The sequence below is a fragment of the Oryctolagus cuniculus genome, chromosome 8 (genome assembly GCF_964237555.1).
Source record: "Oryctolagus cuniculus chromosome 8, mOryCun1.1, whole genome shotgun sequence".
Lineage (NCBI taxonomy): Eukaryota > Metazoa > Chordata > Mammalia > Lagomorpha > Leporidae > Oryctolagus > Oryctolagus cuniculus.
This window is the reverse complement of record NC_091439.1, coordinates 5,947,568-6,081,874: the sequence shown is the minus strand read 5'-3', so window position 1 is coordinate 6,081,874 and position 134,307 is coordinate 5,947,568. Positions and strand designations below refer to the sequence as shown.

The 134,307-nt window shown below is 38.5% G+C and overlaps 1 pseudogene; it reads right to left on the bottom strand.

Moving 5' to 3' along the window:
• Nucleotides 1-13,879: 13,879 nt before the first annotated feature.
• Nucleotides 13,880-72,259, bottom strand: LOC100346900 (N-alpha-acetyltransferase 15, NatA auxiliary subunit pseudogene; annotated as a pseudogene).
• Nucleotides 72,260-134,307: the final 62,048 nt, after the last annotated feature.

Here is a 134,307-nt window from a genome sequence, read left to right as displayed (position 1 = left end):
GCCACAGCAGAGATCTGGCCTGGAAGAGGGGCAACTGGGACAAGAACCCGGTGTGCTGGCGCCACTAGGCGGAGGATTAGCCTAGTGAGCCGCAGTGCCGGCCTATTTTTAATTATGTTTATATACAGAAAATTATCTCTATACTGAGTAAATATTTCAACAGTTTGCACCCACACAGACACACAAAGTATAAAGTACTGTTTGAAGACTAGTTTTACTGTTAATTCTCATAGTACAACACATTAAGGACAGAGGTCCTACATTGGAATAAGTGCACAGTGACTCCCTTTGTTGATTTAACAATTGACACTCTTGGGGCCGGCATTGTGGTGCAGTGGGTTAACTGCCTGGCCTGAAGTGCCATCCTCCCATATGGGCGCTGGTTCTAGTCCCAGCTGCTCCTCTTCCTATCCAGCTCTCTGCTATAGCCTGGGAAAGCAGTAGAAGATGGCCCAATTCCTTGGGCCCCTGAACCCACGTGGGAGACCTTGAAGAGACTCCTGGCTCCTGGCTTCAGATCAGCACGGCTCCAGCCATTGCGGCCAACTGGGGAGTAAACCAGCAGATGGAAGACCTCTTTGTCTGTCTCTACCTCTCTCTGAAACTCTGTCTTTCAAATAAAATAAAATAAATCTTTAAAAAAATTGACACTCTTATTTATTATGTCAGTAATCACCCGAGGCTCTTATCATGAGCTGCCAAGGCTATGAAAGCCTCTTGAGTTCACAAACTCCGACCTTATTTAGACAAGGCCATAATCAAAGTGTAAGTTCTCTCCTCCCTTCAGAGAAAGGTACCTCCTTCTTTGATAGCCCATTCTTTCCACTGAGATCTCACTCACAGAGATCTTTCATTTAGGTCATTTTTTGCCACAGTGTCTTGGTTTTCCATGCCTGAGATACTCTCATGGACTTTTCAGCCAGATCCGTGTGCCTTAAGGGCTGATTCTGAGGCCAGAGTGCTTTTTAGGGCATTTGTCATTCTATGAATCTGCTGTGTATCCTGCTTCCCATGTTGGATCATTCTCTCCTTTTTAATTCTATTATTATTAGCAGACTCTGGTCTTATTTATGTGATCCCTTTGACACTTAATCTTATCTTTATTATCAGTCATGAACTTAAACTGAAAACTTTACCTAGTAAGGTGGCATTAAAAGAGTTTTGCTGGATATAATATTCTTTGTTTAAGATACGATTATTTTTCAGTTGAGAGGAAGAGTACAGACAGAGAAAGGGAGAACCAGAAAGGTCTTACATCCACTGGTTCACTCCCTATGTGGCCTTAATGAATGGAGCTGGGCTGATCAGAACCCAGGAGCCAGGAGGTTCTTCCAGGTCTCCAATGTAAGTGCAGGTACCCAAGCCCTTGGACCATCCTCTACTGCTTTCCCAGGCCATAGCAGGAAGCTGGATCAGAAGAGGATCAGACAGAACTTGAACCAGCTTCCACATGGGATGCACAGTGGTTTTAACATGCTATGCCACAGAGCTGGCCCTGGATATAATATTGTTGGTGGGGAGTTTTCTCTTTTAAGACCTTGAATATATCATCCACCTCTCTTCTGATCTATAGGGTTTCTGCTGAGAAGTCTGGTGTTAATCTAATTAGTTTCCCTTTAAATGTAATTTGACACATTTCTCTCATTCACTTTAGGATTTTCTCCTTGTCTTTAACTTTTGACAATTGAGGGCAATATTCCTGAAGGCAGAATTTTTTTGGTTGAGTCTGTTTGGGGTTCTTTGAGCTTCTTGTATCTGGACTTCCATGCTAAACCATAAACACTTTTTTTTTTTTTTTTGACAGGCAGAGTGGACAGTGAGAGAGAGAGACAGAGAGAGAAAGGTCTTCCTTTGCCGTTGGTTCACCCTCCAATGGCCGCCGCTGCAGCCGGCGCACCGCGCTGATCCGATGGCAGGAGCCAGGAGCCAGGTGCTTTTCCTGGTCTCCCATGGGGTGCAGGGCCCAAGCACCTGGGCCATCCTCCACTGCACTCCCTGGCCATAGCAGAGAGCTGGCCTGGAAGAGGGGCAACCGGGACAGAATCCGGCGCCCCAACCGGGACTAGAACCCGGTGTGCTGGCGCCGCAAGGTGGAGGATTAGCCTATTGAGCCACGGCGCCGGCTCTAAACCATAAACACTTTTACAATAAAATCTACTCCATAAAGAAGGATGAACGATCCATCTGATAGGCAGGTGTCCACACAGGGACACAGGAGACATGAAGAAGCAAGATAGCATGACACCTCCAAAAGGACACGATACTTCTCTGGAATTAACCCCTGAACTGAAGGAAATATGTGAAATGGCAGACATATAATTCAAGATAATGATTGTAATGAAACTGAGTGAGATACAACAGAATTCACATGCATTAAAGAAGTGAGGAATACAATGAGTGGTATGAGTGAAAATATTCCTAACATGACAGAACTCATTAAGAAGAATCGAATAGAAATTTTGGAAGTGAAATCTTCCATCAGTAAATTTAAAAATACAATTGATAGCATTAACAGAAAAATAGACCAACTGGAGGAAAGAATTTCAGATCTTGAGACAAGAATTTTTGAAATAACTAAGTCTGACAAAAATACATACAAGAACATTAGAAAGAATGAAGAAAGTCTATGCAAAATATCGGATTCCATTAAATAAACAAATATTTATAGTGTAGGTATTCCTGAAGGAGAATAAAAAGAAAAAGGCATTGAGAACCTGCTAAATGAAATAACAGTTCAGAGTTTCCCAGGTCTTAAATGAGTTTTCATTTAGATTCACAAGTTAAAGTGCTTTTGACTTAAAGTAGCTAGAATTCTATGAAATGAGAAGTAAACCAACACCTGTGCATGCAAATCACGTATGTTTGAGAGAAAAGCTCAGGTTTTTATATTCATAGGTCACATCTACATGAAGACATCAAGATTGTTGATTTTTTTAAGATGTGCTAAATTATGTACTTATCTCTGGAAATGTGCAAAACAGACTGAGAAAACACTATGCAACCAAATAATTACAGCACATACAGATGTAACACACTGAGTTAAAGATATAGTTTTATTCACTGGAGTCAATAGAAATAAATAAACAATGGGAAAGAGAGGCAAAGGGTCAAGACGACTGTCCAGACTGAGGGAGAACATAGTAGACAGTGAGCACAAGTCTAGGAGCAGTCAAGTGAGAGGGTGCCTGTACAGTCTCTCTGGAGAAGCCTCAGGAAGGGAGGAAAATTGTGCTAGTTGCTGATATCAGTCTGGGACTGGCCAAGATCTTTAGGTATGAGGGTGTCACCATGCCTAGTAATGTTATTGATTTACATTCTATTTCCTCCCCTCCTTCCTATATCCCATCCCCCTACCCCTGCTAACGGGCAATCCCCACACCCTCCCATCCAAGTTTTGTGATACAAAGCTGCTCATTATGAAAATTCAATAAGTCTAATTCATTGTGTGGATATATGTTTTCATTCATCTTTGGAAATTACCTAGTAAGTATACATTTAACATCTTAAGAAACTGCCAAATTATTTTCCAAAATGATGATACAATCTTTTATTCCCATGAGCAATATGTTAGTTACAGTTGCTCAGCATCCTCATTAATGCATGGTACTGCCAGACATTTTAACTTAGCTAACTGTTGAGTATTAATTCTTCATCATTGTTTTAATTCATATTTCCCAAACAATGAATAGAGTTTTCAGTGATCAGTAGGCACCCAACAAATCATACACACACACACACACACACACCCCTTTCAAATAAAAATAAATAATTAAAGTTGCCTTCTCCAAATTTCTATTTAAAGTACCTTAAAAATACTCTGGTTCTATCTTTTTTAGTATATGTGCTGCCGAAGCAAGCACACTGGCTCTACCTTAATGGTGAAAGTATGTGAACAAATTTATTCAAGGTAAAGTAATGTAATTTATAACAGAATAGACTAATTTCAAGCACTCAGATTTCATTTGCTTTGGTTAATAAGCACAAACAAACTGGTTAGAGGAATATCTAAAACTGTATGTTCCGATGAAGGATATTTGTGGAGCCTATTAAGGAGAAACTAGCAGCCAAACATACATAAGAAACATTAAAAACATATCTATGATAATTTCCTATATGGAGAAAATTGGGTCATATATTATTATTGTAGATAAGAACGTGGAGTTTTTTAATATATCATTTGTCCTCTATACTCCATGCATGTTTTTATACTAAGAAAATAAGAGAATGAATCATTTCAAGAAGATCAAAAAATAGCTAGCGAATTTCATTTGATTCATGTACCCTGGATCAAATTGATTTATGTGCTAGATTCAGGAATATCAAATCACTGACAGTTGTAGAGAGTAAAGAATTTTGAAATCATTTTAAGAGTTTTTCCCTAGTTCATATATGACAATTCAGGAAAAGATATTATTTCATATGACATTAGAATCATTCATGTGATGGCACAGATCTGATTATAACACAATATTTCACACTAAATCCTACTGCCAAAAATGTTGATTTAAGCTTCTGAACCTGATTAATAGATTTTTGTCACCTAGAAGTTTCTGTGTATTTGGAGATCAGATAATAAATTAGAAGTGCCTGAATTTCTGCTCTTGATGACATACATTGGAGGGAATATCTAGATTTTCAATATGTTGTGAAAAAGTAAATCATGATGCAATTTTCCCTTACATTTCATCTCATGCATCTCTCCAAGCTCCTTAAAGAGAAAGCGTTTGGGACTAGATGCAATTACTGTCACTGCTTCCCTGTCACACACTTCTCTCTAGCACTAAAAATACTCCCTCCTCTATAACACTCAGGCCCATTTCTCTCATTTCTTAAGTAGTCTCTCCTCTAATTTACTAACACTGGGTGCTAAAATTCTTAGCTATTCTAGTAAAATTGATTCAATATTCAATTATTTTAAATTGTGAAATAAAGTAATTAATTTGACTAAATATAAAAAAACATGGCTATTCAAATAAGCTCCAGAGTATGTGATGGCCATCACATAGGATATTTTGAAAAAAATTAATTTTGAACTAATATAATAAAATTATGTAACCAAAGAAATTAAGTGAGAAGAGTCTAATGTAAATGTGTTCAAAATATGAGAAAGATACAGGGCGCCGGATTCTGTCCCGGTTGCCCCTCTTCCAGGCCAGCCCTCTGCTGTGGCCAGGGAGTGCAGTGGAGGATGTCCCAGGTGCTTGGGCCCTGCACCCCATGGGAGACCAGGAAAAGCACCTGGCTCCTGGCTCCTGCCATCGGATCAGCGCAGTGCGCCGGCCGCAGCGCGCCGGCCGCGGCGGCCATTGGAGGGTGAACCAACAGCAAAGGAAGACCTTTCTCTCTGTCTCTCTCTCTCACTGTCCACTCTGCCTGTCAAAAAAACAAACAAACAAACAAAAAAAAAATGAGAAAGATACAATTTAATTTACTATGATCCCTTCAGTTATTTATTTAGTGAGAAGGATAAAAAGCATTCTAGATATTTATTAAAACATTTAATGTCAAACTCTTTTAGGCATTCATTTAATTCTAGAAGACACCATAATCTCTAATCACACAAATTTACAAATAAGTTCTTTATGACTCTCCTCTATCATTACTGTACTAAATTAACATTGTTTTAAGTTTTTCAAAATGCTTTTGGAAATATTTATTATGTGGATGGAGAGACTTCAGTACATATCAGTGCAGGTGAAAACACTATAATGCTGGGTGCATTTAACATTTAACATCCTAAAATTTTCTATGCTTCAGTTTATATCTCAAAATGAAAGTTGATTCAGATATTTCATTTTTTTTTCTTTATTTGACAGGTAGAGTTATAGACAGTGAGAAAGAGAGACAGAGAGAAAGGTCTTCCTTCCGTTGGTTCACTCCCCAAATGGCCACTACGGCCTGTGCTGCACCGATCTGAAGCAAGGAGCCAGCTGCTTCTTCCTAGTCTCCCATGTGGATGCAGGGGCCCAAGCATTTGGGCCATCCTCTACTGGACTCCTAGGCCACAGCAGAGAGCTGGACTGGAAGAGGAGCAACCGGGAGTAGAACCTGGTGCCCTTATGGGATGCTGGCGCCACAGGCAGAGGATTAACCAAGTGAGCCACGGCACTGGCCCCGATTCACATATTTCAAAAGAGTCCAAAATATTACAAAGCAGTATATCCTCATCTGAAGTAAAATCTTATTTTTAAATATGCTTATAGGGGCTGGTGCTGTTGCATAACAGGTAAAGCTACCACCTACAGTGCCGTCATCCCATATGGGCACAGCTTTGAGTTCTGGCTGTTCCACTTCAATCCAGCTCTCTGCTATGGCTTGGGATAGCAGCAGAAGATGGCCCAAGTCTTTGGGCCCCTGCACCTGCATGGGAGACCCAGAAGAAGCTCCTGGCTCCCGGCTTTGGATGGTGCAGCTCTGACCCTTGCAGCCATCTGGGAGTGAACCAGCAGTTTGTTTTGGTAATAAGGTCATTTGGGTAGTGGGAGAGGGCAACAATTCAGTCTATAGCAGATGGACAAGCTGAGCTAGTATAGGTATTATTTACTTGCCCTGTTAAATATATGCTATTTTGTGTGTGTATGTGTGTGTGTGTGTGTGTGTGAGCATCCTAAGAGCTTTAATGACATAATAACAGGGTAATCTGGAACAGTAATTGATTCATCACCAAGTTAAAAAAAAAATGCTGCTTCATACTTCCTCATATACATACAAATATCTGAGTCATTGTACCATGAATGATTAGATTCTAATTTCTAGAGTCTACTAAAATAATTTAAAGAGTATTGAGTAAATTGTTTACAGTTTAAAATTCTGTGCAGGAACAGATGCCTACATAGATTTTTTTCACCAGGTAAAAATCTATGAAACCACTGGAGGTCCAAGACTTATAAACTTTTCAATACCAGCTATTTTCTGAATTATATTCACTTGCCTGGGGGCTTCTGCTACAGTGATTTGTGTTGGTGAAAAGAGAAGAATAAGGTAAGTAAGTACTAGTATTCTACTATTTAAACATGTCTTTAGGATGTTAAGCTTCTCAATATTAAACTACTTTAAGCACTAAACACTTAAAAGTCTTTACTTTCATTTTCAACACATGGACTTGTTGGCCGGCTAGCTGCGCCGGTACACCGGGTTCTAGTCCCAGTTGGGGTGCCAGATTCTGTCCCGGTTGCCCCTCTTCCAGGCCAACTCTCTGCTGTGGCCCGGGAGTGCAGTGGAGGATGGCCCAAGTCCTTGGGCCCTGCACCCCATGGGAGACCAGGAGAAGCACCTGTCTCCTGCCTTCGGATCAGCACGGTGCGCCGGCTGCGGCAGCCATTGGAGGGTGAACCAATGGCAAAGGAAGACCTTTCTCTCTGTCTCTCTCTCTCTCTCACTGTCCACTCTGCCTGTAAAAAAAAAAAGAAAGTCAACTTTGTTGTCTTTAAATTTAAATTTTCGGTCTTTCATTTTTTATAGTTTTATTTATTATTTATTCCAAAAGTAGAGTGACAGAGAGAGAGGGAAAAACAGAGAAAACAAGACACTCCTCCTGCTGCTTCTTTCCCCAAATTCCCACAGAGTCAGGGCTGGGCAAGGCCAAAGCCAGGAGCAAGGAACTCCATTTGGGTGCCTCCTACCTGTGTGAAAGGAACTCAAGTATTCAGGGCATCATCTGTTGCCTCCAGGTGCAATAGCAATAGCAAGAGATTGAATTGAAAGCTGGGAGGACTCTGTCCCAACCCCTCTGATAGATGCAAGTATACCAGAGGTCCTTTAACCCACTGCACTACAACATCCCCTGTCTGTGCCTTAAAGTCGCAGTAAACACTGTAAAGTAACTTTCACATTCAATAGATGACTCTATCTCTTCTGGTATTTAACATATGTTGAGGTATTCTACAATGATATATCACCCCCTTTTCGTAAGAACGGCTTTTATCAAAAAGAAAAAGTAACAAATTCTAGCAAGGATGTGGAGAAAAGTAACTAGGAAAGACAGAATGGAGATTTCTTACTTTTTGTTTCATTAGAAACTATGGCATCACCTCTTAGAATGTGTTACAAAATGTCGAAAACAATCTTTAAATACTTTATTTATAATATATGTTAGTTTCTCCACCAAGGCAAATCAACTTCATTTTCTTTAAATTTTGGTATAATGGTGATTTTTTTAATGCCCAGATCACTAATTTGTGCTTTATTAGCATTTATTAAAACTAAAACTCTTTATGGCTTAGGACTTTGGCTCGGGTCAGGACAGTGCTTTCAGATACATAACACCAGCAGTACTTGCAGGTTCATTTCAAGAACCAGATAATGCCCAAGGCATGGGGGAAATACACATGGATTGTATAATCAAGATTTTTAGCTAAGCTTTAGAATTCTTTGTGTTAAGCAATGGAAATGACTAAGAAGTAATAATAAAAAGCAAAACAATTGGGAAAAAAAGAAAAAAAAATCAATATATTATAAGTGTTTCATATCAAGCAGTGCCTCACCTAATTCTAAAAATGATGCTGTGAAAAAGGACAGAGAAGGGAAATATGAATGATCCTGATATTTTCTAAAACTTTAACATTACATGGCTTTACAGTTTATGATCTACATCTGCTTTTGAATATGAAAAGAAATGAATCAGGTGACTTTGGAAAAAAATCAAACAAAATAAATTTCTGGAGAGTACAGAGAAAGTAATAAATGTTGGCTATCCACCCACAGTCTGGTTTCCTATGGCTTATAAGCTAAGTAAGAGTTTTACATTTTTTTAATTTGGGAGAAAATATCACAATATTTGTGGTATGTAAAAATTATCTTGAAGTTCAAATTGCAGTATCCCAAAATAATGTTTTACTGGAATACATCCATATCAGTTCATTTCCATAAAATCTAGGCTGCTATTGAGTTTCAAAGACAAAGTTGAGTGTTGAGACAAGAACTGTATGGTCCATGAAGTCTAAAATATTTACTTTATGGACCTTAAAAGAAAGACACTGTTGATCCTAAGGGTAAGTAATTTTATAGTTACAAATATATTTGTTCTTACATTTAGAAAAGTTATTTATTTCAATATGAGCAAATAATCATATTTGTTATATTTTCTGTACTTATTTTTTCTTTCTAGCTAACCATGATTATTTACATGGACACCTGCCAAAATTTAAATTATCTTTATTGTCAATGTGCCCAACTAAATTAGCTATGACAAAATGTATTTAGCACCTTCTGCTGTAGATGATGTCCAACATATAGCCTACAAATTACTCAAATTGGCTATTTAAATAAACAGCTATCAATTATAAAAAAGTCAATGTTCCTTTAGATATTTATATAGAGCTTTATATAAATGAAATGTAAAATAATTATTTACACTAATACTAATACTATTAATAATTATTAGTTAATAAATAATTATTATATTATATATAATAATATATAATATAATATGACATATAATATAACATAACATATAATATAATATATAATTATATACAATATACTATAATATGTAATATATTATAATATATTATATAGTATTATAATTAATAACATAATATAATAATATATAATATATTATATTATACTATATTATATTATATATGATATTATACTATATCATATATAATATATTATAATTGAAATTAATATAATTATTAATTAATTATTAATACTAATACTAATTTGATTTTTCCAGAACATAAAAATTATCCCTAGAAGACACGTCCTTTTGTCTTTCTAAGATTCATATTTAATTTATGGTATATTATAGGTTAAGGCACCAAAGCAATCAAATTCATAATATATTTTTGGAAAATTGGAAGATTCCACAGTATACAATGATTAGTAGAATCAGACTACTCATATTGATTGTTCAGGGTACTTTTAAGAACTAGAAACACGGGACAGGTTTTTAGCATTGTGGTTAAAGTACCAGCTTAGAAGCCTACCATCCCACTGTGCAGTACTTGGATTCAACAAAACGCTGGTTTCTGAGTCCCATTTTCTGCTAATGCAGATTCTAGCAGGCAGTGGTGATGGCTCTAGTGTTTGGGTTCTGGCCACACACGTGTGAGACCTGGATTGTATTACTTTCTCACAGCTTTGGCCCAACCACAGCTGCTATGGGCATTTGGTAAGTGAATCAGCATATGCGAATACTTTCTCTCTCTCTCTCTCTCTCTCTCTCGCTCACTCAGAAAAATTCGAACGCATATATAAAACAAAGAGCTAGAAATATATTTCACCATTTAGAACTCTAAAGGTAGATCAACTGTTTTTAATTAATGGTCATGGGGCAAGCACTGTGGAGCAGTGGGTGAGCCACTGCTTGCAGTGTAGGCATCCCATGCGGACGCCAGTTAGATACAGCTGTCTGCTATGGCCTGGAAAAGCAGTGGAAGATGACCGAAGTCCTTGGGACCCTGCACCTATATGGGAGACCTGGAACAAACTCCTGGCTACTGGCTTTGGATTGGCCCAGCTCCAACCATTGCAGCCATTTGAGGAGTGAACCAGTGGATGGAAGACTCTCTCTCTCTGCCTCTCTGTAACTCTGCCTTTCAAATAAATAAATAAATATTTTAAAAATGGTCATATTTGCAAAGATTCAAACTGTATGAGGATGCCACCATTAACAGGAAAATGGTGGAGATGGAAAAGTAATCCAAAGCTGTCTCAAAATACTCCTCTTTCATGTTGATTCTTATTTTTGCAAATGCACTTTACTTGTAAGGAATGATGACATTGGGCCAGCGCTGTGGCATAGCGCGTAAAGCTGCTGCCTGCCATGCCGGCATACCATATGGGCACCGGTTTGAGAACCTGCTGCTCCACTTCTGACCCAGCTCTCTGCTATGGCCTGGGAAGGCAGTAGAAGATGGTCCAAGTCCTTGTGCCCCTGCACCCGCATAGGAGATCTGAAGAAGCTCCTGGCTCCTGGCTTCGAATCAGCTCAGCTCCAGCTGTGGCGGCCATCTGGGAAGTGAACCAGGGGATGGAAGACCTCTCTCTCTCTCTGCCTCTCCTTCTCTCTGTATGTAACTGTGAATTTCAAGTAAAATAAATAAGTGTTAAAAAAATTACATAGAAAAATTTACAAGAATGTTCCCTACTTTACTAATATAGATATAATGCAAAAGGGCTATGAAGTAATAATTACATGGATAGATTTTTATATCAATTATGATGTCATTGAATTCTTAAAGATCTATTTATTTGAAGGGTAGAGTCACAGAGAGGCAAAAGGAGAGAGAGAGAGAGAGAGAGAGAGAGAGAGAGAGAAAAGAGGTCTTCTATCCTTAGGTGCACTCTCCAAATGGCTGCAGTGGCTGGAGCTGTGCCGATCCAAAGCCAGGAGAAAGGAGCCAGGAGCTTCCTCCAGGTTTCCCACGTGGGTTCAGGGGCCCAAGGACTTGGGCCATCTTCTACTGCTTTTCCAGGCCATAGCAGAGAGCTGGATTGGAAATGGATCAGCCGGAACTCAAACTGGCACCCATCTGGGATGCTGGCACTGCAGGTGGAAGCTTAACCCACTTTGCCACAGTGCCAGCTGCTTGAATTCTTATTTAACATTAGTCATTTGCATGGCTGGATAGAATAGAGCAGTATTTCACACATCAGTCTGAAAAATGAAGTGGCCCATCCACTGGATATATGGATAAAGCTAAAAAATCATTTAAAAATACTGAATCAGTCACAGTACAAAATCTTCAGATGCCTGGTTTTCCCTCTTCTTGACATAGGTACTAACAACTAACATACTGTTTTTGCTGTTTTTTTTTCCAGCTTTTTTGGAACAGTCACAGTCCCAAGACTTCATATGTCTTTTTCTGAGGCAAACTAAAGGGAACTGTTGTATCTCCAGGCACCATCCTAACATGTATGCTTGCCAGAACAGATCTCTGTCTAGACAAATCCAGTTTCTCCTAGTTCCTCTTTCCGTGATACATTTCTTTCTAGGCTGGAAGCTTTTTTACCTCTGCACACAGCCTCCCAAGAGCCAGGCAGAGGAGATACATGTAGAAAGAATGTTTATCTTGTATGTGTGGGAAGGGAAAATCATAATTATATTTGGTTGTACATTTTGTTGCAGAGAAAGACAAGTTCATGATCTGTCGTTCTGACCAGTGAAAAGTTATCATTTGACTCATGATATGTTCATGACCAAATAAAAACTGACTATCTGAATTCTAAATATAAGTTTAAATTGGCTTTTGATTTCAAGGGCAGAAATAAACATCTTCAGCTAAAAAAAATCTCCAAATTTACTCGTTTCCTTCTATTTATTTTTCATTACTTCAAAATACCAGCAAATCTCAAAACAATTCAAATACAATTTTTTAATTATCAGAAGATAAGTCCATGTGAAATCAAATAACCAGAATTTTTTGGACATAGGGATGGGCCATGATCTTTTGGATAAGACCACAAAAGCACAGGCAACAAAAGCAAACCAGATGAATGACTATACAAATGCTGAAGAAGTTTCTGCACAGCAAAGAAAACAATGGAGTTAAGAATTACAATAGAATAACCCATCTGACAAAGCATTAGTAGACAGAATATATCAAGAATGGAAAAAAATCAACAACAAGACAACCAATATAGAAAACAAAAGGGCAAGGACAATGTTGTGGGAAAGCAGGTAAGTCAGCTGTGATGTTGGAACATCATATCAAAGTACCAGTTTGAGGCCCGGCTGCTCCGTTTCCAATCCTGCTCCCTGTTAACGTGCCTGGAAAAGCAGTAGAGGATGGTCCAAGTGCTTGGACCTCTGTTGTGCTTGTGGCAGTTCCTGCTCCAGCCTGACCCAGCCCTGGCCCAGTGACCATTTTAGGAGTGAATCAATGAATAGAAAATCTCTTTGTCTTTGTCTTACCCTCACTATGTGTCACTCTGCCTTTCAAATATATAAAATAAAATATTTAAAAAAAAGAGACGGACAAAGGATCTTAACTGACAGTTCTCTAAGGCAACACAAATAGCCAAAAAATATATGAAATATGCTCAGTATCACTAGCCATTAGGGGAGTGCAAATCAAAATCACAATGAGATATCACCACATTACCATTAGAGTTACTCTGACCAAAAAAGACAGAAAATAGCAAAAAGTTAGGATGTCTATACTCTTGGAGAAACAGTGGTTTTTCTACTTACTATTTGTTGAACTCTTTATTTACTGGAGAGTTAAGCCTATAATTATAAAGAAAATTGAAAGTATGTTATTTTAAATATTATGAGAAAAGAAGAGGGAGGGGGCAGTAGTTGAATGTATGATAGGAAGTATCATTCTGCTCTTAAAACTCTCTATATACATACAAAGGAAATAAAAAGGTGAGTTTGAGGAGGAAGGAAGGTAAGCATGATTATCTTCTTAGAACTGTATCTATGAGGGACCGCCTACAGTGCTGGTATCCCCCACGGGTGCCGGTTCATGTCCCGGCTGCTCCTCTTCCAACCCAGCTCTCTGCTATGGCCTGGGAAAGCAGTAGATGATGGTCCAATTCCTTGGGCCCCTGCACTCTCGTGGGAGACCCAGAAGAAGCTCCTGGCTCCTGACTTCTGATCAGCTCAGCTCTGGTCGTTGCAGTCATTTGGGGAGTGAACCAGCAGAATGGAAGACCTCTCTCTCTCTGGCTCTACCTCTCTCTGTAACTCTGTCTTCCAAATAAATAAAATAATTCTTAAAAAAAAAAAGAACTGTATCTATGAAATCTATGAAATCTGTTCTCTTTGTATTAATAAAAATTTAAAAAGAAAAATACTTTTTCAGCAGTATAAAAATGTAAAGCACTAATTGAAGGCCAGAACATTGATCCTCACATTCTGTGTAAGTTAGAACAAAGCAATAGGTAGGTACATGACAGAAATATATAGAAGGTATGGTCCAAAGTTATCTCATATATTTATTAATGATATTAAAATTTCACTGGCCAGTTTTTCAATTTCTGCCATATTGTCTCTATTAACTGTAACCTTCATATCCTCTCAATATCCAGGAGGCATGAAAGCCAAGGCATAAAGGAAATATTTGTGAGAATTTGCTTTAAAATCTTCAGCAGCTCCTCTCGTCTCCTAGGCTACCATCACACAAGGCTTCTGATACCGCCATACATATATGGACTTTTCTATTAGTGACAGATTCATTAAGTATTCTTGTCAACTCTATAGCTTGCTTATGACTAGAAGAACCTAAATAATATACCATTGGCAGCTGATAATATGAATAGCAATGAATCAAAATTCCTTTTCAGAAAGGTTCATTAAGTTTATTTGGATTTCTTGCTCCAAAGATATACTTCATTTCTTGTTTTAATACTGTTCTAACTCTATTAGACAAGTCTTTACACATTGCAGTGCTGAAGAGTTGAATAGTGCACCCATGAAGCCAGGAAGACTAGAATCACTAACAAATGACCTCTGTAGTGATTGTAACATCCAAACAAACTTTCTTCCCTAAAGTAAATCTCATAGGCAAAAGGATGAGTTTCTATATGGTTCTTCACAGAGTTCTTCAAGAGTCTTAAAAAGCTAATAGCTTCTTCCAATGGAGTTTCCAACTTGGCCACATTCTCATGGATGAGTTATTCTTTTGTAACTCCAATTTCCTCCTCCTCTTCATCATCATTATTTTACAGATTTCTCCACTGATTTTATTTTTCTGAATTTTTTTCCCTTTCCATCTATTTGAGTTTTCTTTTGAGCTCTTCTTTGCTCCTTCTGTAGCTTCTTTAGCTTTTTTAAGACATGCTTGCCATCTCAGCTTCATGTTTCTTACTCTCATCTGTAAAGTGCCTATCATGAAGCTTTGGATGATACCTGCTTGCTGCCTTGAAGTAAAATGGAGGTGTTTAATTACATCCTCTAGTACTACTAAACCCACATATGATCTAAGTAAAGGTAAAGTTCCTCATACAGTATGTGTGAAAGTCAAACTGGTTGTCCATGATATTTGTAAAATGTCTCCCCATTTTATGACATTTCTTAAATACTTCACCAAACATATCCAGGGCTTTGCAAGCCTGAACGTGGCTTACCTGGAACCACTTGCACTGCATTTTATTCAAATTCTCTACAACTGATGTTCCTTACCTTCTAAAGTTTGTGCACATTTCCTCAGCTTCTGGAATCATACCAGCTTTTAGCATGTATTTTGTACACTTGAAGTTGATGAATCTGTCTGGTATGCCCAAGGCATGGGCCACATCCATCCATCTTACAACTTTTTTTTACTATTTTCACTTTCACAGGAAAGAGTTCATCAATGTAGGTCAAATTTCAATAGCAGTATTTAGGGACTCCATAGCAATAGACAGTTGACCAATTTTGTTATAGTGCTGTACCAAGTAGTACTGCATGCAAAGTATTGTGATTAGTGCTGCACCCTTTCTACCATTAGGATTAAAAAACTAGAAGCTTTGCAGGGGGGTTTCATCACCTCCTACTAGTTCCTGTAAGATTTCCACTTTTTCATTTTCCTTGCATTATAACCTCAGAATATTGAGGACTAGTAAACAATCCTTGCTGAAATTCATCTTTTAGAACTTATCCAAGAATTCTTTAAATTTCTCACCAAATACTGGTCTTCTCCCTATCAGTTTCCTGGGATATTTAAACATTTGTTTAGTCTTCCTAACATATAAGATGGCTTTGCTACTTTTTCCATTCATTTGTAGTGGGCCCAGTTTTCAGGAATTCTGTCCAGTAATCCTCTGTACACATTAATAGCATCTTCTAATGATACAATTGTAAGCAGTGTCTTGTTTTACCTTGTTTTACTTCTACATCAAGTTAATCATAAAATCTACTTTTCAAAGAGATAAAGATGTTACATGGCTTCTGTATGGAGACCTGCTTCCTGAAGAACTTGATTATGATACAAAAAAAATCACTAGTCATAATCCAATTTTGTTGAAGCTATATATCACGTTTTCCCAAATTCTTCTAAAATCTTTGCTGTCATTTCATAATAACTTCATAATCTTCTAATAAATGATGAACAATAGTATATCAATCCACAATCCTTCTGTGCAGACTGAAGCTTAAATAATTGAAATCTTATTCTCCTATAACCCTAAAGATCTCGCATTTGAGTCTGTAGTAAGGAATTGCCCCTTAAGATATGAAAATTGCCTTTATCCCATTTTAGTGCATTTCTGTAAGACTTAATGATATCATCAAAATTCTAGTATGGACTCTGAAGAAGGACACAAACATGTCAAGACACGTGACTCTTTAAGTCATTTCTCAAACCTCAATGAATCAATTCATAAACTTCTATTTTTTTCCCCAAACAGTTCAGTATATCACAGGCAGTGTTTCCCCCAGGCTTTGCAAATTTGTGATTAAGGGAATCTATTTATAGAACTTGATTCCATTTCTACACAGTTCTTATCATCTCCACAGCTTCTTGAAAAGTATGTTCTTGGGTGGGAGGCTCACTTGTGGGCAGTGTTGTGCCAACGCCTCTCACTGCCCCCAACACCACTTGGCCAGGCCAGTTTACTTCTCTAACAATCAACATAGCCACTGCCGTTCCTTGGATGTTTCAGACTTGAATACCCTAATCCATCACCACCACAAGACCTTGGATACTGTATTGTCACTTTACCTTGGCATACCTTTCTTCCCGTTGAATTTTTGCCTTTCTCACGTAGGGTTGCTACTGCCTACCCCATACTCTTCAATGGGTCTCCATCAGTAGTTTATGCGGTAACTGAAAAGATTGACAGAAACAACCAAATATCTATTTTTATTTCATTTTTTAATTGAGAGGCAGATAGAACGAGAGAGAGATAAATAGACATACTGCTCCTGTCTGCTACTTCCTTCCCAAAATGCCTGCAACTGACAGGGTAGGACCAGGCTAAAGCAAGGAGGAAAGAATTCAATCCAGGTATCCTACATGAGTGACTGGGAACAAACTACTTGCCCCATCACCTGCTACCTGCCAGGGTTTGAATTAACAGGAAGGTGGAATTAGAAGCAGAGCTGGGACTGTACTCCAGGCACTCTGATATAGGATGTGGCCATCCTAAAAGGTGTCTGAGTTATTAGGCCAAATGCTCACCCCTAGTTTTTATTTTTGAAGGTGACATACACTACCGTATTTATATTTATATCTAGGAGTCAGGAGATATTGAAAAACAAATAGATTAGAATGACTTCTTGTATTCCCCAGTGAATGTTGTCTTTTTCATAAGACCATCGTTTCATCACTCTGAATTGCAGACACACGTAGGATTAGGGACATCATATTGCTGAGCTGGACAAAGAAGTAGTACAAGAAAAAAAAAGGAAAAGGTAAAATTAGTCTAACATCTTCCTTTAAACCGAAACAGCTCAACTGGCATTTTTTTTGTCTGAGAAGAAGTTGGATGAGAGCCAATACTGAATTACCTTTTGTCTGTGGAAAACAGCTTTCTCCCATGGCAGAGATCCTGGTAGATTTTAACAACTTTTGAAACCACTTCCATCATTCCAAATGCCAGACCTCCGCCCCTGTGGCAAATCTGGCAAACACCATCCTGCCAGAGAACAAGATTAAGCTGAGCCTCAGTAGAGGATTTTCAAGTGTGGAGGTTCATAAGGTGAGAGGCCTAGACTTCACTCATAGATGTCTTGTTAAGGTTCAGGGCTACTGCATAAGCCACTTCAGTTGAGAACTGCATCAGCTGTTGTTAAACTAAACTGCATTACCAAGAGCCAAAGTTCACCACTTTTCAGTTGGTTATCAAAAATTATCCCCTATTCATCTGTGTTTATGACATGTACCAGGTCTTTATCAATCATGTTCAAAGCAATTTTCAAACATTGAAAAAAACTTTCCTTATTTGATGTAGTAAAAAATTTTCAACCATTAAGCTCTAAGTCTATATTAACACTGTTTCTTAGTTTATAGTGTCATTTAGTTACAACTCAGTAATGACTTCATTATGGCATCTTATTCGGCAACAAGTAACACTAATATTTAGTAACACCAGATAGACGATTAGGTGGAAGAATATATTTATAGGACGTTTCCTCTGAAATTCACCTTCTGCTATGGGAATAGGGCTAGGGTATATATTTTTCTCATTAGTTTTCTATTGTGTCTATAAGTCAAACAATAGAATATGCTATTTGAATTTAAAAATATTAAACTCTGTGATGTGCCTAGCAGGTAAGGTGTCAATTGGGATGACACCTACATCCTGTATCAGTTTCATGTCTGATTCAACCTTCCTGGTAATTTGGACTTGAGAGGCAGCAAGTGATGTATGAAATAGTTGGGTTCCTGACACCCACATGAGAAAGCTATATTTAATTCCTTTTCCTACCTTTGGCCTTGCCCAGCCCATGCTGTGTAGGCATTTGGAGAGTAAGTCAGCAGATGGAAGCTCATTATCTCTCTCTCTCTCTCTCTCTCTCTCTCTCTCTCTATATATATATATATATATATATATCTGTCACTTTCTGTATGTGTGTATGTGTATGTGTCCATCTCAAATAAATATAATATTAAAGTATTGAACTTCATTTACATAGTTTATCCAAGGAAAGCCTCATAGAAAACCTGCTCTACAAGTCAGGGAAGGGTTATCCAGAAAACAGAATTTGGATGAAATTCAAAAAGGCACTGCTAGCAGAATTGCTTGGTTATGATTGTAGGGAGTTGGAGCAAAGAAACTATGGAACTTTGTGATGAGATTGGTTGGCTAATCTACAGTGCTGTTATCAGATTCTAGAGGTGGTGAAAACCACAAGAGGAGGGTCAGTCTGCATTAGGCCTCTGCTCATGGCCATCCAGAAATGGTAACTCTCCTGGTAGAGAAAAAAGATGCCTGCTGAATGCCTATGACAACAGAATAAAAGTTTAGTTCTGATTAAAGCCATACAATGCCAGGAAAAGGAATGTGAAACTAATCTCCTAAAACATATTGCCAATCTAAATATTACAGATGACAATGGAAACACTGCCCTCCTCTTTGATGTCTCTAGTCAGAATATAGCAACAGCAGCAAAATTGTTCTTACTCATTGCAAATATTGAAGGAAGAAACAAAGCTGACTTCATACTGCCTTTACTTGCTATAAGGAAAAACAGTAAAATCAGAAAATAGAATTATTAGCAAAGAAAGAGGCAAACATACATAACTTTTATGTGAATAAAAAAGACTAGGACTGATTTGCTGCAAATTATCAAAAAAGATAGATGCCTTCTTCTTCAGCAAGGTGTTGATACATTTTTCTCAAGATAGTAGTGGATAGGCTGCTTTTTCATGGTTTTCATATCAATATCCAAGTACATTTTCAATATAAAGAAGGAAAGAGACATGAAATATTTGAAAATACACATTGGCATAGGCTCTGACAACATATGCTTTTACATGCTGAATAAGCATGATACCTAGAGATATTTGCCACAAATTATGGGGAGGGTTCAATTATATCATGTAGTACTACATAGAGCTAGCTAGATAATCCTTCTATAAGATTGCATAAAAGTACTGAATATTAAGAAAACTATCCCAAAACCAAACCCAACAGGACTACTGATTGCTTTATAGCAATTCATGAAAAATTTAAAAACAAAATATGACTGAGATTGGAACCTTGTTTGGCAACTTAATTCAGATAGTAAAAAAAATGGACATGTGGTCAAATTTTCCTCATACAAAAACCAAAATCTATACTTGTTTTCACCATACTGTACTATTATGTGAACTATTTCTAAAATAGACCAAAATTATGGGGCTGGTATTATGGTACAACAGGTAAAGCGAGCACCTACGATACCAACATCCCATATGAGTGCTAGTTCAAGTCCTGGCTGTTCTACTTTCAATCCAGCTCCCTGTTAATGAGCCCTGGAGAACAGCAGAGGCTGTCCCAAGTTTTTGGACCCCAACCTCCTACCTCAGATATCTGGATGGAGTTCAAGGCTCCAGGCTTTAGCTTAGTGCACATCCATTAGCCACATCCATTGTGGTTATTTGGGGAGTGAGTCAGCAGATGGAAAATCTCTCTCTCTCTCTCCCTCTTTCTCTCTCTCCCCCTCTCTCGTTATCTCTCTCTGACTCTCCCTCCCTCTCTATAACTCTACCTTTAAAATAGATAAATTTTCAAAATAAAATGAAAGTAAAATAAAATACTCATTTAAGTATATAGCAATCCAAAAAATAAAAAAAACTAGAAAAAAATAATATAATACACTGGTATTGAAAGTGTTCCACAAGAGCAAAAAAAATGAGAAATATGCTTTTGTTGATGGAATCCACAAATATAAAAGAATGAATATTATGTCTGCCTTTGGAGTAGAAGAGAAAGATATCAAATCATACTGGGATTTTAATTTGTACATCAGTGAGTACATATCTGCTCATTCACATTGGAGAAAAAAAAGAAGACAGAAACAACTCAAAAGAAAATGAGTTAAAGAGGGTTGAAGGTAAAAGTTATGAGTTATGAGCTGCAATCAAAAATCAGTAAACAAGGCCGGCGCCGCAGCTCAATAGGCTAATCCTCCGCCTGCAGCGCCGGCACACTGGGTTCTAGTCCCGGTCGCTCCTCTTTCTGTCCAGCTCTCTGCTATGGCCTGGGAGTGCAGTGGAGGATGGCCCAAGTCCTTGGGCCCTGCACCTGCATGGGAGACCAGGAGAAGCACCTGGCTCCTGGCTTCAGATCAGCACGGTGTGCTGGCCGCAGCACGCCGGCTGCAGTGGCCATTGTGGGAGTGAACCAATGGAAAAAGGAAGACTTTCCTCTCTGTGTCTCTCTCTTTCTGTCCACTCTGCCTGTCAAAAAAAAAAAAAAATCAGCAAACAAAATGTAATGGCTTCAGAAAAACCTTTTATAGCTAAATCCGATAAAGGAAAATCTTAGGAATGAAAAGAATTAAAATGATTGTAAAAATAAAGAGTTTAGCTCCCTTGAATTTTTATAAAACAATTTGAAAAAGATTTTCAAAATAAAATCTTGAACATACGATTGATTTTCTTATACCATAAGTGGAAATTACATCTTCCAAAGATCTACATCTCAAGACAAAGAATCAGATTCTTCAACCTGTTCAAGAGTCTAATATAATGTAATTTGAAAAAAGAGGAGCATTTCAATTGAGAATAATGAAACTTTAGAAAGCATTGTCAACGGAACTAAAGGAGACAAAAGAAGTGCCACACAGAAGCCAATACTGAACTCTAGGATAAGAAGCGCAATAGAAACTTTCTCAGCACATAGCTATGAGATCCCTCTTAAAGTCATTTTTGTGGAAAAGCTAAATATAATTTTGTAGTTAGCAGAAATATTATTCCAAAGGAAAACTTGGTGATTCGTACCTAAAAGACCATGGTCTTCAAATAATAGCAGGAATGATTACTTGTCTAAAGAATGAGTAATAGCATCAGCAACTGGAAGAAAAGAAAATGATACTGATGTTATACAAGTAATGACAAACTGATTCCTATTGATAGAGACCACAAGAATAGCTGAAATATACGATTTTGTCTCATGAATAAAAGAAGCAAAATATTAAACGTCACCTTGGGATTCTGAGTTTGTTGAAGCACAAGTGGACATGCATAGGCGACATTGTGGAGAATAGACTAACACAATATTACTAGATAGGGTTCTAATCAATAATCTTTGCTAACAAAATGAGGTAGAAATAGCTCAACAGAAAACAAATTAAAAGCAAAATTTCTGGAGCCAGTGCTATGGCAATAAGGGTTAAGCCACCACCTGCAGCACTGGCATCCCATATGGGCATTGGTTCAAGTCCTTGCTGTTCCACCTCTGATCCAGCTCCTGGCTAATGTGCCTGGCAATGAGATGGAGGATGACCCACATGGGAGAACTGGGTGAAGCTCCAGGCTCCTGGCTTCAGCCTGGTCCAGCCCTGGCTGCTGCAGCAATTTGAGTAGTGAATCTCCCTTTCTCTTCGCCTCTCCTTCTGTCTCTCTCCCTTTATAACACCGCTTTTAAAATTAATTAATGTTTCTTTAAGAATTAAAATTCTGATTTAAAAGTTACAGTTGAGGCTTGGCATTGTGGCATAGTGGGTTAAGCTGCCACTTCTGACACCCTCATCTCATATCAGAGCTCTAGTTTAAGTCCAGGCTGTTCTACTTCTATTCCAGATCACAGCTAATGTACCTGGAAAAGCAGTGGAAAACAGCCCAAGTGCTTGTTCCCCTGTCTCCCATATGGGAGATCTAGATGCAGCTCCAGGCTTCTGGCTTTGGCTTGGCCCAGCTCTGGCCATTGTGGTCACTTGGGATTGAATCAATGGATGGAAGATCTCTTTCTCTCTCTGTCTGTCCCTGTGTCTGTCACTCTCCCACTTATCACTCCAGTGATAAAGGGATACAAGCAAAATGGGATAATTTCATAAAAAAAGTTATGTCTCAATTCAATTTAGGAAACTCAACAAAGAAGTGAAAGAGAGGTCAGTTGCTGTGGAGATTTGAAGATATATCAGTTTGAAATGATATTCAAAATAACATGCTAAATATAAAATTGATATTACAGTAAATGTGGAAACTGCATCTTCAAAATGTCTACATATGAGGCTAAGAATCAAATACTTCAACATGTTATTATCTATGAAAACATTAGCAAAAATATGAAAACTGGGAAAGAACAAATTATGTAAAACAACAGTATCTTTTCAAAAGTCATATGGAAATGCATATGAGAATATGCTAAAGTATGATAGTCTGTTCAGGAAGTTGAACAAAGGGAAAGGCAGGATATACTGGTAAAGGTAAATAAGATACACTCATAGTTGTATCTCAAAGAAACTGAGGGCTGTTAATAAAGAATAATATTCCTTGCATATATAATTAGATGGAACTAAAAAGGAAAGATCTAGAACATGGGCTCTTCAACATGACAGCTCCTAAGGATGCTACTAAGACAGAGTTTGAAAAATATACATAGTTCTATCTACAAGAATGAAAATTCAGAAAATCATTTCAACTAAATAATACTAAAGAAAGGTCAGCAGAAGGCAATAGCAAATTTCGTTTGGAGAAGACACAGAGAACTTGACTCATTGTTCTGAAAGTGAGTCCTATCCTAGCCTCATCAACTTGTGGAAATCCTAATGATAGTTTAGTGTCTGATACAAAATTTGTTTCAAAAGAAAACTTAATTGTTCCTCAAACTATGACCTTAATATAACAGTATTGGTGACTATTTGATCAAAGAGTGAATAAGAATTTCTGCAATTAGAAAAAAAAAGAAATATATTTATGTTACTGAAAGTGCTTCACTAAAGCAAACAAATACTTCCCATTGATGCATTTTATCAAAATAGCTGAAGTTCAAATGATGTCTACATGATGATTCAGAGATATGAAAGATGTAGAATAACCTTTGGAAACTCAGACTAGAACCAGAAGCTATATTCTCAAGAGGAGAATAACAGAATAATTATAAGATGGAATTCTGATTTGTTGTCACTGCAAAGAGAGAGAAAGAAATCTCTCAAAACAAAAAGAACTCAAACAGTGCTCTATACTTCGTGTGTCTGTGTGGGTGCAAACTGTTGAAATTTTTACTTAGTATATACTAAATTGATCTTCTGTATATAAAGATAATTGAAGATGAATCTTGATGAAGATGGGATGGGAAAGGGAGTGGAAGATGGTATGCTTGTGAGTGGGAGGGAGGTTATGGGGGAAAGGCTGCTATAATTCAAAAATTGTACTTTGGAAATTTATATATATTAAATAAAAGTTGAAAAAAAAAGAATTCATAGGCCCCATAATGAAAATTCCAAGTTAAAGGCTACAAGTTAAAAAGCAATCAAGTAAAAGTAATGCTATTGCTTTTATTAAGAAAATTTAGAGTAATAAAGAAATAGAAGCTAAAAGAATACCAAATGAAGAGTTAGTTTGCATGATGATTTAAAAAGAAAGTAATTTAAATGGATATGCTAGGGGCCGGCATATCCAGTAAAGCTGCCCCCTGCACTGCCGACATCCCATATGGACATTGGTTCGAGTCCCAGCTGCTCTCTGTTATGGCTTGGGAAAGCAGCTGAAGATGGCCCAAGTCCTTGGGCCCCTGCAACCATATGGGAAACCTGGAAGAAGCTCCTGGCTCCTGGCTTTGAATCAGCTCAGCTCTGGTTGTTGTGGTCAGTTGGGGATTGAACCAGCGGAGGGAAGACCTCTCTCTCTCTCTCTCTGCCTCTCCTTCTCTCTTTATGTAACTCTTATATTCAAGTAAAAGAGTAAATCTAATAAAATAAAATAAAATATATATGCTAAAACGTAAAATTGAAGTCTTTTCAACAAAACTAGAGCTGCATTTTCAAACTTTGTACATCTAGACATAAGGTATCCATTTGTTTAAGAGAGTTATTACCTATCTAAACACTAGAGAAGACATGTGAAAACCAGAAGAGAAGAAAATAAAAGTTTTAAATGTCAAAAGTCATAAAGAATTGAATATGATAGCATGTGGTAAATACAATCTAAACAGGAGCTAGAAAAAAAAAACAAAAAGAATATATCAAAAAATGTAAAAGAATTCAAATTACTTCTTTTTTTTTGACAGGCAGAGTTAGACAGTGAGAGACAGAGAGAGAGAGACTAAGAGAAAGGTCTTCCTTTTCCGTTGGGTTACCCCCCAAATGGCCACTATGGCCAGAGTGCTGTGGCCAGCGCGCTGCGCCAATCCAAAGTCAGGAGCCAGGTGCTTCCTCCTGGTCTCCCATGCAGGTGCAGGGCCCAAGCACTTGGGCCATCCTCCACTGCTCTCCCTGGCCACAGCAGAGAGCTGGACCGGAAGAGAAGCAACCGGGACAGAATAGCTACCCCAACCGGGACTGGAACCCTGGGTGCTGGCGCCTCAGGCAGAGGGTTAGCCAAGTGAGCCGCGGCGCTGGCCTCAAATTACTTTTAAACATATAAGCAGCAGTCTTGGAAGCTCAAAGCAGGTATGCAGAAAAATAAGAAATGCTTCCATGAGGCATCAGAAGGAACTCAGAATGACAAATCTTGATCTGAAGTCTCTAAAACGATAGCTGCTCAGGATTCTCATAAAACAGAGTTTCAAAAACACAAGAGCTTCTATGTACAAGAATGAAAAGTTAGAATCTCATGGACAACTGGACTAAATGAGACTTCAGAGGCAAGCGAACATCGCCACCAACCTGCTGGCAGAAGCAACACGGCAGAACTTTCCTCAGCGGTCTGAGAAGCCTGTTCTAGTGTCACCTGTTTGTGGAAACCATAAACAAAGCCTAGTGTTCAAATCTTGTTCCAAAGAAAACTTAGTGAATACTACCTTTAGACTTCAGGTTTCAAAGGATATAATTTATAACTATTTGACCACAAGAGGGAGAATATCAATGAAATGATGTGGAATACCAAGGAAATGACACGGATGTGTTTGAAAGAGCTCCATAGGAGAAAATAACTAATGACAGATTGACTAACAAAGGAGCCCACAGAGAACTGATGGAGTGATATGGCGCCTACATCACTATTAAGACTAATGAAAGATACACTTTGGGATACTGAGGTTGCCCAAGAACAATCAGACACCCAAGGCAACTTATGAAAAACAGTGTAACAGAATAGTACATGAAGGAATTCTGATCATTTTTTCCCAAGAAAACAGAAATGTCTCAATAAAAAGTTAATTTGGTGGCTGAAAATGAAAATTTTGAGTCAAAAGTTCCAACTTAAGTCAAGAAAACATAAATACTACAACTATTTCTGTTCGATGGAGTAAGTTCTTCTAAAAAAAGATTTATTTTATTTATTTGAAATACAGAATTACAGAGAGAGGTAGAGCCAGAGAGAAAGGGCATCCATTCCACTGATTCACTCCCCAAATGACCACAACAGCCAGAGCTGAGCTGATCTGGAGCCAGGAGCTTCTTCCAGGTCTCCCACATGGATGCAGAGCTCAAGGACTTGGGCTGTCTTTTACTGCTTTCCCAGGCCATAGTAGAGAGCTGGATCAAAAGAGGAGCAGATGGGACTCGAACCAGTGCCCATGTGGTATGCTGGTACAGCAGGCTGGGGCTTTAACCTGCTGTGCCACAGCACTGGCCTCCTGGAGTAAGTTCTTAACAATGACAAGACAGGGAATCTGTCCTGCCCTCAGAGTGGGCTCAAATTCTCCTTCAGTCTCCCACTGGGTTGCCAAAGTTATGGAATTGTAGCGTCTCTGGAGAGTACTCACGTGAATTCCGTGAGTTCTCTCCCCCACCGTCTCTTTTTTCACAGTCTCAGTTCAGTAGCACCACAGATTCACTAGGTCCTAATCTCCTGTTAATTCACCCCACCCAGAGTCAGGTTTTTCTGCTAGGCTCAGGGCCATGCAGACCTGAGGTCACTCTGCTTACGACGTATGACCAAGATGGCGCCTGCTCTTTGTCTTGCTCGCCTTTGAGAGGTGAGCAAAGAGAGAGAAACCTGTATCCGTATCGGTCACTTTTTTTTTCTCTCTCTCTCTCTTCTAGTTAGCCTGGTGAACTTTTCCCCCCGGGGTCATTCCCTCTAGTCTCCTCTTTCCGCTTGTCTGCCGGTGTCTCGGGCTATTGAGGTTCGTCTCACCTTGCGTTCCAGCGCTGGTGTGTTGAATCTGCCGCTGGTGTTCCAAACTGTGGGCTCACATGCTCTCCACACAGGGTCCACTGTGAATCACTCATTCCGGAAGAGTTTCTTCTGCTGTTTCTTCCCCTACTCTTCCTTGAATCTGCAGTATCTCCACTTTTATTAAACTGTCTCTCCCCGGACTATCAGTGTGCTGCCTTCCTATTCCGCGATCTTGCCACTATAAACAATGACAAGACAGAAGTTAATAGGAGATTAAAATTGAGTATTTGCCTCACATGAAGATTTAAAAACAAGTCATTTAGAATTGGATATTCAAATCATGATATAAGCATAAGCTTCACCAACTTTCTGTAAAAAGGGAAACTGGATCTTCTATTTGACTTTGTTTCCAGAGAAAAATTCAGATTTTCAACAGGAGATATCATCTTTGAAGAGAAATGTAGAAAAAAATTGAAGATTTATTTTAGAGTCATCAAAGCAATTAGTAAAGCTCAGAAGTTTCAGATTTAAATATAGTTAAGAAACACAGTTTAAACTAGAGTTTCATGAAAGAACAAGTTGGGATATCATGCAAAAATGAAAATAACTCCATCTATCTTTATACACACAAAGCAAAGTTTCAATGTGATGGGGGGCAGCTAAGAGCTAAAATCAACACTCCCCCTAAGTAGTGAAATAGAGCTCAAAATGGAATATCTAAAATTTGAACTCTCCAAAATGATAGCTTCTAAGGATTCTAAATACAGCAGGGTTTTAACAATGAAAACAATTCTATCTATAAGAATGAAAATAGAGACTGAAAAAGTCTTGTTGCCATCAACACAAAAATGTTGACAGAAGCAGCATAATATAACCTTACTCAAAGCTCTTAAGATGACCATCCTAGTAACATCTATTTAAGGAAATCCTAATTAGAGTTTAGTGTTCAAACCAAATATTGTCTCAAAATAAAATAGTAAATCCTCCCTCTACATTTCAGCTGTTAAAGAATATTACAGATTACCACAGAAGGAGAGCGAATGCCGGCAATTGGGAAAAAAACATGATATGGACATGTTTGAAAGTTCTCCAGGAGCAAACAAATAGTAACTCATGAGTTAATTTTGAAGGAGTCCATAAAAATAATTGAAGTAATAATATGTCTGTACCATGATCAGGACAAGAAAGATCAAGAATCACCTTTGGATACAGAGGTTATCTAAGAGCAATTATACTGCCAAGAAAACTTTATGAAAAACAGAATGTCAGAATATTATAAGATGGGATTTTGTTCAGTCACCTTTCTCAAGAAAAGAGTCAGAAATGGGATCAGTAAAAAATTAATTTGATGGCTTGAAAGTGATTATTCTGAATTAAAAGTTACTATTTAAAATGAAGTAAAAGAAAACAGAACTGCTTCTGTTAAAAAATATTCCATTGTTCAGTGGAGGCAATTTCTTAACGATTAGACAGAAGTTAAAAGAACATGAAAATGGAGAATTTTATTCCCCTGAAGATTTAAAACAAGACCATTTGAAATGTATACTTAGAATAGTAATCTGGGGCACAGTGGGTTAAAGCCCTGGCCTGAAGCGCCAGGATCCCATATGGGCACTGGTTCTAGTCCCAGATGCTTCTCTTCCAATCCAGCTCTCTGCCGTGGCCTGCGAAAGCAGTGGAAGATGACCCATGGCCTTGGGACCCTGCACCCACGTGGGAGACCCCGAAGAAGCTCCTGGATCCCTGGCTTTGTATCGGCGCGGCTCCAGCTGTTGCAGCCATCTGGGGAGTGAACCAGTGAATGGAAGATCTCTCTCTTTGACTCTACCTCTCCCTCTAACTCTGTATTTCAAATAAATAAAATAGATCTGGAAAAATTAGAAGAGTAAAAAGAGAAGCAAAACAAATAGTCATAAATCTCAAAAATCTTATGAAAATGAGTATGGTAGAACTTGCAGGAAGTTCATGAAAGAGCAGGGCTAGACTGATATCACTGAAAACTGAAAAGATGTCCATTGATTCTTTCAAATACATAAGCAGTATCTAAAGGAAATGGATAGCAGCTCAGAGACAATGACAATACTTCCATAACAAGTCAGACAGAACTCAAAATTAAAGATCTTAAAATCTGAACTCTCTAAAATGATTGCTTCTCAGGATTCTAGAACAACACAGTTTGATCAATATAAGCTGTGCTATTTATATGAATAAAAAGTTAGAAAATCATTGTCAACTAAGCAAATCAGCCTAAACAGAGGATAGTTGATGTCGACATCAATCATTCCTAGCAGAAGACAGACAATAAATCTTTACTAATTCCTCTCTCTGGCCACAAGGCCTAGCCTAGAACATCCCAGGGAGATGAAATACAAATCTTAGTGTATAATACAAATCTTATTCCAAAGAAAACTTAGTACCTTCTACTGCAAAGACCATGTCTTATCCAAACTTCAGGGATGATTATATGACCAGGAAGGAGCATCACTGAAAGTAGTTGGAGAAAAGAAAAAACAAACAAGAACAACAACAAAAAAACAAGGAAATTATAAAGATGTACAGATGTGACACAAAGTGATGTAAGAAAGTAAATATTTACTCTCACTGATGGAGTCCGCAGCAGTAAGTTAACTACATCACACTGCAGAGATCACAACATTAAAGGTCACTTTGGGATATAGAGATTTTTGAAAAGCAATCAGAAACCCAAGGAAACTCTCAAATGCCAAAATATTACAACAATGAGATTTTTTTTTATTTTTATTTTTATTTTATTTTTTTGACAAGCAGAGTGGACAGTGAGAGAGAGACACAGAGAGAAAGGTCTTCCTTTGCCATTGGTTCACCCTCCAATGGCCGCCGCGGCCGGTGCACCGCGCTGATCTGAAGCCAGGAGCCAGGTGCTTCTCCTGGTCTCCCATGCGGGTGCAGGGCCCAAGGACCTGGGCCATCCTCCACTGCACTCCCTGGCCACAGCAGAGAGCTGGCCTGGAAGAGGGGCAACCGGGACAGAATCCAAGCCCCAACCGCAACTAGAACCCGGTGTGCCGGCGCCGCTAGGCAGAGGATTAGCCTAGTGAGCCGCAGCGCCGGCTAATAAATCTTTCTTCTTCTTTTTTTTAATGTAATATTTTTTTTTAACTTTTATTTAATGAATATAAATTTCCAAAGTACAGCTTATGGATTACAATGGCTTCCCCCACATAACTTCCCTCCCACCCACAACCCTCCCCTTTCCCTTTCCCTCCTTGCTTCCATTCACATCAAGATTCATTTTCAATTCTCTTTATATACAGAAGATCAGTTTAGCATACATTAAGTAAACATTTTAACAGTTTGCACCCACATAGAAACACAAAGTGAAAAATACTGTTTGAGTACTAGTTATAGCATTAAATCACACTGTACAGTACATTAAGGACAGAGATCCTACATGAGGAGTAAGTGCACAGTGACTCCTGTTGTTGACTTAACAAATTGACACTCTTGTTTATGGCATCAGTAATCACCCTAGGCTCTTGTAATGAGTCACCAAGGCTATGGAAGCCTTTTGAGTTCACCAACTCTGATCATATTTAGACAAGGTCATAGTCAAAGTGGAAGTTTTCTCCTCCCTTCAGAGAAAGGTACCTCCTTCTTTGCTGACCTGTTCTTTTCAGTGGGATCTCACTCGTGGAGATCTTTCATGTAGGTTGTGTTGGTTTTTTTTTTTTTTTTTTTTTTTTTTTTTTTTTTTTTTTTTTTTTTTTTTTTGCCAGAGTGTTTTGGCTTTCCATGCCTGTAATACTCTTTCTTATAAAAAAAAAAAAAGAATCTCTGCCGGCGCCATAGCTCACTAGGCTAATCCTCCGCCTTGCGGCACCGGCACACCAGGTTCTAGTCCCAGTCGGGGCACCGGATTCTGTCCCAGTTGCCCCTCTTCCAGGCCAGCTCTCTGCTATGGCCCAGGAGTGTAGTGGAGGATGGCCCAAGTGCTTGGGCCCTGCACCCCATGGGAGACCAGGAGAAGCACCTGGCTCCTGGCTTCAGATCAGCATGGTGCGCTGACTGCAGCGGCCATTGTAGGGTGAACCAATGGCAAAAGGAAGACCTTTCTCTCTGTGTCTCTCTCTCACTGTCCACTCTGCCTGTATATAAAAAAAAATGGTTTATTTGTATTTACTGACAATGTTTCCTTGATAGTTGATAGTTACTGAATTATCAGTTTTGTTATGAGTTCAGTTTTGAAAGGTATATTTTCTTTTTTTTTTATTTAATAAATGTGAATTTACAAAGTGCAACTTTTGTATTGTTGTGTCCCCCCAACCTCCCTCCCTCCCGTGGCCCTCCCCTCTCCCACTCCCTCTTCCATCCCGCCCTTCATCGAGTTTCATTTTCAATTACCTTCATGTACAGAAGATCAACTTAGTATACACTAAGCAAGGATTTCAACAGGCTGCACTCACACAACTGCACAAGGTATAGGGTATTGTTCGACTAGTAGTGTTTTTTTTTTTTTGATTTTTTAATGTTTATTTATTTTTCTTTATTTATTTGAAAGACACAAAGAGACAGAGACATAAATATCTTGCATCTGCTGGTTCATTCCCCAGTTGCCTGCAACAGCTTGGGCTTTGCCACGCCAAAGCCAAAAGTCAGGAACTCCATCAGAGTCTTTAGCCATTATCTGCTGCCCCTTAGGTGCACTGGCAGGAAGCTGTATCAGAAGCGGAAGTAGAAGCGGGACTGGATCCAGGGCACTCTGATATGGATGCAGGAGTCCCAAGTGGGCGCTTAACGTGGTGCACCACAACACCTGCCACTATACTTATTTTTTAAAATAATATATTTACTGACTTGCACAACTCTTTATTTTTAGCATTTTTATTAACATAGCTCATCTCAAACTGTCACTTAGCTTTGATGATATGATCAAGAATTATTTATGTGCATAATTATAAAAGGCAAAGTCAAAGAAAAGGAAAATATTAAAACATGCCTAACTTTTCAAGTTTTATTCAGGAAACTGTTTGCCAAGTATTTTTTAAGATTAACATATCATCTATGGAAAAACAACTTTAGTCTAAACAAGGTATCAAACAATAAGAACTTCACTATCCAATAGTTTCCCTATGTGAGGTTAAAATATTTCTTTTTTTTTTAACTTTTATTTAATGAATAAAATTTCCAAAGTGCGACTTATGGATTACAATGGCTTCCCCCCCATACCGTCCCCCCCACCCACTACCCTCCCCTTTCCCACTCCCTCTCCCCTTCCATTCACATCAAGATTCATTTTCGATTATCTTGATATACAGAAGATCAGCTTAGTATATATTAAGTAAGGATTTCAACAGTTTGCTCCCACACAGAAACATAAAGTGAAAAATAATAGATGATTTTTTTAAAGGATGATGAAATCAGATCAGACCTATTGTCATGTTTAATCCCAGTGAGAGTCAAGTTGGGAGTTGATAATTTCTTTTTTTTTTTTTTTTACAGAAGATCAGTTTAGTATGCATTAAGTAAAGATTTCAACAGTTTGTACCCCCATAGAAACACAAAGTGAAATATATTGTTTGAGTACTCGTTATAGCATTAAATCTCAATGCACAGCACATTAAGGACAGAGATCCTACATGAGAAGTAAGTGCACAGTGACTCCTGTTGTAGATTTTACCAATTGACACTCCTGTCTATGGCATCAGTAATCTCCCTATGCTGCAGTCATGAGTTTCCAAGGCTATGGAAGCCCTCTGAGTTCTCCGACTCTTATCTTGTTTAGACAAGGTCATAGTCAAAGTGGAGGTTCTCTCCTCCCTTCAGAGAAAGGTACCTCCTTCTTTGAAGACCTGTTCTTTCCACTGGGATCTCACTCACAGAGATCTTTTGCCAGAGTGTCTTGGCTTTCCATGTCTGAAATACTCTCATGGGCTTTTCAGCCAGATCCGAATGCCTTTAGAGCTGATTCTGAGGCCAGAATGCTATTTAGGACATCTGCCATTCTATGAGTCTGCTGAGTATCTCACTTCCCATGTTGGATCACTCTCCCCTTTATTTATTCCATCGGTTAGTGTTAGCAGGTACTAGACTTGTTTATGTGCTCCCTTTGACTCTTAGTAGTGTTGTTTTTAAGTTTCATAGTAAAACACACTAAGGACAGAGATCCTGGAGGTGGGGGGGAGCCTGTACCCAGGGACTCCGGTGGTTGATTTAACAATTGTCACTCTTATCCATGACGTCAGCAATCCCCTGAGGCTCTTGCCATGAGCTGTCTAGGTTATGGAAGCCCCTTGAGTTCACCAACTCTGAACTTGTTTAGTCAAGGCTGTATCACAGTGGAGGTTCCTTCCTCCCTTCAGAGAAGGCGCCTCCCTCCTTGATGGCCTGTTCCTTCTGCTGGGGTCTTGTTCATCAGGATCTTTCATTTAGATTGGTTTTGCCGCCATGTCGTGGCTTTCCATGCCTGTGAGACCCTCATGGGCCTTTTAGCCAGATCCAAATGCCCCAAGGGTTTATTCTGAGGCCAGAGTGCTACAACGATGAGATTCTAATCAGTCACTTTTCCAAACAAAAACAATTAGAAATGGCTAAAGGGGAACTGAAATTAAAGGGTTTAAAATGAAAATTCTGAGTTAAAAGTTAGAAACTCAAAAAGGGAAGCAGACAGAATGGAAGTTCTTTGGGGAAAACTCTTATGTCTCAGTTCCATGGAGGGTGGTCTTCACAATAGTAAGAAAGGGGTTAAAGGAATGTGCAAATGGAGAGTTTAATTTTCATGTTGATTGAAAAAACAGTCCGTTTGAAATGATATTCACAGTGATAGACTAAACATAAGATAAAGAAACTTATAAAACTGGAAACTGCATTTCCAAAATTTGTACACCTAGGAACAAAACATAAAGTTATTCAACTGTATTATTACCTAAACATCCACTAGAAATTTGAAAAACTAGCAAAAAAGAAAAGGGCTTACCACAGTTTTAAAGCCCCTAAGTCACACAGAATTGAATATGGTAGCAAATGGTCCAGCACTATAGTCTAAATGGGACAGTGAAGACAGAGTATGATGTGATACAGTAAAAAACACTTTTGAAGTCCAACTATAGATGCAGAAGCAGGACTCATGAAAGCTAAGAGGAGGTAAAAGGGAATAATAAAGCTGCCATGGGGAGTCCATTGGAATTCAGAATTAAAGCTTTAGAATCTGAACTTTCAAAAATTATAGCTGCTCATGATTCTCATTAATCAGAACAAAATAAGCAGTTCTATCTATAAGAATAAAAAGTTAGAAACTCATAATCAACTAAATTCAATGAGACCTAGGAGCGGTGAGCCAACATCAACATCAAACACTGCTGGTAAAGCAGCACAACCAAACTTTACCTACCTCTCTGACAGTGAGATATGTCTAAGTGCCATGTATTTGTGGAAAGTCTGATCATAGCTTGGTGTTCAAGAAAAATCTTCTTTCAAAAGAAAACTTAGTGAATCCTGCTTCTGGGCTTTGATTTTCAAAGAGCATCAAACTTAGGACTACTTGACCATGGAAGCAATTCTGGGGGAAAAGCAAATGATACGAATTCAATTCAAAGTACTCCACAGTAGCAAATGAGTGATAACAAATTGGCTAATGTTGAAGGAAACCACAAAAATAAATTAAGCCAGATGAGGTATGTATCATTATTAGAACAAGTGAAAGATTAACAATCACTTTGGAATACTGAAGTTGTCCAAGATCAATCACACACCCAAGGAGATTTTCTGAAAAACAGAATGCTAGAACGTTACAAGGATGATTCCGATCCATCACTTTTGCAAAGAGGAGAGTTAGAATGGTTTAATAAAAAAAATGAATTAGTGATTGGAAGGTAAAAATTCTTAGTTAAAAGTTACAACACAAAAACTAAGTAAAAATGGAACTTCTATGTCTCTGTTCAGTGAAGGAATGTCTTAACCACAATAAGACAAGTTGCTAGAATAGGAAAATGAAGCATTTATTTTTTTGAATATTGAAAACCCTGTAAGGATGAAAGAAATGGCTATTCACAATCATATTGAAACAAAGGAACAAATTTTTTAACTATGCCTTCTGCATGTCTACATCTGGATCCAGATATTTAATTCTATAGGAGTTATCATGTGTGAAAATATTAGAAAATAAAGTGAAAAATTGGGAGAAAATAATAAGAAATTGAAAAAACACTAGTAATGCAAAGAAATCATGTAGATGTGAATATAATAGGACATGGTCAACTAGCATTGTCTATGCTAGACATGAAGAAAAAGAAAAAGCAGATATAGTAAAAAAAATTAAAATTCTAGGAAATAGAAAACCACTGAGTATGAGAAGGATCACTTGGATACATCAGGCAAGCTCATAAATAAAGACTTGGATCTGAGTTCCACAAAATGATAGTTGCTCAAATTTTTAATGCAACAGAATTTAAAAATGTAAGCAGTGTCCTCTAGAAGAATGAACAGTGACAAAATCATAGTCAACTGAGGGAAATGAGACTACAGACAGACAAGCAGAAGCCAATGTCAAATTTTGCATGGAGAAGATTCACAACAAATCTTTACTTAGCATTCTGTGAGGCCTGCCTGAGAGTCACCTTGTTGTAGAAATCCTAATCACAGTTTTATGTACAATAGAAACTTTATTCCAACAGAAAACTTAGCGATCTCTACCTCAAGATAACAGGTTTCAAATAACAAAATGAATAATATTTGAAGAGGAAGGGGGGGAATGACAGCAATTGAAAAAAAAAGCAAGAAAATAATATATATGTTATTAAAAGTGCTCCAAAAGAGCAAATAAAAATGAAAGTTCATTCCTACTTATGGTATACCCCAAATGATTGCAGCAATATGATATCTGCCTTATAATGAGAAGAAGCAAATGATCTGAAGTTGCAGAAGAATAAGCAGATACATAGCCAACATTCTCAAGAACAGAATATCTGAATATTACAAGATAGGATTCTCTCCCAATACCAGTGATAACATAGATAGAAATACCGAAAAAGAAAATGAATCTATAGGCTTGAATTTGAAAATTGGGCTAAAAGTCACAATCAAAAAGCAAGCTAGTTAAATACAACAGCTTCAGAAAAAATTTATGACTCAGTTTGACTTGGGATACTCTTAACCATGACAACAAATGAATTAAATGAGTAAGAACATAGAGGGTAAAGTGCCCATAGAGATTAAAAAACCAGTCAGGTTGAAACGACTGTTGAGCATAACATTAAAACAGAATACTCTTGATCTTAAAACAAATCTGGAAGGTGCATCTTCTGAATGTCTACCATTGGTCAAATGAATCAAGAACTTCTACAAGAGTCATTACATATGAAAACACTAGGGAAACATGAAAAACATGATGAGAAGAAAAGGAGGTTGAAATGAATATAGTAGTAAAGATCAAAAGTCATAAAGAAATGAGAATAGTTAAAGGTGGTCAAGGGGCATTAACAAAAGGATTGAAGAAAGACCAAGATATGATCGAGTAGAAAATTTCAGAGAAGTCAGTCTACTTTTGCAGGCACAAGCAGCATCTCCAGAAAATGAGCGATACTTTTCTAAAGAGTCAGATGGACACAGAATTAGAGATCTGCAATCTAAACTCTTCACAATTATAGTGGCTCTAGATTCCAGTACAACCAAACTTAAAAAATTAAAGCAATTGCATCAAGAAGGAAAAGCTAGAAAATCACTGTCAACTGGACTGAGGCAAGAAAGAGGTCAAGCCAAAATTTGCATGGAGAAATGTACAACAAAACTTCTGAGTGCTATAAGAAGTCTCCCTTAGAGTAACCTTATTGTGGAATATCTATTTATTGTTTATTTAAGTTTAATATAAACTTAATATAAAAAACTTAATGATTTCTATCTCAAGACAATGATTTTAAAATAACAACATGTACTTTTTTGTATAACAGAGAAACAAAAACACCAACCTATGGCAAAAAGAAAATGAAACTGACATTATGGAAAGTATTGTGAAAGTCAAGAAATAATGGTAATTGATTCCTATTGAAAGAGTCCACAAGAGCATGGGTGGCAATATGATATCTGCATCACATTTGTAAGAGGAATATCAATAATCACCTTGGGATCCTGAGGTTGCAAAAGAGCAAATACACACTCACAGACAACTTTCTCAACAAGAAAATTCCAGAGTATTATAAGATGGGATTCTGATCAGTCACTTTTGACAACCAAAGGAGACAGATATGAATCAAAGGAAAAAGAATTGGTTCACTTAAATTGAGAAATCTGAGATAAAATTTAGAATCCAAAAGCCAGCAAGCAAAATGAAACAGCTTCAGAAAACTTGGTATATCTCAAGTTGATTCATGGGTCTCTACACAATGACAAGAAAGAAACAAAATTAATATGAAAATTGCAGTGTATCTCAAAAGAAGACTGAAAAAACCCACTCATTTTGAAATGACAATTCAGAAGAATATACTAAAACATAAACTGGATGCTGTTACAGCAAAATTGGATGCTGCATCACCAAAATGTTCACATGTGAAGAAAACAATAAGCTTCTTTAAGGTAAGTTAGTATTTATGAAGACACTAGAAAAGTAAAGTGAGTAGTAGAAGCCGGCGCCATGGCTCAATAGGCTAATCCTCCGCCTAGCGGCGCCGGCACACCCAGTTCTAGTCCTGGTTGGGGCGCCAGATTCTGTCCCGGTTGCCCCTCTTCCAGGCCAGCTCTCTGCTGTGGCCAGGGAGTACAGTGGAGGATGGCCCAAGTGCTTGGGCCCTGTACCCCATGGAAGACCAGGATAAGTACCTGGCTCCTGCCATCGGATCAGTGCAGTGCGCTGGCCGCAGCGGCCATTGTAGGGTGAACCAATGTCAAAGGAAGACCTTTCTCTCTGTCTCTCTCTCTCACTGTCCACTCTGCCTGTCAAAAAAAAAAAAAAAAAAAAAAAGTGAGTAGTAGAAGAGAAGAAATTTGAAATAAATAGTAATAAAAATCAAAAGTCATATGGAAATAGATATAGTAGTACTTTGTCATGTAGTACAGACTATAAACAAGAAATTGATAAAAGAGCAAGATGGGATACCGAATAAAAATTAACCGTAGTTGGTAAAATTTTAAGCACACAAGTGTCCTGTCAAGGACATGGAGAGCTGTTGAGTAAGAAATATAACATTTCTATAAGTAGTCATATGAAGCTGAAAAATAGGGACCTGGAATCTGAACGTTCCAAAATGATAGCTCAAGTTTCTGTTACAAAAGAAATTGAGAACTACAAGCAGTTCTCTCTAGAAAAAGGAAAAAAAGTTACAAAATAATTTTCAGCTGAAGAAAATGAAACTAAAGAGAGACTAGCAGAAGTCAATACCAAAGTTTATGTGGAGAAGATTCTCAGATCTTTACTTAGCACTATGATGCCTTTCCTAGAGTCACTTTGTTGTAGAAATCCTAATCATAGTTTCACATACAACAGGAAATTTTTTCCAAAAGTCAATTCCTACCTCAAGACTATAACCTTCAAACAACAGCATGGATGATATTTGAATAAAGAAATATTGACAATGCCAGAAATTGTAAAAAATGAAAATGATTCTGATATTATTGAAAAAACAAACAACTAATGACAAATTAACTCCTATTGATGGAGGCCCCCAAAATAACTACAGCAGTCTGTCATCTGCCTCAGAATGAGAGAAGCAAAAAGTAATGAAGCACCTATAATTTCTGAGTTCACAGAAGAGTGAAGCAGACACACACAGGTAACTTTCTCAAAAATAGAATGCCATAATATTACAAGATGGTACTCTGTACCATCACATTTGATATCAAAGTAGACAGGAATTCCCCAAAAGAAAATTAATTCAAGCATTGCAAGTGAAAAGTGAAATAAAGTTTACAATATAAAATCAAGCAAGCAAAATGAAACAGCTTCAATAAAAGCTGTTACATCTTAGTTTTGTTTAGGATACTCTTAACTATAACGAAAAGAGTTAAATGAATATGAACACACACAGTTTAGGTACAATGGAGATGGAAAAATCAGTCAGGCCAGAATGGCAATTCAGAAACATATTAAAACATAAGACTGATAAGAACAATTGGAAACTGCTTCTTCAGAATATCTACATTTATATACAAACATTCCAGCTCTTTAATAGGAGTTACCTATGAAAACACCAGACTAAACATCAAAATACTGGGAAGAGAATAAAAAATATGTTGAAACAAATTTAATTAATTTTAAAAGGTATACAGAAATGAATATGGGAGAATGTAGTGAAACAGCACTCTATAAACAATAAACTGAAGAAAGAGCAGAGCAAGCTATAGAAGAAAAATTAACAGAAGTCATTCTTCTTCTACAGACACAAGCAGCAATTCCTGGACACTGAAAGCTGTTGAAAGACAAAATTCACAACTTTATAAGAATCAGATGGAATACAGAAATAAAGATTTGGCATCTGAATTCTCCAAAATGATAGTACCCTGAGTTTCTAATACAAGAGATATTGAAAAGCACAAGCAATTCTCTGTAGAAGAATGAAGTTAGGATATCATTGTCAACTGACCTAAACAAAACTTAAGAGAGGCTAGCAGAGGTCAAAGCCAAACTTTACCCGGTGACACTGTACAACAGCAACCTACTCAGCCCTTTTACTATAAGGCCTGCCCTAAAGACACTTGTACAAATCCTAAGCATAGCTAGTGTTATATAGAAACCTATTACAAATTAGACCATAGTGATTCTGACCTCAAGATACTAACAACAATTAGAAAATATTTTGATCAAGAAAAGTCAATCTATGCAAAAATGGAAAATGATATACTGAATTAGTCAAAGTGCTCCAGAGGGACAAAACAATGACAAACTGACTTACTGATGGAGTCCATAAAAATAATTAAAATAATATGATATCTGCAACATGATTGGGGAAGACAAAAGCCAAGACTCTCCTTGGAATTCTGAGGCTACAGAATGGAAAAAACATATCCATAGACAATTTTCATGTCAACAAGATGCTGGAATATTACAACAGAAGATTCTGAACAATGACCTTTGCTTAGAAGTAAAAAGTCTGAGTTAAAAGTTACAATCAAACAGCAAGCAAGCAAAATAGAGCACCTACAGAAAAATCTGTTATGTCTCAATTTGATTATATAAATTGCTAACAATGTCAAGAAAGAAGTCATATGAATTTGAAAATGGAGAGTGTAGCGCTCAAGGAGATTGCAAAAACAATCTGTTTGAAAGGGCAATTCAGAATAAAATATTAGATTGATAAGTTTGCAGCAAAACTGGGGACATCATCTTTAAAACGTATACATTTAGAAACAAAGAATCAAGTTCTTCAACAGAAGTTATTGTCAATAAAAACATGAGAGAAGAAGTGAGGAAAGGTAGAAAAAGGAAAAGAAGTGGAAACAAATCGTAAATCTCAAAAGTTACATAGAAGTGAGTAGGGTAGTATGTGGTCAAGTAGCAAGGTTAAAAAGATTGAAAACTATCTCAAGGAAAGTGAATCACCTAGAGAAGAGTAAAACTTCCAAAAGAAGTCAGAGGGAACTCAAAATTAACAATCTGGAATCTGGATTTTTCAAAATGACAGCACCTCAAGATTCCAGTACACCAGAATCTAAAAAGACTAAGAAGTTCTCTCTAGAATGGGCAGGAATGTCCAGCCCTCAACTCTGAGAAATCATTTGATCTGGCTCTGCAAAGGCAATCACTGGCAGGATCCAAAACTGAATAAATTAGAGAGCTTTTTTCATAGCAAAATAAGTTTATATTGAGAGAATTGTAATAGCAACATAAGTTTTGAGAGACAAGCTGGGGATGTCCATCACACAGGACCCATATGAGTACCATGACAGGACAGACACATGTGGCTCTTGCTGACACTTGTCCATCTGCATGTCTTGTGGTGACTCAGAGGACAATTAGTGCCAGGCAGACTGGGAATGTTCACTTAACAAAACTGTTAACATGCTGTGGCAAAACACCAGGGATCTGGTAAGGACGAGAAGAGATGCAGTTACGTGATTCTGCCCAACATGGATGATCTTGCATCCAATGATGGAAATGATGTTGTCCACAGAGAGACTAAATCCAATCCAACCATTATCCACACAGCCACAATCAATAACCCTCACAAAACCTGAATCTAAGATGAACATTAAGGAGATTTCAGCACCCAGGAAAGATCTCAAAAGTCAAAGATATGAATGTTGAATATGTTCCAAATCCAAGATGGAGGATTAGAACAGCAATAAAAAAAAATCTGTCACCAGCAACTCACACACCAGATAGTCATCAAAACTTAAGTAGTGTGACATTTTAAAATGGTACTACAAAAAACATGCGGGGTGTCAATCTTTTCAAGAGAAATGGATAAATGATTACTTCTTTGTTGAAGACAAAGTGAAATTTGTTTGCCTAGTTTATGGTGATACATTAGTAGTGATGAAAAAAGCCAATCTGGACATCATGACAGTGCAAAACATGATAAATACAGATCCAAAATGGCCGAATAGGTATAGCCACACTACTATAAACTGCTCTGCGATATGAAAAGAACAAAGGACAAACAACATTTTCAGGGGTCTGACAGAAATTTTCAATGAAGAATGAAAAGCAAAGAAACAATGAAGACTCTCAGGGACAAGAGGAAAGAAGACACAGACACCTCTGCAGCCAGTCACCCATGGCACAGTTGGCTGCCGGCTGTGAGCCACCGTCTTACCAAGTCAATGCAGGAAGTCAATGCCATGTGCCCCACCACTTGCGGTTTTAGCTGAGAGGAAATTGCAGTCACCCAGTGATTTTTCATCACCTGGGAGAGCTGATGGGTCCGAGCAACTCCCGGGGTTAGAGCAGGAAAGCAGCCTTGATTCCTTTCCCTCCGCTACTTCTGCAGAGCACAATACTCAGCAGTGCAAAGTCACACAACGTGACTCTGTTCTACAAGCAACATAGTCAGAGCTGGGGCAACATGTGGGGAAGGTCAGATCCCCTGCATCCAACAACTCTGGGAGTGTAGGGGTGTTAGCCCCAGAGCTATGCACATGCACTCTACATGAGCCATGGGATTCACCCAAGATTCTAGGGACTAACCAGAGGCTGCCCATAAAAATCGGCTCCCATGTTAGGAGATCTAGGTATTGACCCCACTATACCCTACAACATCAGGATTGTAAAAATTCATTCAAATTTCTCAGTGCCTCTGAAATCTACCTGGAGTATGTAGGGATGAGCCTACCAGCATTCTACCTCTCAGGATTCATACTCTCCAGTATACCTTTTAGTTACCCTGTAAGTTCAAATCCTCTAGTCCTAGGATGAGAGTGGTTGGTATTATAAACCACTGCACAGGTTGGACTCTCCTAGCAAGACCCGAGAAAGGGCCCATCCATATCAGAGAGTCCTAGAACCACACCATTTGGTGCAATAAGCCCTGGCATTACTCAGGCTTGCCAGAAGGACAAGGAAGCAGCCACCCCTATCTCACTCAGCACCAAGAACAAGGCCCTGGCAGTCACATTCATCAGGGAGACTGACACTAAACACTCTGAGGACAAAAGATACACACCTAAGGAAAGCTCTATTCATCTCAAAGCCACTCTTCTACCCCTACAAACTATAGACTAGTCCACTGTGTCATGTATAGACATAGCTGACATAGATTAAGACATAAAAATCACTCAAGAGACTACATTCATGGGCTCACCTGGAATCAAAGCCAAAGCAACAAGCCAAGTGATACTCTGCATTCCAGCTAAACCATAACACTCTTACAATAATACCCACTCCACAAAGAAGAAGGGAGGGATAAATCAGATGAGCAGATATCAACGTAGGGACACAGGAAGCATGAAGAAGTAAGGTAGCATGACACCGCTAAAAGTACACAATACGCCTCTAGAATTAGATCCTGAACTGAAGAATAAAATTGCTCAGACATATAATTCAAAGTAATAATGTAAGGAAACTCAATGAGATGCAAGAGAACACAGACAGATTAAAGAAACAAGGAAATCAATGAGTGACATGAATGGAAACACTGCTAACGATATAGAACTCATTAAGAAGAACCAAATGGAAATTTGGGAAATTAATCTTCAGTCAGTTAAATAAAAAATATGACTTAGAGCTTTACAGCAGAATAGACTATGTGGAGGAAAGAATTTCTGACTGTGAGGACAAGAATTTTGAAATAACCCAATCAGATGAAATAAATAAAAGAAGTAAAGTAAGGAAGAAAAACTAGCCAAATTTAAGATACCAATAAAGGATAAAATATTCATATTACAGGTATTGCTGAAGGAGATGAAAAGGAAAAAAAGCATTGAAAACCTGCTGAATGCGATAATACTTGAAAATTTCCCATATCTTAAAACAGATGTGGACATCCAGTTACAGGAAGGTCAAAGAACCCCAAGCAGATTCATGCGAAATAGGTCTTCTCCATGGCATATTGTCATCAAATTTTTTTTTTTTTTTTTTTTTTTTTTTTTTTTTTTTTTTTGACAGGCAGAGTGGACAGTGAGAGAGAGAGAGACAGAGAGAGAAAGGTCTTCCTTTGCCGTTGGTTCACCCTCCAATGGCTGCCGCTGCAGCCGGCGCACCGCGCCGATCTGATGGCAGGAGCCAGGATCCAGGTGCTTTTCCTGGTCTCCCATGGGGTGTAGGGCCCAAGCACCTGGGCCATCCTCCACTGCACTCCCTGGCCACAGCAGAGAGCTGGCCTGGAAGAGGGGCAACCGGGACAGAATCCGGCGCCCCGACCGGGACTAGAACCCGGTGTGCCGGCGCCGCAAGGTGGAGGATTAGCCTATTGAGCCACGGCGCCGGCCGTCATCAAATTCTTAAGAAAAGGAAGGAATCCAAATACAGTAAGAGAAAGTGTCAAGTTGGGGCTGGCGCTATGGCATAGCAAGTAAAGCCAGTGCTGGTTCATGTCCTGGCTGCCCCATTTCCAACCCATCTCCCAGATAATGCACCTAAGAAAGCAGAGGAAGATGGCCCAAGTCCTCAGACCCCTACAACCATGTGGGAAACCCGGGTGAAGTTCCTAGCTCTGTGGCTTCAGTCTGGCCCAGAGCTGGCCATTGCGGCCATCTGGGAAGTGAACCTGTCAATAGAAGCTCTTTTGTTCTCCCACTTAGAAAATCAAGAAGAAATGGCCAGCGCTGCGGCTCACTAGGCTAATCCTCCGCCTGTGGCGCCGGCACCCCTGGGTTCTAGTCCCTGTTGGGGTGCCGGATTCTGTCCTAGTTGCTCCTCTTCCAGTCCAGCTCTCTGCTGTGGCCTGGGAAGGCAGTGGAGGATGGCCCAAGTGCTTCGGCCCTGCACCCACATGGGAGACTAGGAGGAAGCACCTGGCTCCTGGCTTCGGATCAGCGCAGCATGCCAGCTGTAGCGGTCATTTGGGGAGTGAACCAACGGAAGGAAGACCTTTTTCTCTGTCTCTCTCTCTCTCTCACTAATTCTGCCTGTAAAAAAAAAGAAGAAGAAGAAGAAACAAGTCCAAAATAAACAGGAGGAGAGAAATGATAAGGAAAAGAGCAAAACTAAATGAAATAGAAACAGAAAAAAATACAAAAGAAATATTATTAAAACGTTGTTTTTGAAAAGATAAAAAAAACGTAAAGCTCTAGCCAGACTAACAGAGGATAAAAAAGGGAAAACACTCAAATAAATAGAATTATAGGTGAAAAAGGAGACATAACAGCTGACAGCACTGAAATACAAAGAATCATAAGAAACTACACTGAAGAACTATATCCTAGTTAACTGGAAAACCTCAAAGAAAGGATAAATTCCTGGATTAAAATAACCTACCAAGAAGATATAGGAAATTCAAATAATCAATAGACAATTCAAATAAACACAAACTAAGTATTAAGACTGAAGCAATAATCAAAAGTATTCCTTGAAAGAAAAGTTTGAGACCCAGTGGCTTTACTACTGAATTCTACAAAACTTTCAATGAAGCAGCTCCAATACTCTTCAAAATATTCCAAAATATTGAATAGGATTGAATTCTGCCAAACTGTTTTTATGAGGCTAGCTTTACTGTTCATAGCAAAGCCAAGCAAAAACACAACACAAAAAGAAAACTACAGACCTATATCCTTGATGAACACAGGTGCAAAGATTCTCAACAAAATACTAACAAACCTGATCAAAAACCACATCAAAAGGTTAGATATCACAGTCAAGTGGGATTTATATGAGAAATGCAAATCTAGTGCGATATTTGCAAATCAATAACATTATAAATCAAATCAATAAAATGAGGAATAAAAATCATTTTGTCATCTCAGCAGAGACAGAAAGCATCTAATAAGATTCAGTATCTCTTTATGACAAAAACCCTCCACAAATTAGGTAAATAATTCCTCAAAATTATAATGCTATATATCGCAACCAACTGCCAATACCATGCTGAAAGGGGAAAAGCTGAAACCATTTCCCCTGAGATCTGGAAGAAAATAAGGATATCCACTTTCACCACTCAAATTCAATATAGTACTGGAAGTTTTAGCAAGAGCAGTTACGGAGAGGAAAGAATTGCCATCAAAACTGGAAGAAAGGAAGCCAAATTATCCATGTTTGCAGATGTACACGTAAAAATCTAAACTGCACCGAAAAGTTGTTAGAATTGATAAATCATGCAGTAAGTTGTAGGTTATAAAATAAACATACAAAAATGCTAATGATGAACCTACAGAAAGAGAAGTTAAGAATAAAATTCCATTCACAATTGCCACAAAATAATCAAATATTTTGGAATAAATTTAACCAAAGAAGTGAATGATCTCTACAATGAAAAATATGAAAGACTAATGAAAGAAATCATCAAGGACACACAAAAAAATGAAAATATATTTCCAAAAAAAGTAAATATATATGGATTGGAATAATCAATATTATTAAAATGTTTATACTACCTCAAACAATCTACAGATTCAATGCTATTCCTATTAAAATACCAATGGCATTTTTACAGAGTTAGGAAAATTAATCCTAAAAATCATGTAAAATCACAAAAGACCCTAAATAGCCAAAGTGATTCTGAACAAGAAAAACCAAGCTAGAAACATCACAATACCCGATTCCAAAACACACTACAAAGCTACAGTAATTAAAACAGCGTGTTACTATCATTACACCAATACGAAGATCAATGAAACAAAATAGAGAGCCCAGAAATTAATCCACATATATACAGCCAATTAATTTTTGACAAAAGTCTTCAGACCATACAGTGAAATAAGGATAATCTCTTTAACAAATGCTTGCAAAACTGGATGTGGTGGAATTAGAAGGCCATGCCAAGGTGCCGCTGGCAAGCGAGGGTCAGTTACTCAGGAATGGCTTTGAAATCCACCTGGCAATGGAGCCTACCTGGCAACATGCTGTGATTGGATGGTTTTGAAACCCACCTGGCAACAGAGCCTGCCTGGCAACAGGCTGTGATTGCATGGCTTTGGAAACTGCCTGACAACAGGCTGTGATTGGTTGGGGCAGAGACCGCCCCTTGACTGGGTTGGCTGGTCTTGGCTATATAAGATGTTGTACCAACTGAAATAAACGAGTCTGCAGGCTGCTTGTCTCAAGCCTGCTTTCACCTGACTCCTGGGGTCTGTGTGGTGACTCTGCACCTCTTGCACCCACCACGCTCCTCCTCTCAGAAAGGAATCCACTGAAACATTGTTGAGAAATCAACTAGCAACATATCCATATTTGTCACCATATACAAAAATCAACTCAAGATGGTCAAGTACCTAAATTTAAGACCAAGATGATGTAGTTGCTGGAAGAATATATAGGGGAAACACTCCAAGACTCTGATGTAGAGAATGATTTCTTGGTCAAGACCCCCAAAACACAGGCAACAAAGTCAAACAAATAGGGCTATATCAAACTCAGAAATTTTTGCACAGAAAAAAAAATGATCAATAAAGTGAAGAGACATCTAACAGAGTGGGAAAAATATGGCAAACCACCTAACAAAAGACTAATATTCAGAAATTATCAGCAGCTTAAAAAGAACTCAACAACAAAAAAACAACCAATCAAGTTTAGCAATAGACAAAGGACTTCAACAAACAGTTCTAAAAGGAAGTTATACAAATGGCCAACAATATGTGAGAAAATCCTTAAAATTACTAGTCATCAAAGAAATGCAAATCAAAACCACAATGAGATAACACCTCCACCCTCCTCAGAATGGCTAAAATTCAAAACAGAGAGTAACAAGTGATGACAAGCACTTGTAGACAAAGGGGAACACTTATACCCTGTTGGTGGGATTGTAAATTAGTGCAGCCATTGTGTAAAACAATGTAGAGATTCCTTTAAAAAACTAGAAATAGATGTGCCATATGATCCATCAATCTCACTGCTGGGTATATACCCAGAAGACTTGAATACAATGTATCAAAAGGTACGTGCATCACCATGTTAATAGCGGTACTGTTCACAATAGCCAAAATTTGGAACCAACCAATGTGTCTATCATCAGATAAATGGGTAAAGAAAATGCATATATAGACAGTGGAATATCATCGACTATAAAAATGAATATCTATTGTTTGCAGCAAAATGGACACATGTTGAAGATATCATGTTGGTGAAATAAGCAGGACCCAGAAAGACAAATACTGCATGATCTCTCTTATAGGCAGAAGCTAAAAATTACAAATAGAAACAAGAACCAAAGAAAGAATAAAGAAAGTAATGTCTGTGTGTGCATCAGTATTGCTGCAAATATAAATCTGTAAAGCTGTTTTATAACTTTGTCAAAACTATTGTTAAGAATATTATACTATGGGCCGGCTCTGTGGCTCACTTGGTTAATCCTCCACCTGCGGCACCAGCATCCAATATGGGTGCTGGTTCTAGTCCCGGCTGCTCCTCTTCCAGTCCAGCTCTCTGCTGTTGCCTGGGAAGGCAGTGGAGGATGACCCAAGTGCTTGGGCCCCTGCACCCGCATGGGAGACCAGGAGGAAGCACCTGGCTCCTGGTTCCGGGTCGGCGCAGCGCGCTGCCCGTAGTGGCCATTTGGGGGGGTGAACCAATGGAAGGAAGACCTCTATCACTGTCTATAACTCTACCTGTCAAATAAATAAATAAAAAAATTATACCACTATAGTTTTGATCTGTGATAACTTGAAAATTTACTGTATATGGGTGAAATGGTTATTTTTCCATTCAATCGTTTATAGTCATTTTCTCTATTCCCACTGAATGAGGTAGTTTTTAATTTTTATTTGTTAAACTTTTTATTTGGTGAAGTATTAAGCATATTTACCATAATTTAACTAAAATATATTATCTCAAGTACTTAAAAAAAAGACAGAAAAGGAGAAAGGAAGAGGGTGGCAGCGAGACAGGAGGAGATAGGGAAAAAGAGAGGAAGCTAATAACATTATGTTCTTAGAATTCTTTCTATGAGTAACACTGAATATGCTAAAAGCTAATTAAAAATTTTAAAAGTGATGAACAATGAATTGGGAGGTCAAGCGCATTTGGATGAGATCAACACTCTTCAGTGAAGTTTGGAATCACAACACGGCAATCTTACTAGGTCACCCTATGACAGAGACAATATTACTCAGATGAGACTTTTAGTGGACAAGTTAATTTCAAGGAAGCTGTGGCCTCACACAGAGGCCCAGTTTGTGAAATAGTACACGCTGGCTGTTGCAGAGTTGTTAGAACCAGGCTAAGTGAAATTGTTTGAATTTGTCAGTTTGTTTCAGAGAACCATATCAGATCAGGTTTCTGACTCAGCACAAGATATAGATAGAAAAAACACCATAGGATTTTATAGAAAATGTCCTTGTTTTCTCTCTAGCTTTTGATAAGACCATGGACATAACAAATACTGATCAACTGCCCATTTCTGTTCATGGAACAACTGCAGAGTCTGATATGCAAGACCTGCTATTGCTGGAATCCATGCATGGCACAACAAGATGTGAGGACTTGTCTGACAGACTTGTTTTAGCAATGAAAATACTAAAGCTAACATTTGAAAAGTTAAATAGCCTTACTACAGATGGAGCTCCAGCACCCATGGTTTGCTCACAACAATGATTAATTGTATTTTTTAAGAAAGAACTGAGTCATCTCAGTCTTGATCCATATGATTCAACTATATGCCACTGTATTATACACCAAGAAAGTCATTGTGTACAGTCTTTGTGGCTCAACGATGTAATGTCAATAGTAGTGTCATGCATATATTTTGTGAAAAGCAGAGGGTTTAACAGCTGTCAGTTTAAGGAGCTATTGAAGGATCTTGACTATTAGTATGGTGATCTTATTTATCACTGTGAGTGTGGTAGGTGAGTTGCAGGAACAAGCCCATGAGGTTTTATGAAATATAGAATAAAGTTAAGCAACTCATTAAGATGAAGGGGAAAATACATCAAGGGACCTCAGTGATAGCAAAAGGCTGTGAGATCTAGCTTTCGTGGTGGATACTACCAAGTACCTCCAAGAGACGAATTGCAGGCTGCAGGATCCCAACCAGCAGGACCCCAACCAGCTTCTCAGCTCCCTATTTTCAAATATGAAATTATTTGAAGTTAAATTAAGGCTGTGGGCTGTGAAAAGTACAAAATGAAAGAAATAACATGGTGCATTTCCCCACTCTGGAAGGACAAAAGACTCATGACACTTGAATAAACTGGTGAATGTTCAAAACTAATTGAAGTATTTAAGGAAGATTCAAGGATGTGAAAAATAAACCAATGGAATTGAACATCTTTGCTACACTGTTCAATGAGAAATCAGCTGATTTGCCTGATAATCTACAACATGAAGTCATTCAGTGGCGAAGTGCTAATGAGCTGAAAGCTAGGTATAACAACCTCCCACAGCCAGAATTCTATAAATGTTACATAAGCAATGATGAACTTCCCGTTTTGAGGAGAAATGCATTGAAATATGGATCTATGTTTAGAACAATTTAGTGCTGCAAGCAGTTCTTTTCAGAACTTACCGTCACAAAGAATCAACTGTGCTCCAGACTGACACAAACCTGGAAAAGCAGTTGTGAGTAGCAACGTTATTAATATCAGCTGATATCACATACCTTCCCAAAGAAAAGCAATTCAAGGTATCACATTAGGGAAATTTAATGAAATGTTTGACCAAATATAGCAGGCTAGCTTTTAAGTTGATAATTTTATATGGCCCACACATGTTATAGATATCCAAATAGCCCCTAGCAAAAAAAAATAAAAATAAAAATTCTCATCCCTTCCCTAAAAAAGGAAAGGTTAGAAAATCATTATCATTTGATCCAAAACTGAGACTTTTAGCAGAGGTCAGTATAGAATTTTGTGTGAAGCTGCACAACACAGCTTCACTCCGGAATCTGTGTATGAGTCCTCTGCTATGGATACCTTGTTGTGGAAACTGTAATCACAGTTTGGTGTTCAATATTATGGAAGTCAACTAAGAGGTTCCCACCTCAGGACCACACCATTCAAATAATAGGAAGATTTAATATAAAGTACCTAAATTCTCCAATTAAATGATACAGATGGACTGAAAGGATTAACAAACAAGATCAATCTATTTACTTCCTACAAGAAACACAGTTCACCAACAAAGATACACATAGACTGAAAGTGAAAAAATGGAAAAAGGTATTCCATGGTAATGGAAAGGAAGGAGCAGTTTTAGCCATGTGAATATCCGGCAAAATGGACTTTAACACAAAAGCTGTTTAAAAAGACAATGAAGGGTACTATGTAATGATTAAGGAATCAATTCAACAGGAAGATGTGACTATAATAAATATATATGCACCTGATGCCAGGGGGGCTGGCTATTTAACATGTATTTGCTACACATGTAATGGATCTAAAGGGAAACATAGACTATACTACAATAGTAATGTGACACATCATCACTCCACTTTCATCAATGATCAGATCAACTTTACAGAAAATTGACAAAGAAATAGCAGAGCTAATCTACACAATGGACTAGATGGACCTAATGGACATCTACAGAACCTTTCATCCCCTAGTTAAAGAATATCATTTCATCAGTGCATGAAACTTTCTCTAGGATAGGCCATATGCTAGGCCATAAAGCAAATCTCAACAAATTCAAGAAAATTGAAATCATACCATGTATCTTTTCTAACCACAATCAAATGAAGATGAAAATTAAAAACTTAAGAATCTACAAAATATGCAAACAGGTGGAGACTGAACAACATGTCCCTGAATGTTCACTCAGGGATCATAGAAGAACTCAAAAGGAAAATAAAAAATTTCTTCAAGTGAATGAAGATGATAACACCAAATATCAAAAAACATAGGTCAGAAAAAACAATGTTAAGAGGGAACTTTAAGGCGTTTAGTGCCTACATCAAGAAACTGGGAAGGCAGCAAATAGAAGACCTATCAATGCATCTCAAGGACCAAGAAAAATAACAGCAAAACAAAATCCAAATTAGAAGGATGAAATAAATAATTAAAATTAGACAAGAAACAAAATTGAAACAAAAAAAGACAAAAGATTGGTGAAATGAAGAGCTGTATTTTTTAAATAAATAAGATTGATACAGTATCGGCCCAATTAACAAAAATAAAAAACAGATAGAGAGAAGACTCAATAAAATTAGAGAAGAAAAAGGAGATGTAATAATGGATAACACAATAATAAAAAGAATCATCAGGAATTACTATATACAGCTGTATGTCAACTGATTGGAAAATCTAGAAGAAATGGATGGCTTGTCAGGCACATACAATCTTCCAAATTAAATCATGAATACATAAAAAATATAAACATACCTTAAACAAGACAGAGATGTAATCCATAATAAAGACCCTCCCAACAACAACAAAAAAAAGCTCAGTACCAGATGGCTTCACTTCTGAATTCTACCAAATTTCACAGAACTAATTGCATGTCTTAAACTATTCAAAACAACTGAAAGGGACTCCTCATAAAATCCTACTAAGAGGTCAGCATCATCTTAATTCCAAAACCAGAGAAGTATACGACAAAGAAAGAGAACTATACACTAATATCACTGATGAATATAGTTGTAAAAAATCCTCAACAAGATAAGAGCTCATCAAATCCAACAACACATCAGAAAGATCACTCATCTGGACCAAATAGGATTTATCCCTGGTTTGCAGTGATGGTTCAGCAACTGCAAACCAAATAAGAAATGTGCATATAAGATACATAAAGGACCAGTGAGCTGTAGCTCACAATATTTAGATGTTAAAGAGGTTTCCAATGTATGACAAAAAGTAACATTAGTTAAACTAGTCAGTTTGTGGATTTCCTTGGAAATATTGCCTTCTGAAAATTTCAATGTTTTAGGCCACTGGGCTGGTGAAGAATCGAAAATTTCTAGCCTAGAAAGTTCATATTTCCAAGACATTTTCTTTTTTTAACTTTTATTTAATAAATATAAATTTCCAAAATACAGATTTTGGATTACAGTGGCTTCCCCCCCCATAACATCCCTCCCACCTGCAACCCTCCCATCTCCTGCTCCCTCTCCCATTCCATTCACATCAAGATTCATTTTCAATTATCTTTATACACAGAAGATCAATTTAGTATATATTAAGTAAAGATTTCAACAGTTTGCACCCACACAGAAACACAAAGTGTAAAGTACTGTTTGAGTACTAGTTATAGCATTAAATCACATTGAACAACACATTAAGGACAGAGATCCTACGTGGGGAGTAAGTGCACAGTGACTCCTGTTGTTGAATTAACGAATTGACACTCTTGTTTATGACATCAGTAATCACCTTAGGCTCTTGTCATGAGTTGCCAAGGCTATGGAAGCCTTTTGAGTTCACCAACTCTAATCATATTTAGACAAGGTCATAGTCAAATTGGAAGTAGTTCTCTCCTCCCTTCAGAGAAAGGTAGCTCCTTCTTTGATGGCCCGTTCTTTCCACTGGGCTCTCACTCACAGAGAACTTTCATTTAGTTTTTTTTTTTTTTTAATTTTTTTTTTTTTTCTGCCAGAGTGTCTTGGCTTGGCTTTCCATGCCTAAAATACTCTGATGGGCTCTTCAGCCAGATCCGAATGGCTTAAGGGCTGATTCTGAGGCCAGTGTGCTGTTTCGGACATCTGCCATTCTATGAGTTCGCTGTGTATCCCCCTTCCCATATTATATTGTTCTCTCCCTTTTTTATTCTATCAGTTAGTATTAGTAGACACTACTCTTGTTTATGTGATCCCTTTGACGCTTAAGCCTATCATTATGATCAATTGTGAACTGAAACTGATCACTTTGACTAGTGAGATGGCATTGGTACATGCCACCTTGATGGGATTGAATTGGAATCCCCTGGCATGTTTCTAACCCTACCATTTGGGGCAAGTCAGATTGAGCATGTCCCCAGTTGTGTATCTTCGCCTTCTATTATTCCCACTATTATATTTAACAGGGTTCACTTTTCAGTTAAATTTAAACACCTAAGAATAACCGGGTGTTAATTAAAGAGTTCAACCAATAGTATTAAGTAGAACAAAAAAAATACTAAAAGGGATAAAGTATTAAGTTGTTCATCAACAGTCAGGACAAGGGCTGATCAAGTCACTGTTTCTCACAGTGTCCAAGACATTTTCAAGTTGTAAGTGTTACGTGTGTATAGTTTAAGACTCCTGTGTGTATAAGGGACAAATTAAGTTCTTATTTGAAACATCTAGTCTAGCTGGATGTTTGGAAGTGCTCAGCATATGTTAAATGTATAGGTAGTAAAGTCAATTTCTAAATATCTTTTGGAGTTTTTCTTTAAGAAATGGAATTTTTAACCATTTCTGTAAGTCATATGGTGGTCTACACTTGTTCAATGGTTTGGGAGAGGATGAGGGGAAACAAGTGTAAAACGTATCATGCTAGTGTATTCATAGTTGGACATTTTCAGACAACATTTTTTTCTTTATGTTTGGTGTATTTTGTTTTACTGTGCATTTATAGCACACATAAAGAAGAAATGAGTCCAAATCTTGTAACACCTAATTTCAATTTTTTTTGACAGAGTTAGACAGTGAGAGAGAGATGGACAGAAAGGTCTTCCTTTCCGTTGGTTCACTCCCCATATGGCTGCTACGGCTGGTGCGCTGCACCGATCTGAAACCAGAAACCAGGTGCTTCCTCCTGGTCTCCCTTGCGGGTACAGGGCCCAAACACTTGGGCCATCCTCCACTGCACTCCCAGGCCACAGCAGAGAGCTGGACTGGAAAAGGAGAAACTGGGACTAGTACCCGGCACCCCAACCGGGACTAGAACCCGGGGTGCCGGCTCTGCAGATGGAGGATTAGCCAAGTGAACCGTGGTGCTGGCTGTTAACACCTAATTTCTATACACTAAAGAGGTTGTCAATGTATGACAAAATTGTTTGTACAACTAGCACATTTTGTACACTTTGTGTTGAAATTCTTTGGAAAGCATGTCCTTTGTAACTGACTTTTGAATGTGAGGTTTTAAACCATCTCTAAGTGTTTCAAATGCTTCTAACTGTCCACTGAATGAAAGCGGAGGGAAAAAAGTGAGGAGTCATTGGTTCAATGACAAAATGTAAGATTTAGGAAAAATCTCAGATTTTGACCATTGTTACATGTGTATAATTTTACTTAACTGCCCTGTGTATTTAATGAAGGGGCTCATATGTAAGGGTACTTTCTCAAAAAAAAAGCTCATGAAAAAATGGAATTAAAAGAGATATTTAATTTGGTGCAAAAAAATTGAAATTCATACATAGTTTGTTTGTCACAATAGATATCTCTCATGAATTTTGATGATCTTCATGAAATATCTTGTACTAAGAAAATTTTTAAAACTTTATTTTATTTTATTTTATTTTATTTTTGACAGGCATAGTGGACAGTGAGAGAGAGAGAGACAGAGAGAAGGGTCTTCCTTTGCCGTTGGTTCACCCCCCAATGGGCACTGCGGCCGGCGCGCTGCAGCCGGCACACCGCACTGATCCGAAGGCAGGAGCCAGGTGCTTCTCCTGGTCTCCTATGGGGTGCAGGGCCCAAGGAGTTGGGCCATCCTCCACTGCACTCTCAGGCCACAGCAGAGAGCTGCCCTGGAAGAAGGGCAACCGGGACAGAATCTGGCGCCCCAACCAACCAGGACTAGAACCCAGGGTTCCAGTGCTGCAAGGTAGAGGATTAGCCTAGTGAGCTGCGGTGCCGGCCAAAACTCATATTTATTTTAAAAAGGTTCACTTTAGTATACACAGGTTAGAGAAGAACAGGCCTTGGAACTCTTCCTCTGAGGCCTGTTCTAGAGTCAGTTTGGTGTATAAAATCTAATCGTACTTTTGTGTTCAATAGAAATGTAATTCCAAATGAAAACTTCTTGATTTCTACCTTAAAACTTATCTTTCAAATAATAGCAATGATGATTAATTTGACAAAGAAAGGAGCAATACGACTAGCAATTCAGAAATGGAAAATTTTTCTTTAAAGATTTTACTTATTTGACAGGTACAGTTACAGACAGCGAGAAGAAGAGACAGAGATAAAGGTCTTCCATCTGCTGGTTCACTCTCCAAATGGCTGCAATGGCTGGAGCTGGGCCAATCCAATGCCAGGAGCCAGGAGCCAAGAGTCAAGAGCCAAAAGAGCTTCTTAAAGGTCTCCCATGAGGGTGCAGGGGCACAAGCACTTAGGCCATCTTCTACTGCTTTCCCAGGCAATAGCAAAGAGCTGGATCAGAAGTGGAGCACTCAAGACTAGAACTGGGATTAACCTGCTGCTAACCTAACTGTTAATCCAGGGATTAACTGGGAGCAGCTGAGACTAGTAGTGATTAACCTACTGTGCCATAGTTCCAGCCCCAGAAACAGAAAATTATATTAACATGATTGAAAGTACACAACGAAGGGCCGGCTCCGAGGCTCACTTGGCTAATCCTCCATCTGCAGCGCTGGCAACCCCGGGTTCTAGTCCCAGTTGGGGTGCTGGGTACTAGTCCCAGTTTCTCCTCTTCCAGTCCAGCTCTCTGCTGTGCCTGGGAATGCAGTGGAGGATGGCCCAAGTGCTTGGGTTCCTGCACCTGCATGGGAGACCAGGAGGAAGTACCTGGCCCCTGGCTTTGGATCAGCACAACGCCAGCCTTAACAGCCATTAGGGGAGTGAACCAATGGAAGGAAGACCTTTCTCTCTGTCTCTCTCTCATTGTCTATAACTCTCTCCCTCTATCTCACTCTCTCACTGTCTAACTCTGCCTGGCAAAAAAAAAAAAAAAAAAAAAAAAGAAAAAGAAAAAGAAAAAGAAAAAAAAAAGCACACAATGAAAGCAAGCAAGCAAATGATGACAAATTGATTTCTATTGATGGAATCCACAATTATGAGAGAAGAAGAGCAAGATTCGCAATCTGGTCAGAGTTGGAGAAGAGCAGACACCCAGAGACAACAATATCAAGAAAACAAAGCTAGGATACTACTAGATAGGATTCTGAGCAATCACATGCATCTTCAAAAACCAACAGAAATGGATGAAACAAATGCATTTTGAGACTTGAAAGTGGAAATTCTGAGTTAAATGTTACAATCAAAAAGCAAGCAGAAAGAAAGGAACAGCTTCAGAAAAATCTGTTACATTTCAGTTCAATTTAGGAAGCGCTTATCAGTGACAAGAATGAAGGTAAATGAATTTGAATATGGAGAGGTTAGTTCCCAAAGAAATTTAAAAACCAGTCAGTTTGAAATGGCTATTCAAAAGATTATGCTAACGCATCATGTGGATAATAATGACAGCAAAACTGGAAATGCTTCTTCAAAATATCTTCCTCTGGTGATGGAGAATAAAGATCATCAAGAGAAGCTATTATGTATGAAACTACTAGCAGTGAAATACGGAAGCCTAGAACAGAATTTTAAAAGTATTATAGGCCGGCGCCGCGGCTCACTAGACTAATCCTCCGCCTTGCGGCACCAGCACCCTGGGTTCTAGTCCCGGTCGGGGCTCCGGATTCTGTCCCAGTTGCCCCTCTTCCAGGCCAGCTCTCTGCTGTGGCCAGGGAGTGCACCCCATGGGAGACCAGGATAAGTACCTGGCTCCTGCCATCGGATCAGCACGGTGTGCTGGCCGCAGCGCGCCGGCCGCGGCGGCCATTGGAGGGTGAACCAATGGCAAAGGAAGACCTTTCTCTCTGTCTCTCTCTCTTGCTGTCCACTCTGCCTGTCAAAAAAAAAAAAAAAAAGTATTATAGTAGTAAATCACAAAAACCATATGGAAATGAGTATTTTAAAACACGGTAAGTAGAGAACTCTAAGTGGAACACTGAAGAAGCAACAACACAAAATAGTAAAATTAAGAACATAATAGAAATAAATAAAAATAAATAAATAAAACCTGTTTATTATTATAAGCACAATCAGCATGTCAAGAAAACAGAGCAGTTAAGAGAGAAAAATAGTGTCTTAAGTAATTAGATGGAACTCAAATTTCAAAATCTGAAATCTGAACCAACCAAAATAACTACAGAAGAGTTTGATACAACAGATTTTGAAAAAAAAATATAAACAATTTAATCTAGAAGAAAAAAAGATGGGAAGTCATTGACAACTGAATTAAAGAAGACTAAGTAGTGACCAGATCGCAATATCAAAGATGGGATAAGGGGCAGCATGGCAGAACTTTATTTGGACCTGTTCTGGTGATATCTGGCCTAGAATCACTTTGATAAGAATAATTGTATCATAACATATCATTTAGTAGAAATCATATTCCAAAATGACGCTTAGTGATTTCTACCACAATACCATAGCCTTCAACTATCAGTGTGGATGGTTAATTGACAAAAGAAAGAAGAATAATGCAAACAATGGTAAAAAAAAAAAAAAAAAAGATATTGAATCTATTGCAAGTTCTCCAAGGGAGAGAGTGAATAAGAACAAATTAACTCTTACTGATGTAGAAAAGCAGTAACAGTGGTATTGTGCCTGCATCAAAATTAGAAGAGGAAGATCAAGAAACACCATGGGATCAGAACTTGCAGAAGAGCAGACACTCAGGGACAATTAAGACAAGAACAGGAGACATGAATATTACAAAAAAGGGTTCTGATCAAACACCTTTGCACCCAAAAATAGACAGAAATGGCTGAAAAGAAAATTAATTAAAAGGCTTGAAGTTGAAAATTCTGAGATAAATGTTGGAATCAAGAAGCAAGCAAAAAAAAATGGAATAACTTCATTAAAACAGCTGTTATATCCCAGTTCAGTTTAGGAAACTCTTAATAATGAAGCTAAATGAATATGAAAATTGGAAGACTCAGAAAACAATCAGTTTGAAATTGCTGTTCACAAGAATATACTAAGTATATCAGATGAATTATCTTAACAAATAAAAAGTGCATCTTCAAAGTGCATACATGTGGTGGCAGAAAATCAAGAACTTGAAAAGGAGTTATTCTCTATGATCTTTGAAATAAAATATGAAAATACAGAAGAGAAAAAAAATGAAGTTGAAATAAATGATTGTAAGCCAGAAACATTATATAGAAATTAATATAGTAGAACAAGGTCAAGTAGCAAATTCTAAACAGGATACTGAAGAAAGAGCAGGAGAGAAGAAATAGAAAAAATAAAAGAAATCAAATGTTTTTCAGGCACAAGCAGCATGTGAAAGAAATCGAGAGCACTCAGGGTGGCAAAACAAGGGTTCTAGAAATCAAATTAAAGACAGAAATCTGGACCATCCAAAATCATAAATATAAGCATTTTTAGGAGAAGCAAAATTTAGGAAATAATTGCCAACACAGCTCAACCAGACAAAGGAGAACTTAGAAGAGATCAAAATCAAACTTGACCTGAAAAAGTGTCACAAAATAATTTTAGTCAATGCTCTGCCTATAATCCCTGGGACTATCCTTAATTCGGAAAATGAATAATAATTTACATCAAATAGAAATAGCATTCAAGAATAAAGCACAGTTTTTTTTTAAGGTTTATTTATTTATTTGAAAGTCAGGGTTACACAGAGAGAGGACAGGCAGAGAGAGAGAGAGAGAGGTCTTACATCTGCTGGTTCACTCCCCAATTGGCTGCAACGTCCAGAACTGCGCTGATCCGAAGCCAGGAGCTCTTTCCGGGTCTCCCGCGTGGGTGCAGGGCCCAATAACTTGGGTCATCTCCTACTGCTTTCCCAGGCCATAGCAGAGAGCTGGATTGGAAGTGGAGCACCCAGGACTTGAACCGGCACCCATGTGGGATGCTGGCACCACAAGTGGCGTCTTTACTCACTAAGCCACAGCGCCTGCCCCAAGTCATTTCTAATTCAAGAATAAGAATGCTCTCTGCAAACTCTGACCCCAAGGAGAGTCTTGATCTTTCTCTTCTATGCAGGCAGAGTATTTCTTCTATAATTTCTGTGGATTCCATCAATAGGAGTCAATTTGTCATTATTTACTTGCTCTCATGGAGCACTTTCAATAACATCAATACCATTTTCTTTTATGCTATTTCAATCCTTCCATGATCAGTTAATCAAAATGCTGAGTGAACTTCTGCTGTTCTACTCATTCATGCAATTCTGATGTTGATAGATCGACTTTTATTATCATCATTATTATTATGATTTTCTGTCTTACTCTCTTGTGAATCTCCTGGTAAGACTTTGCTGCTTGGTCATACTCTAGTATATTCACTTTTAAATGACTTTGGACTTCTATATTTGTTTCAACTTCATTTTCTTCTATTTTTTGTGCTGTTGATATAACAGATAATAACTTGCTGAAGAATTGACTTTCTGTCCTCAGATGTAGACATTTTGAAGTGTTTTCCAGTTTTGCTGTAGGATCCTCATGATTGGGTTTATTCTTGTGAATAGTCTTTTAAAAATGAAAAGAATTTAGTCTCCATGGGAATTAACCTTCCCATTTTCATATTCATTAAACTTTGCCCTTGTTATTGTTAAGAGTTCCCTAAATCAAGATATAAGTCGGTTTTTCTGGTTTGCAGCTTTTGCTTGCTTACTTTTTAATTATAGGTATTAACTCAGAATTTTCACTGATGACACCAAGTTCGTTTTCTCCTTATCTATTACTATCTCCTTTTGATTGCCACCAGGACTGTTCAGTATTACATCTCTTAAAATTCTGATAATGCACCTTGAGAAAATTGTTTATGATATCTGTCTGGTCATGTGCATCTTCAAAATACCAAGGTGATTCCTGATTTCCCTCTCACAGATTATATTGCTGACATTATTGCTTTCATAAGATTTCTGTTGACTGCATCAGTAGAAGCAATTTGTCATTTTTTTTTGCTTTGGTAGAGTGCTTTAAAATCATGTCTATCTCATAGTCTTTGTTTCCAGTTGCAACTGTTATTTTCTCTTTTGCCAATTATTTATCCATGTTATTTTATGGAAGCATGTTTTTGTGGTGGAATCACTGATTTCTTCTGGAATAATATTTACATTGGAAACTAAAGTATGATTTGGGATTCTACAGCAAGGTGACTTTTTGACAAGTCTCACAGAAAAGCATTGAGTACAGTTCTGTTAACCCACTTCTTCATGCTAAATTTGTTATTTGGGTCTTTTACCGTTTTTAGAGCAATTTATTCCATAAGCAATCATTTCATTAATCTAGAAAAAACTGATAATGTGTTTCAAAATCTGTATTAGATACTTGAGCAGCTATCATTTTGGAAGTTGATTCCATATATTTAATATCTGAGTTCTAGCTGACTCCTTAAGAAAGACTTATTCTCTCTTAACTGCTCTCAGTTTCCCTGATATGCTGCTTGTGCCACTATAAATAGATTGACTTACTTTATTTCTTCTGCTAGGCTCTGTTTTGTTCTTTTTTCAATGTTCTGTTTTCACTTTGCTATTGACTCTGCTCTACAATATTGATTTCCACGTGACTTTTGTGGCTTACTACTGCTTTTTTCCACTTATTTTTCTTTTCTTCCAGATTTTCACATTTCTGTGACAGTATTTTATAGATAATAACTACCATTGAAAATCTTGATTCTTTGTCACCTTCTGTGATACATTTTCTAGTTTTGCTTAAGGTGAACAACCTAATGTTTTAGAAAATTTTTAAGAATCTTTTCAAACTGACTGGTTTTTAATCGGCTTGAGAGTTAATGTCATTTATCTTCATTTAATTTTGATCTTGTCATTTCTTTTTTAAGATGTATTTATTTATTTGAAAGTCAGATTTACACAGAGAGAGGAGGAGAGGCAGAGAGAGAGAAAGAAAGAAAGAGGTCTTCCATACACTAGTTTACTCCCCAATTGGCTGCAATGGTCGGAGCTATGCCGATCTGAAGGCAGGAGCCAGGAGCTTCCTCCAGGTCTCCCACGTGGGTACAGAGGCCCAAGGACTTGGGCCATCCTCCACTGCTTTCCAAGGCAGCAAAATGGCTGTTCAAAAGAATATTTCAAAATATCAGGTTGATGTTCTTAAAGCAAAACTAGAAAGTATTTTTCAAAATGTCTACATCTGATGATAGATATTCAAGGTCTTCACAGGAATTATCAATAAAAACACTAACAAAAATATGAAAACCTTGCATAGAAGAAAAATAGGTCAAAAATAGCAAAATGCAAAAGTCATATGGAAATGAATGTGGTAAAATATGGTTAGTAGCAAAGTTGAAATGGGAAATTAAAAAAAGAGACCAAACATAATAGAGATAATAACAATAGTCATCTATTTTACAGACATGAAGCTTGTGAAGGAGATTAGAGCAGTTAAGAGAGAAAGATATGTATTTCTTTGAGGGGTCAGATGGAATTCAGAATTAAATATCTGAACCCTGAACTAACAGAATGATAGCTGATCAAGAGTCTATAACAGGGGCCGGTGGTGTGGTGTAGCAGGTAAAGCCAATGCCTGTGGTGTCAGCAATCCCTATGGGCTCCAGTTCGAGTCCCCGATCCTCTACTTCCAATACAGCTCTCTGCAATAGAAGATGGCCCAAGTCGTTGGGCCCCTGCACCTGCATGGGAGACTTGGAAGAATTCCTGGATTCTGGCTTCAGATTAGCACAGCTCTAGCTGTTGCAGCCATCTGGGGAGTGAGCTATTGGAAGGAAGACTCCCTCTCTTTCTCTCTCTGTCTCTGCCTTTCTGTAACTCTGCCTTTCAAATAAATAAATAAATAAATCTTTTTAAAAAAGAGTTTATTACCTTTACAATTGTTTAAAAAAATCATTCTTTCTAGAATTTTGAAAAGTTACAAAATCATTGCCAACTGAACTAAATCAAAGTAGGATGTTAGCTATAAAATTTACCATAAAGAGGCTACATAATATAACTTTGAATAGCTATGATCTAAAGTCACTTTGGGGTGGAAACCTGATTGTATTTAGAGTTCCATGGATATCTTACTCCAAAAGAAAACTTAGTCATTTCTATGGCCTTCAGATATCAGCAGTGAGGGATAATTAACCAAGAAAGGAGTAAAAATGCCAGAAATTGGAGGAAAATGATATTGCTGTAATTGAAAATGCTTCATGAAAGCAAACAAATATGACTAATTGATTCATATTGATGGAGTCCATCAATATGGAAATAAGAGTCATTATATCTCCATCACAAATATTAACAAATGAAAACCAGGAGTCACCTTGGGATTTTGAAGTTGTAGAAGTACAGACACCAGAGGCAATTTTTTCAAAATTAGAATATCAGGCTTTTATAAGAAAGGATTCTGCCCAGTTGCCTTTATGATGAAAAGGAAATAGAAATGGCCAAAGACAAATTTAATTTAGTTTCTTGGGGTCAGATTCTGTGTTAATAGTTATGATAAAAAAGCAAGTAAGGTAAATGGAGAAGTGTAAAAAAAACCTGTTATGTCTTTATATCTGTTTGAGAAAACTTTTAACAATGACTAGAACAAAGTTAAATGAATGTGAACATGGGGAGGCTAGTTCCCACTGATATTTAAAGATCACTCATATTGGAATAGCTATTCCCAGTATGCTAAAACATCAGATAGATAATCTTACTGTAAAATTGGAAAGTGCATTCTCAAAATGTGTGAGAAATAAGGTGTCCAGGCAGGATTATTGTCTTTGAAAACACTAGCAAAGAATGTGAAAAATTGGAAAAGAAGAAAAAAATTATAACAAATCATAGTAAAACACGAAAGTCATAGAGAAATGAATTTGGTAACCATGTAATGAAGTCAAAAGAGGAGGTTGAGGAAAGAACAAGACAGACTATATTAGAAAAAATAAAGAAAACAAGCTGTTTTTAGAGGCACAAGGCACATGTCAAAGAAACAAAGAGCAGTTTAGAGAGAAAAGATATGTCTTTCATAAGGAATTACATGGAACTCAGAATTCAAAATCTGGTATCTGAACTACCCAGTGATACCTTCTGAAGAGTAGATAGTCATTGTCAACTGAATTAAAATTAGCATGAAGAAGTGACACAATGCAACTACTTGGTCCTCTTCCTCTGAGGCCTGTCATACTTTTCTGTGTAAACCTGAATCACATTTTATCTTTCAAAAGAAATCTAATTCTAGAAGAAAGCCTAATGGTTTCTACCTCAAGATCATGGCATTCAAATAACAGTATGGATGGATAACTGACCAGGGAAGGAGTAATAAGCCTGCAATTTGGATGGACAGAAAGTGATATTAATGAAATTGAAATTGTTTTCTGAAAGCAAACAAATAATGACTCCACTCTAATCGGTGGAGTCCACAGAAGTAATACAACAGTTATAACGGATACATCAAAATTAGGAAAAGAGGAAGAAAAGGAATCACCTAGTGATTCTGAGTTTGCAAAAGTGCAAACACACCCAGAAGCAATTTTCACAAAAGAGGAATGCTAAGATTTGTCAAGACAAACTGATACTAGATTCTGCTGAAATCAAAAGGAGATAGCAGTGATTAAAAGGAAAATGAATTTGGTTCACTGAATGTAAAAATTCTGAGTTAACAGAATCAAAGAGCAAGCAAAATAGAAGTATTTTTTAAGATTTATTTTTATTTATTTTAAGACAGAGAGAGAGGGAGAGAGAGAGAGAGAGAGAGAGGTTCTCCATCCGCTGGTTCACTCCCTAAATGACTTCCATGGCCAGAGCTGTGCCAATCAGAAGCCAGGAGCCAGGAGCTTCTTCAGGGTCTCCCATGAGGGTTGAGGGGCCCAAGGACTTGAGCCATCTTCCACTGTTTGCCCATGTGATAGCAGAGAGCTGGATCAGAAGTGCAGCAGCGGAGACTCGAACCTGCGCCCTTATGGGATGTTGGCACTGCAGGAAGTGGCTTTACCCCTTACAGCACAAAGCTGATCCCCAAGTAGAGCAGTTTTGAAAAGCAATTTATAATCAGTTTCATTGATTACAATCTTGATATTGACAAGAACAAAGTTAAATGAATATGAAAATGGCAAGATTTATTCCCATGAAGATTTAAAGAACAGTAAGTTTGAAATAGCTATTCACAAGAATACACTGGGCCGGTGCCGCGACTCACTAGGCTAATCCTCTGCCTTGCAGCACTGGCACACTGGGTTCTAGTCCCAGTCGGGGCGCCGGATTCTGTCCCAGTTGCCCCTCTTCCAGAACAGCTCTCTGCTGTGGCCAGGGAAGTGCAGTGGAGGATGGCCCAAGTACTTGGGCCCTGCACCCGCATGGGAGACCAGGATAAGTACCTGGCTCCTGCCATCGGATTGGCGCGGTGCGCTGGCCGCAGTGCGCCGGCCGCGGTGGCCATTGGAGGGTGAACCAACGGCAAAGGTTCTTTCTCTGTCTCTCTCTCTCACTGTCCACTCTGCCTGTCAAAAAAAAAAAAAATATGCTAAAATGGGAGCCTGCAATGCCATGCAGTGTTAAGCCATTGCCCACAAAACCAGCATCCCATATTAGTGTGGGTTCAAGCCCAGGATACTCCACTTCCAATCAAACTGCCTGCTAATGTTCCTGGGAAAGCAGTGAAAGATGGTACAACTACATAGGCTCCTGTCACCCATGTGGGAGACCTGGATGGTGCTCCAGGCTCCTGGCTTCAGCCTGGCCCATCCCTGGGCTTTGAAGCCATTTAGGGAGTGAACCAGTGAATGGAAGATCTCTGTCTCTCCTTCTACCTGTAACTCCACCTTTTTTTAAGAAAAAAAGATATGCTAAAACATCATATGGGTGATCTGGCAGTGAAACTGAAAAGTACAGCTTAATAATCTGTACATCTAGAGACAAAGAACCAAGTTCTTCAGTGAGAGTTATTATAAGAACATTGGCAAAGAAATGCGAAAAACTGGAGGAAAATAAGGTGAAACAAACAGTAGTAAAAGGCAAAAATCATATGAAAATGAATGTGGTAGACCATGGTCAAATAGTAAGGTCTGACAAGATATTGAAAAAAGAGGAAGATAGAACATGGTAGAAGAACAAAAGAAGTCACAAGCAGCATGTCAAGGAAACTTATAGCAGTTAAGAGAAAAATAAGGCTTTATTCTGCAGAAAGATGGAACTCAAAATTAAAGATCTGGAAGCTGAACTACTAAAATGATAACTGCTAAGGAGTTTAATACAATAGATTTTTTTTTAAATACCAACAGTTCTGTCTGGAAACATTAAAATTTAGGAGATCATTACTTGGGCCAGCGTTGTGGACAGCCATTTATGTCACTGTTTGCTATTCTGTCATTGCATATTGGAGTGCCAGTTTAGTCCCAGCTTTTCTGCTTCTGATACACATTCCTGCTAGTGCACCAATGAAGGCAATGGAATTAAGACCGAGAATCAGAGGCTAGTATTGTGGCAAAGTGGGTAAAGCCACTGCTTATGATGATGGTGACCCATATGGGCTCCTGTTTGTGTCCCGGCTGCTCCACTGTTGAGCCGGCTCTCTGCTAACGGCGTGGGAAAAGCAGCAGAGGATGACCCAAGTGTTAACCTCTTGATAAACCTGGAAGAAACTGCTAGCTTCTGACTTCAACTTGGTCCCAGCATTAGCTTTTGCAGCCATCTGTGCAGTGAAACAGCTGATGGAAGATCTTTCTCTTTCTGTGTCTTTCCCTCTCTCTCTGTAACTCTTGCAAATAAACAAATAAATATTTTTTTAAAAAAAGATAGTGATTTGGGATCAGAACTCTACACAATGACTTCTCAAGATGTTAATAAAACAAAATTTATAAAATATGAATAGCTCTGTATAGAATGAGAAGTTAGAATAGCATCATCAATTGAAATAAATAAGACTAATAAGAAGCTACAGGAGTTCAATATGAAAATTTGAATAGGTATGTAACACAAGAGAGCTCTAGTCAGTGTTCTTCCTGTGAGGAATGTCCTAGAGTCACCTTATTGGAGGAAATATAGTCATAATATAATGTGCAGGGGCCAGCGCTGTGGCTCAGTAGGTTAATCCTCTGCATGCGGTGCCGGCATCACATATGGGCACTCGTTCTAGTCCCGGATATTCCTCTTCCCATCCAGCTCTCTGCTATGGCCGGGGAAAGCAGTAGAAGATCACCCAAGTCCTTGGGCCCCTGCACCCATGTGGGAGACCCGGAAGAAGTTCCTGGCTCCTGGCTTCGGATCGGCGCAGCTCTGGCCATTGCGGCCAACTGGGGAGTGAACCATCAGATGGAAGATCTCCCTCTTCTCTCTCTCTCTCTCTCTCTCTCTCTGCTTCTCCTCTCTCTGTGTAACTCTGACTTTCAAATAAAAAATAAGCATTTAAAAAAAGTGATAACACTAGCAATTCGAAAAGAAGAAAATGATACTGATTTTATTGAAAGTGCTCCATGAGAGCATACAAATAATGACAGATGGGCTCCTATTGCTGGATCCAACAAAAGTAATTGATGTGAGATAGCACCTACATCAAAATAAAGAGAACTAACAGATACCCAGAGGCAATGATCTCAAAAACATAGTGGTAGAATATTACAAGATGGGATTCTTTCTGGTTACTTTGCCATCAAAAGTCACATCCTTCAAATAACAGCACTTATAATTTGGTCAACAAGGGGGTTATGTTGCCAGCATTTAGAAGAAAAAAATTTATTGACATTACTAAAAACATTCCATGAAAGCAAACAATTAATGACAAATTGACTCCTAATATGCAGTTCACAGAAGAAATAGAAATGATATGATGTCTAAATTAAATATAAGAAAACAAAAGTATATCTCCTTGGAATTCTGAGGACATAGACTAGCCTACGTACTACAATAGGCAATTCACTTGTACAATGTATCATTTATAGACACAGCTGACATTGATTAAGACAAAAAAAATCACTCAGAGACTACATTCCTGGGCTCACTTAGAAGCAGCTCAAAGCAACAAGCCAAGTCATAACCTTATACCAGCTAAATCATAAAGTATCTTACAATGAAACCTACTCCATAAAGAATAAGGGATGAATACATCAGATGAATACACCAGAGGGAATACACCTAGGGATACAGGAAGCATGAAGAAGCAAAAGAACACAATACTCCTCCTAAATTAGATCCTGAACTGAAGGAAATCTTCAAAATGGCATATATAGAAGTAAAAATAATGATGGTAAGCAATGAGATGCAGGATAACTAAGATTAAAGAAATTAGGAAATCAATGAGTGATGAATAAAATCTTATTAAAGAGATAGAATTCGGCCAGCACCACAGCTCAATAGGCTAATCCTCCCCCTGCGGCACCGGCACCCCGGGTTCTAGTCCCCGCTGGGCACCCCACTTTAGTTGCCTACAAGAAACTCACTTTACAAAGATTCACACAAACTGAAAATGGAGGGTTGGAAAAAGATATAGGCAAATGGAAACCAAAAACAAGCAGGTGTAGGCATCCTGATATCAGATCAAACAGATGCATTAATAAAGGCTTGCTCATCAACAAACTTCAGTCAGTGGGATCAACTTGACATGCCCTGATGAGCAGTTAGGTGGGAAAGAAAAATAAACTCTGAAAACCAGCAAACAAAAATAATTTTAATCAGCACAACTACTTTGAATTGATGAATATAATCAAATTTCTTTCACAAACTATAAAGCAAAAACACATAATTTCTCTAAGAAAGGAATTTAGCAATGAGGTAGTCAACTTTTGCTTTTATTACTTATTTCATTTGTAAATTATTGATGATAAAACTGCACAACAACTTTGAAGGATTGCTGTGAGAATGAATGAAGTAAGATAAAAATGTTACTGATGTAAGTACACTGCAACTATTAAAATAATGTTAATGTTAAGAATATGATCATAGAAGCTTTTTTGCCAATGCAGTGAATTAATAAGCAGTCAATGTATTTTAAATGATTTGATAGCAAAGGGCCTAATTTGAATGCTTTCTTGAATTTTCCTATTTCTTTCTTCTAAAAAATAAACCATATTTTGCAGCACTCAGATGACTAGCTAGAAACGTTCCCATTTGACTATCTTGCTATTTATGTTCTATGTATTAAATTTCCTAGGTCAGAGAACCTTCTCAAAATCAAGAAACATTGATCCCTGTCTCATCTGACTGGTCAGTAGGAACAAAATCAATTCCCATCTGTCAATAAAAGCTTCAGCAAACAGATTTCTTTGATCATGTATCTTTATTCCAAAATTCAAACAATGTAGCAAAAAATATAACTAACTCTCCCTTAATAACAAAATAAACTATATACTGTGAGCAGATAAAAAGGGTCCATTCATTTGGGATGTCACAAATAATCCATTTTAAACAGAAGTTGCTCAGAAGTTAGTTCTATTTTGGTGACAAGCAAAGGAAACAGTATGAAGGTATAGTCTCCTAATAAAATTGCCTCCCTGAGAAGCAGTTTGCTAGGGCTTTCATCATAAATGTTAAGGGAGTGTCTAGGTTATAGAAAATGAGGAGTGGGAGGGACTTTCCTCCTTGGAATATACATATTCATGAATTGTGTTTTTAAAAGCTGACTCAAACTGGTTTCTTGCAGCTTTAACTATTCCTTGTTTGTGATGATCTGGCTCCTTCTGAGTATCATCGCATCATAAGCTTTCCTGGAACATTCTCTGAAAAACAAGCTCAAGCCAGTAAACTTTCAGATTCCCAGCCTGTGTTTCAGTTAACCTCCATCCCCAACTTTTCCCTACATCCCACACTCTTGTTTATGTTTGTACAATATTAATCCATTTGCCCTTACAAAAAGACAAACTGTGTGGGCATGTATGTCTTAATAATGGAGGGAAATTTTTGCAACCACATGATAATATAATGAGAGGTATATAACTGGAATTCTCACTCCAATAATATCCCATAATTTTAAGCTATATAAAACAAGACAGGGAGGCAGAACAAATGAATTCAGTTTCCTCCTAACTCTACTGTGATTTTCCATGTAACTCTGACAGTTCTCTGATGATATACACTGTGTCTAGACAGCTTTTCAGAGAACTAATGAAAACTCACCACTATAACCCACATTGATCTTTACTTCAGGTCTCATCACCACATTCAAGAGCATCTACTGTTTGCTAATAAATATTTTGCATATGTACATTTAGCATAATATATAAAAATGTTGTCAATAGCCTGATTCCCCAACTTAATTATGGGTTTCAGGAATTATAGTAGTTCTCTTCACACAAGAGAACCTGGTAAATATTTGTTGGTAAAATTCATGATACTGACAGGATGTTTAAAAACAAAAAGAAAGATATTATTAACCTAAACAGAAACAAACATAAATAAATAAAACTGGCCCAGACTATCCATCTTCTACATAAATATGAAACATAAAAATGCACATTCACATTTCAGTCTCCTTGAATATCCTGCCCCAAATTTTCTTTTTCCCTTAACTGATTTTTAAAAGCCACTGAATATCATTTGACCCATCTACCCTAAGTAAACATAAACTGATTAAATACAGCTAGTCATAGATGAAATTACTTTTTGGTTGTATTAAAGTTTATTTCACATTTGGAATGCAGACTGAAGTATTAGATGCTATAATATTCTTGTTCTGTTACAATCATTATTTTTAGTGTCTAAAAAGCAAATACCAATGTATTTCACTTTATATTCCTTCTTGTGCCTTTAGAGCCACAAATACAATAGATTAGAAAGTGGTTGATTCACTCAAAGAGTTCTTAAGTAAAGCAGTATTTGTGAACAGACAAGTCTCCATAAAGAAGCTTTAGGCCTTTAAAGACATCCAGTTTCTCATTCTATTTCAATACAACCACAAAATAACAGACTACTGTCATATATTACCATACCTAAAGTTTTACTGTGGGAGATTTATTAATTTATTCATTGCCTTTCCAGGCATTTCCTACAAAGCAAATTGAGCTAAGAAACAATACTCTTTCTTACATTTTCTCAAAGAATGGCAATTTTACCACCTTCATCCCTTAGGCAAATGACTTTACCCTTTAGTGTCACATGGAGAACTCCATACTATGCCTAGGCCAAGGGGCAAAACATCCAGCTATCCAGCTGAAGTGTTACCAGATCCAGCTAATAAAATTCATATGTATTGGAGTTTTTTATAAGATTTTGTATCTACATAGATTCAATTATGTTCAGGACTTAAACTGAGCTATGAGAAAGTTGCTGAATCTGATCCCATTATTCTGGTCTCTACAGAATTATTTTCCTTTAAGTTGAGTAATATAACTGGATTTTATCCAGAAACAGAACAGGAAATAGCCTATCAGAATCAATATTGTGCACTTGTTGAGAAATTTGAAATAATGTCTCTAGGTTTATTTTATATAAAGTTTCATTTTAAAAACTTTTTTGAGAATAAATACTGAAAAAGATTTTGCTTCTTTTAAAATGATACAAATTTCATTCAAAAACATGGACAATTATGTAAACAACCATTTTTTTCTTCTTTGTTAACACTTGGATAATCAAACCCAAAATCTCATGGAAACAGTAACACTTCTATGAAACCTGATGTGCCTAAAGTACACATTACATTTTCCCATGTCAAATCTATCTCCATGCATATCTATTCTACTTTACATTTTCCATTTTTTCCTTCAATACATATTCTTTCAGTCACTTCATAGTGTCTGTAGAATGAAGCAATCTATATATCTTTATAAAGATGAAAAAGGACTTACTTACTTTTTTTTAATTTTTTTTTAACTTTTAATTAATGAATATAAATTTCCAAAGTACAGCTTATGGATTACAATGGCTTCCCCCCCATATCGTCTCTCCCACCCGCATCCCTCCCCTTTCCCACTCCCTCTCCCCTTCCATTCACATGAGGATTCATTTTCGATTCTCTTTATATACAGAAGATCAGTTTAGCATACATTAAGTAAAGATGTCCACAGTTTGCTCCCACACAAACATAAAGTGAAAAATAATAGATGAGTTTTTAAATGATGATGAAATCAGATCAGACCTATTGTCATGTTTAATCCCAGTGAGAGTCAAGTTGGGAATTGATAATTTCTTCTTCTTTTTTTTTTTTAACAGAAGATCAGTTTAGTATACATTAAGTAAAGATTTCAACAGTTTGCACCCCCATAGAAACACAAAGCGACTTACTTTTTTTAAGATTTATTTATTTATTTATTTGAAAATCAGAGAGAGAGAGAGAGAGAGAGATCCTCCATCTGGCCGAAGCCAGGAGCTAAGAGCTTCAGCTGGTTCTCCCATGTGGGTAACAGCTGGGTCTCCCATGTGGGTAACAGGGGTCCAAATTCTTAAGCCATATTCTGCTGATTTTTCCAAGCCATTAGCAGGGAGCTGTATTAGAAGTAGAGCAACGAGTACACAAGCTGGCACCCATATGGAATGTTGGTATCTTAGGTAGAGCTCTTACCCACTCAATCACAACACTGGCCTGTTATTTATTCCTTAATGAGAATTGTCTAGCTAGTAAGTTTTTTGTTTTTTATTTTGTTTTATTTCTGATAAAAACCTGGCATGTGAACAAATCAGTAAGCAGAGAAGTAGAAAATAAAGAGTATGTACTTGTGGTATACAGAAGGAAGCTTCTAGGATAGTCCCCTAAATATAATCTTCCACTCCTGGCATTTGTGCCTTTTTATAATTTACAGTGGAGTCAAGCTGGGACTGTGGCTTATATATAGCAAAGACAATAGGTATTATCTGTGACTGGGTTGCTTTCCACGCTAGGAAACTTACACTCTTACTTGCTTGATGAGACATGTTGCCATGCTAAAGATCCACACAGCAAGGAACTGAAGTGATCCCCAGCTGACAGCCATCAAGAACTCTGCAAATTCAGTGACATCATCCTCAAGATACGGAGTCCTAAGATGAACCATTAAAGTAAGCTTGGAAATGGATTTGTTCCAGTCACCACTGTGCACACAACTTGTGAGAGACCCTGAAGCAGAGGATCCAGCCCACGATGCTCAGATTCCTCGCCCTCAGGAACTGTGAGATTGTAAATGTGGTTTGTTGTTAGCCAAGGTGTGATAATTTGGTAAATAGCAATCACTAACTAATATGGAGAAACATTCATATATTTGACTTACCTTTCTTCCCACATGACCTTCTTGTTTTTTTCCCTTCAGTCACTTTCACACACTTAAGTTAACGTCTACCTTCCCACCTAACATTCCCCCAAGAGAAGTATTCCATTACTCTTGTAGATCAGAATGGGAGGAGGTCAAACTTTCATATTACCTTTGAGCTGGCATGAGGGCATAGAGATGGTTATGGATATTCTCTTGCTGTTTGTCCTGCAATGTTTGAAGGTTATCTGCAAAAAATTGTCCTGCACAGTTCAGAGCACTGGTCATATCATTCAATGGGGTAGTCTGGAAGTACTGCTTCATGACCATCTAGAGCTAGATTATTTGTATTCTGTTAAAGATAAGATGGACAAGAACCTTAATGGCACATGGCCCACAGAGAAATAGTAAGACTGTGGAAGTTACAGAGCCAGGGATGGGCAATAGCCAGTATTTTTATAAACAAATGTTGAGCCAAAAATCCCAAGCTTGTTCAGTCTGATCCTAGAGTTGTTTGGCCTTGTCCAAGAAATATTGAACATGGTTTTTTACCTACCTAGCTTGGCCCCTAAAAATCATTCTTCTCAGAGCATGGCAAAAACATCCCTTCGAGCAGCAGTTAGCATGCCTAAAATTCACCTGTTTGGAAGGATGATCACAGCCAAAGAGTTTATTTGATTTTGGAGGGTGGAGATGGAAGCTGCGATCTGGGTATTAAGTCCATTTTAGTTTCATGGAGAGGTTAACAAAGATCTTGTTGCTGAAAATTATAGCAGCTGTTCCCGTGGTGAGCCCTGCAGCCCCAGCAAGGATGTTGATCCCCACCAGGATGAGGGGCAGGGAGAAACTCTTTTTTGAAGACCTAAGAAGTGGTATTTAAGGGAATTGGTATGGGGTAACAGCCATTGCCAGTGGATATAACAGGTAAGACACAATGTTGATAATAACTGGACAATGTTGATAATAACTAATTGGCCCCAGCCAATTAGTTGATAAGCATTACTAGACTTAAGTTCCACAGACAAAGTACACCCCTCCTGTAGGAGAGAGACATCCTGATAGGTGATGTATACTAAATTGGACTATTTGATTAACAGTATATTTGAAGTCTGTAAAATGAAAGATGTTTCGCCTAGTGGACTAAAATAAGGCATGTACTCTAGGAGGCATTATTTGTCTGATCTTTCAAGAACAATGCACACTGGGTGGTTTCAATGATAACCCAGGCCACTTTTACTTCTTCATGAATAAGGGGGCAATTATATATCCCTATGTTGCCCCAATAGGAATTGGTCATCAGAGCTAGATTCTACATGACAGAGTTTTTCCTTTGAAAGCTTCCAGTATAATTAAGCTGCTGTGTTGTAAATATGTTTGGTGGCAATGAGATATTAGAGTGGAGAAAGAGGGTTGAAAGGACAATGTTCAGTTTTTAGTGTTTATTGTGACTGTGAAGTTGCAGAATTATTTAGGGATCACACAGGATATTCCTGGGAAAATTCAGGCAGACAGAGGAGAAGGGGGCTATAGTTTTTAGGGTGAACTGTGTATAAACAGTCTCCATAACTAGGTTTGATAGGGTTTCTTTTTTAACTGTTGCATGTCCACCCTGATACTCAGTACAAGTTAAATAATATATGAACTCTTCAGACTGAGCCCATTCTCAGAGAGGTTGGTCTTGCCTCTCTGGATGAGCCCCATGCTTCTAAACAATCCAGCAAAAATGGCCATAAGAAGAGTTATATAATAAGCACACTGCACCTGTAGTGGCCTAATAAAGGGTGAAACATTATCTAGGAGAACAGATTGGAAGCATATTGGCATAAAGAGAAAAATAAGACTGCATCTTTCCTTATTCAGGCTCCTTTGAATGAATATGCATAAATCTACGGGCTCCATTGACCAAGGCCATTTTAGTCCAAAGTCTTTTTGGTCTTCAGAGCAGCATGGCTTTATCTCTATATAATGGTTCCAGCTGGAGAGTCCAGATACCCTTACTGCTGTTGTTGTGGAAAATAAGACTAGTCTGATACTTTCTGTGTAGCAGTGAGTTGGGACCTGGGATTGCTGTCATTCAATGTTTTAAGTAGAACTTGGGTTGGGATTTGTATAAATGTGGACTGGTATCCTGGCCCAAGTGAAACATGAGGTCTCAGATTGCCTTTTGAAATTGAATTACAAAAATAACCTATTTAGCAGTATTATTTTTTCCTGTGTCTAGTAGGATGTCTTAATGCAAGAAGGGCCATCCACAAAGAGCCTCAAAGAGGATTAGAGGGAGCTGGGCGGTGTCCTAATTCTGAGCAGGGTAATGGGAAGAACTAAAAGATAGTTTTGATTTGTTTCCTGACAAAGAAGTTTTTTTGTTTGTTTATTTTTTTCTTTGTTTGGTTGGTTTCGGGTTTTTGTGATTGCTGTTGCTTTGTTTTAATTTAGGATCTGGTTGACCTTTTCTATTTTACCAGAAGTCTGAGATGTCTAAGTGAAGTGAAGCTATCAGGTTATATGTAAGGCCTTGCAAATCCCTAGCAAAACCTGGGAAGTAAAAGAGATCCCATTATTACTTTGTAGTGAACTTGGGAGTAACTTCCTTTAGGAGTTGACCACATCCTGAACTCTTTCAGTCCTGTTAGGAAGGCTTCTACCCATCCAATAAAGGTATCTAGGAGAAAGAATAGATATGTTTAGCTTTGACAGGGTAGCATCTGTATAAAATCTATTTGCCAATCTTCTCCAGAGTAATCTTATATCTTCTGCATGTGTTTACCTAAGGATAGAGGTCTGGAAACTTGAGTATTCCTAATAATACAAAAACTCCACTTTTGGTAAACTATAGTTTTTATCAGGCCCTTTTCAGGAAACAATTCACCACATAGCTCTTTAAGTTTGTCTCTCAAAATGGCAGGAATCATGCAATTCTTCTATAATTTTACATTGTAATGCCTGAGGAATATCTGTAATTGCCTCTTTGTATATACCATCCTTCTTTTGTCTGCATGTATCCCTGCTCTTTGGCCCAGGCACCTTCCTCTGGAGTGCAATGAGAGATTGAGGTTTCCTTTGAGACTGTTGGGATTAAAGGGCATAAAATGTCACACTGAGTAGTGGCAACCTTTTTATGCATTAAGTCTGTAAAAGAGTTACCAAAAGAAATTCCATCAGACCCCTTTTTTACCTCTGCAGTGTTTGATTGCAATTTCTCTGAACAGATTTACTGCTTCAAAGAGTTTGAGAATCTGAGATCCATACCTGATAAGAGTGTCTTGGCTGTCAAATATGTCCCCTCTCCAGATAGCTACAAAGGCATGTAAGGCTCCTAAGGCATATTTTTTTGTCCTTGCCTAGTTTTATTGCCCTGATTAAGCTAATCAGTCCTACTAATTGAGTCAGTGTTCCTGGGGAAAGAGCACTGGCTTCAGTAACTTGCTGTGGTATGACTACTGTGAATTCCTAAAGCCGGTCCCATCTTTGATAAAGCTGCTACCATCTATGAACCAAACCTCATCTGCACTGCAGAGGCATTGGTTTTTAGGTCCCTTCTGCCAGCTAGGTAGTCTCACTAAAAGGATGAAAGGGACCATTTTCCCCTGAAACTGACATTTAGGTTCTGCATTTAAGGTGAAGCACTGTGTTATTTTGATGAGGATTTTCAAGGGTGAGGATCTGGCATTTTAGTATTCTGCTGCCTATCAGTCAATGAGAGCCTTTTATTTTATTTTATTTTTATTTTTATTTTATTTTTTTGACAGGCAGTGTTAGACAGTGAGAGAGACAGAGAGAAAGGTCTTCCTTCCACTGGTTCACTCCCCAAATGGCCACTGCGGCCAGCGCACCGCGCTGATCCGAAGCCAGGAGCCAGGTGCTTCCTCCTGGTATCCCATGCAGGTGCAGGGCCAAGCACTTGGGCCACCCTCCACTGCCTTCCCGGACCACAGCAGAGAGCTGGACTGGAAGAGGAGCAAATGGGACAGAACCTGTGCCCCAACCAGGACTAGAACCCGGAGTACCGGCGCCACAGGCGGAGGATTAGCTTAGTGAGCCTTGGCGCTGGCCGCCTTTTTGTTTTAGTAGGGCATTTATCTGATGTGAGGTACAAAGGATGATTTCTTCCCCTAGTGTTGTTTTGGAGTCCTCCTCTGTCAGAAAGGAATCAACCACTATTACCCATAGGCAGTGAGGCCATTCTTATGCAACCATGTCCAGTTTTAGAAAAGTAAACAACAGGTCACTTAACCTTTCCCAAGTCCTGACTTACTACTCCGAACATAACCACCTGCCCCTTGTTAACATATAGCTGATAAAATTTATCTGGGGTTGGCGACACTAGCCCAGGGGACCTAGTCATCCATGCCTTTAACTAGGTAAAGTCTGTGTTTTGTTCTCTTTCCCAAGAGCAGCCCCTGTTCTAGCTTGCTGCTATGAGCATGATACAGGAGCTTTGCTATTTCTCTGTACCTGGGGATCTGTAATCTGCAGTATCCTGTTAGTCCAAGAAATGCTCAGAGCTACTTCAAAGCTGTAGGTGTAGTAATTTGTTGGGTAGCCTGTATCCTCTCTGGGACCAGGTTTTTTTTTTTTTTTTTTTTTTTTTTTTTGTGCTTCATGGACACCTGATAGTCATGTTCTACCAGGAAATTAAAGGTACTAGTTAAAAACCTAAAATTGGAGTCTTAATTTGGGGACAAATGAGAAAGTCTTCTACTTATTAGATCATTTTCTCACCCCACACCCCTCAAGAGATAGGTCCTTGAGATCCTTTACAAGGGTCAGTCCTAATAGGTTGGGGATGTTTCTTAAACCCTTTGGCAACACTATCCAGGCTAGCTGTTGCTTTAAGCCTTATTTGCAAACCTATTCAAAGGTGAATAGGAACCATAGGAGGGGTATATAGAAATCTAAAAATCAGCATTCTTAAGAGCTAAAGAGCTAAAGAGCTTGCGCCATGGCTCACTAGGCTAATCCTCCACCTTGCGGAGCCGGCACACCGGGTTCTAGTCCCGGTCGGGGCACCGGATTCTGTCCCAGTTGTCCCTCTTCCAGGCCAGCTCTCTGCTGTGGCCAGGGAGTGCAGTGGAGGATGGCCCAAGTGCTTGGGCCCTGCACCCCATGGGAGACCAGGAGAAGCACCTGGCTCCTGCCATCGGATCAGCGCGGTGCGCCAGCCGCAGCGCGCCAGCTGCGGCGGTCTTTGGAGGGTGAACCAACGGCAAAGGAAGACCTTTCTCTCTGTCTCTCTCTCTCACTGTCCACTCTGCCTGTCAAAAAAAAAAAAGAGCTAAGACTTAAAACTGTTAGGTAGGAAGTCAGCAATGAGCTTCTGCATGTGTTACAAAGGCCTAAGGAGCTGACATCTAGGTCCAGCATCCGCATCTCAAAGTCATCCAGATAACCTTCCAGGTGCAGACCCGTGACTGCACTTCAAACGTCCTGCCCCTTCTACCCAATAACCATCCTTCCTCTCAGGTCCTCTAAGGCAGGGTGATGCCAGCCAGGCTTCCCCCTGTCTGATAACTCGGGGTGGGGGGGACTCAGAAAGGAAGTTTTTGTATTTACATCAAACAAGTCCTTTGTTTGGGAGGAGGAGAGGAAGAGGGGGAGGGAAGGCAAGACTCATCCCCTTAAAAACCCCGACCTAAATGTGAACTGTACACTCTCTCTCAGGTCCTGTCTGGAGAGGTGCCCATCCATTCTCACAGATGTTCCTACCCTGATAAACCTTGCAATTTTGCTTTCCACTACTCTCTGTCTCACGCCTGAATTCTTCCTTGCATGTAGACAAGGGCCCTTTGCTTCTCCAGTAACAAAACCACTTAGTCTCAGGAGGTATATCCCCTAAGATTTTGTAAGGGTTTAGCATGATGGGGTAAATAGATATTACTCTTTCATTAATGACCTATAAATCTTGAACTAATCTGTATTCTCCATTTTTCTTGTTTACTGGTAGAATACTCATATTGCAAGGGGATGTTAACAAACCTCTGCTGTGGCAATGTGTTGATTAGGGGTCAGAGGTCCTCTCTACTTTTGGCTTCATAGGGTACTGCTTTAAATTTTGGAAGCATATTAAGCTTAATAATCAGGTAAACTTTTAAGGTACAGCCAGATATGTTCAATTATAAGATCCAGACTTGTGGTTGACCTGTAGATCTATATCTTCATGTTGCATACTAGAGGATCTAAGATTACATAAGGCAATGGTGGTAATTTGGCTGTCCTCATGTGTGGAGAAGGCACAGAACTCATGTGCTTGACTTTCTAATTTCCTTAGAATGCCCCTTCCCAGCAGGAGTATGAGGCATTCAGTCATTAGCAAGAACTGTTGAGAAAATATGGTCCGGCTCCAGAGACATTTTAAGGAGGGCATGCAACTCCTAAGGAAGGCATCCCATTGATTCCCATTAACTGCCTCTCCTAGGAAGAGAGTTGCACCAAATATGAGGTTAGAACACAGTGGGTGGTTCCTGAACCGAAAAGAAAATTCATGTTCCTACCAGCAGCCTCAAGGGTGATCTTAGGCTCTGTAACCTTAATAGCAATGGTCAGCTTGGGGCCATGAGTATTGAAGAAGAGCTTCCTTAGCCTAGGGTCAAGAGGATCTGCAGTTCCAACCTTGGAGTCTTTCAACCCTCAGGACAATTCTTTTTCCAGTGACTCCATTTTTAGCGTGACTTTTGTGGGAATCCACTTTTGTTATTACAGCAAACATTAGTGCATGTTTACAACTTTGAAAAGATCTTTGTCATTAAGAGAAACAGTTTAAAGCATATCAAAGACATGTGAAACTGAGCAAGCAAGCCACCTAGCAAACCGAAGGGCGTTTGCATTACCTCAATTCTCTGAATCAATCTGCATTGGCTTACTTTAGTTAACAACATAAAGGCTTGTATACACGGAATTTACTCTTATTTTTATAAGACCACTTTAGCTGGAAAGCAAAAACATAAATACAGTATAGGTCTGACACCATTTATAACATTTTAATACACTTTACATAATCTGAATTGACTCAAGCAGCTGTTACTTTAACAAATTTAGAGTCTTATCCTTTGAGAGTTCCAGGGATCCGACTGGAAGCCCAAAGTTGGAAGACTCGGTTTAGAATTTAAGCTGTCAGAGAGTCAAACCATTTAGCCAAAATTAGTACATTTCTGATCAGTTGGGTAATCACTCAAACATTGAAAACAGATAAACAACGTAAACAACTTCACATTGCAGTTTTCCCAATCAAGACTATAATGGCAATAGAAAAACGCGAAACCTTGAAGACACGTGAATGCTCTCAGATGAGTCAGGGACAGCAGCACAGAAAAGAACTAGTCATCAGCGTATGAGCCCATTGCTTAGGTTTCCATTAACTGCTAAGAGAAAAACCCATCAGATTGGAAAGGGTTAATGGATTATGGGTTCTGGCTCCCTTAGGTAAGGCCAGCAGTAGTACTGAATTGGAGTTTGTTAGCATGTATTCTCATAGGTTGTCCATACATGACAATTCAAGGCTATGTAAAAGTAACTACCAGTGTAAAGTCTCAAAAGGTGTGAGCAAGTCATAAAAGGTTTTAAAATATTTATGATTTTAAAATATTGTTTACAGAGTTGAGTGCTAATGCCAAAATTACACTGACCTAAAGTTGAAATCTAATCTTCTGTTATAACAATGGGGGTTTTAAAAAATGTGTACTAATGTTAGTAAATATCTGGAAATGGTCTAAATCATAAATCTTGGAATCTGTTTTTGCAAAAACTGTAACGTCTGCTTTAACAGTGTCTGCTTAATCGATTACCCTGCCATTTCTAGAGTTAGGTCCTGTAAGCTCTTTCTGACTCTGTTAAATAGTTCCAAATTATGTATAAACGTGTTTCTTTCTAGCTGCTCCAGTCTCTGGCTCAGAAGCCAGATCCTTTAAAGAGGGACTGACAAAGTCTCCGTCCAGCTAATGCTGAATGACCAGGCATTGCTAGTTCACTGACCTTTTCTGTAATAATGCCTGGCCACAGTATAGGGCACCAAACAGCATAGCCAGAAAAAGAGGTTAAACTATAAAATAATGTAACAGCTAGATCAATTTTTCGGTGTATGCAGTAAATGGGCAGAACTTCCCTTTTAAACCAAACTGAGGGATAGATAGGAAGTTGCACTGATGATCTCAAAGTATGCAAGCAGGTCACCACAGTGGATCTTACCTAAAAGGTCATAGTTCTCATGGGCACGGTCTTAACTCGCAGGAAAATACTAAGTGTCAGAATTTGCCCATGACCATAGTTTTTCTAGCTCACCCTGATATTAAAAAGATCTCCAAAAATCAGGGTTGGGTTGAGCACCCCCTTGACTGACATCATAGAGGCTGCCTCCTTGGTCTACTTTATTAGAGACCAGGAGAACGAGGAGCAAGCAAGCAGCAGAGGACAGGCAACAGGCCAATCAATGGCTGCTTTACACGGTGATCTGCCATCAAGGAGACCCAGCAAGGCCAGTGCACCCCAAACGGTGCCTGTTGCTGATATAAGGAGCCAGGGCATTGGGCAAGCAGCTGTCATGACAGAAACTGCCTTCTGTCAGCTCTGCCAAGAGCAAGGCCACTGGACACGGAACTTCCCTGGGTGTCAAAGGACTCCTGGTTCAGAACCGCAGACCCTCTGGCCTGAGCTAAAAAGCCTTTGTCTCTGCCCAGCTTCCAGCTCCAGCCACTGCTATTGAGGGGATGGCCTAGGGTCAGTAAAACGCAAGTTGCCTATTTCTAACAGCCTCCTATTCAGCTCTCCTCCTAGTCTAGCCATGTAATGTAAGTCAACAGGGTGCCTCCCTTAAAGGAGATTTGCATCTCTTGCAATTCTGTTACAGCACTCCATGGATAGGTCTGGGCCTCACACACCCAGCCAGGCCTTAAAATCTATCCAATAGCATTAAGCTTAGAAAGCCCTCCCTGCCAGTTCCTAAAAACAGGGCTTTCAGTAACAGCTAACTCAGATAGTCCTGCACCTATTTGGACAGGTCCTCACTGAGGACTTAAAGGGCCTATCTCTTGAGGGGGGTGCACAATAGTCCATAATATAGATGGTTAAATGTGAATGATTTGTTAGTCTGTCTCCTTTCCCAGCCCGAGACTCTAGTCTTGATCACTGGCTTAACTTCCTAGCAAAACTAGCTACTGGGTATCCAGAGGAGAAAAAAAAAAAAAGCATTGCTAGTCCATTAGAGTGTTAATTATTTAACCCTTATCCTCACCCCTGGGGAGAGAAAACCTTCCCCAGAGAGGATATGGGCCATGCAGCAAATTCCTACTTCTGCAAACTTCAGGCAGTCCCAGTTTTCTCTATCAGGTTCCTAGATACAGGGAAACAGCACAGTTCCTAAACCAGGCTCTTGACAGGCAGCCAAAGCAGAGCCCCCTCCTTTGGGGAAAAGAGCAAACCACAGCCTTTGCTCAGCTGAAGGATGCTATGACTAAAGCCCCTGTGCTAGGACTGCCAAATCCAGGGAGACCCTCCCAGCTGCACATCACTGGGAGGCAGGGAGTCACCTTAGGAGGGTTAACTCAGGAACTGGGACCTGTTAAGCAACCTGTGGGCTACTTTTCTCTCACTGGCTCACAGATAGTAAGATACTAAAATATCAGGTCCTCCTTCTAAAAAAACCCTCAGGTAAAAATAAGGCATTATTCTACTCTAAACCTGGCTACACTAATGCCAGTTCCAGGGGAAAGTGGTCCCCTCCACTCCTGTACTGAGACTACAGACTTGATCTATGCCAGCAGAAGGGACCTAAGAGACAGCCCCCTGACTAACGCAGATGAGGTTTGGTTCACAGATGGAAGCAGCTTTGTCCAACGGGACCTGCTTCTCAGGGTATGCAACAGTTACAGCATGGCACGTTATTGAAGTGTGCTCTGCCCGCAGGAACTTTTGCTCAGTTAGCAGAACTGATTGCCTTAAGCAGAACTCTAGATCACACAAGGGATTTGTAAGGCATCTTCACTCTGCATGGAGACCTCAGTCTTCCGGTAAGGTAGAAAGAGCCAACCAGGCTCTATAAAAAACATCACAAATATAGAATTATGTGCTTGGTGAAAAGGTTTAAAAAAGTGTTATTAATAAAAAGGGTTAAAAAGAAAAGAGCTTTTTAAATAAGAAAAGGACATGGTTTGTAAAAATCCTGATGGCTAGTTTCCTCTAGACTGGAATGGAAATGATAAAATGTTTCAAGTAAGTTAAAGAAGGTGTGCGAAAGTCACAAAAGGTTATAAAAGAAAATAATCAAACATGCTAACTGCTGCTCCAGGAGGTATCTGTGCCATGTTCCAGGAAGAATGTTGTCTCTGGGTCAAACAGACTAGACAGGTACAAATCCAAATTCGTACTTTTCCTGGACAAAGCCAAACAGCTCCAGGACCAGGCCAAGCAGGGCTGGGATTTCTGGCCTGACATCTGGTCATGGAAATCCTGGCTATTTCCTCTCTTTGTCCCAATAACTTCTGTAATCTTGATGCTTCTCTTTGCACCGTGTGTTTTTAATGCCCTTGTTCGTTTTGTCTCTAACAGACTAAAAGCTGTTAAACTCCAGATGGTCATCAGACAAGGCTTCCAGCCCATTCCACTGTATGACCTGAGCAGCCCTCTGGACCGAGCAGCACAGTCTTTCCAAGGCCACTATCACACACCATAAGACAGATAGCAAGAGGAAATACCCAAATCCCCCTCGATGCCCACATGCCAGCTCTGAAGAAGTTACAGAAAACAGAACTCCACCCATAATCCCAAAGAAAAATTTTGGATATTACCTCTTGAGGGGAAAATGATAGGCAGAAAGTTAGGTATAAGCTTATGTGTGTATGACAAAGGCCTCTGGAGAAGACTTCTATGTCCAGCATATGCATATGCTGACAATGTTTCAGGGGCAGCCTGGTATTCACATTCTGCCCTACCCCCTTCTACCTGATAACCTGCCGGGTGGAGATCCCCGCCCCTTCTGCCTGACAAATCTTCCACAATCTCCCAGATGCAGCGCAGTATCTGCATTTCAGTATTGCAGAACAGGTGGGGGTTGGATCTCATTTTCATTGTGGGGGGAGGGGGTTATGTGCAGCCCTAAAAGAGAAATGTTGTACTGGGGTTGTTAGAGACTCCATGGCTGAACTCAGAAAGCGGCTGGGGGAACGACAACAAGAGAGGGAAGCGCGACAGGGTTGGTTTGAATCTTGGATTTCCCAATCTCCGTGGCTCACTACGCTGCTGTCAGCTGCATCTGGACCCTTAGCTGTTCTGCTCTTAATTGTCACTATCGGGCCTTGTATACTAAATAGACTTGTTACCTTCGTGCGAGAACAAATTGAAAATGTCAAACTCATGATCATCCGACAACAGTATACAACTCTCAGGGAGGCAGAAGCAGATGATCTCTAAGATTAGAGATCCTCACAACAAGGAGTGGGGAATGAAGAGTTAAAATTGTATATGTGCGGGTGTAAAAAGTTAAGCTTAAGGTTTAAACCTTCCTGGTGCAGCTGTGAAAATAAGACAGAGGTCACATAGTTTCCTTTCCCTACTCTTGTGGCTATAATGATGTAAATGGGGCCAAGCTAGATAACTGCTGCCTCCTAGGTGCTATCTTCCCGAGACCTTATGACCCTTACCGTTTGTTTAAGGACAGTTTGCTTAGGGCCCTTGCTTAAGGCCCCTTTGATCCTGGAGAAGTTACGAGGCTGCTTGCTCAAGCATTGCAACTGTAAGATAAACTCCCCTGCATTCTCCCAACATCTTACCCTCCCTTAATGACCTTTTGGTGGTCCCATACCTCCCCCCTCCCAGTACCGGTTATCTGTCCTGAGAAGGTGTTAATGGCCTTCCTGTGTTTGCCCACAGGTGTGAGATAAAGTCCTCTCCTCCCCTTGCGTGACATCCTGCCTTCTTGTGATACATCCTGACCCCATACCCCCCTTCCCTATACCCACTCATTTGTCCTGCTGTATAAAAACCCTGACCCTCAGCTCCTCGGGGCTGCTCTGTTCTTGCATGTTCAGAGAGCCCCAGCATGCTGGAAAAATAAACCCCTTGCTGATTGCATGAGAGTGTCTCTTGGAGTCGTTTCTCGGGTGGCTGACGCTTCTCGACCTTAACACTCCAGCTTCTCACAGTGATAACAGGTCTGTTTGGGTGTTGACTATCTTTGCCAGATTTCTCTAGCATCAGATCTCTGCCTAAAGCAGCTGGCTGTCAGTTGGGCCTGCTACCTATCTTTTCATTACTCTGTTGTCTTGATTCTGGTCACTGTTAAAAGTAGGTTATGCAAGCAATCTTTTGGATAATAGTTAAGGGGTTGCTTAGTCCAATCCCTAATTTATGAAGCATCATTCCAATATCAGAGGTGGCCTGAGCTAGAAATCTACCCTTTATCACTAGGTCCTCAGTGGCAGAATGAGATCTACATCAGTTTATTATGTATGGGCCTTTTTAAGACTCTTAAAAAGGTAGTAGCACTTTCCCTGGATTCCTGTTCTGTTGCTAATTCATTAAAGTTTATTGACTGTGTCTTGCTGGTATGCAATCCTGCCAGTACACAAGCCATCATAGGATCCTGGCTACCTTGTCCTCTAAGAGTATTATAATCCAATTAAGGGCAATCCATTGGTATCCTTTCTAAAAAGGGTATCTTTGATTTTGCCTTTGCAAGGCATTTGCATAATCACCGTAATGCTCTGCCACTGTTTGTTTTTCACTGTGAGTTAATTCGGTGCCCATGGGGAAACTATGTCCTTGTAAAACTAAACATGGCAGTCACCTTTTACTGCTCATTTATAAGTTTTTTTTTTAAGATTTATTTATTTATTTGAAAGTCAGAGTTATGCAGAGAGAAGGAGAGACAGAGAGAGACAAGAAAGAGAGAGAGAGAAATCTTCCATCCACTGGTTCACTTCCCAGTTTGCTGCAATGGCTAGAGCTACGTTGATCAGAAACCAGGAGTTTTTCCCAAGTCTCTCACGCAGGGGAAGGGGCCAGGCCAAAGGATTTGAGCTATTTTCTATTGCTTTCCCAGGCCATAGCAGAGAGCTGGATTGGAAGTGGAGCAGCCAGAACTCTAATTGGTACCCATATAGGATGCCGGCACTACAGGCGGTAGCTTTACTTGCTACACCACAGCACTGGCCCCCTGTTTATAAGTTTTTAAGACTCACGATTAAAACTTCCTATCCCTTCTGTAATTTGGCTTAAGTATTAAATTGAAAAGTGGACTTGTATTTTGATAGGGTCTTCCTTTCCTACTGCCTCCTGGAGGGTACATATTCCAATGATGTTTATATTGAGGGTTATTGTCCAAGTCCCTCATTGAGAGAGAGAAACCCCTATATTGGAAGGGAAGGGTATAGGGCATTTTTAGCTTTTGTAGGGGCATTGTCCCAAGGTGTTCATTCCTTTGGCTCTGCCTCATGGTAGGCTTTTAACAGTTGATTAAGTAAGGCTAGCATGGCTGGGTCTAGCCTACAACTCCAGCCACAGTTCATGATTTTCTCATAGTGCCACATTGGCCTTTACATAAAGGACTTCTGTCCATTTACCGTGCCCACTGCAAATAGATTTAGCTGTAAAATGGTATTATAAACTTAAGCTCCCATGTTCTTGCCATGTTTCTTAGTTCAATAATTTATATTGTGGACAGACAGTATTACAGGAGAAATTCTTGTTTTTTAAGTCTGTTTTTCAAACTATAGCCAATTTTTGAAATACATCCTAGTATCTGTATGCATGGTATAGTTGGAATCTCATCTGGAAGAGGATAAAAGAAAAATGTTGGGGGTTGGGGGTAAACAAGTGAAGTATCCCTGGAAGTCCCAGGAAACAAGAGGAACCAGGTACTCCTGTCTTGGCTTTCACTTGTGAAGAGCTAGCCTGGTTCATTACTTCTAGGCTTCCAGACTTAATTTGTCTTACTATGTAGCCTGATTGCATCTATCCCAAAAATCCCTTCATCTGGGGCCTTTCCTCCTATCTGGCTGCACCCCCTGCTTTTGATCTGCATTCTGACCTGGCAACACCTAGCTACTTAATGTTTAGCCTGTGTCCGTCCCCATTAATAGGTAAAATAATGTAGCCTGCAGTGGCCTGGAGGGCAGCTGTGCACTTTTCTCCTTCATGTGTCTTTTTTTTCCCTCTTACTCTGTTCCAAGCAGACCTGCAGCTGCAAACTTGAGAAGGTCAGGTAAGCACACTGCAGCAGGTGCAACTGCAAGGTAAACCCCCTTTCCTGACATCAGTGCCCTGCCTGGGGTGGAGACTCCCCATGGACCCATCGCCCTGACCCTTAGACAGATGGGTGACAACCTGCTCCCTAGGAGGTTTTAAACTTCCACGCTGGGATGTGCTATGTATCTAGGGTGGTGGTGAAGGATTGTGAGTGATGATGGAGGGGAGAATTGTGGGAGAGGATGCCAGGCCCCTGACTTAACACTGACCTGCTTATGGTCAGGCACCAGAGTTGAGAGAAACAGCACATACCTCTGCTACCGCCTGCACACACGCAGGCTGCACAACCTGAGCTTTCTCTAGTGGCCCTTTCTATTTTCCCCACTGAGCTGTGGTGGAAATGCAAAATGAGGCGCAATAATCGGGGTCTAGTATATAGCCATGGGGGAGAGTTGCACTCTGGAAATCCCATGAGTAGTGATTAACCCAGGCATGTAGGTACCACTGTTTGTAGGAGCAACCTAGAAGATTTTAGGTTTTCTTTTATTTGAAAGTCAGTGTTACAGAGAGAGGTCTTCCATCTGCTGGTTCACTCTCCAGATGGCCACAATGGCCAGGGTTAGGCCAAGATAAAGCCAGGATCCAGTAGCTTCATCCAGTCTCCATCACAGATAACAGTGGCCCAAACACTTTAGCCATCTCTCGCTGCTTTTCTCAGGCCTATTGCTGGGAACTGGATCAAAAGCAGAGCAGCTGGTACAGAAACTGGCACCTATACGGCATTGCAGGCAGTAGATTAACCCACTATGTCAAAATGCTGGCCCTGCCTGAAAGCCTTTCAAAGGCCCCAAAACACTTCTTTTCCTGTAAGACTACAATGATGCTGGATAAATCACAGCAGGATCATTGGATCTCTATATATGTTATACAATCTCCAAAATATTTATATCATATCAACAGTGTATCTGTATAAGCACAACATAAGTTTGACATAATTTTATAACCTGACAGTGCATTTCATATAATCCAAAGTAGCTTAAATAACTAATTTTACTTTAGGATAAGACAGATCCTTGGAGATTTCCAGAATCTGGCTGGAAATCTCAAAGTTCAAACACTTAATTTAAAACTTCACATCTAAAACATTGTTAGAGCTTTAAATCATTTGGTCAAAATAGGATCTCAGATTATTGTAAAAGTAATCATCTAACTGAATCATGGTGTTTAACCAGAGTTTTCAATTGGAGTTTTAACACAATCGCTCAAACATTTTAAGCTAGGCAGATAACCTTAACTCATTTAAAAATAAGTCCTCTCCAAGCAATCAAAACTTAATAAAGACAGCAGAACACAAGAAACCTTCTGCGTGACACACAAGATCCTCGTTTCATAGGTCACTTACAAAAGCAAAGAAAAATTTGAATGAAATGATTAACACATGACATGCCATTACTTGAAACAATTTAAATATGTCAAAAAAGGCCATAGTTTGAGAGTCAAGTAGCCCTGTTATTTGTACTTCTCGGATACAGGAGCTAAAGAAAAAAGTGACCAATTAAATACAAACTGTGGAAAAGGAGGAAACCACAGTCTAGCAAATGAGTTGAAAGGGTTAAAGAAAAACAGGTTTTGACCTTAAAAGATCAAAGCCTCCCTCAAACTTAAGCAGAAAACTTTTTGTTTCTTTCTTATTATAGAGATGGCTGAAATTGGGTGTTGGTCTCAGTTGCAGCATCCCTGATCTCCCGACATCAGAGACAAAGGAAATAGCATGGCAGCAGACATACAATGGGCAGGCCATAAGAAAAACGAGAAGGGCTAAGAGGGATGTAGTAACAGGATAAGAAAAGAGGGAGAAGTAGGTCTCCGTCTCTCATAACACATTCCTAACACGGCAGCACGCAGAGAATAGACAAGTGTGTGCTTTCAGAGTGTGCTAGTGGTGTGTGGACATTGTCGTCAGGCCAGTGGGTGCCTAATGCAAACTTCTTGATCCCATGCCTTGCTCATTTTCTGTGGAAATCTTGCACCAAGAACCCTACATTGCTCAGTCTGTGCCTGCATGCATATCAGAGTCAATGACTGCCATGAGATGATAGACAAGGCAGGAGAAAGGTTAGAGTATGCCAGACATGGAGCATTCGTGAATCCTGTAGGTGAGGTTCCTTGGATTTATATGGCTCCAGATCCCTCTTGGCTGGCTCGCCAACGAGATGTTACCAGACAGTTGGAAGAGAAGTTCTTGTCCCACATAATAATTTCAGATGTGAGACAGAGATTGGCTCTAAGTAAGCTAGCAAAGTTGAATGTAGCAGTATACCTGATACTACAGGTATTTGAGGAACGGAGACTCCACTCTGCATTTAGATGGGGGTTTATATAGGTATGAGATTCAATTCTTCCTGCCATTTCTCCTTCTCCATCACTCCTTTTTGGGGGGGATTGTTTCTGGGCATTAAATTTGTGAGGTTTCACCTGGACTTTAGCACACTGTTTGATCAGACCAAATAGTCCCTTTGGCACCAGGCCAGGAAGATTCCCCTGGGATGTCTCCAAGGGAAAGTTTGAGAACCCCTAAAAGGTTATGAGACATAAGTAAGACTTTTGACTTGTAAACTTCAGGCTGCTTTCAAAGCACCCTTCCAAGGATGTTATATTGTTTCCTTCACAGACTTGTCTTTTCCCTTCAGCCTCTTCCACACATAGGCTAACATCTACCTTTTTGTATCTAACAAGAAATGCAAAAAACAAAACAAAACAAAAAAAAAACTGGCTGTTAGAGATCTGAAGGACAGGATGTAGAAGAATATGAAGTGGATTAGTGGATTAATGTAATGCTTTTGTTCCCCTGCACTTTCACAGACTTTCCGTAAGTGAATCAGAAAATGTTTTTAGTTTCTTTTGAGCATAGATTACTACCTATAAAAATAATTGCATTCTCTTGACAATGAAATCTTTGAGTCTTAATCCATCACTGGAAACTTTGTTTCCTACAGGCAACATGTCAATAGCATGCATTCCTAGAATGACCAATATGTACATAATATAATTCATACATAATTCTGGGAAAAATGGCTGTGTCATGCTCCTATGAGACCTTTTCCAAAAGTAGTTCAGACGTCATAAACTATATTCAGTCTACTTAGTCCACAGTGTGTTATAGAAATCGTACTTTCTAACTAGTTCATACTATTTTACCACTGCTCTCTGACTTCTAAAGTATTTTCATAACAGATTTCGGATTGCAATGCAGTTAAAATTAATAATTTAGCCAAACTCTATGTTCTTTTTTATCTTTTTGAGCCTGTGTGGGAGGTTTGTAACTTCTGTGCTCTAGAAACCTCTAATTGAGCATGAAGCAAGCTGATCAATCGCTATGTTATAGCCACAGCAATCCTGTGTTCTCTCTGCCTGATGATGCAAAAGCACATCAGTATATGTTTTTCCTCTGAAATCGTAGCATTGGACAAGGCATATTTTTCAGAATTTGGAATAAGCCTGTACCAGTTCCCCCTTGTAACATTTGTAGTTTCTTCCACTGTTTTTGTCTTTATACAGATAAGTGCAAATCTAGAAAATTTGCTATGGGCAAACATTCTAGATAAAGGATTTTCAGGATACTAATATCAGCCGTCTGCTGGTTATAGACTTGATATGATACACTAAAGTAGAAAATAGTTCACAAGTTGTTTCCTTTTTTGCTTTATTAATTTTTAAATACTGCAAATAATGCATAAAAGTATAAAGAGTTCCATGAACACTTACAATTTAAACATTTTGTGTTTGCTTTTATGTAAATATTATATTCCCAAATCTGTACCCATTTACGTCTATATCACTAGTTTGCTACTCAGCAATTCTTGCTATTTAGTCTTTCTATCCTTCTACTTTCATAAAAGCTCCAAATTGATTGGAGGGCAATTATAGCTAGAAAAAATTGCTAAAATACAATTATGTGAATTGGGAAGATTTTGAGGTTGTATGTGCTTAGTAAACCTTTAAAGAAACCTGTTGGATTACATATCTAGCTCCCAGTCCTCTAATTATTCTCTCTCACTACACCAGTATGTCCTCTCTTAGCATTTTTAAAAACTGATGATCATTTTTAAAAACTGATGATTATTTGTTAAATTTTGTATCTTGCCCTTCAATATAAGCAGCTAAAGATAGGGACTACGTGTGCATGCTTGTGCATGAGGGTATACACATGAGCTTTTTATGATTATGATAGAACAGAGACAATAAGTCATTAAACATGCATTGTCTATCATGTGATATTGGAAGACACTCAATATGCTATCAAATGATTAGATTATGCAGAAATGGGAGAAGACTATTCTCAGTAAGTATCAGTGCCACGATGGTGGCCTGTGGCCCCTGATTACATTGGAATGTGGTCCATTGAATTACACTTTGCAAAGCCTTGGTCTCAGCACCTGGAAGGGTCAACTGAGCAGGAAACTAGGATGGTGTGGGTGCTCTAGAAAATGTTGCTGCAGAGCTCAAAAATAGGAAACTGTACCACTAAGGTGCCAGTACTAGGTGTTGCCTGGCAGTCAATGAGGAACAACTGAAAATCTTTATAAAATCAGGTCTAGAGTCTCCAAGGTTAACGGGGCAAAAGTAAGTCAAACTGTGGAAGATAAGATTTCATTTCCCAACAGAAATAATCAAGATTTGTTAAAAAAAAAAAAAAAAAAAAAAAGAGATTCAGGCCCATCTACCTTATCCCTCTGTGATGCCAGAGATTTGATGATTAAAATGTTCAGAAGAAATCAGATTTCATAATTAGAACTCCTTCATAGCCTGTGAAATCAAGAGATGCTGAGGCCTTAAAGAAATGTACAAATTATGTTTTGCATTCCCCCTTAAGTGATGTTCTCCCTTACCTTTAAGGTCCAATGAGAACGTGGGTGCTATCAAAAACTAAAAATCAGTGGGTATGACTAAGTGGTGTACTTATCATTTGCACCCTTAGTATAATTTGTATGATGAAACTTGGGAAATATACCTATTACCAAATAAAGAAGTAGATTAAGAGGCATGTCAAATAAAACAACAGAAGGCCATGGAAGAAGGCAGACGAGAGCACCTTGTTATAATGCCTATATATGAGGGGAACTTCAGAACATTTTTAGCAAATGGAACTAAAAGACAAATTTGGTGAAAACAGTTTGAAAAATCCATGGAGATTTTCACATAGCATCCGTTTTCCATTACCTTTATGAAGATTCCCTCATATGCATGTATTTAAAAATTTTGCAACAAAATGCAAGTATCTTTTTTGTTTGTTTTTATTTTTAAGGCAGAGCAACAGAGAGGAGAGAGATATTCCATCTGCTAGTTCACTCCCCAGATGGCCCCAAAAGCCAGGGCTGAGCCAGGCCCATTATAGGAGCTAGGACTGCCATTTGAGTCATCTGCTGCCTCCAAGAGTGCAGGTTAGCAGGAAGCTGGGTCAGGGTTGGTATTGCGAGCAGTGGCTTAATTCAGCATAACATTGGCCACCAATTATCCTTTATTTTTTCCCATGAATGTTTAGAAATACTCTCTTAGTTTCCCAGTAGCTAGATTTGTGAGGCAGTCATTCAGCACAGTGGTTAAGATGCCAGTTGGAACACCTGCATCTCCTGTCAGAGTGACTGGGTTCAAGTTCAAACTCCTCTTTCAAATCAAGTTTCCTGAGAATCAATGCCCAGAGAGGCAGAAGGTAATGGCTCAAGTACTTGGATCCCTGCTCCCATGTGGGAGACCTGGACTGACCTTCAGTCTCCACAGAGTAGAGCAGAACAGGCCAGCCTGGGCTATTGCAGACACTGCATGTCTGAAGTAGCAGATGAGCAATCTCCTTCTTCTGTGTATGTGTTCCTCTGCCTTTCAAATAAATAAAAATAAATATCAAATCCTAGTTTTTTTCAGAAATAAAAATAGCTTATAAAGTCATTTCTTCCAATTATTTAAATATTATATAAAATATTAGTGACATAAGAAAAAGTAATTTTATTCATTGCCTGACTAACTGATTATTAGGATTATCCTAATCCTACTTTTTCATCAACTTGTTCTATATAAAACAAAATTAAATAGACAATTACTGCATTAATTTGTGTTATGCAGAATCAATATATGATAATAAATAATTATACTATAATTTTTCTTTTATATAACTAAATATATTGATATTTTATATAACTGAAATAAATTGATATAACTAAATTTAAAGTTATTTAAATAAGTTTACATAACTAAAATTATTTTATATTTTATATAACTAAAATAAATTGATATATAACTATATCAATTCAAGGAGACTTCAAAAAATTCTGTGAAAATGCAATCAAAAGTTTGTCTTATTGCAAACAATATTAACAGTGATAAAAATATCTGACTAATGACCTATTGCATAAATAGATAGACTATTACTTGTCCTTCTCTGAACAAATTTTGTATGGAACTCAAATCCCCACCATCATACACACACTCACACACTCACTCATACACTGGTTCTGAGGCCAGATGTGTAAAGAGAGGGAGGACACTTCTGTAATATGGTTGAATACCATGATACTCTATTCAAGACTTAACCTTTTAATCTGAATATAGTATACATGAGCTACACACTGGAGTTGTTTTTGAAAGAATTATTTAATTTGTTTGAAAGGTAGAGTTATTGAGAGAGAGAGAGGGAGAAACAGAGAAAAAGATTCTATCCACTGATTCACTCCCCCAAATGACGACAATGGCAGGAGCTTGGCCAGGCCAAAACGAGGAGCCTCAAACTCCATTCTGGTCTCTGATAATGGTGACAGGGACCCAATCACATGAGCCATCTTCTACTGCCTTCCCAAACAGATTCTCAAGGAGCTGCATCAGAAGGTGAGTAGCCACAACGCAAACTAACACACTATTGAGGGATGTGGGCCTGGCAAGCAGTGGCCTAACCCACTGAGCTGTGACATGTGCATTTAAATAAATTTAATAATAAATAAATAAATGAATACAAATAGGGAAAGAGAATCATATGTGTTATTATAATTAAGATTCATTTGCATATAGCAATACTTTAGACTTAAAATTATAAGTAGTTGAAACTGTTTCCCATAAAGCTAAAAATAGAAGTCTGCACTTTACAAAGAGATACATTATTTTTCTTTCCATATTGCCAAATGATTCTTAACTTTGGTAGTAATTTTCCAGAGTTCTTTTATTAAATAGTAACTGGTACATAGGAATGATTTTAGATTGTTTACTTGTCAGCCAAAAACACCTCAAAGCTAAACGTTAGAAATCACTAAGAATAAAAAGAGCATCTCTGAAATTTTCATATGAGGCAATAAAAATGTGGTTCCATTTAGGGAAAAAATCAATTGACAGGCATCTTTTGAAGAATACAGTTATTACCTCAAGCAAGGAACACATAAGAGACAAATTTCTTTCTGTTTTGCCTCTTCTTAAATTTGAAACGTTCTCAACAACTGTTTTTCAATAAACCTAGAAGTGTCTTAATTTTTAAATATAGCTAGATAAAAAGTGCAAACATATAAACAGTATAAATATTAAAGATAAGAGCTGTTCTTCCCACCCAACAGTGTGAATCTTTTCACCACATTCCTTTCTAAATCCCAAGAAAATACCATCTTCATAATCTCAGACATATGCTACACTAAAAACACATGCCTTGATGATAAAAATACATTTAGAAACAGAAATTTCTGAATTTTAAAGATGAGAGCACGTCAATCACAAAAGTGATTGACCTCGTGGAAAAACAGGAACAAATTTTTAAATTATGATATGATATATAAATTCATCCTGTTTTATGTGGTGAATTAAAATCACTACAACAGTAAAAGCTCGGTTGCTACCTATTGCTTGCTTAATATAGGAGATAATAATTGGGTCTTTGAACTGTTGATCAGAGGGGACAGGCCAAAATTAGATAAAAAAAAATGCTTCAGTTATGTGAGTCCCATTCCTCAACACTTATTACCGGGAGAGGGAGAGGGAGAGAGAGAGAGAGAGAGAGAGAGAGAGAGAGAGAGAGAAATCAGTTCAAAAGATAGGAAGTCTGTGACTGCAAATCTGTCCTTGCAAGCCATTTCATGATTTATGTATACTTTCTCATTCATTCTGCCTAATTTTCAGAAGCACATTTGTATAATTAGGTATTTGTAAAAAAATGATAAAAATATTCATGTTATTCTCATCAAATAAATTTTTCAATCCCTATCATTGATTGTACAAAATGCAAGGATTTCAGTTTCAGTTCTTTTCATCTTATGTGTATTGAAACAAGCCTGCCTTTTGCTCCTCTCTCTGGTACTGAATGAAACATGTCCCAGTCCTGGAACGTACAGTATGTCCTTCTTTGCGAATTTTTTCTATGCCTTCCATCTTTCCTTTTTCTTTTAACACTGAGTGGCTTATTTGAGGGAGAGTGGGCGAGAGAATATTCTTCAATTAAAAACTTAGTTTTCTTCCCAGTGCTCCACTGCCCTCTAGTGGCTCAAAACAAAACATTTGGAGGCTTCCACCATCTGGAAAGCAAAAGACACCATTTTATGCTTCGCTGAGAGACTAGGGACGTTCATGCTGGGTTATTACAGTGATTTTGGTTTCACCAGGAAAAAAAAAATAAAACATAGTCTCTGAATCTAGCCAATAATTTTATGCCATATGCCTGAAACATTTTAAAATACTTGAATCCTTTTTTGTACATGCTTGATTTTTATTACTTTCCATATTTCTTCCTTTCTCCCCTACTTCCTTGCTCCTCCTATTTCTTCCTTCCTGTTTTCCTTCCTTTACAGAAAACATGATTTTATTTCTTGAAAGTGTTAGGGGATGTGAGGGGTGCATTCGCTGGGGATGTTGCAAAAATAATCAACCACAAGTGGGAGTTGCTCAAAGTAAAGGTCTATTTACTTTTTTGAGTACAGGAACCTCTAGGAAGGTGAAGAAACAGCCTGTCAGAGAGGTCGTTTGCCAGTGCTTTTACAGGCATGTTTGAGGGATCTTCCAAGATGTAGAAAAGGGAGAATGGGAGGGACTTTCCTGCTTGTAATATACAGCTTCAAACCTTGTGTGTTCAAAAATCTCTTGCAGGTTATCATGTCTGTAATAGTCTGGCTTCCTCTGAGTACTGTGTTGCAAGATGAGCTTTCCTGTCACATCCTCTGAAAATGAAGCTCAAGGGCGTAAACTGTTTTAGATTCTCTGCCTTTTTTCTTATACCTTCTTCTTGCTTAAAATTTTACACTCTTTCTTCATTATAAAAGTAGGCTTTGAGGTTACTTAAAATCCATAGTTTAAAATTTCATTGCTTTAGAAATTTCAAATTCTTTCCCAAAAATTTTTATAGAGATACTTTGAGTGTAAACTGATTTTGAAATCCATGCATAGGTTTTTCGTAATATGTGTTTTCCATAAACTTTTTGAAAAGCCCTTGTATAAATGGATTTCAATTTTTTTGCACCAAAATAAATATATTTTAGTTCCATTTTCCACAAACTTTTGGATGCGCTCTCATATTACAATCTAGATACTAGATTGGACAGAATCCAAAAATAAAATACCATGTTTAAGATTTTAGGCCAGCGCCGCGGCTCACTAGGCTAATCCTCCGCCTTGCGGCGCCGGCACATTGGGTTCTAGTCCCTATCGGGGTGCTGGATTCTGTCCCGGTTGCACCTCTTCCAGGCCAGCTCTCTGCTGTGGCCAGGGAGTACAGTGGAGGATGGCCCAGGTGCTTGGGCCCTGTACCCCATGGGGACCAGGAGAAGTACCTGGCTCCTGCCATCGGATCAGCATGGTGCGCCGGCTGCGGCGGCCATTGGAGGGTGAACCAATGGCAAAGGAGGACCTTTCTCTCTGTCTCTCTCTCTCTCTCACTGTCCACTCTGCCTGTCAAAAATAAATAAATAAATAAATAAATAAATAAAAAGATTTTAAATTCCTCTATTAGAAACTCCTATTTGTGAGTTGACTATTTCCATAAAAGTAACCAGAAGACCAAAAGGTATAGACATTCCTCATTTTACATAAAAGAGACCCAGTTTAAAATTCTCATTGTGTTGTGTTTTCCCCAGCACCCCTTTTGCTCTCAATAGAAATTGCTTTGTTTAAGAAGTTATCTGGCCACATGGCCACTCTCAAAGCTTATTGCTTAAATCTCCTAAAAGGAAGCATAGTGTTGTTCTTTCTCCACCCCTGGACTTTATTAAGTAGTAGTAACTAAGATGAGGAGAAAAAAACAATTAAAATATTAGCGAACTGTCACCAATCATAATAATTTAATTCATTTTTAAAAGATTTATTTATTTGTTTGAAAGGCAGAGTTGCACAGAGAGAGAAAGAGAGACAGAGATAGAGAGCATGTTTCCATCTGCTGACTCGCTCCCCAACTGGCTGCAACCACTAAGACTGGGCCAGGCTGAAGCCAGGGGCCAGGAGCTTCATCCTGGTCTCCCATATGGGTTCAGGGACCCAAGGACTTGGGCATCTTCTGCTGCTTTCCCAGGCACATTAGAAGGGAGCTGGGTTGGAAGTAGAGGAACCAGCACCCATATAGAATGTTGGCTTTGCTGGCAGCATCTTAACCTGTTATGCACAATGTCAGCCCCTTTAATTCATTTAGTTGTTTGACATTTAAATGTTCTTCACTGCAAATTTACCCAACCAAAAGAAATTAGCATATGAAGGACTGGCTCTGCAGCATAGGGGTAAAAGCAGCCACCTGCAGTGCTGGCATCCCATGTGGGCACAGGTTCAAGTCCTGGTAGCTCCACTTCTGATCAGCTTTCTGCTAATGTGCCTGGGGAAGCAGTGGAAGATGACCCAAGTCTTTGACCCCTGCATCTTCATGGGAACCCAGAAGAAGTTCCTGACTCCTGGCTTTGAATCAACCCAGCTCTGGCCACTGTGATCATTAGGGGGTTGAACCAGCAGATGAAAGACTCTCTCCCTCTGCCCCTTTCTCTCACTACCTCTGCCTTTCTGTAACTTTGGCTTTCAAATAAATAAATAATAAAAAAGTAAAAAAAAAAAAAAGGAATCAGCAAATGAGAAAGCTCTCTGTACCAACATGTTCATTGCAGCATGTTTTACAATAGCTAAGATATGGAATCAACCTAGATGTCCATCAGCTGTTGAGTGGATAAATTATGGTACATATGCACCATGGAATACTATTCCTTTATTAAAAAAAAAAAAAAAAGAAATCCTGTCTTTTGCAACAAGATGCACACAACTGGAAACCATTGGAGTTAGTGAAATAAGCCAGCTCCCAAAAGACAGATTTCATAAGTTTTCCCTAATTCAAGGTAACTAATAGAGTACCTGAAATGTAATGTATTGGAGTGAAATAGACATTTTGAGATTCAATGTTTGTTTACAGCCCTTGTCTCTTCCATTGAGGAACAATGTTTTTACTTTTTTTCTTCATACTACTTGTTGAACTTTTTTATTTAGTGTGGTTAATGGTCATTAAGTAAACTGAAAATAGATATTTGTAAAAATTAATAGTGGGAATGTGAGAAGGAAGAGGAGGAAGGATTAGAACATGGGCAAGAGGAAGGGTGGGGAGGGAAGTGTCACTATGTTCCTAAATCTGTATATGTGAAATACATGAAACTTGCATAATTTAAATAAAAATTTTTAAAATGATAAAAGGCATAACATAGGAAATATGTGAACCAATAAAAAATAAATAAATGTCTTTTTTTTTTTTGACAGGCAGAGTTAGACAGTGAGAGAGAGAGAGAGAGAGAGAAAGGTCTTCCTTTTTCTGTTGGTTCACCCCCCCAAATGGCTGCCACGGCCGGCGCGCTGCGGCCAGGGCATTGGGCCAATCTGAAACCAGGAGCCAGGTGCTTCCTCCTGGTTTCCCATGCAGGTGCAGGGCCCAAGCTCTTGGACCATCCTCCACTGCCTTCCTGGGCCACAGCAGAGAGCTGGACTGGAAGAGGAGCAACCGGGATAGAACCAGTGCCCCAACTGGGACTAGAACCCGGGGTGCCGGCGCCGCAAGCTGAGGATTAGACAAGTGAGCGCTGGTCAATAAATGTTCTTTACTAAAATATTCTACTCCTCTAGGGTAAAGGACCCCAGAATTGCTGCTTTAGCTGTATGCCATATAAATCATTACCCTGCTATAAATAATATTGCTTCCCTTGATATAAATCTTAGTCCTCTTTCATAAGCAAAATTGGTTTCTTTCTTTGTGCCCTTAAGAACATGTGCTTGAGGAGGAAGAGGTAAGAATAGGCTGTGGATAGAGCAAATACAGCTTTGTGGATGGTCCATATGTCCGTGATTGCCCTGCTCTCTCTAAGCTCACTTTACCTGGTATTTACGTGAGAGTGGGTCCCATTGCTTATTCAGGACTTTGTCACTTGCTCCCAGAATTTGAATGTCTTCAAATAGTTCTGAGTTCAGAGCAGCAATTTGGAAACTGGAATCAAAAAGTTTTACATCTTAGACATACATGCCTTTTCAGGGGTCCCCTCAAAGCCATCACTGGCATCCCATGAATGAGATGGCCACACTCTGATAACCTCTGAGCAACCATCTTCACTTGGAACCATCAGGATCCTCTCTGGTCCTTGTCACAGGGTGCCATAGGTGATCCTAGCCCACTCTCTGCACCCTGAGAGTGATCAGCTGGCACCTACAGTACAGCCAGTAATTCTAACCATTTGCTTCCTGTTGGGAAGTTCCCATACTGCCCTGTCTCCTCATTCCCACTGGAACTCAGGCCTTCTTATCCTTCCTTTGGTCTATGGAAACTTCTAGAATCTCAGTACTGCTTGTTTAACACATGGAAACTCAAGAACAGGCTCCTATTATAGAGTCTCCTATTATAAGCCACAAAGACAAATACTATCACTTCCATTTTGAATATATGAAAGGTAATCTTAATCTATGGAGAAAAGTAAATTGCCAACTAACAAATCTTGCCTTCTGCATTGCAGATTTTTCATCACATATATGTGAAACAATGGCATTTACCATTATAAGCAGATTTAATAGAAAGGAAAAATTTTAAAAATGCAAATCAGAGGCATAAATAATGTAAGTTTATAATCCAGAGCCACCTTGGGACACTGATGTCTGCAACAATTAATCAGATAGTAAATATCTTTGAATACAATTCAGAACTGTTTAGAAGTATATTAACTCCTATCTTTAGAAGTACATTAGCTCATTATCTTTCAGTTATTAATATTTTTGTAAGTGGGGAAAAGAGGGGATTATATTCTACCCATATCAAACCTTACGTGGTTTGAAATGTTCAGATAGAAACCTGAACTATGACAGTCATAAAGCTCAATGAAATTAAATCGAGCTGTTCATAAATCCAATAAAAAAATTAATGGAATTAAGGGTGAGTGTGCCAATATTGAATATGTGTCAGGACTGGTTTTTTCTTAACCAAAAAAGACGTAAGTTTATTTAAGATGCATCTCAAATTTTAATCCTAACTGGTGTCATTTTGTCATTAGCACAGATTGTGTCTAGACTAATTTTATTCTTAGCCCTGGAAAAGATATGAACATTCTGGTAGAATAAAAAAATCAAGACTTAGAGACAGCCAAAACAAAAACAAAAACAAAAACAAAAAACAAAACAAACAAACAAAAAACCTGTCTTGGGGTCAGCACTGTGACATAGCAGTAAAGCCGCCATCTGCAGTGCTGGCATCCCATATGAGCGCGGGTTCAAGTCCCTGATGTTCCACTTCCAATCCAGCTCTCTGCTATGGCCTGGGAAAGTAGCAGAAGATGGTCCAAGCCCTTAGGCCCCTGCACCCACGTGAGAGACTCAGAAGCAGCTCCTGGCTCCTGGTTTCAGAACAGCGCAGCTAACAGCCAACTGGGGAGTGAACCAGCAGATGGAAGACTCTCTCTTTTTCTCTTTCTGCCTATTCTAACTCTGACTTTGGAATAAATAAATAAATCTTTAAAAAAAAAACCTGTCTTGCCTTAAATAAAGGTGTTTGTAACAATACATTAAATGCATAATATACTTACATGCAACAAACCACCTAATATTACTTTCATTAAATTTACAAGTGTTCATTTGTTTTGAAATTTTTATGCAAATTTAGGTTTTCCAATTTACAAAATAATATTGTAGGCAAGTGACAATCAAATAAAGCACTACTTATTTCCAAACATGCTACTCTTTCTTTCCTGATGTCAACTGAGACTGCTCTCTTGCAGCCCTGGGGTAAGGGGCCAGAAACACTGGTTCTGACACACTGGCCTCACAAAGCAAAATCAGATACCGGACTTCATGTCATTTGAGTAAAAACATTAAATACTTTGTATTCAATCTGCCGTGAGGACTTTTTGGTGATTTCCTGTCAAACCCATTCCTAAATGACAACCTGCCTCAGGGTAATTTAGCAAGGTGAAACAGAGTTTCCCAACTAACTACCCTAACATCAAAACCAGAAATCAGGTGTGGGCTGTAATCAGAAGCCCATTCACTAGAGCAGTGGACACCACAGAAGTCCCTTAGCCCAGAGTCAGGCTGTGGGATGATGCAAGCAGCATTCATAGACTCCATGGGAAGAAGAGAAACCAGAAGCAAAGAAGCATGAGTGGGACAGGGTCTCTAGAAGAAAATGCAGCAGTAATGTAGTTTTCAGATCTGAATCACAGGCAAGCATCAGGTAGAGGGAAAGAGTGTGTCACAAGATCCTTGTGTTGGGAAAAGAAGCCTTCAAGGATCAGAGGAATGGGGAGAGTGAAACGTGAGCTACTGGGGTTGGGTTTTTGAGCAAACTCATATCCTACAGAAATAACCAGTCGCATAAAATGTAAATGCTCTCATTTGAGGTACAAGAAACCAGAAATGACAGCATTGACATGAACTTGGTTTAGATTAGCTAACAGCTAATTAATAAATGAATAATCTCCCTTTTTGTTTAATTTCATTTGTGATCAAAATCCCAACTTGTCTGTCAAGAAGCCATCATTGCTTTGAATGTTTACCTGTTTATACTGGGGTAGTGGGGTTGGAAGCCTTGATACTGACATGTGATACTGCAAATGTCCTTCAGTAACTTCACTCTCCATATCTTCCCTCAAATCTCACATCTTTCCTCACAACTTTCTTACACACTAGTTTCCTACTTCACCCTCCATAGTACACTTAAATGCTAGCCATCTGGCATTAATAGATTCGGAGCTGTTAATTCTATAAATAATTTTATTTAGATTTTAAAAATTATTTATTTATTTGAGAGGCAGAGGGAGAGCACAAGAGAGTACTCTCACCTACTGGCTCACCCCTCAAATGATTGCTATGCTGGGGCAAGAGTTTGGCCAGGCCAAAACTAGGAGCCAGAAACAAAATCCAGGTCTCCCACATGGCTGGCAAGAACTCAGTCATTTGAGCCATCATCACCTCCTCCCAAGGTCTGTTTTGTAGAAGCCAGAGTCAAGAGGCAGAGTTGGAAAGCAAACCAGGTACTCCAATGTGTGATGCAGGCACCTCAAGCGATATCCTAACTGCTGGTCCAAATGCCAACTCCTCTAAGTAATTTGAGTGGGTCCCTAATATTAGGAAATGTGGGTGACATTCTGAATAGCACTGATGTAACCTCAGCCCTCTGAGAGTCCTCAAGCTTTTCCACATGGGGCCCCAACTGTTCTGGCTAAGTCTTCCAGAAAGACCCTACACTTTATCAGTCTAACCAAGAAGAAAATACTAGAGATGTCAAGAGATACCTTCTTCAGTGGTATGTGGTCCTGCAAAATTGAAATTGTCATGCAAAATATATAAAATAACTACCAATCACAACTACCTAGCAGGGGAAAATCAACAATAACAATAGTGACACTACAAAGAGAAAAGTACTACAACATGGGATTACTTTGTGGACTCTGTGGGAGTTCATAACTAACAGTTCCAATCCACACCTGAGGATTCAGTGGAGATCACTGAAAAACTGGCATCTAAGCTAAGAAGGAATACATGACAGGTCGGTGCTGTGGTATAGCAGGTGAAGCCACCGCCTTCAGTGCCGGCATCCCATATGGGTGCCAGTTCAAGTCCCGGCTGCTCCACTTCCTTTTTTTTTTTTTTTTAACTTTTATTTAATGAATATAAATTTCCAAAGTACAGCTTATGGATTACAATGGCTTCCCCCCCCCATAATTTCCCTCCCACCCGCAACCCTCCCCTTTCCCGCTCCCTCCCCCCTTCCATTCACATCAAGATTCATTTTCAATTCTCTTTATATACAGAAGATCAGTTTAGCATATATTAAGTAAAGATTTCAACAGCTTGCACCCACATAGGAACTAAAAGTGAAAAATACTGTTTGAGTACTCGTTATAGCATTAAATCAAAGTGTACAGCACATTAAGGACAGAGATCCTACATGAGAAGTAAGTGCACAGTGACTCCTGTTGTTGACTTAACAAATTGACACTCTTGTTTATGGCATCAGTAATCACCCTAGGCTCTTGTCATGAGTTGCCAAGGCTATGGAAGCCTTTTGAGTTCACTGACTCTGATCATATTTAGGCAAGGTCGTAGTCAGAGTGGAAGTTCTCTCCTCCCTTCAGAGAAAGGTACCTCCTTCTCTGATGACCTGTTATTTCCACTGGGATCTCACTCGCAGAGATCTTTCATGTAGGTCATTTTTTTTTTTTTTTTTTGCCAGAGTGTTTTGGCTTTCCATGCCTAAAATACTCTCATGGGCTTTTCAGCCAGATCTGCATGCCCTAAGGGCTGATTCTGAGGCCAGAGTTCTGTTTAGGACATCTGCCATTCTATGAGTCTGCTGTGTATCCCACTTCCCATGTTGGATGGTTTTCTCCATTTTTTATTCTATCAGTTAGTATTCACAGACACTAGTCTTGTTTGTGTGATCCCTTTGACTCTTAGACCCATCAGTGTGATCAATTGTGAACTGAAATTGATCACTATAATTATCTCTCAATAAAAAACATCATTATGATCAATTGTGAACAGAAATTGATCACTCGGACTAGTGAGATGGCATTGGTACATTCCACCTTGATGGGATTGAATTGGAATCCCCTGGTATGTTTCTAACTCTACCCTTTGGGCCAAGTCATCTTGAGCATGTCCCAAATTGCACATCTCTTCCCTCTCTTATTCCCACTCTTATATTTAACAGTGATCACTTTTCAGTTAAGCTTCAACACTTAAGAATAACTGTGTATTGATTAAAGTATCCAACCAAAAGTGTTAAGTAGAACAAACAAAAAAAATACTAAGAGGGATAACATATTAAGTTGTTCATCAACAGTCAGGGTGAGGGCTGATCAAGTCACCGTTTCTCACAGTGTTCATTTCACTTCAACAGGTTTCCTTTTTGGTGCTCAGTTGTCACCGATCAGGGAGAACATATGATATTTGTCCCTTTGGGACTGGCTTATTTCACCCAGCATAATGTTTTCCAAATTGATAATCATATGGTTTTTCTTCTGCAGTCTGTTAATGTGGTGTATCACATTGATAGTTTTGTGCACATTGAACCATCCCTGCATACCAGGGATAAATCCCACTTGGTCTGGGTGGATGATCTTTCTGATGTGTTGTTGCATTCTATTGGCGAGAATTTTATTGAGGATTTTTGCATCTATGTTCATCAGGGATATTGGTCTGTAATTCTCTTTCAATGCTGCATCTTTTTCCAGCTTAGGAATTAAGGTGATGCTGGCTTCATAGAAAGAATTTGGGAGGATTCCCTCTTTTTCGATTGTTCTGAATAGTTTGAGAAGAATTGGAGTTAGTTCTTCTTTAAATGTCTGGTAGAATTCAGCAGTGAATCCATCTGGTCCTGGGCTTTTCTTTGTTGGGAGGGCCTTTATTACTGATTCAATTTCTGTCACAGTTATGGGTCTGTTTAGGTTTTCTATGTCTTCCTGGTTCAATTTAGGTATGTTGCATGTGTCCAGGAATCTATCCATTTCTGATAAGTTTCCCTGTTTGCTGGCATACAAGTCCTTGTAGTAATTTCTGATGATTCTTTTTATTTCTGTGGTGTCTGTTGTTACGTTTCCTTTTTCATCTCTGATTTTATTGATTTGGGTCTTTTCTTTTTTTTAGTTAGTTGGGCCAATGGGGTGTCAATTTGGGGCGCCTGATTCTGTCCCGGTTGCCCCTCTTCCAGGCCAGCTCTCTGCTGTGGCCAGGGAGTGCAGTGGAGGATGGCCCAAGTACTTGGGCCCTGCACCCCATGGAGACCAGGATAAGTATCTGGCTCCTGCCATTGGATCAGTGTGTTGCGCCGGCCGCTGCGTGCCAGCCATGGCAGCCATTGGAGGGTGAACCAACGGCAAAGGAAGACCTTTCTCTCTTTGTCTCTCTCTCTCACTGTCCACTCTGCCTGTCAAAAAAAAAAAAAAAAAAAAAAAAAAAAAAAAAAAAAAAAAAAAAAACAGCTCCTCGTTTGGCTGATTTTTTGTAATTTTTTTTGATTCAATCCTGTTGATTTCTTCTCTGATTTTAATTATTTCTCTTCTCCTACTAGATTTGGGTCTGGTTTGCTGCAGGTTTTCTAGATCCATGAGATGCAGTGAAAGCTCATCTATTTGGTACCTTTCCAATTTCTTGATGCAGGCACCTATTGATACAAACTTTCCTCTTAACACTGATTTTGCTGTATCCCATAAGTTTTGGTATGTGGTGCTGTTATCCTCATTTACTTCCAGAAAATTTTTGATTTCTCTTTTAATTTCTTCTATGACCCATTGTTCATTCAGGAGGCGGCTGCTCCACTTCCAATCCAGCTCTCTGCTATGGCCTGGGAAAGCAGTGGAAGATGGCCCAAGTCCCTGATCCCCTGTACCCAAGTGGGAAGATCAAAAGGAAGCTCCTGGCTCCTGGCTCCTGGCTTTGGATTGGCACAGCTGAAGCTATTGTGTTCATTTGGGGAGTGAACCAGTGGATGGAAGACATTCTCTCTCTCTCTCTCTCTCTCTCTCTCTCTCTCTCTGCCTCTCCTTCTCTGTGTATCTCTCACTTTCAAATAAATAAATCTTAAAAAAAAAAAACAATACATGACGATGTCAATGACAGAAAACATGGCTGAGGGCAGAAAGCCAGTTGGAGAAATCTATCCATATGCAAAGGTTCTTTGGTCAAAGAAATTATTATAGTTTGGGAAACAGTGATGCAAGGCACAAGGGCACACTCAGCTTATCTCAATTACCAGAAATGTATTATAACTATAAATGAAAAGTGCAAAAATTAACAGATATTGGCAAGTGTAACAGATGAACAAGGCAAAAAAGAGCTCTGCTTTCATGAAGTTCTCCTTTCCATTTAGTGAGCAATGAAATGTAGATGAATAAGCTACACACACACACACACACACACACACACACGAGCACCTAGCAAGAAATCATAGGCACTGTGCCAGAGATTTAAAATTAACGAGGTACTAGACAACAAATTGAGAATGATTTGACACTGTGTGTGAGTGATGGCATCTCAGAGTTTAAAAATAAAATGTCAAGATGGATCCAGCTATCCTAAGAAGGAAGAACACTCCCAGTAAAGGGAAGAGACATGCAAAAGCCTGGTGGCAGAAATAATCCTGGCAAATTTGAAAGACCAAATTCATTCAGTGCGGCAGCTCACAGAGATCATAGCATAAGAGAGGCCAGGTTTTGTGATGAGAGGAAAAGGTGTGGATGTTTTTTAATTATGGTGAGAAAACTGTAGATGGTTCTTAAAAAGAATAAAATAATATAATTTAAATTTTAATAAGGATCATCTTGCTAAATGGAGAGTATATTGGAAATAGGTGATGGCAGAAGTACTATTATAACGCCATACATGAAAAAATATTGTGATAAATCATAGTGGAGGGAATGATGAAGAAAAGGGGAATAATCTCTCTCTCTCACCCTCTCTCTCTATATAAGTGTGTGTGTGTGTGTGTGTGTGTATGTCTATGGACATAGATCTCTAATCCACATTGTGAGTTATATGTACAATCATTCATTAGTATCCACAGAGGACTGATTCTACTTCCTGCATCATATGTTCATACAAATATGCATCAATTAATAGTCTATATATAATATACTTCCTTTTGTGCACACTGAAAGTATGAACAAAGTCAGAATCCAGGAATAACTACAATTTTCATGATCTAGGTTTATACTTCTCAAAAATATAAAAATTTTGGGAGCTTTCTATATCTTTCAAAATAACAAATTACATTACATAAGTAATATGTAGGTAGAAGCATGAAATGTATTCATGTTTATCTACTTCATCTATTTTGGTAAAATATTTTCTGCTTATTTAATTCACTAGGAGGCCGTTAAATTTATTGCACACCATTCAGGGTACAAGCAGGGAAATTTCTACTACAAGTGGTTTTTATGAAAGCCTGCCAAGGATTTCTAAGCAGTGTTAACTATTCTTTCTTACTACATTTTCAAAGCTCTACTTACAACATAAATCTGTAGCTATCAGTTCAATGAAAATACAAAGGAGAGAGGCAATCTAATTACAACATAAAAATTTTGTAAAGAGGGGCCAGTGCTGTGGCATGGTGAGCTAACACTCCACCTGCATTGCCAGCATCCTGTATGGACTCCAGTTCTAGTCCCGGCTTCTCCTCTTCTGATCTAGCTCTCTGCTATGGCCTTGGAAAGCAGTGGAAGATGGCCCAGCTTGGGCCCTTGCCCTCACATGGGAGACCTGAAAGAAGCTCCTGGCTCCTGGCTTTGGAACAGCCCAGCTCTGATGCTTGTGGCCATTTAGGCAGTGAACTAGCGGATGAAAGACCTTTCTCTCTCTCTCTCTCTCTCTCTGTATGCAACTCTACCTCTCAAATAAATAAATAAAATATTTTTAAAATACTTGTAAAGAGATAAAGTAATAGAGCAATTAAAACAATACATATGAGGACAGCTGAAAAAGTTCATGAAAATATACCAAAATAAACTTATCTTTTAGGTCCATTTCCCATTAACTTTTTCAAATATCCTCATCAGCTCAAAATATTATTTTTTATTTAGCCCCCAAATTTCATTTTATTACAGAAAAGCATGTCCTGCCATCCCTTTCTTAGGACTTTTTTTCTGTAAGTTCTGCCATTCATATGCTATTCAGTATAAAACATTCAGTCACTATCTTCATGTTGCTTTAAAAAAATGGGTGCCTCCTGCAGACCCACTTAATACAAAAGATTGGAAATAGAGAGTACTTGGAGTATTTTGTCAGAGACATTATTGGAAGTATACTGGGCAAGATACTCTTTCAGCCCTCTTTTAGTCATGACCCCATATGACTTTCTCATTAATAAAACACACAAGCATCTTCTATAAAGCTGCAGAGGAAAAATAACTTACAGAAGTCAAGTGGAGGGCATTCATTTAATTGTATTGAAAACAATGAAGTAGGATATAAGGTAGAAAGGCTGGTAAGGCACAATCCATGAAAGACTAATGAGCAGCAGAGGCGGCACTGTAGGTACTCATGAACTTGACAGGCGTTAAGACTTTAGCCTCAGATCTTAAATTGTTAGGTTTCCTCTGAAGTTAATAGTGTGCTCACAGCTTTATGAGGTTAAGGTTTTGTGATTTATTATTTTCTGTAAAATATTTTGTTGCTTCTATGTAACAGTTTGTGATTGATTCTAGTTTTGTGTCAATCTAAAAGTTTCTGCTGTTATGGCACTTTCACTCATTTTAGGTATAGCATTATTTCTGTAATTTGAAATCAATAAAACAATTTAAAAAGCCATCATAATTCTTCATCCTCCTCTTGTACCCATCTTTATTTTTTTGTTAATCTTGTCTGTACTACCAGCTGCCTGGACTCAAGATCCAAATTGTCTTTAACAATTTTATTTCTCATCCCTGACCAATCAATAAGAAATGATTGTACCTATAATTCAACTTCTGATATCACTGTAGTCGTGTGTGTTTTAGTATTGTGCAAAGAATGTGAGTTCATTTGTATTAAAATACTTTGGGGTTGGAGGTTTGAGGACAGAGGCCCTGTGGTCCTTATCCTCAAGTTCAGAGTGGAATTCCAGAATCTTCATTTTTAACAAGCTCCCTAAAGGATTCTGACATACTCCAAAGCTGGAGTGCAGTTTAAAACTGTGCAGATGACCTATGCCATGTTAGGCCTAAACAATAAATAAGAGGAAAAAAGAGAACTTTTATAAAAATCAGAATCCACATGAAGTTGACTAGTGTAAAAATCTGAAGATCTTCATAATTAGCATAAATTAAACTGAACTATTTTATTTTTTATTTAAATTTAATTTACAAGTTAATGGGTAATACTGTAACCTTATTAAGCATGTGAAAGTAGCCCCCGAAAATTCTTAAGAGAATTTACAACTCTTTCTGTGATGAGAGTGACATTTATCTCCAGAAATAAAAAAGCTTTCTGCTGAATTTAGAGAAAGTTAATTTTTCACAATTCCAAGTGTTTTTGCTAACTTAACAATAGCTGACTTCTGCAAATGCTAGATCATATGACATGCAGGCTCAGTGGTTCTTTTTTTTTTTAATGAGTTATTTAATTTGAAAGAGATACACAGAGAGAAAAGGAGAGGCAGAGAGAGAGAGAGAGAGAGAGAGAAAAGTCTTCCATCTGCTGGCTCACTCCCCAGTTGTCTGCAACACCCGAGCTGCAACAATCTGAAAACAGGAGACAGGAGCTTCTTCCAGGTCTCCCACATGGGTGCAGGGGCCTAAGAACTTGAGCCGTCTTCTACTGCTTTCCCAGGCTATAAAAGAGAGATGGATTGGAAGTAGAGAAGCCGAGACTCGAACCAGCACCCATATGGGATGCTGGCAATGCAGGTGGTGCTTTATCTACTAAGCCACAATGATGGCCACTCATGGTTCTGTAAGTATGGGTATCAACCCTGCCTGTGATAAATGAACGGAAGAGTCCACTAACCAACTGGAATGTATTGTATAGGAAGTCATTGCTGAGACAGTTCCCTGATTTTTCACTCCTTTGGACTATCTATCATAAAATCGAGTCATCTTTTTTTTTTTTTTTTATTTCCTATAAGGCTTGAGGTGAAGCTTCATCCTCTCATAAAAAAAAGTCCTTATTTTAAACTCCTCCAGCTAACTCTTGTGGTTCCATTCTCAGCTTTCACTTCCTCTGAAAACCACTGCCTACTTTCCTTTGTCTTTACCCAAGGAATTGTTGAAGTGTATTTTGCACATGACCTGACATAAAGTGGGTACTCAGTATTTATAAATACAGGATATATGGCAATAAGTATGTCAAGGTCTTGGATTTCAATACACTTTGGAGTCTAGTAGACGAAGATAAAAATGGAAAAACAAAGTGTTACCGATTCTTTAATTATTATTTAATTATTATTTATTATTTAATTATTATTATTCTATTATTTAATAGAAATAGTGCAAAGATGACCAAACATCTTTATATTAAGAGATTTCTTAATCTAAGGAAGCAAGAGTAAGATTTAATACAATTTAATACAATTCCAAGAATGGTAAGACAACCTGTATTTTCCAAAGACAATGAGTAAAGTCATTTTTATGAAGGAGGCATGCATATTGAAATATAGTAAAAAGCTATGTCTGGAAATTAGTAGACTATGAATGGACTAGAAATTTACTTTAGTAATTTACTTTAGTAAGTTCTGTAGGCTTAATGCTCACTTTTTCTTACAGTATATAAAAAATGAACAAAATTACAAAAGAAAAAAAGCCCAGGGAAAAAGGTGGAGTAAAAACAAGATCCTAAAAGATGAATGAAAATGAAAACCAGAGAAAAGAGGAGAAATAGCATTAACCATTCATGTTCAGAAATCCAGGAATGACTCATGAGTTAGAGGCTTGAATTTCTTTAAAAGTCTGTGTAGAAGCAGACAATGTGAGGATTATTTGAAACTTTCCATAAGAAGCATTTTAACATTTACATCACCTCAAATTCTTTGTTAGAATATGTCAGGTCTTAAACTGTCTCTACAACAAGCAAAGAATGAGATTTAGTCTCTAAAGAGACTCAGAACTCAGAGACACCATGGTTAGGAGGCCATTTGAAATGAGTGGATTTTCATGATATTCTACCCATTGAACAGTGAGGTCTATATCCTACTGCTCCCAGTTTTACATGTAACTAGGAAACTAGTGCTGGAGGGTTCATCTCTTCGGAAGCTCAGTGACTCAAACAAAACCTTTTAAGATATGAGAAAGGAAAATTACCAATGGAATGACTGGGATTATTTCTAGCTACCTAAAGAAAAGCCTAGTGATCAACAAGAGCTAATTTTGCATAAAGAGCGTCTGTGTCTAGGATATCACTCTTAAGTATCAAATAACAGCAAGAGATGAGGAAAGTTGTAGCATTGACTACAAATATATAGCGATACTTCAGTAAGTTTATAGGAAAGTAGAATTAAAAGATAAGTTTTCTGGCGAAAAAATATATTTGTGTGTCTATGCTTAGTTTTTTCAAATATGCATTTTCCATATACTTTTTAAAGATTTCTAATGGAAGCCAAACACAGAAATTCAGCAATTCAGATGAACCTAGATAATGAGGAATATAGAAAAAAGCATTAAAAAATATAGTCTATTTAAAGAAGTGAAAGTATGTGATATATACATAGCATTAGAATATTGAGAAATTTATATTGAAATGGGAGAGAGGTGCTCAAATAGCAAAAATCCTTTGAAGTTAAAAATATAGCAGCAAAAATAAATTTTTCATTAGAAAAGTCAATATTTAAAGATGGGAGAAGCTTCTAAAAATATAATCAAGAAATAAGGAAAACAGGTAAGAAGATGTTTTTATTTTAGAGGTTTATTACTGAAGTTCAGTCAAATGATGGAGTCCCAGAAAAAGACTAAAGAGAACATGAAAGGAAGAAAATCATAAAGAAAGAAATAAGAAAACACTCAGGACACTGCAATATATGGATTTCCAGATTGAAACAGCTGACTCATATCTACCTCAATGAATAAAAAGATGTTCACAGCAAGGCATTGTACTATAAAAATTTCCAGGAATTAAGGGACAGATGTAAACATGCAAGCAGAATGGCATCAGATTTCTTAACATCAATAGCAGAGGCTGAAAGAAAATGGAGTCACACCTTCAATATTCTATGAAAAATAATTTTCAGTGCAGAATTCTGAACTAGACTGTCAATCAAATGAGAAGACAGAGTCAAATTTATCACATATGCAAGTTTTATTATTTTCTTAAATTACATCCTATACATTTCTTCTCAAGAGGATGAACTTGATGGAAATGAAAGCATTACCAAGAAGCAGGGAATCTGGAGTTTAGACAGTAGGTCTAAAGTAGGAGCCACTGGCAATGCCAGCACCCCGTATCAGAGTACCATCCTCTATCCTGACTCCTCTGCTTCTGATCCAGATCCCTGCTAATTCTCCTGGGAAGGCAGTGGAAGATGGCATAAGTGCTTGGATCCCCTGCCACCCAAGTGGGGAATCAGAATGGAGTTTCTGGCTCCTGGCTTAAGCCTCACCTGTTGTGTTTAATTGCGATACAGCAGATAGAAGATTCTCTTTCTTTCTCTCTCTCCCTTGCTCCTATGTCACTTTGCCTTTTGAATAAGTAAATGTCTTTAAAAAAAAAAAAAAAGAGGAGAAATATGTCTGCAATTGAAAGCAAAGATAGTGAAGGAAGAGCCCAGGGAAGCAGCTGGGCAGCATGTCTAGAGAGTGATGGAATTAGGGGCAAGCACTGAGGTACAGGGGTTTAAATTGCCATTAAGGCAAGCATCTCATATGGGTATCTATTCAAGTCTTGGCTGCTCCACTTCTGATTCAGCTCCTTTTTAATGTACTTAGGAAAGCAGCAGAAAATGACCCAAATGCTTAGACCCTTACACCCACGTGGAAGACCTAGATGGAGTTCCAGGCTCCTGGCTTCCTTCAGCTTGGACTAGCCCTAGTGATGACAGCCATTTGGGGAGTGAACCAGCAGATAGCAGATCTCTCCCTCTTTCTCTCTCTTCTCCTCCCTATATCCCTGCCTTTCAAATAAAGAAACACATCTTTTTTTATAGAAAAAACATATTCTTGGAGTTAAAAAATTGAAAAAATTTCTGGCATGTTTAATATATTGAAAGTTAATCTTTTCTCCAAATAATTGTAGATAAAATGGTGATAAGTAAATAGAAGCTTCACAAGTGAAAATAAAGCAATTACTAATTCCAGGAAAAAAACAAAAGTTGTATAAAAAAGAATATGTGATCCTGGCTTACATACATGTTACAGGTGTGAATATTTATATAAACCATGAAAATACTGAATGTTTATTTAATAAAAAAGTGCAATGATTATATTAAGAAGAGCTATCTTCCAAAGAGGGAAGTAAAGAGTTATTACTTAAAAATGGAAAAAATCACAAAAATAAAGTGGGTACTATTTTATTTTTAACAACTTATTCAAGAGAAAACATATACTAGCTTCCAACCAACACTGGTTCAACCCTAGAATGTTTGCAATGGCTAGAGCTGGATAAGACCAAAGCCAAGCTCTGGATACATTCCAGAATCTACATTAGCAGAAAGATGGAGTTAGGATCTGGAGCCAGAAATGGAACACTTTGCCTGCTTTTTAGAAATATGCAGATGAAGCTTGTGAGAATCGGGTAAAAGATTCAAAGGCATATGTCTCTTGGAATAGAATTCAGCTATGGGAAAGAAATGTGGAAATGGTCTACTGCTTTGGTCTGTAAACCTTGCAGAACTCCTTGACATTTTAAACCCAGTGCATGACTGGTTTTAATTTAAAGAAAGTTTAAGAAAAAAAGGGATTGTATAGAAGTTATTGCAAAGAAGAATGTATGAAAAAAATAGAATGACCAGGTTTTGGAGCATATTAAGAAAAAATTAAAAATGAGCCCATGGTTTCATGCTTCAGTGACTGAAGATAATTTTAAAAAGAAACATACAGGAGATAAATCAGAAATTAGCAAGAAAGTAAGGAGTTTGGTGATCTGGAAGTATATTGGCTGGCTGGCAGTCAAATAGCATACTACCTAATCCTCATTCCAACACCAGTAAATTTGTAAGCATGCTCACATGAATGTATTTCTTTTTTTTTTTTTTTTATTTTTGACAGGCAGAGTGGACAGTGAGAGAGAGAGACAGAGAGAGAAAGGTCTTCCTTTGCCATTGGTTCACCCTCCAATGGCCGCCGCTGCAGCCGGCACACCGCGCTGATCCGATGGCAGGAGCCAGGATCCAGGTGCTTTTCCTGGTCTCCCATGGGGTGCAGGGCCCAAGCACCTGGGCCATCCTCCACTGCACTCCCTGGCCATAGCAGAGAGCTGGCCTGGAAGAGGGGCAACCGGGACAGAATCCGGCGCCCCAACCGGGACTAGAACCCGGTGTGCCGGCGCCGCAAGGTGGAGGATTAGCCTATTGAGCCACGGCGCCGGACTATGAATGTATTTCTATAGCTTCAGTTTTCAGTTTCTTTGTGTTACAAGGGAAAGCATTGAACTCAGTGATGTCTACCATTCATCCGTCTAGTTTGAGAGGAACTTAATTTTACAATTGTGTTGGTATTGACAGTGGAACAACCAAGTGACTCCTACAAAAGAGACTACTGGAAACTGGTCAGGACTGGGGAGGCAGATTGTAGAGGAATCCACGTGGAAAAATTGTTTAGGGTTAGCAAGAGCAGGGTCCCTAAAGCAAAGATCATAGAGATGGAAATGAAAAAAAAAAAAAAACTACATGATGGAAAATGCTCACTTTAAGGGAAAAATAGAGTAATGCAGGTGTAGATTAACAACAACAACAACAATAATAATAATAATAAAAAACCAGGAGGACAGTTTTAGCTATTTTGCCTTACAAAGATTATGAAGAATTTGTGGGTGTGATGAATTCAAGAATGATCTCTGAAATTAAATAATTAGGAAAATTTTATAGTAAGCCAAATTGAAACAAAAGATTTGGAATTCTACGAAGATAGAGCAAAGGTATGCTTCCTCCCTCCTTTCATTAAATCACTCTACATAATGTTATAGATGTTGCCATTCAGAGCATTCATGTAACTAGAGGTACACCTTTTGTTTTAAACCTTTAGAAAAATAGCAACGATTAAAATCTTTTCTGAGACCATGGATTTTTCGTAATTTTCAGGTGGCTTCTCAGCCAGGCACTCTAAATCTATAAGCTCCAGTTGTGATCCAAGCAAGTTTAAATGAAAATAATACTTGACAAATTTTTCACTAAACCTTGTCATACATGGATATTCTACTTCCATTAATTCATTTTTCATGCATATAGTCATCAATAGAATAAAAATGAATCTGTAAAACAACAAAAATACACATTTACTTTTTCTTTATAAGTGGTAAAACTCCTTTCTGAATTTTATTCTTCATTTTTCCTTATTTATACTTGTAAATTCTGTATTCCATATAGGGAAGATGTTATAACCTATATTTTATAATAATTTTAAATTTATAATTTTAATATAATTTTATAATAATAATATAGCCACTATTTTATAATATTATAACATATTTTATAGTAAATCATAATAATATGATTTTACAACCTATAACTTTTCTAATTTCAGTGGCAACATAAGGACACACAATTTTATACACAGAGACATATATACTATTTTTTGTTTTTTTTTTTAAGAAAGCTTTTATTTAATAAATTCAAATTTCATAGGTACAGCTTTAGGAATATAATGGTTTTAGCTTTAGAAATGTAATGGTTCTTCTCCCTATACCCACCCTCCCACTCCCACTCCTGTCCCACTTCCTACTCCCTCTCTCATCCCATTCTTCATTAAGATTCCTTTTTAATTATCTTTATATACAGAAGACCAACTCTATAGTAAGTTAAGATTTCAACAGTTTACACCATACAGACAGTTAAAGTATAAAGTATTGTTTGAAGACAAGTTTTACCATCAATTTTCTTTCTTTCTTTCTTTCTTTCTTTCTTTCTTTCTTTCTTTCTTTCTTTCTTTCTTTGACAGGCAGAGTTAGACAGAGAGAGAGAGAGAGACAGAGAGAAAGGTCTTCCTTTTTCCATTGGAACACCCCCCAAATGGCTGCTACAGCTGGCGCGCTGCACTGATCCAAAGCTAGGAGCCAGGTGCTTCCTCCTGGTCTCCCATGTGGGTGCAGGGCCCAAGCACTTGGGCTATCCTCCACTGCCTTCCTGGGCCACACAAAGAGCTGGACTGGAAGAGGAGCAACCAGGACAGGACTGGCACACCAACTAGGACTAGAATCCAGAGTGCCAATGCCGCAGACAGAGGATTAGCCTAGTGAGCCATTGGGCCAGCTACCATTAATTTTCATAGTACAACTCAGTAAGGACAGAGATCCTACATGGGGAATAAGTGCACAGTGACTCCTGTTGTTGATTTAAAAATTGAGACTTTTATTTATGATGTCCATGATCACCTGAGGCTGTTGTCATGAGCTGCCAATGCTATGGAAGCCTTTTGAGTCCACAAACTCTGTCAGTATTTAGACAGGGCCATAAGCAAAGTGGAAGTTCTTCAGAGAAAAGTACCTTCTCTGTCGGCTCTTTCTTTCCACAGGGGTCTCACTCACAGAGATCTTTCATGTAGATCATTTTTTAATGCAGTGTCTTGGCTTTCCATGCCTGAAATGCTCTCATGGTCTTTTCAGCCCAGAATGCCTTAAAGGTTGATTCTGAGGTCAGAGTGCTATTTAGGGTGTTTGTCATTCTAGAGTTTGCTGTATGGCCAGCTTCCCTTTTTGGATCATTCTGTCCTTTGTAATTCTATCTATTGTTGTTATCAGACACTTGGTCTTATTTATGTGATCCCTTTGACACTTATTCCTATCTAGAGACACATATACTGTTTAAAAACAATTTAGTTTTGCAAAAAATTGAAAACAAAAGATAAGTTAAATTTGATGCAAAAAAACTTTTGAAATCCATGAATAGTTTTTGTAGTATGCATAATTTGTGAACCTTTTGAAGATCCTATGTATCTATGGGTTTCAAAAATTGTTTGCACCACAATAAACTTACCTTTAAAAAAGGATGTATTTATTTGAAAGGCAGAGTGACAGAGAATGGAGGAGAGAGAGAGAGAGAGAGAGAGAGAGAGAAATCTTCCAATGACTATTCACCTCCCTAGTGGCTGCAACAACCAGATCTGGGCCATGCTGAAGCCAGGACTATGGATATCCATCAAGGTCTCACATACAGATGAGAGAAACCCAAGCACCTATGCCAGCATCCACTGCCTTCCCCAGTGCATTTTCAGGAAGCTGGATCACAAGTGGAGTATCTGGAACTCAACGTGGTGCTCTGATATAAGATGCCGATGTTGCAAGTGGCAGCTTTGCCTGCTGAACCATACTGGCCCCAACACACTCATTTTTTAATTCCATTTTCTGTGAACTTGTTGAGGTACCCTTGTATAAATACAGTTTATAAACATTTTTCAGTTTCTGGTCATATGATCAATTCCTAGTTTTTGTTATCATTTGTAGTATCAAAATTATTGCCAATTCTAAAAAATTATGTTCATTTTAGTTTATATTTTAGATTATTAGGTAGCCATTATTAATTTAGAATTAATTGACTTAAACATCTAAACATTTATATGACTCTGTAAAGTCTTATGCCCACCCTGAAATAGTACCTCAGTTTCACCACCATTTTAATAGCTTTTAAGATTATTTCTATTTTCAACTATTTCATCTTTATGGTGAGTAATGCAGCCAATTCATTCTTTGATATATGTGCAGCTAATATTAGTATTTTACATTTACACTGTAAAACTTTAAATATTAACTGCACCTTAATATTTAAGTCAATATGGTAATTACATTTATTATAGACTAAGTAGGCTTACCAGAGAGAATTGGAATGAGTCGCTAGAGGGCAGCAAAGATCACAGAAAAGACATGAATTCAAATGCTGTTAAGCCAAGGTAATAAAAAGATTGAATGTTCCAGAGATACCAGGGAACCAGTGCTTTCCTTAAATGTTTCCATGAACTTTTGGCTCTTAAATCATCTTGGAATTAAATCTACCTTATGCCATCTTTTGTAAAGTTAACTGCCACTCTAGTTAGGTGATCAGCGGAAAGGAATGTTTTAAAGCATTCTCTGAAATTGAAAATTAAATATTTTTCCCAAAATTAGGGTAGTTCCAATTTTATTAAAGAAATGATTATGAAATAGGTCAATTGAGATTTTCTGTGGGATTCTGCTTCTCCAGAGAGACCAGATGTTTCCTAACAAACTTTTTTTCCTTTTAAAGCAGTAAAACCAAAATAAATTAACATCTCCTCAAATAGAGTTGTCCTCTGAGTCTTTAAGAAACCTAAAATGTTTATGAAAGTAAACATATTCATAACCTATACTTTTTGTGTCCATTACTATTAATAGAAATTATCTTCAAGATTTTTAACAATAAGTTCCTAGGAAAAATACAATAATGGTCTATCTTTTCTTTTTTATATCCTCAAATTGTTGTAAATAGATATTTACAGGTTTATAAAGTAAGTATATCAATACTTTTAATACCATAAGTGTACTCTGAACTTATAAGTGCTACTTATGTATGATATTCCCTACTCTTTCTCTGCATTGGAAAACTTATAATAAAATTCATTAGAAGTCCTAATTCATTAGTATTATATCAGTAATTGCTCTAATGTGTTTCAAAACAACCACCCAAATATCAAATTTTATAGTTCTTTGGGAATAAACAAACACAACGTTAGAGTTGTCATCTAACAAATAAAGTGGTTTGTTTTATGTCACTTTTCTAACATTGATCTTGAGTATGGGACTTTGACCTTGTTTATTGCCTAGTACACATTTTGACAAACTTGTAATTATTTCCTTGGAACCTAGGAATTAAAGAAGACACAAGGGGTATTTTTTTTAACTTTTATTTAATGAATATAGATTTCCAAAGTACAGCTTATGGACTACATTGGCTCCCCCCCCCCCATGACTTCCCTCCCACCCGCAACCCTCCCCTTTCCTGCTCTCTCTCCCCTTCCATTCATATCAAGATTCATTTTCAATTTTCTATATATATAGAAGATCAGTTTAGTATACATTAAGTAAAGATTTCAACAGTTTGCACCCACATAGAAACACAAAGTGAAAAATACTGTTTGAGTACTCATTATAGCATTAAATCTCAATGTACAGCACATTAGGGACAGAGATCCTACATGAGGAGTAAGTGCACAGTGACTCCTATTGTTGACTTTACAAATTGACACTCCTGTTTATGGCATCAGTAATCTCCCTATGCTCCAGTCTTGAGTTTCCAAGGCTATGGAAGCCTTTTGAGTTCTCCAACTCTTATCTTATTTAGACAAGGCCATGGACAAAGTGGAAGTTCTCTCCTCCCTTCAGAGAAAGGTACCTACAAGGAGTATTTTTAAAAACAAGGACATGTGTTTGAAGCTTAGCAGTGACTGGCCCATTTGGGAATTTAGAAAAATGTGAAAATTTAAAACTGAATATTTCTTGATATTACAAAAAGTTTCCTAATTATCTGTGTGAGGAAAAAAATAATATTGATGTCTTTTTAGATACAACACAAAATAGAACCCAAAGAAGAAGAGGGGGAAGTGCAGGAAAAGTGATTTTATTATGGGACTGTAGAACTTTACATTTTATTCTAAATTTTATTTAGGACTCCAAAATTATTTTCCAACCCACAGATTTCCCCTCATAGCCAAATAGTTGTGTATTTTTACAGGGTTTAAGTATTGTGAAGAATCTCAAAGTCCATGTGTTCAAGGCTGAATTTGTCCCTGTTTCCTTGAAACCTGCTCCTTCTCTTCTCTGTACTCCAAGCCATGTTGTCACATCCTCCCACATCATCCAAGCTAAACAACCAAAAATCATCCTGGCAGTTTCCTCTTCCTGATACCTCAAATCAGCTCATTACCAAGCCCTGCTGCTTTTTATCTTTCTTCAAATTAGAGACTTGATTGTGTTCCCTGTGGTAATGTTGTAGGCAGGCATATAGAATAAAATTGATCAGGTTTGTGAGCTGGAAGACCACTCCTTCACCATGCCCCCGTGTGACGTCATGCCCCTACCTAACCACACCTGTGTGCCCACTGACCAGTCAGGTTAATTAATCTCTCCCCTTTGAAAGTGGGTTAAAAGTCTGGGACATGGGGTGTCCAGCCCTTTTTTTCCTCTTAGGCTTTTTGCCAGCGTGGGCCTGTGTGACCCTGCTCCTCCAGGGCACGTGGCCTTCGGGCCACCCGCCTCATGCTTCCTGGCCTATATGCTCCTCCACGTGGCTGGCTGCTGGTACTCGGTATGAATCTAGCTTTTCCTCTCTCCATTTAGATAGGGTCCTCACTCTCCTATGCATTTCTCTAACTAAATAAAGAGCTTAAAACCTATCATGCTGCCTTGTTTGACTATGCCAGGATTCAGAATTCTCTGAATATTAGGCAAGAACCCACACAGGCTTATTAATATTGGGAATTTATTAATAAGCACGTGGTGATATCCTATGGTACTCCAGTCGGATTTCACATGGTATCCTAGGTGGGACTTTTGGGGGGCACAAATTTCTATTTCGGTAATGTCTATTGAACTCAAGCCCCATTGCTGTCTCCCCATTACATCACCAGCATGTTGATACAGAGAACTCTATTTCACTCCATTGCTTCAGCTTACAGAAAGTTTCCATTCATCTGCAAAATGAAGTATAAATGCCCTAATGTAATATAGAAGATTGCTATTGCTTTTGCACTTAAAAGCTATTCTTGATTGATATTTGTTGAGCCAAAAATCCAGTGATCAGTATTCCTGTAGATAGTCAAGGTGTTGACACCAACAAGAATGACTGCTGCAGCTTATAAAAGATGGTTTAAGGCCGGCGCTGAGGCTCACTAGGCTAATCCTCCGCCTTGCGGCGCTGGCACACCGGGTTCTAGTCCCGGTTGGGGCGCCGGATTCTGTCCCAGTTGTCCCTCTTCCAGGCCAGCTCTCTGCTGTGGCCCGGGAGTGCAGTGGAGGATGGCCCAAGTGCTTGGACCCTGCACCCCATGGGAGACCAGGAGAAGCACCTGGCTCCTGCCATCAGATCAGCGTGGTGCATCGGCTGCAGTGCGCCGGCCGCGGCGGCCATTGGAGGGTGAACCAACGGCAAAAGGAAGAACTTTCTCTCTCTATCTCTCTCTCACTGTCCACTCTGCCTGTCAATAAATAAATAAATAAATAAATAAATAAAAGATGGTTTAAAGTGAGAAAATCACACACACACACAAATACACACAAATCGATTTAATGTGTTTTTTTGGCTTTGTTTGAAAATCTGTTTAAAAAGAAGCAGAATAGGCAGTGGTCATGACAAAAACTGATGTGGCAAATATTGCTCAAATACTTTCTGGAAGCATTGTAGAGGATGAGACTGTATTCGGGATTTGTAAACTTAAAACCAACCATATAGCCCAAACATAGCATTTCTGTTTCACAACTAAATTCTTTTTTTCCCTCAGATTTCTCTTTCAAAAAAAATCATCTCTGGTCAAAAAATAAAGAAGTAAATTAATAAATATAAACAAATAAAAAAAACTGAAATCCTTGAGAAACTTATAAACAGTGAACAGTTGTGGCTGGGCATTTCCTCCTCTGAAGATGGAACCAAAACAAAGGCACGTTCATCTTCTGTGTGTGCCTGGTAAACTACCAGCATGAGAAAAACATCTTTCATTTGATCATCCATCTCCTCATGTGTCTGAGCTCCCATAAGAAAGTGTTTACAGAGCAAAACAGCTCTTTTTCTTTCTCCAGAAATTCAAACTGTTGCAACTGGTGGATGAATTAAAACAGCCTGAGGTGGAAGAGGAAGTGGCTTCTTAGCCAGGAAAGAGTCAAAGCCAAACAAACTCATCTTTCAGTGAATCTTTAAAATGATAAAGAGATCATCTCCTTGTCTTTTAGTGCATTATAGATTTAACGAACATATTTTTTTTGCCTGCTTGATTTTCAATTTGTATGAAAATATATTGCTAATGATGGGAATGCCTTCAGTTGTTCTAACTCTAAAAAACCTTCCCTTTCTGTTATTCTGTGCACTTTAAACAATCAACTGAGCAATCTTTGTTACTGTTTTCAATTTGATCTTTTGGTACCATATGAGTCTTTTTTGACTCTATGAAACAGAAAAGGCTGGTGCTGTGTCGCGTAGCGGGTAAAGCTGCTGCCTGCCGTATCCCATCCCTTATGGGCGCTGGTTCGAGACCCGGATGCTCCACTTCTTATCCAACTCTCTTCAAAGGCCTGGGAAGGCAGTAGAGGATGGCCCAAGTCCTTGTGTCCCTGCACCCACATGGGAGACTCAGAGGAGGTTCCTGGCTCCTGGCTTAGGATCAGCACTGCTCAGGCTGTTGTGGCCACCTGCGGAGTGAACCGGCAGATGGAAGCCCTCTCTCTCTCTCTGCCTCTGTCTCTCTGTAACTCTGCCTTTCAAATGAATAATAAATCTTTTTTAAATAAAGAAACATCAAAAATTATTGATTTAGCTAAATATAATTCTAAAAGATACTAAGATGATTCAGTAAATAATATTAAAACTAATCAATGTGACAATCCCTACACCAGGTAGACAAATAAAATAAAATTTGAGCCCTAAAGGAATGAACCTCCATAAAATTACCCATAGGAAAAAAATAAATAAACAAGTGAAAATTTAAATAATAACATAAAACACCGACAGATGATATCCTAAGCCAGTGGGAGGTTCAGTGATAGAAAGCCTGCGTGTGGGCACTTGGTGCAGTGGCTAAGGTATCTCCTGGAATGCTTGTTAGGGATACTTGGATTGGAATCCCAGCTCCACTTCAAAATTCCAAGTTCCTGCTATCCCTGGGAGAGAGCACGTGATGGGATCCCACTACCCATGTGGGAGACCTGAAGTCAGTTCCAGGCTCCTCGTTTTGGCCTGGCGCGGTCCCAGCTACTATGATCATTTGGGAAGTGAACAAGCAGATGGGAGATCTCTTTCTGTCTACTTTTCAAATAAGCAAAATAAATAATTTTAAAAAGAAAGTCTATATGTATTGAGCACTACTACTTAAATCTTCATTTCATACTTATGGCATGCAGCACTTTTTTCTGGTTTTAATTTATTCCATCAGTACAATGATAAATGATGTCAACAGTTAGTTGCATTTCTTGTGTAAAATTATATCAATATATCATTATCCCTACCATCTATTGAACATAAAATGACTCACTTTTCTTGCTGTAGAGGTGTCTAACTAGATATATTATGAATTTCTAGCCCATTGCTTATAATACTTAATTCTTTATTTATAATAATTTTAAAACAATTTTAAAAATTGATTTGCCTTAAACTCCCTATTAAAGAAGTTTAGTTTGTGTTAGGTGAACTTGGAAGGGTTTCAGGGAGCAGGGCTTTTTCTGGATTAGATGCTGACAAGAAGCAGGGACAATTCTATGATTATTTATCTTCATAAATCTTACCTGGAACGAGGGAAGATTGTACTGAGAGTGAAGCTGAAGGCGGGGAAGCACTGGCAAGCAGTTATGCTTTGCCAAGATTGGAGAGGGGGCAGAGAAGGGGTGTTTTGTGGCTAGGGCAGTGTTTACGTTTACGTCTGTGCTCAGACATGATTGTACTTGGTCATGTTTTTGTCTTGATTTATTTTGATCGCAGGGTGGCCTTGTCTGATGTTGATGTCCTGTTGAATTGTTTATGATGAAGAGCAAAACACAAGGCCTTACTGCAGTGTTGGGTCAGTTTGCTGTACCATCTAAAAGATGACAAGACCAAGACAGTTCTGGATATCGTGGGTTGCACTTATCTTTGTTGTTTTCCCATTTGTGTCATGTCAGACAGAATGAGGCTAGGGGACATTAATCCATCACCTCTGTATTTTCATCACCATCGAAACTTTGGTGATCAGAAGATTCTTCTAGAGAACATAGTCTGCAGTTCGGCTGGGGTTAGTCACTGTAGTTTTTGTGGCAGGACAAGTTTTTGAACACTCTGATGTGAACAGTGCTCTGTTTGATAGCATCTACAACATTAGCAGTCTTCAGATACAAAATGATTCTTGGCCCCTTGACACAAGTCTTGAAGTCATTGTTCTAAATGATTAAAAAAATGAAACAGCCAATAATTCAGCCTGTTTGTTTATGGAAGCTAGAAACTTTTTTTTTAATTTCATCATGAGCTTAAATGTCATGTGCTGCTTGCAGGTGCAGCAAGAAGTATTTTCTGGGATGTAAATCCTCATTTGACCATTTAAGAGAAAAGCAGGGATGATACAAATTTTTCATTACACTTGCTAATTAATTTAACCAAATTTAGGAGGTATTCAGAGTAAAAAATGATTTATTTGTGGCTTTTACTAGTGTCAAAGTCAAGTTTTACACCATTGTGCCATTTGTATTATCTCAAATGTGAAAATTGTAGCTCACATAATGAAGGATAGAGAATTGACCACCAGGATCTGTGTAAAGGAAACCACTGTTTACCTCCACTACAGACAGTTCAGTGGGCTGGTGGGGACAAAGGAGACTCTTGAGTGAAACTGTTTGGAACAGTAAGCAACTAAAATTATTATTTTAAAAAATTACAGATTATATCTAATTACAAATGAATCTAAGAACTCCATAAAGTATATACAAATAAAATGGCAATATAACAATTCAAGTTATAAGAAAAAGTAATAAATTGAATTTTTTCTTGCATTTGTACTTTGATAAAATTACTCATCATAATCATATCCATTTTATCTAAATAATTTATTTCTTTAATTTGATCCTAATAAATGTACTGCTGAAGTTTTCATGGAACTTTCTAAGTTGATTCTCAAGTCTGTATAGAAAAAAATAAACTTACAATAATACCCAGGAGAATCTGAAACAGAAAAATAATGAAGGTAGAATAGCCATGTAAGAAAATATGACAAGGCCGGCGCCGCGGCTCACTAGGCTAATCCTCCGCCTAGCGGCGCCGGCACACGGGGTTCTAGTCCCGGTTGGGGCGCCGGATTCTGTCCCGGTTGCCCCTCTTCCAGGCCAGCTCTCTGCTGTGGCCAGGGAGTGCAGTGGAGGATGGCCCAGGTGCTTGGGCCCTGCACCCCATGGGAGACCAGGAAAAGCACCTGGCTCCTGGCTCCTGCCACCGGATCAGCGCGGTGCGCAGCCATTGGAGGGTGAACCAACGGCAAAGGAAGACCTTTCTCTCTGTCTCTCTCTCTCACTGTCCACTCTGCCTGTCAAAAAAAAAAAAAAAAAAAGAAAAAAAAAAAGAAAATATGACAAAGAACCACAAGAAATGTTAGTACTGGCCAGCCATTGCTAATGTAACTGAGAAACCAGACATAGCCCTACATATATATGTTATTTTTTAAGTTGCTGGTGAAAGTTAAATTCTAAATCTGAGGAGGGAAGGGCAAGGGAGAAGTGCAACAGGTTGGATGTTGATTAAATGATGCCAGGGTAAGTGAATGATATTGAAAGAAAAAGAATGAGCTTAATTCTCTGGATTGTTCCACCAAATAAGTTTCAGAAAGAGCAGTGTTTTAACAGTAGAAAAATCAAGCCACAAAAATATGAAAGGAAAATATTGGCCAGTTCTCTTAAATTCTAGATTAGAGAAAGATGTTCATAAGAATGGTGTGAAACTCATAAACATGGTACACAATCTGTTATAAAGGTTTACAGATTTGAGCTCATCAAAATTAAGTTCTTCCATGACAATAAAAATAAAAAGCAAAAATTACAGACTGAGGAACTTAAATATTTTAGTAATATATATGCTGAAATGTTAATTTTCTTAAAATGGGTAAGGACATGAATTCAGACACACAAAGAAGTGTCATTAAAATTTAAGGTAAGATCAACATCAATAACAGCCAAATTAGTGTACATTTGGATAATGAAATTCAATGCATTTGGTAAAAAAAAAAAAAAAAATTCCTACTGTAATGTATTAGTATGGGAGACCAGTCACTCTTACACATTGCCAGTACAAACTCAAGTTGGTATAACTCTCTTATAGACAGTTTCACAACATCTATCAAAATTGTTGATGTCAGATGTCATGGCACAGCAGGTTACACTGCTACCCGGGATGCCTGCATCTATATTGGAATGCCAGATCAAGTCCCAGCTACAAGGATTGTAATGCAGCTCCCTGCTAATGTGTCTGGGAAGCAGTAGATGATGGTTCCAATACTTATGTTTCTGCCACCCACATGAGAAGCTCAGATAGATTTCTTGTCTCCTGGCTTCAGCAAGGTCCAGCCCCAGCTGTTGGTGCCATTTGAGGAGTGATCCAGTGGGTAGAAGATCAATCTCTTTCTCTTTCCTTGCCCAGACCCCGTCACTGTGCAAATAAACATAACATTGGATTTGATAACTGTATTTTGAGTTTATCATATGAGTACATGTCATAAAAATCTAATTACTAAATTTTTTTGTATTAGTGAAAGATTGCCATTGTAGGTAACTGTTAAATGCATTTATGTGATAGCAAGCTATGAAGCATTAAAAAGAATGAGACAAACCTGTGTACATCTACATAAAAAACTTCCTTGATAACTTGAGGAGGAACTCAGCAAAGTATGTTAAAACTGTGTAAAAGGCAATCACTTCCAGATGGAGAAATCCTGGTCTTGGGGATCAATAATAGAAATGTGCTTACACTGTGTATGCTAATATTGTGTATCACAGTCATGCATTACTTCCCTTTCTCTCTCCATCTGAAAAAAAAAAAAAAAACAATCTTTTGATGAGGAAAAAAAAAGTTAACAGGAAGTAATGAAATGAAGGCTATGTGTGAGGGCATTATTTGTAGAATTGCTGACAATACAGAGAAAGTAGATTAATGTGTACTCAGTTTGTTGTTGTTTGCGATTGTGGTTGCACTTTGAATGCAAAGCCTTAGGACAAATGGTGGGGTCTGCTTGTTAATTAATATTAACCTATCATAGAGGGAGAGACTGGTGATTCCAAAAGGCGGTGGGGAGGGGGTAGGGGAAGTTCCAGGAAGGCCTAGGATATAAAATTCAGGTGAACAGATGAGGTCATCAGTGATTATAATACAACCACTCTCATTTCAACAGCTAAAATGAAGAAAGTAGTTACATTTGCTTTGTATGAATATTGCAAGTCTGTTAGAGGACTCGGCCTTGTTAGAACAAGGGGACTTTTTCCAGTTTAAACAAGTAGAATGCAAAACTGTAAGTACAGACATAGCTAAATTTTGAATTTGGGGGCTAAATAAAAGAAGCTTTTTTTTTTTTTTTTGACAGGCAGAGTGGACAGTGAGAGAGAGAGACAGAGAGAAAGGTCTTCCTTTGCCGCTGGTTCACCCTCCAATGGCCGCCGCGGCCGGCACACCGTGCTGATCCGATGGCAGGAGCCAGGTATTTATCCTGGTCTCCCATGGGGTGCAGGGCCCAAGTACTTGGGACATCCTCCACTGCACTCCCTGGCCACAGCAGAGAGCTGGCCTGGAAGAGGGGCAACCGGGACAGAATCCGGTGCCCTGACCGGGACTAGAACCTGGTGTGCCGGCGCTGCTAGGCGGAGGATCAGCCTAGTGAGCCGCTGTGCCGGCCCAAGAAGTTCTAATATCTTACATTTAACTAATCCATGATTTATAAAAATAAAGCATCTGAGAGTGAGGCTTATGGGTCATATTGGGAGTAGATGCACAAAGATCAAGGGTAACACAGACATCTCAGATCATGGGAAATTGAGTAAGAGTTGTTAATAAGTAGGAGTGTTAAACAAGGTTGGATGCGTTCTGAGGTTTGTGGTTAACAACTTAAAGTGAAGTTACGCTATTTCTGTTTTTGGCTCATAGGTTGCCAGTGTGGTGTAGGTGTGTAGCTGGGTTAATTGAAGTTAGGATATTGACTGTTAGTACAAGGGAAAAAGTAAGTAACTGAGGAGATGAATCAGTCTGCAGTGAAGCGATTACAATGATTCACTTTGGAATCTAAACTAGGCGGAAAAATAAATGAAGTTAGGAGGCGGCAGCAGGAGGAGAAAAGCGATTTATTGATAGAATAGAGTGAAGACCTATATTAATCCAAATAGTTGGCTTGAGATTAGTAGAGAAAATGAACCAGAGGATAAAATGTTGGGCTAGATAGGATGTGTGGAATATAGATTTTCGTGAATACAGGGTAGAATACAGAGTACAACCATGAAAGTGGGTAGCTGGTTTGGAATAGGGGGAAAAATTGGACAGAAAAAGGTTTTTTCATTCATTGCTTTCTAAGAGTTTTGAAAAGTAGGGAGCATTGAATTTTATCAAATATATTTTCACCCACTTTTTTTTTTTTTTTTGACAGAGTGGACAGTGAGAGAGAGAGAGAGAGAGAGAGAGACAGAGAGAGACAGAGAGAAAGGTCTTCCTTTGCCGTTGGTTCACCCTCCAATGGCCGGCATGGCTGGTGCGCTGCTGCCGGTGCACCGCGCTGATCCGAAGGCAGCAGCCAGGTGCTTCTCCTGGTCTCCCATGGGGTGCAGGGCCCAAGGACTTGGGCCATCCTCCACTGCACTCCCTGGCCACAACAGAGAGCTAGCCTGGAAGAGGGGCAACCGGGACAGAATCTGGCGCCCCAACCGGGACTAGAACCTAGTGTGCCGGCGCCGCTAGGCGGAGGATTAGCCTGTTGAACCGGGGCGCCAGCTTCACCCACTTTTGAAATGAACATATTCTTTCTTACTTATGTGTGTTATGTATTTCTATTTAATCATTATATCGTTGAATAAAAATAGTTCAATATAGTGATCATTTTCTTATTAATCCCTTTTTGCAATTTGCTAATTTTATTTTGAATTTCTGTGTTTGCAATCATTTAAAGTGGTTTTATTTTCAGAAGTATACCACCTTCAAAAGTCTGACTGGCTTACTTTCCATCATTTTCTACACTCTTGACCACATGATTTGTCATGGAAATGTTAAATATGTTCCTTGTAAGTGTATAATAGTCATCTGTTTTTGCTTAGTTTTATGTGGAAATAATTCTTCAGTATGTATTTTTTATTTTACTTCTCATTTCTAGGTATATTTCACAAGCTTGGTGACTGCCACGAAACCAGTTATTTCACATAATTTTTAAAATGTATTAGCCTTGAGGAGTAGTCTGTTTAATGTCATAGTTACATGCTGTTATTTTGCTTATCTCTTAAAAACATTTTATTAGAAGATAAAATTTCTGGAAGCTTAGCTTTCATAGTTTTCCCCTAAGAATCAACTCTTATGTTTCCTTTGCGGCTCTATAATTTTCTCTTGTTTTCCAATTCACTTATTTTAACTCCTTTGTTTCTTTTCTTCCTCCCTTCTACTTTGTGTGCATGCATGTGTGCATGTGTGTGTATGTGCATGTGTGTATGTGTGTGTGTATTCAATGGGGAAAGGGGTTTTATAATTTTTTCTGTGCTATTCTGAATTGAAGATTTAGTTTATTTTTGTGCTAGTGTTTAATCATGGAATCCCATTTGTATTTAGCTTTGAAGTAAATCATATCAGATTTTAATATAGGGTGCTCATTTAAATTTTTCAGTAGTCTTTAGAATTATAAATGTCAGGGCCGGTGCTGTGGCGCAGCGGATTGAAGCCCTGGCCTGAAGCGCCAGCATCCCATATGGGCACTGGTTCTAGTCCCGGCTGCCCCTCTTCTCATCCATCTCTCTGCTATGGCCTGGGAAAGCAGTAGAGGACGACCCGAGTCCTTGGGCCCCTACACCCACGTGGGAGACCCAGAAGAAGCTCCTGGCTCCTGGCTTCGGATAAGTGCAGCTCCGGCCATTGTGGCCATCTGGGGAGTGAACCAACAGATGGAAGATCTCTTTCTCTGTCTTTACCTCTCTCTCTAACTCTTTCAAATAAATAAAATAAGTCTAAAAAAACACGCCAAAAATAGAATTATAAATGTCAATCACTTTTTTCTCAAAAATGAGTTTGATTTTTTTATTTGTTTTGCTTTATAAACATTTTACATTTTGTTTGGCATAACATCAACATTTTGTTTTTATATGTATATTCAACCAAACTGACTCTTCTGTGACAACACAGATGAACCTAGAGGATATTATGCTAATGGAAATATATTAGTAACAGAAAGACAAAAACTGCATGATCTCACTTACAGGTTGAATCTAAAAGTCAAAGTGAAAATAGTAGAAAGTCGAATGATTAATGCCAGGGGTTGGGGCCGGAAGGAGGCTGGCAAGGTGTTGGCCAAAAGACACAAAATTTCAGTTAGGAGTAGTAAGTTCAAGAGAACTGTGTAGCACATGCTAATTATGGTTACTAACAATGTATTATAAAGTTAGAAATTGCTAGAAAGATAGATTTTTAGTATTCTTTCCAAACAAAACAATAAGTGTATTTTAGACTGCATATGCTGATTAATTTGATTTAGCTTTCACATAAGACAAATATATATTTCAAATATCAAGTTCAATAAATTATATATAGGTTTTGTTTTTAATTATATTTTTAATTAAATAAGGTGACCACTCTGGAAATCTTGTGTGAATGAAAGCATGAGACTCATTGCAAATCCTGTAATGTCTTTGACACTGAATCTCATCCCCCAACCTAACCAACCTTATCCCAGTCATTGGTAGTCTCCAACTAGAAATTTACCTTTTCTCTCAACAATTTGATATGTTATTGGTTTTTTCCTTTCAATTAAAATTTACTCAAAAAAATCAAATGACTCTGGGAGTTGGTATCTTATAATACGTGGGTAGTAACAAAGGGTAGATAAATGCTATTATCACCAAATCAGTCATTATCTTCCTAAAAGGATTTAAAATATATGTGACATGATAATAGTTGTTATAGACATGTGCTGATGTTCTGATAATAAAACAGTTGTACAAATATCTGCATGTTGCTTTGAATTTTATAATTGCTACTTAGCAATGCCAATTTTGTGGTTGAAACTTCTGGACCAATCATATTATTTGTATTTAAATGTCTGTAATTATGGAATCAAGCAATGAGAAAATAGCTCAACATATCCATAATAAATGGATGACACAAAGATATTGCACAACTTCATGCTGCTGACAAGCCACAGTATAGCCACTCAGCAGAAGTTCCCCAAGGTTTCTGTGTAGGTGGTGGCTCTGCTCAGACACTTAGGAATTGAACAAAAGAGAGTGATTCTGAAAGTCGGAAGTAACTATAGCAGAATAAAAAAAAACTGTTTATGTCATGTATCCTTGTTGTTGGAAGACTTTGAAAATGTTACTAATAAATGATAAAATTGGAGTGTCCGAAAATGATACAGCACTTAGTAAATATTGCATTCATATGGATATCCTATGGTAAAGTTGGCTAAATTATAAAAATCTTCATGCAGCTTTTTTCTTTCAAGTGTATTTCTTTTTACTCAGTTTTCATATTTAATGTTATTTTTAAATAAAATAATGTCCAGTTATGTTTGGCTATTAACCACAACTTATCCCCTTCATTTAAAACTCTATTTCTCCTCTATGAGAGGTATTCAAAAATTCATGGAAAATTCATTTTATGAAAAAACTATTGCTGAATTTCAATATTTTGCATCAAAATAAACTAGCCTTCTATTGTTATCTTCCATGAACATTTTGAAATATACTTATATTTGTTCAGAGTTATATAATACGTTGGAGGTATTTAAAAATTGCTGAAGCATCTATATATTGAATTTTCCTCAAAGAGTGCTTTTGAGTCTTGTGAAGTCATGGAAAGACTTACCTTGGTTTTCATTATACATTTTTACTGCCAGTCCTCAATCTCCTCTATTGTCATTTCTTTCTTTGCCCTTAAAAGTTGTTGAATCCCAGAATTACAGCCTAATATTCTTTTCCTTTCATCTACATCTTGTATCTAGAAAATTCCATAATACTGGCTCAATTTATTCCCATATATCTACCTATCCTCCACATGGATAGCTAGCCATCTTTAAAAAAATACATCATATTATTTAAAAAGTTAATGACTTTTTGAGCAACATCTATGCACACAGTTTTATGAGTCAGAAAACAAAGTCAAGTGATTCTGAAACTGAGAAGCTAGAATTCTACTGTGTCATGTATTTTTCTTTAGAAAGCCTTTATGACTTCCCATTGCCATAAAACATATCCAGAATTCCCAAACCTCCACAGATTCATTGTGTCATCCCATAATGAACACTTAGTTCTCTCTTTTGCTCCCTCACTCTCTCTCAACACCATCTTGAATTGTAGGAAATCAATACCACCTCACTCACTACAACCACTTTTTTAGAACAGAGACATGTGACTCAGGAATTTGGCTAATCAGTATATTGAATTCCTTAGACCACAGTGTTTAAGTATGAACATATGAACCAGGACTGGCAAGTAAGCACAGTTTTTCTGTCTAGTCACAGAGCCTTGTAGGAAATGACTGAAGGACCTGAGTTGGTCCAATAAGCAGGAAGCATGGGGCTCCAAGGAAGCCAAAAAGCCTTATCCACTGGACTTGAATGGGAGAATGTCAGTTGTGAACACATACAAACCCTTTCTGTATTAGTTAGGCTTGATGAGAGAAATGGAACAATTATAAACAATAGGGAATTAGATTTATTACTGGCACAAGACTTTCACAGTTATGAGGGCTGGTGAGGAAACCCATGGAAGGATATTGCTTCTGTGTATGGGGATAAACCCAAAATTGGCATTCAAGAAGTAAACATGGCATGAAAAGAGGAGAATGAGAAGGCACTGAGAGCTCTGAAAACATAAGAATCCACATAGACAGACTAGAACACAGCAGGACAAATGGAACTAGAACTTGTGTCTCACCTCCTTCAACTATGACAATATAACACAGTTCAAGAAGGTGAAGCTTTACCTAGTGGTCTTAGATGCATGCCTTACATGGACTCAGAGAAGCTGGAGGATGGGTGAGGTGCATCTGGTGGTAGAAAAGTCACAGGCAACATTCATCAAATAGCAACAACGTGCAGGCTACAGCATCACATACCACCTATTTTTTTTATTACTCTCGTGATTTTCCTAGAGCTGAGTAATTGTGAAACTGAGTATTCATAAAGAAAAGAGTTCCATTTTGCTCTCAGTTTTGGAGTCTGAAACTCCAGAATAGGTCAGCCCCATTGACTTAGCCTCTAATGAGGCTCCCTGGCAGACAGGACCATAATGGCAAAAGAGCCTGTGGAGGTGAGAAATCACATGACAGGACGGAGCCAAAGAAAGGGGAGGGACCAAGTTTTCTTTTTATATAGCAGCTATCTGGAGAACTAACTCAGGGTCACGTGAGAACTACATTAATCCTTTTTGAGGGTCTCCAGTGACCTCCCACTTAGCTCCATGTCTTAAGGTCTTAAGGTCTTAACACCACCATCCTGAGGACCAAGCATCCAACATATCGACTCATGAAAAACAAATCATATCCAAAACCATAGCAGCATCCAACACTAACTTTCTTCTTTTATTTGCTTTACCAACTTTAACATTATACTCAATTTTTTCTGGATTTTTAAAAATAGAATTATACATTTACTGATCGTGGCAAAGCCTCTCTTGCATTTCTGTATTCCATTTCCTTAACTCCAATCCCCATATATGCTAGTATTTAACATATTATTATTTAAAAGGTCCAGCACTGCAGCTCACTAGGCTAATCCTCTGCCTTGTGGCGCCGGCACACCGGGTTCTAGTCCCGGTCGGGGCGCTGGATTCTGTCCCGGTTGCCCCTCTTCCAGGCCAGCTCTCTGCAGTGGCCAGGGAGTGCAGTGGAGGATGGCCTAGGTACTTGGGCCCTGCACCCCATGGGAGACCAGGATAGGTACCTGGCTCCTGCCATCGGATCAGCGCAGTGCGCTGGCTGCAGCGCGCTGGCCGCGGCGGCCATTGGAGGGTGACCCAATGGCAAGGGAAGACCTTTCTCTCTGTCTCTCTCTCTCACTGTCCACTCTGCCTGTAAAAAAATAAAAAAAAAAAATAAAAAAAAAAAATAAAAATAAAATAAAAGGTTCATTTTATTTATTTGAAAGGCAGAATCAGGATGGGGGTGGAGGATGGGAGGAAAGATCCTCCATCTATTGGTTCATTTCCCAAGTGGGTGTAATGGCTAGGGCCAGGCCAGATAAAAGTCAGGAGTCTTGAACTTCATCCAGTTTCCAATGTAGGTGGCAGGTGTCCAAGTACTTGGATCTTACTCCATTGCTTTTCAAAGTACATTAGCATGAAGCTAGATGGGAAATGGAGCAGCCAGGATTCAAACAGCAATCTGATATGAGATTCCGGAATCATAAGTGAGGCTTAACACATAGACCACGATGCTGGCACCAAACATACTATTTTTTTGATAATTTTTAAGTGATGAGTAATAATTATACATATATTTATGGGTTACAATTCAGTTTTCCAAGCTTAATATACACAGGTGTAGTTCCATTTTATAAATCTTGCACAGATTTCAAACATGAAAAACCCTAGACTTAAATCACAACAGGAAAGGAGCAGTGGTTCCAGTTTAGTGAAACTGGCACAGTATGAACCAGCATATGAACAGAGAAATGAATTGGAAACATTAACAAAGCAAAATTTGAACCTATTAACAATTCATTGGATCAGACAAACCCTAAACTCTCCAGTCAATATGGCCGGTGCCGTGGCTCAATAGGCTAATCCTCCACCTGTGGCTCTGGCACACCGGGTTCTAGTCCCGGTCGGGGCGCCGGATTCTGTCCTGGTTGCCCCTCTTCCAGGCCAGCTCTCTGCTGTGGCCCGGGAGTGCAGTGGAGGATGGCTCAAGTGCTTGGGCCCTGCACCCCATGGGAGACCAGGATAAGTACCTGGCTCCTGCCTTTGGATCAGCACAGTGTGCTGACCACAGCGCGCCAGCCGTGGCAGCCATTGGAGGGTGAACCAACAGCAAAGGAAGACCATTCTCTCTGTCTCTCTCTTTCACTGTCCACTCTGCCTGTCAAAAAATAATAATAATAAAAAAGAGTCAATAGACTCTCTTCGTCAAAAAATATTTTGGGCTGTTTTTACTCACTTGCCATCAGACTGTACAAAAGCTGATACTAAGACTGGAACATTGCAAATGACAGACACCAAAATTCCATGTTGGCAGAATCCAAGAAAAAGCAAGGCTATTAATACTCTTAACCCAGGAAGATGATAACATTTGCAGTTTGGCCTTAAAGGTTACAAATAGG